Source organism: Macrotis lagotis, chromosome X (genome assembly GCF_037893015.1).
Source record: "Macrotis lagotis isolate mMagLag1 chromosome X, bilby.v1.9.chrom.fasta, whole genome shotgun sequence".
In the NCBI taxonomy this organism is placed as follows: Eukaryota; Metazoa; Chordata; class Mammalia; order Peramelemorphia; family Peramelidae; genus Macrotis; species Macrotis lagotis.
Window position 1 is genome coordinate 218,194,297 of NC_133666.1, and position 101,614 is coordinate 218,295,910.

Here is a 101,614-nt window from a genome sequence, read left to right on the forward strand (position 1 = left end):
ATTGTGTGAAATACATCACCAGGAGCTCATGAGGTATAGAACTAGAAAAGATCATCGCAGGCCCCTCAGAGCTGCTCCTAGAGGCCTGAAGGGATGTAGTTGCAAATATTCTGGGGACTATCCCAAGTAGGAGTGAGATTTGAAATAGCTTTCTCAGTTAGTTTGAGTCTGAAAAACTGTTACTTGTTTAGAACTCATATTTCAATATTTTATATATTAATAATAATTTCTAACATTTATAATGCCTACTTTGTGCCAGGCCCTGAGTAAAGCACTTTACAGCACTTTATACAACATCTCTATGAGGTACTATTATTATCTCCATTTTATGGTTAAGGAATCTGAGGCAAATAGTACTTAAATAACTTGCCCCATGTCATACAGCTAATAAGTGTCTGAGGTCAGCTCTGAACTTGGATCATCTTGACTCCAGGCCCAGTGTTCTGCTTACTGCATCACCTAATTGCCATTATAATATAGGTAGAATATTATATAAATAGAATAGCTTTATAACATAGGTAGAATAGTATACAGAAACTTTGGGATGCTTAAAGCTATCCATATACAGTCTTTTTTTTTGCAAGGCAGTGGGGTTAAGTGACTGGCCCAAGGTCACGTAGCTAAGTAAGTATTGAGTGTCTGAGATTGGATTTGAACTCAAGACCTCCTAACTCCAGGATCAGTACTCTATCCACTGCACCACTGGCTGCCCCTCCATATGTAGTCTTGCATTGGCTGCTGCATGGGCTGTTGGGAAGTACAGTTGAACTTCATTATTTGCAGATTCCATATATGCAAATTTACCTACTCACTAAAATTTATTTGTAACTCCCAAATCAATGCTCATGGTACTTTTGCAGGAGACATGTGCAGAACAGTGAAAAATTTGAGTTGAACAAAGAAACTCTCTGTCTTCTTATTCAGCTCTCATCTTGTCAAAATGTATCCCTTTTTTGCAGTTTATTTAGGGTTATATTTTTACTTTTTGTGTTTTTGTTGATTTCACTATTTAAAATGACCCCGGTCATAGTGCTTAAGTGTTCTCTGATGTTCCCAAGCATAAGAAATTTCTTAAATTTTGCTCAGGTGTGAATTATACCACTGTTAGCTGTTATTTCAGTGTGAATGAATTAAACAATATGGTATATCCAGAGAAAGGAAGAGGAAATTCTTCAAATTATGTATGGGACCACTACAGAAAAGGCTCAAGTAAGTGTTGTGATTAAAGTCTGAATTTTTCCTCAAAGAATGATTCAGTATTTGCCAATTCATTATTTTGGTGGCTTTATAGAACTTACCACAAATATTGAAAATTAACTATATGGTTTTCCTAGACTGAAACAAAAAGGCTGGATGATTAGCACAGACCGGAGGGTGCTAGGCAATACTGACACACTTTGTAAAAAAGTGATATTTGGTACAGAGGAGTTCATTCAAGTAGAAAATATTTTTGCCCCAGACTGACTATAAATATTTGCAGCTGGAGCCTTTCTTCCCTCAAAGATCTACTTACAGAATGATCTACTCATACAGCATAACCCCATGGTATTTACCATTGGTACTCCTGGAACCTGGGATAAATAAATAAACAAACAAAGAAATAAGCAAATCAATCAATCAATCAATCCTGGTAGATTTATCTACTCTCTGTTGTCCCCCCCCCCCCCCCCACAATAGCATTGCTGACTTCAGGACTTTTTTCTTCTTTTAAGTCCTATTTACTTGCTTTTGAACATAGGTTTTTATCTCCAGATAAAGATAAGCTAATTTTTTTATTGATCATGTTTGTTAAGTAGGGTGTGGATAAGGGGTGTGTGTGTGAAATTTAGTGACTGAAATTTTATAGCCTATATTTATAGGACACAGAGGTCAATCTCTGTCTAATGCTTAGGGAAAGAAAACAAATTCCTAATCCAAGGGTTCTGAACTTTACTTACCTTCATTAATAATCAAAGATAATGTGAATCTATAGTATCATTGTCTCAGATATAAGGGGAAAAAACTGAGTTTATATTGAGGTCATTAGAGATATCAAGGGATTTCACATATTAAAAACATTTGAAAGCTTTCACATAATTTTCTCAAGCATGTTTCACACTACGAGCTATCAGTGGCAAGAGGACAGAAAACTTGGCCTTTAAATCAGGAAATCCTGGTTCATTTTCTGCCTCTGACACATACTGGTTGACAAGCAGGTCACAACTGCTCAGTAACCTAAAAACTCCCTAAATCAATAAGTTGTAGAACAATAACCAATTTTCATTATTGAAGAGGAACTTATCTCATCAGCAGTTCCTAATATAAATAAAATCACAGGGTCAGGGGGGAAAAAAATTTGTACTGCTCAGATTTGTCCAGATTCATTACAACAATAAATATAGGATCATATACTTAGTTCCATAAGGGCTTTTAAATCCAACCATTATACAGATGTGGAAACTGAGGCACACATCTTTACATTCCTCATTCAGAGATTCATTTTTTTTAATAAGGAGCTCAGTTCTTCTATGAAGTAACTTGCCTTTCTTCCCTAAAATCTTGATCTCTGCAGTTATTTCCATTTCAGCAAAAATCTATAAACATTCATAGTCAGATTACCCAACCTACTCCAAAATGTTTATTGTTACAAACTCTACAGGGTCAGGCCTATTTCTGTGTAGGGCAGATCCTAAAGGGGGGTGGGGTGGAGTAGGATGTTTCAAACAAATCCCATTCTTGTTGCTTTGCAGGTTCTTTATTCAGAGAGACCAAAGGAATGCTGAGGAGGTTTGGAGATATTTATTCCTTTTTGTATACCCCTGGCAGTGGGAGGCTACAGGGTCAAATCCATACATAAAAATATCAGCATAACCCAAGTTTTGGGGCCCAGTTCCCCAAGTTCCTAATCCACTTCTCCCTCTTGTCCAGTCTGCTCCTTGTCCATCATTGCCTGTTGTCTGTTCATTCTGCAAGTTCTTGTCTACATGGCCTGCCCCCAGCCTGGACATTTATAGGGGCCTAGAACAAAGCCAGCATCATGCCAAATCTAAGACTTACCTAAGTATCATCAAGAATAACCAATTTAGGGGCGCAGTGGATACAGCACCGGCCCTGGAGTGAGGAATACCTGGGTTCAAACCCGGTCTCAGACACTTAATAATTACCTGGCTGTGTGGTCTTGGGCAAGCCACTTAATCCCATTTGCCTTGCAAAAACCTAAAAAAAGAAGAACCAACTTATATAATGGTAACTGTCAAGCTGGACCACTGTGATTAAGAGAAATTCATATTTCAAAAATTTGGAATATTCTTTACCCTGCATTCTGCTAATTACTTCAACTGAAATAAATATCTTGTAAGCACCAACTAATATGGTAGGTCCAGGACAGTTCTAAAGATTCAATAATTGGGGCAGCTAGCTGGCACAGTGGATAAAGCACCAGCCCTGGAGTCAGGAGTACCTGGATTCAAATCCAGTCTCAGACACTTAATAATTACCTAGCTATGCCTGGGGCAAGCCACTTGACCCCATTTGCCTTGCAAAAAACCTTAAAAAAAAGATTCAACAATCCAGGATCCTAGTGTGCTGATGGAGCTCACAATCTAATATGGAATATATACACAAATTATTAATAGTGTTTTCTCTTCCAACTGACTTCCCCCATGATATTTAACAGCATTTCAAGTTTCTTTCTGTTCAGGCCATTAGTACTGAGGAATTAGTCAAATTAAAAGATATTTACATATTTGTTTAGTGACATGATATAGCAGACTTTTTCAAAAAGATAAGGAAGGAAAGCAAAGCAGTGGTTCCTTTGACTGACCTCAAATCTGTTGCACTGGGAATGTTATATGTGACATCATCAATCTCTTGAAGTCCTATCTCTGAACTCTTAAAAATATATTCACCATAGACAGAGGTGACCCAAGAGAGTACTTTTCTTTTTCAGTACCAGATAAAGAGTTATACTTCACATCACTGGCTGGAGAGAAATTTAGCACACTATTAATTTTTGGTAAGTTAACAGGGGAATGTAGATGTATGAATGGATATTAAATGATTGTTATTAGCATTTGACATATTTCTACCTATCATTATGCTTCATTAGTTTCAAGGTTATAGAGATGAAAACCAACGATTCTATCAACAGACAAAATCGATGAGATACCTAGGAATGCAAATAAGAGTATATTAATGTTAACTTATAAAAAAAAACACAGGAGTATAATATAACAATTGAGATAAAGAACAAAGTAAAGTTTATTTTGTGTTTTGTGGTTTTTTTTACAAGCTTGTTTTACTCATTGAGTGTATCTTTGAAGTGTAACAATTTATTTCCAGGGAACAGTCCAAAAACAACAGCCATCTGTCCAGAGCCTCACTAAGAAAAACTCCTCTAAATTTAAGAAGAATTTTAAAGTCTTTTCCATGTTATTCTTGGTATGATTTCTAATAAACCAAACAATTTTCTTGAGTCAATATTTCAACAATTTGGGGGTAAGTTCTAGAATATTTGCAAAATTGCTATTTATAGTCAAAGTAAGCTGAATATTAAAGATGTTGACCTACAAATGTGACCTCAAATTATTCTGATTTAACCTTGATGATGCTTCATTTACATCAATCATCATTATTAAAGATATTTATTGAGCAATTGTCAGAAAATGCCATCATGAGAAGTCCTACAAATGAGCTTAGGTTGTTTCATTTATGCTTTCAAGGAGCATATGTACATAAGACAAGACAAATTTAACTTAGTGAAAAAACAAATGAATAAGCATTAGAGAAATTCTTTCAAGTATTCACAATATGTGTAAATGAGAATATTAAAGGTTTCTTGTTCAGACAAGATTGTTTCAAAACTATACCAGTGAACTAATTCTATTCAACAAGAGATTATTAAGCACCTGGCACTGTCCTAGAAAGCAATGGGAGATATAGACTTTTAAAAGTCTCTTCCTAGGGTGACTAGGCGGCACAATGGATAGGACTTGAGTTCAAATTTGACCTCAGACACTTAATAATTACCTAGCTTTGTGACCTTGGGCAGGCCACTTAACCTCACTGCCTTGCAAAAAACAAAGAAAAAGTCTTTACCCATCTTATGACAAAAACTCTGCTTCAAGCAAACTCTGATTGTAAAAATAACAAGGAAGAGAAAGAGGAGATAAGATATCAATTTTACCAGAGAATGTTTCTGACTCCATTGAGGAGGAATATAAATATTATAGACAAAAATTCACAATTCTATCAACAGACAAAATCAATGAGATACCCAGAAATGCAAATAAGAGTATCCTAATGTTAATTTATTTTAAAAAACAACAACACTGGATATAACATAACAATTGGAATAAAGAACAAAGCAAAGTTTATTTTCCAGAAGTTTAGAGAATTCATCTTGACCCTAAGGTAGCTTCTATTCGTATAACTGGGGAAGACTAAACACAGAAGCAGCTTTTTTCTATACTAATACTCCATGTAGAGACACTTGAAGAATAGAAGAAATCTACAGTGTGAAGATGGAAGTAACAGTGATTTGGTTTCCCCTTCCAGACTTTAATTGCTTGCATGAGCAGATTGTAAAGTGCATGAGACCTGGAGGGCCTCACCCTCTAAGTGATCTCCTTGTTGACTATAATGGGTAAAAAAAACAAGGAGTGGTCCATTTCCTACCTATAAAGCACTTATTGAGAAGCATTTATATTTCTTTTGTTCCTTTAGGAAATCTGAAGTTCCTCAATCAAACTTAATGGAATCATAAGCAGTAATGGGATTCAAATAAATTAACAACTGGTTCTCTGACCTAATGACTGTTTTAAGTATACAAAACATATACTGACAGGTAGTTTAATATTTCATGCATTTAATACTTCAATAAAACAGGTACTCAAAACTAGATTATGTCATATTACTCATAGTAAGCAAAGGTATCTTTATGGAGTGAAAAGTCACATGACCACAGCAGTCAATGTTGGAATATATGAAGAACTCTTCTAACTTTTTCTTGTACTTCCATGGCTTCTGAAATGGGTAATAAGATAACCCTGGAAATCTATATTTCTATTGGTTTACTGTGTCCCAGCTTCCTATTGGTTTCACCATTCCAGGAGTATCAGTACACTCATAATATGTTAAGGGAATATGGGTGTAACACAAAGTGGAAACAAATTCAGCTTGTCACCTCCTGGTTGTTTAGCACTTTTTCCTCATTATGTTATATGTTTGCTGAAATGACAAAAACAAGAGAATTAAAATGTAGTATTTCATCAAAGGTATAATGTCAATGTTTTTCTCTTATGGATGGAATGAACATTACTATGGGTACTTAGAAAACACCTTGCACAGAGGAACATTTAAAAAGAGTAAGGAATGTAAATTTATGATTTTCACATTGGGCAACTTCCTGGGTACCCACCTTAAAGAGAATCCTGATTACAAGTGCCATTTTAACAACTGGTTCGTTGAACTCAACATAAAATTAGGTATCAGTTCTGCCAAACTGGTGCTAATCAGCTGAATCCCACCACTGTTTATAAGGGAAATCAGTCAATTTCTCTAATGGCCTTTAAATTGCAAATAAACCAGGTCGGAGTTGTCTCTGGAAATCAGAGGTGAGTCATTGATGGAGGAAGAATCTAGCTCTTGAGAAGGAAACAGATCATAAACATATCATAAAAGTGACACATACTTGAATTTAGAAGCTTCTGGTGTTCAGATGCACCTTATGACAAAGATCCATCTTCTTGTATAGCACACATCACCCCTTCTATGGATATCCCCATAGTTTCAAGTTTATGTGGCCCAGAAGAAAAGGAAATTGCATCTGCATTGGTATTTCCTGACCCAAAATGAATGCTAACATTGGAGGTGGTTAGTGTCTTGGTCCACACCTACAGAAAGTGACCAAGTTAGTACTGAACAAAATGTAATATAGAAAATTGCTGAAATTATGTTCTATACATATAGTCTCAGAACTTCTTTTACAAAGGATATCTCTATGAGTGGAGCAGAATAGATATATTTGAAAACAGATATGATATGTCATCTTTTGCAAAGCAAAAGACATCAATAATAGATAAATTTTCTTAAGCTTGCTACTATGTCAAATCACTTCTCTAAATGGACTATTAGGGGCTGTTGTGTGTGGGAGCCTGTAAATTATCTTCACCTAGTGTCCTTGAGCACCAGAGTCTTATCTTACTAAGTGCCACAAGGGTGGGAGTGGATTAGAGACTGGGAAGGTATTTAAGCACTGGTGTTTTGGTGAATAAATGGAGCACTTGGAGATCTTGATGGAGTACTTGTCTTCCTTGACTCCTCCAATGCTCGCCTGGGGAAGATTGAGGGAGTCCAGAAGGGGACTCAACATAAGAATCTAGGAAAGGGACTCAACATTGGACATATGTTCTAATACTGTAAAAAAATGGGCTTCAGATTTCTAATTATATACCAAATCAAAAGTTGGTCCCTTGAGATCATATTCAATAACTTCACTTATATCCCTATTCCAGTCATTTATCACTGCTCCAATGTCTCTGTATAGCATGTACTATTTAAAAATCAATTTACTTGTTTTTTCACCAGATAAATATAGCAACTCTTGCCAAAATGATTACAATTTCTCATATTTAAAACCTTGCTCTAGGAGCAACTAGGTGATGCAGTGGATAGAGCACTGACCCTGGAGACAGGAGGACCTGAGTTCATATCCAGTCTCAGACACTTAATAATTACCTAGCTGTGTGACCTTGGGCAAGCCACTTAACTCCACTGCCCTGCAAAAAAACAAAACTCCTTGCTCTATACCTACAAGTGTCTACTTTTTAAATATATGCATTGGATGTAAACATCAAATAATCCTTTCCTTTGTTAGACAATCTGGAATTTTCTAACTCTTCTTTTGTGATGTGTTTGATTATTAGTTACTAGTTATTCTTTCTGATTCAACTCTTGGGGACTACCAGAAAATACTCCTTAATCAGGTAGCTTAAAGAAAACTCTTCATATTTACCAAGTGCTTCACATCTTCCCAGTTCATTCATCAAACCATTAAAGGATGTAACTTTGTCTTCAGGTCCATTAGATATTCCACCAGTCTTGGTAGGCCCTTAGTTCAATGGCCTCATACCAGTGCTTTCAAGTTTCAATATTTCTGTAGCTTAAACTGCAAAACAACAAATAACAATACTTAATAAACAATAAGAAAGATTATAAGGGACTGTTTTGTGTGTGGGAGTACTATAAACCTTTATCACCTGGTGTCCTCTAGCACCAGAGTGTTGTTTTACTAAGTGCCATGGGAGTGGGAGTGGACCAGGGATTGGGGAGGACATTTAAGCACTTGTATTTGGTTTAATAAATGGAGACCTGGGAGAACTTTAAGGAGAGCTTGCCATTCTTGTCTTCCGCCCCTTCAACATTCACCTGGGGAAGGATAAGCTAGCCAGCAGGAACCTAACACTTCCTGAGCAGCTAGTCTAACAGGATCATGACAAAAGATATGCAACTATATTATAAAATAAGAACATCTTCCTCATTAGCATAAATTTGAGGTACCATGCCATTCTTTAAATTAAATGGTAAACTTCTTCGATGGTATCATTTGGATGTTAGAATAAATTCCAGGTACATAGTTGTAAAGCTTAATATTAAGTAGTGAAATTGGTCTCATTGATTTAAAATTTATTTTAAAATAATTATAATTATTGCACTCCTAAACTATTGGGATTGATTAGTGAAAGCTTAAATGATTTATAATTGTAGTAGTTGTAAGTATAAGTTATTTTAACTATTTTGAGTATCATTTTGCTTCAATATAGACATGAGTAATGATATGAAAGAAGTCTAATATCAAGTCCAAATTTTTGTGACTGTACAAGCTAGTTTAATTTACCCAATAATTTATTTAAGTAGTCATTTGGGCTAATAATAATGTCTTATATTTCAGACACTTGGAATATAAAAATAAGTGAAAAAATTATAGCCTCTCTCTTCCCTAAATCAAAGTATATCACCCATGAATTGTTTGATATTAATTGGTATTTTGATTCCAGGATACTATTTAACTTCTCATTAGATTAGCATCTGATGCAACTATCTTTCTGTCACATGTCTCTATTCAGCCTAAAAATAGAAACAAAACAATACAGTAGATGATTTAGCTAGTAAAACAAAAACTAAAAAAGGGGTCACTCAGAGTGTTTGCTCTCTTTCAGCTACAGGAATTGTAGATGAAACCAGTCCAGATAACAATAAGCCACCAGATTCATTATGAATGCTGCTTTTAAAGATTTAAAATAAATTAACATCTTTTAACACCTCGTACTTGTCTCTAATGGAAATCAGAAAATAATGAGAGATTCCTTACAGTTAAAAAACAAGAATTTCTATCAAACAGTATCAAATGGGGGCGGCTAGGTGGCGCAGTGATAAAGCACCGGCCTTGGAGTCAGGAGTACCTGGGTTCAAATCTGGTCTCAGACACTTAATAATTACCTAGCTGTGTGGCCTTGGGAAAGCCACTTAACCCCATTTGCCTTGCAAAAAAAAAAAGCCTAAAAAAAAAAAACAGTATCAAATGTCCCAAATAATTGCTAATAAAGTATTTGTTAAAAGCTTAAGGGGAGGTAGAGAAATCAGGGAGACATCTGTCATGAAATAATAAAAGAAAAAAATCATTGATTATGGAAAGGTAGGAACTGAAGAAAATAAGAAAGCATTAGAACAAGATAAACAACAATTTTAAAACCTCATTTCAATTCTTTACTACAAAGATGAAAGTAAGAGACAATGGAATACTTGAAAGTACAGAAAAATCTGTTTTCAACTGATTAAATGATAAATTTATCTGAATTAGTTAACAGTTCAAATTATGGATTAAATAAAAAGAATAGAGCATGTATTATAACAAACTAACAAATGTATTTAAAGTTTCTGTCTGCTTCAATAAACACATAGGATTTATTTGTATTAAGTAAAATTAAGAATGAATAATTAATGAAAAGATCAATTCCCCAACACCAAATCAGTGAATCTTAGGGACAAAACTTTCTATAAGCAAATAATCTGAGTTTAGAACAGTAGAATTATCCAAAAATGTGTCATTTTGCTATTGACATTCTTTCTGGGTCACTGTTCTATCAGATGCTGTTCTTCAAACAGCTTTAAAGTCCACTTTAAAATTCTGGATGCAGCTAATTATACAAGTATTGTCCACAGACTATGCCAGTCTATCCTCCTTCATTTCCATTTCCCAATCCTAGTCATTCAATATCATTAAATTAGACACCACCTACTAGCAGCTGGATGGTACAGTGGATAGAGCATTGGATCTGAAGTCAGGAAGACTCATCTTCTGAATTCAAATCTAGCCTCAGATATTTACTGGCTGTGTGACCCTAGGCAAGTCAATGAATCTTGTCTGTCTCAGTCCCTCATCTGCAAAATGTGTTGGAAAAGGAAATAGCAAACAACCCTAGTATCGTTGTCAAGAAAACTCCAAAATGAGTTCACAAAGAATTAGACATGCTTGAAACGACTCAATAATAATGTTTCTACTACTTTCTGTATCCTCATTCCAATTTGGATCAGCCCTATTCCTCCTCAGACCTACTCCAAACTAGTTTATTCCTCTTCTAGTCCATTGCCCATTCCCCTATGCCATTTTGAATACAACCCTTTACTACAAACTCCCCTTAAAAACCTCAGAGTTTTTCTTCCAACGTTCCTTTCACCTCCTTGATTTAACTGAAACATAGCTTTCTTCAGAGGATACCACAACCTGCACATTCATTTCATTCTCCCAATAGCATATATTTGAAATTCTTCTTTTCCTAATCTGTTTTATTCTTATTCACCCAATGAAACCCAACTCAAAGTCCACCTCCTCCAAGCAACCTTCCCTGATTCCTTGATTCTTTCTAATGATATTCCCCACTCACCCAGATCTCTCATAGTGCTCATGTACTTATGTGCACCTTCTTCCCCCAGATCTCCCATATCTTTCATACTGCTTATGTACTTAAGTGTTATTTTGTATGATAGTCATTTCTTTGGGTCATATTTCTCTACCAGACTGAAGGCAGGAACAGTGTCCTAGGTTTTGTATGATTTTATATTTCCTGTAGCAAACTGATCTTAATAATCAGGTATTTGTTGTTCACTTCTTTTAGTTTTGTCTGATATTCTTAACAAAGATAATGAGATAAATGGTTACACAGCTAGTAAGAATCAAATTTGAACTCAGGAAGATTAGTCTTCCTGGCTCCAGCCTCAGTAGTCTATCCACTGAGCCACCTAATTAGTTACCTAATAATCAAGGCTAACAGATGGTATATTCCATGAGGAACACAATTTTGCTATTTGGTCTCATTCCTGAAGGGCAGATATTAAATGCCCTTAATCTTATTTGAGAAGACTTTCTTTGACACAGTTTGCATTTTTCTCTCAGAAGTCTTACATACTCAAATCACTTGTAGGACATAAGCCAGGGAAATCTCTTTAAATATAATGAGGGCCAGCAGTACAATGATCAAAGACAACTCTAAAAGATTTGTGATGGAAAATATCATCCATATCCATATCCAGAGAGAGAACTATGGAGTCTAAATGTATACCAAAGTATAGTATTTTCAATTTTCAAAATTTTTGTGTTTTATTTTTTTTCACCCTCATGGATTTTTTCCCCCTTTTGTTCTGATTCTTTCACAACATAACTAATATAGAAATATGTTTAACTTAGTTTTACATGTATGTTCCTTTATCAGATTATTCACTGTCATAGAGAGGAGGGAGGGAAGGGAAGAAGGTTGATAAATATGGAACTGAAAAATCATACAAAAAATGAATGCTGAAAACTATCTTTACATGTAATTGGAAAAAATAAAGAAAAAAGAGAATTAAAAAATATGATAGGGGTGGCTAGGTGGCGTAGTGGATAAAGCACTGGCCCTGGAGTCAGGAGTACCTGGGTTCAAATCCAGTCTCAGACACTTAATAATTACCTAGCTTTGTAGCCTTGGGCAAGCCACTTAACCCAATTGCCTAGCAAAAACCTAAAAAATAAAAATGATGGTCAGATATGGTAGTATGTGCCTTGCTGTTGCAGGTTGAGATTAGTGGATCACTTGAGTTCAGGGGTTTCTAATTTGTGTGTTAAATCAATGAAGTGTCCACTCCAAGTCTAGCACCAAAATGATGAATCCTCTGAGGTGCACCACCAGGCTGCCTAAGGATAGATAAACTGATGGAGCAGCTTGAACTTCTAAGTCAATCAGCACATTTCTGGCTCAGGTGACATAGCAAGACCTAGGCAAAAAACAAAACAAAACAAAACAAATATGAGGCACAACTGCATTTCTAAAGCACCACCTTCATAGGAAACTAGACTTGCTGTTTCAGCAAGTTATCTATCTAGTGCAGACATGTATGAAATTGGCGAAGCTTCCTAATACAAAAGCAGTTCAAGTCATCTCACAGCCACTTAGCAAAGTGATAAGTACTCTAGTATGATGCATGCACATTTTTTTGTTACTGATCTGATATTATAAAGACATTCCATCAACATTTTTTTCAATGTCCAAACACAGCATTGACTTTTAGCTATTTTCATATAAAGGTTCAAAGAGGAAGTACATACACACTCCCAATTGGGTATAGAAACCTATGGACTCGGTAGAGGCATAACAGAAAGGATTATGGACTATGCAGATTTTTAATTTGGTTGACTTGAATCTGTCTCACAATGAGATGCTCTTAAATTCTAAATGCGAATTTAATGATTAATATACTTATAACCTAAAATTATACATACTTGCATAAATGTAAAATATTGTAAAACATCAGCATAGATAAAGGAAAAAAAAGGAGAGATAAGAGATAAAAGAGAAAGAATCCAACCAGGAGGCTCCAACAAACCTGAAAAATTTGGCTGGGGAAGTCTCTTGATATCACAACACACAGCCTTTAGGGTCTCGATTGGGAAAGTCCCTTCAGCAGAGCATCCTCTCCTAAGGGATGGACTTCCAAAGCCCACTTTCCCAAGGAAGACCTTTTATACTGCTCACACAAAAGTGGCACAGATTCAAGGGTTTACAAGACTAAACTCAGGGATCAATGGTCTTTCTCAACTGAACTCAATAATCTGTGAGTTTTGACCAAAACAACCTCAGATCCTGAGTACAATCACTTTCTCCTGGTGTCTTCTGGTAAACATCCAGGGACTGGCCAAGTCCCCGGGTGTGAACCCCAAAACACATCTCCCTGCCCCAGAACAAGCCCTGGAACATGCTTTGGTTTGGTGTGCTTGGGAAGTTCCTTCTCCTTGGATCATGATGGCTGTTAGGGAAGATCTCTATTTAACCCTTCACCTTTCAAGGGGAAATAGGAGAAGGGAATAAGAAATATGGGGTGGTGGATTACAAAGGGGAAGGAGAATTAAGGGAGTTGATGGTTAGAAGCAAAACAGACTTTTGAAGAGAGGCAGGATAAAAATAGAGAGGGGTAAACAAAAAAATGAAATGGAAGAGGGCTGGAGCAGAATCTATTAGACATTAGCTGAAGTAAAAAGAGCAAAGACAAAGCAAAAACAAAAGTAGACCTAATTTAAAGAAATAATCAGGGAAACTACATTTTTCTAAAAGGTACCATAGACAATGAGGTAATAAACAAAATTTTTTACAATAAGTTTCTTGGATTAAGGGCTCATTTCTCAAATATATAGGAAACTGGATTAAGTTTATAAAAGAACCATTCCTTAATTGATAAATGGTCAAGTAGGGAACTTTCAGAAGAAGAAATCAAGGCTAGACATGAAAAAAAATATTATAAATCACTATTGATTTAAAAATGCAAATTAAAATAACTCTGAGGTTCCACTTCACACTTATCAAAAAGAATAAATGCTGGAGAGGATAAGGGAAAAACAGGTACATTGTCAATTGGACCAGTACTGGTCTCTAACCTGTGGGTGACTGGAATCACACCAAGCAGGTTGGAGACAGAAGTCAGAACACAGACAGTTTAATCAGTTTCAGAATGAGGAAAATAGTGCTTGCGGGTGGAAGTGTGCCCCCCCCCCCTGCTCCTAAGGAGGAGGAGGGTTTAAATTGCTGGGGCAAAGGCAAAGTTTATATACAAATTAGGCTGGACCAAGGCATAATCATTTTTCAATCTTGAAAAATGGTGTTCTTTTTTTCCTGCACTACCCAGAAGAGGGTTCCATACAGCATTGTTCAGTTTCTGTCATAAGTTTAAAGGGAAACTTTTACAATGTCAGAAGCCCTGGTTGTCTTGCAGATGAAGGAGGAGGATGTCCTCAAATTCCTCACTGCAGGGACCCATTTGGGTGGCATCCATTTGGACTTCCAGATAGAACAGTATATCTACAAAAGGAAGAGTGACAGTATCTATATCATTAATTTGAAGGGAACTTGGGAAAAGCTTCTGCTGGCAGCTTGTGCCATTGTTGCCATTGAAAGGCCAGCTGATGTTAGTGTCATCTCATTTAGGAACACTGGTCAGAGAGCTGTTCTAAAATTTACTGCTCCCACTGGTGCCACACCTATTGCTGGACACTTCACCCCGAGCACCTTCACTAACCAGATCCAGGCAACTTTCAAGGAGTCTCACCTCTTGGTGGTCACTGATCCTCATGCAGAGCATTGTATGTTAACCTTCCAACCATTGCACTGTGCTACACAAACTCCCCACTTCACTATGTGGACATTGCCATTCCATGTAACAACAAGGAAGCTCACTTGGTGGGTCTGATGTGGTGGAGGCTGGCCCGAGAAGTCCTGTGGATGCGTGATACCATCTCTCATGAACACTTGTGGGAGGTCATGCCTGATCTTTACTTCTACAGAGATCCAGAGGAGATTGAAAAGGAAGAGCAGGCCACAGCTGAGAAAGCAGTGACAAAGGAGGAATTTCAGAGTGAATGGACTGCACCTGCCCCAGAATTCACTGCTGCTCAGCCAGATGTGGCTGATTGGTCTGAGGGCATCCAGGTGCCATCTGTGCCCATTCAGCAGTTCCCTACTGAAGATTGGAGTACTCAGCTGGCTACTAAGGACTGTTCTGCATCTCCTACTGCTCAAGCTACTGAATGGGTAGGAACTACCACAGAATGGTCCTAAATTTTACCTAGATGCTCTAATAGTGTTGGAAAAATGCTGATGGAAAATAAACATTGGTTTCTTAAAAAAAAAAAAAAAAGGTGTTCTTGTGTCCTGTGGGAACATTTCTTAAATTGATTGTTTCAAGCCTTGGGGGTCATTATTATTTTGTAGGGTAAAGAACCAAAGTTCTGTTACTGGAACAAAAGTAAAAGGAACAGGGATTGTGAGCATGTCAGGGACTTGATGGATGTTGGCTCTCAGGTCCTTAGGAAATAGGGAAAGCTAAAATTATAAATCCCCCAGGGAACATCTTGTGCTGGTCAAACCACTTTTCCAGTGGGTGAGATTATCCAGACTGCGAAAGAGTATTGTTATTACAAGCTTGGGCAGAGCCTACTTGTTGGGTCTTTGTTCTAGGAAAGAGTGTGTCTACAAAATATTTTGACAATACTTATGAACCACTGGTGGAATAGTGAACATTCTGGAGAACTATGTCCAAAGAACTATAAAATTGTATATACTCTTTAATCCAGCATGATCACTACTAGGTCTTTATCTCAAAGATACAGGACCTTTATGTACAAAAATATTTATAGCAACTTTTTTGTTGTGGTAAAGAATCAGGAATCAAGGGAATGCTCATCATTTGGGAATGGGTAAACAAATTGTGGCATATGACTGTGATGGAGTACAGTGGGAATGGTTTCAGAAAAAAATATGGGAAGATGTAAATAAAATGATGCAAAGTGAAGTGAGAAGAACTGGGAGGTAACAGCAATGTTGCAATGATGATCAACCTGAAAGACCTGGCTATTCTGATCAACAAAATGATTTTAAGATAATTTCAAAAGGCTTGAGATGAATAAATGCTATTCTCCTCTGCAGAAAAGAACTGAAGAACTTGGGGCATCTAGGTGGTGTAGTGAATAAAGCACTGGCCTTAGAGTCAGGAGGACCTGAGTTCAAATATGACCTCAGACACTTAATAATTATGGACTGTGTGACCTTGGGCAAGTCACTTTACCTTACTGCCTTGCAAAAACAAACAAACAAACAAAAAAGAATTGAAGAATTCTGAGAGCAAATTGAACTATAATTTTCTAGCTTTCTTTGTTGTTTTGAGGGTTGGGGCAGATATGATTATTATGGAAATGTTTTGTATGATTTCATATATATAGTTGATACCATTTTGCTTGCTTTTTCAGTGAATGAGGAAAGAACAGGAGGGAGGGAAAGAATTTACTTTTACTTAAATTTTATTTAAAAAATAAATAAAACAAAACAAGTCATCTTGAGCTGTTCCTAAGCTATCACTGTTGGCCCTGTGCTTTACAATTGAGGGAGTACTCTAAACTGGAGGTTATAAAGCAAAGGGAGAATGTCTAGTTGATGTTAAAAAAAATACCTAAGACAATCTGTCCATAATTGAAAGCCCTCTTCTTAACATAAAATTTAGTATTTAAAAGAGTCTTCGGCATAATCTAGTCCAGGGATTCTTAACTTTTATTTTTGGTAAGGCAATGGGGTTAAGTGACTTGCCCAAGGTCTCATAGCTAAGTAAGTATTAAGTGTCTGGGGCCAGCTTTGAACTCAGATCCTCCTGACTCCAGGGCTGGTGTTCTATCCACTGCACCACTAGCTGCCCCCAGTTCTTAACATTTTGTATGTGTTGTGGACACTTTTTTTTAGTTTGGGGAGGTCCATGGAGCACTTTTTTAGAATAATGATTTTTTTTAATTTTGTTTTTGTTTTTGTTTTGTTTTGTTTTTTCCCCAAGGCAATGGGTCACATAGCTAGGTAATTATTAAATGTCTGAGGCTAGATTTGAATTCAGATCCTCTTGACTATAGGATTAGTGCTCTATCCACTGCTCCACCTAGTTGCCCAATAATGTTTTTTTTAATTAATACTTGGGGGGGTAGAGCCAAGATAGCAGCATGGAGGTGGGAATTCCCAGAAGCTCTCTTCCAAACACTCTACCTTAAAATGATGATTCTAACCAAATTCTAGAGAAGCAGAACCCACAGAAAGACCAAGTGAAACAATTTACCAACCCACAAAAACTTGGAAGATCTGCTGGAAGGGTTTGTTCCAACTGTTGGAAGGGGTAACAGTGAAACCAGGGTCTCCATGGCAAAGTAAATGAGCTCCAGATTTCCAGGAACAGTCCCTGGGTGCCTGGGTTCATGGCATTGGGAGCAATTTCCAGACCTCCCATCCTATGGACCATCAAGGACATTTTGGAAGGTCAGCAAGAAAACTCTGCCAGAGTGAGCATGAAGCTCAGTGCAGTTCAGGCCTCAGTGCAGCCCAGACCTGGGAGACAGAAGTGGACCTGCAGAGTCACCCAACAAGGAGCTGCCCAGCAGATACTTCCAGAAAATTCATTCCCTGGATGATAAGGGGGTGAGTCTCTTCACTATCCTTGGGAAAGTATTCTTGTGCTTTGTCCACATTCAGAGCCTGGTCGCAGTCTGGGCCCTGATATTGCCATAGCAGAGCAGGCATCCTCCTCACAGCTCTGGAGTAGGGGGGGTGTACTTGTGGTCATCCACAGATCAGAGCACAGGCAAGAGAGCAGTCAGAGCCTCCCATAAGACCTTGAAGGAACTGAGGTCCCTGTCGGGGGGATGGTGGTCCCAAAACACTCAAATGTTTTGGAAAACCCAGACATAGACTGGGGAAATGAGTAAACAGAAAAAAAAATCTGACCATAGATAATCACTTTGGTCCCATGGAGAATCAAAACACACACTCAGAAGATGACAAAGTCAAAGCTTCTGTATCCAAAGCCTCCAAGAAAAATAGGAGTTGGGCACAGGCTAAGGAAGAGCTCATAAAAGATTTTGAAAATCAAGTAAGGGAGGTAGAGGAAAAATTAGGAAGAGAAATGAGAGTGATGCAGGAAAAACATGAAAACCAAGTTAGTAGCGTAGTGAAGGAGATACAGAAAAATGTTAAAGAAAACAACATGTTAAAAATTAGTCTAGGTTAAATGGAAAAAGCAGTCCAAAAGGTCCATGAGGAGAAGAATGCCTTAAAAACAGAATTAACCAGATGGAAAAGGAGATGGAAAAGTTCTCTGAAGAGAACAACTCCTTCAAATGTAGAATAGAGCTAAACAAAGCCAATGACTTTGTGAGAAATCAAGAAACAATAAAACAGGGGCAGCTAGGTGGATAGAGCACTGGCCCTGGAGTCAGGAGGACCTGAGTTCAAACCTGACTTCAGACACTTCATAATTACCTAGCTGTGTGACCTTGGGCAAGTCACTTAACCCCATTGCCTTAAAAAATTTTTTTTAAAGAAACAATAAAACAAGATCAAAAGAGTGAAAAATTAGAAGAAAATGTGAAATATCCTAGAGAGATAATTTAAAAATTATTGGGTGCCTAAAAGTAATGACCAGGAAGAGTACTGACTTCATTTTTAAGGAATTTCTTGGGGCAGCTAGGTGGCACAGTGAATACAGCACTGACCCTGGAGTCAGGAGGATCTGAGTTCAAATCCATCCTCAGACACTTAAAAGAAGAATTTCTCCAGGAAAGTTGCCCTGATATCCTAAAAGCAGAGAGTAAAATATAAATAAAAGTAATCCACCAATCATCTCCTGAAAAAGATTCCCCCCAAAAAAAATCTCCCAAAGGAATATTATAGCCAAATTCCAGAACTCCCAAGACAAAGAGAAAATATAAGAAGTCAGAAAGAAACAATTCAAATATAGAGGTGCTACAGTCAGGATTACACAGGACTTAGCAGCGCCTACATTAAGGGCTCATAGGGCTTGGAATATGATTTTCCAGAAGGCAAAAGAGCTTGGAATGCAAGCAAGAATCAACTACCCAGCAAAATTGAACATCCTCTTCCAGGGGAAAAGATAGACATTCAATGAAAAAGGGGAATTTCAAATTTTCCTAATGAAATAACCAGAGCTAAACAGAAAGTTTGATCTTCAAGTTCAGGACTCAGGTGAAGCACAGAGAGGGAGGATAGGGAGGACAAATTGTGAGGTATTTAATGATGTTGCACTATGTGTATTCCTGAATGGGAAGATGATACTGATAATACTCAAATGAACCTTCTTATTTATTAAAGTAGTTAAAAGGAGCATATGTAGACAAGGCACAGGAGATAGCAGAATATAAAGGTATAATATATTGTAAAGATGGGGTTAATGGACAAAAAGGAATGTACTAGGAGAAAGAGAAAGGAGAGATAGAATAGGCTAAGATATTTTACAGAAAAAAGTCAAGAAAAAAGCTTTTGCAATGGATTAGAAGGGGGAGAAGGTGAGGGGGGAATGAGTGAGGCTTCAGAGGAAAGAACATACATACTCAGAGAGGAAAGAACATACATACTCAATATGGCATAGAAATCTATTTTATTATAGAGATAAAAAAGAAGAGAAAAGGAATGGGAGAAAGTGGACGGGGGAGGGGATGGAGGTGATAGAGGAGAGGGAAGATGGGGTGGAGGATAATCAGATGCAACACACTTTGGTTTGGGGATTTTTTTTTGCATGTCAATGGGGTTGGGTCACTTGGCTGCTGCATAGCACACTTTTGAGAAGGGACAAAGTGAAAGGGGAGAGAGAGAGAGAATAGAATGGGAGTGAGGCGGAATAGATGGAGGGAAATGCAGTTAGCAATAGAAACTGTGGGAAAAAATATTGAAGCAACTTCTCTGATGGACTTATGATAAACACTCCCATTTATTCTATTCTCTCTCTCCTTTCACTTTGTCCCTTCTCAAAAGTGTGCTATGCAGTTCATCCCAGAGACAGAACTGATGCTATCTGAACACAGACTGAAGTACAATTTTTTTCTTTTTCCTCTCACTTTATTTTTGTGAGGTTTTTCTATCTTTGTGTGTGTGTGTGTGTGTGTGTGTGTAGGGGATTATGCTTACTTTTATAACTAGATTATTTTAGTAATGTGCAAATAGATAAATTTTTTAAAATATGACAAACTTAGGGGAAAAATTAATCTTGAAGAAAATGCTAAATTTTAAAAGTAAAGATATACTTTTCTCACCTAAGTTCAATGGTCTTCTGAAATCTATGCATGGATCCTAAGTTCAGAACACCTGATCTAATTAAGTTCTATAATTTTCCAAAAGAGAAGAATTGACTCCAAAAAAGTTAAATGATTTTCCCACCATCGTACAAGAAGAGAGCAGTAGAGCCAGGATTAGCGTCCAAATAGTCTGACTCTAGATGCAGTTTTATTTTTGTTTTTTTTTACAAATCACACTCTCTTTCATCCAGGCAGAGGGTTTGAATTGTCCTTATTCCTCAGATTCCCTTTTTGTGACTTTTCCTCTCCAAGACTATCTTTGATTTCTTGGCATGATTTGATGTTCCTAAATCTATATTAAAAATTGGGAGATGAGGGGTGGCTAGGTGGTGCAGTAGATAGAGTACCAGCCCTAGCTGTGTGGCCTTGGGCAAGCCACTTAACCCCATTTGCCTTACAAAAATCTAAAAAAAAAAATTGGAGATGCTTTTGTTCTGTTTCTTCTTTCACAATATGCCTAATCTGGAAACATGTTCAACATGACTGTACATGTATAACCTAAAATAGATTACTTACTGTCATGAGGAAGGGGGAGTAAAGGGAAGAAGGTAGGAAAATGTGGAACTCAAACTCTTACACAAAGTGAATATTGAAAATTAGCTTTATATGTAACTGAAAAAATATATATTTTTTAAATTGGGGGTTGTAGGATGTGAGTACAAAATCCTTAGGATCCTTAAGGATACTCCTGAACTTCTCACTTTGGAAAAAGAAGCACTGAGGTATATTATTTTCTTAGATGTTTTAAGGAGATTTTAGTAGAAGTCAACAGAATCCAAATTCTTAAAATTTCTCCTAAAAGAAACAGATAATATAAATATAAATGTTCTGACAAAAATAACAATTTATATTTGTGTAAAATATAAGGTTTATAAAGGAACAAGGATAAGCCAAATATTCTGCTGAACAGAGAAGATCGAGGAAGCAGAGAAGTCCTACACCAAAACTGAAAAGACAATCTTATCAGGGGCTTCAATGAACTTATAACAATGATTTTCACATCACAGAGAAGAGTAGATGTGATTGAACAAAATGTCCTTAGCACTGTAGTTTTTTTTTTCACCTTGGCTTATGTTTTTCTTGTCCCACAAAGTATAAATTTCATTCTATGTATAGACATGTCTCTGTTAAACAGAGAACTTTCTGAAATCCAGGGATTAGGTTTATTTCTATCCCTTTCTGGCTTAATACATACTGAAAGAGTCAACCAGATTCCGTATATATGTGCTCTGGCTTGAATGGTAAGTGTTGGAATTCGTTTAAGAAAGCACTGAAAGCTTTATACTTGGAGAGAATCAAAAGAGTCAACCAGATTCCGTATATATGTGCTCTGGCTTGAATGGTAAGTGTTGGAATTCGTTTAAGAAAGCACTGAAAGCTTTATACTTGGAGAGAATCAATAGGTAAAGATTCAGGTAAATCATAGTAAGAATGATTTTTATGAATGAAGAGATCAAAGTAACAATAGCTTCATTAGAGGACTGGGAAAAATTTCTCTTTAGAGTTAACTTGGGTTAATCAAGAGCTGAATACCTGAGTTAAAGATTAGGAGTAATATGTTAATATATTGAATTTGTATCATAAAAAAAGATCCATGTTTTGTTTTCTTTTCCAATAATTGTATTACAACATTGAGTGAAATACAAAACATTCAAACTATATAAAAAGTGTGCATATGGTATATACTTTATATGCACATGTGAGGATACAGTATATATATATATATATATATGTAAATATAAATATGTAAAATAACTCATATTTTTAAAATCTTAAAGCATGTACATTCCTTGTAACAAATCAGCTACCCTATGGAGAAGGAAATTTAAGAACCCTAGGGGAAAGAATGCTTTCCCTTAACTTTACTTAAGCAATATTATTCCCAGTTTTCAGATGAGGAAATTGAGACTCAGAAATCATGGGTTATTTTCCTAGGGTCAGGATTTAAACTCAGTTCTGACACCAAGACGACTGGCCTTTGTAATATTTTTCTTATTGTTCAGTTGTTTTTAGTCATGTCCCGCTCCTCTTGACCTCATTTGGGATTTTCTTAGCAAAAATAATCAAAACCCATCTCTACAGATCATTTACCTTTCATTTAACTTATATATGTATATAAAATTTATATAATCAAAATTATTTGATTAACACTTTACTGTCAAGCAGTTAAGTTAAAGAAAAATAAATGAAAAAAATCCAGGTCTCATATTTTCCTTCCTTCCTCCCACCTTTTAAAAAATCATAGGGGGCAGCTAGGTGGCACAGTGGATAGAGCACCGGCCTTGGAGTAAGGATTACCTAAATTCAAATTCGACCTCAGACACTTAATAATTACCTAGCTGGGGTGGCTAGGTGGCACAGTGGATAGAGCACAGGCCCTGGAGTCAGGAGCACCTGGGTTCAAATCCAACCTCAGACACTTAATAATTACCTAGCTGTGTGGCCTTGGGCAAGCCACTTAACCCCATTTGCCTTGGGGAAAAAACCTAAAAAAAATCACAAAGCCTTAAGATTACAAACATTATTAAGCCCATTATCAAGAGTGAAGCCTCTTTACAACAACTCCAGAAAGTGATCATCCAATTTTCACTTGAAGAAGTTCAGTGACAGGGAAATCACAAGACAGTCTTTTCAAGACAGGGTCCTCAGTGGCTTCTCTGTAGCTTCCATCCATGGGTCTGAATTCTCTCCTGTGGGACTAAGGTGAATGAACTGAATCTCTCTCTTACATGACCACTCTAAAAAATTTGATAGAGATCATATTGTCACTCCCTCAACCTTTCTTTTCCCAGACTAAAATATTTCCTATTGCTGTTCTTCATCTCCTCCTCCCCCCTTCCTCCTCCTCCTCCTCCTTCTCTTCCTTTTCCTCTGCCCTCTTCTTATCAATTTCACAACATCTGGCTTCTCATCATCATGGCTCCTCTCATCTGAACCTACGCCAACTTTTCAGTGTCTTTCATAAGATGAAGAACTCAGAACTTAACAATTCTCTATAAATGACTGGACCAGGGCAGAGATCACTGAACATTTTGAGTTAAATAATAATAAGGGTAATAATAATGAGTTTCTTTTGGTAGCAGGATCCTCTATGAGGGAAGAAGCTGCTCATGCCTTGAAGGATCATGTAGATATTCAAGAAGCCTTGGGAAAAAAAAAATCTTTCAATTGGGTCAAAGGAAAAAAGAGAAAAGAACTGGTGGTTGATGATTTCCTACTAAGAAATCCCAAGGCAGTTATTTATTGAACTTAAATTCATAATAAAGAGGTCTTCTATTCTCCTGAGACACATATAAAGGACATGATGAATAACCTCCCAAGATTTGTCAAAATTGATAACCATTCCTCTTCTAGTGATTGATTTTAGAACAAATGATACTGCCAGGAGAAACTAGGAGACCATTACTAGGATTATGAAATCTCAGGCAAGAAATCAAAAGTCTCAGGGGGTGCTGATGATGTTTCCATTACTGCTATAATTAAAGGCAGACCCTTTAGAAGAGGAAAAACAGATCTGGAAAATGAATAATCGGTTAAGAAGATGATATCTGCTGTGATCCAAAACAACTCTGAATAACTTGTGGTTAAAAAAAAAACTTCCCAAAGAAGAGCTGACTACTGTGGTAATGTTTTTCATGACTACACATTTTTAGCCTGTATCAAATAACTTGCTTTCTCATTGAGGGGGACTGGAGTGGGAGGAATGGAGAATTTGGAACTCAAAGTTTTAAAAGTGAATGCTGAAACTTATTTTTGCATGTAGCTGAGGGGAAAATTAAAAAAAAATAAAGAAGATAAAATCTACTAATGAAACATATCTTATCTTCTTAGCAGAGAGGTCATGGCTTATTCTCATGGAATGGGTCCTATGTTGATAGACATATCTTCTTTGCTGCAAGGAGGTATTCTGATGGGAGGGAAAGTACTCAGAAGCAGTGACTTTTTTAAAAAATATTTTTTTTTAAAAAAAAAGATGATGGCTGAGAATAAGATTTTTATTTCTGAACTTACTGTTAAAAATATTGGAATGACAGGTTCATAGACAGAAATATACTGTACTCAACCTGGGCTGTAAAAAAGAAATATGGATATTGATGTGTTTGCCTAGAGTTTTGTACATCTAATAAAGAATCTCACCAACTACAAAAAAATAAAGGAAAGGGGAAAAAGAGAAAAAGCTACTTTTCTCTCCTTTCCTCTCCTAATATCTTTCTCTCCCAACCCCCTCTTGCTGTATCCTATAATATATATATATATATATATATATATATATATATATATATATGTATGTATGTATTCCAAGATAGATATCATAGGAAGTAATAAAACTTATGCTCTCAGTTCACTAAATAAAAGATGGGCTAAAACTGAGATGAACTTAAGATCCTAAGACAAGGGGAGAAATACGATTACAAAAACATCATTGAAATTTGGTAAGAGAGGACTAATTTAATTAAAAATGAAAAATAAGGGAAGAATTACAGTAACTACTAACATAATCTACTCATTAGAAGAATTTTTGGAACTACAAGAGGAAGCACAGTAGAGCTCAAGTGAAGAAGAAATTAGATCATTGTATCATGGTGTTGTGGGAGAGTTTGGTTTTTCCTGTGATGAATCACAAATAGACAAAGGAATGCACGTGTAAAAAGAAAAAAAAGATTTATTGAGAAGTTGTTACAAGACAAGGAAAGTGATAGAGAAAGTTAAGATTTTAGAGGCCATGTAGGTTTTAGATATTGCAGAATAACCAGGCAGGCCAGCTGCTAGATTAATTTGCTTATAGGAGGTCTGAAGGAAAGAGTTTAACATTGGCCAGAGTCTCCAGAAATGTCCCCTCAAGGTCCATGGGAAAAGGGGAGTTTGGGGAATTGTCCAAGTCCTGAATTGGAGTTTGCCTTTTGGGGAATAATCTGGGGATTGTGTATTGGAGAATTTGTTTCTGGTCAGGGTGGCTGTGGTCTTTGTCCTCTATCTTGGCCCTACCAGTGAGAACATGGCCATAATCAAACTGAAGGTCAAGGGAAAGTGTTTTTTAACACAACAGAGGGTTATGAGGATCAATAAGATTACTGGATTTTTAATAGTGCAAAAGGTTACAAAATTTGTTTCCTATCAGAATATTCCCTATGCCCATAATTCCCTGCATCAATGGAAGTATATTACAGATCATTTGGATAGGAAGGAAAGAATTTGAGAAACAGCTCAGAAACCTGGCATGATGATATAAAATAGTAGTAATAAAGTTAAATAAGCTGTTATATTACTTCTGGTGGCATGCCAAAGAGTCCAGAAGTTCCCACTGAAAAAAAGATTTGTGAAATAAAATTCCCAGAAGTGAACAATTTATGTTCTAATATGCAGATCTCTACACCTCTCATTTCCATTGTTTGGCTCATCTCAATGTGCACAGTGAAGGGAGCTCTATAGTTGCTGTTGTTGATGTTTAGTCATTTTTTAGTCATGTTCAACCATTTTGGGGTTTTCTTGGCAAGAAAGAGGTATAATTTACCATTTCTTTCTCCAGCTCATTTTCCAGATGAGGAAAAAGGTTAAGAGACCTGTCCAGGGTCATGCAGCCAGTCAGTGTCCGAGGCCAGCCAGATCTGAACTCAGGAAGAGGAGTCTTCCTGACCTCAGTCCCCACCCCACTCCCTTCACTTTGCCATTTAACTGTCCAAAGTGTGCTGAATCCAAAGCATATGGGGGAATAAGAGGAAATTACTCCCATCATTCCTTGATACATTGTCAAATTAAAAATTTTTTATTTGCTCCATTAGACCCTGGAGACACTTTCCACTCTTCCCCTCCTCTATCTTCTTCCCCGTGCTTCCTACAACTATGATCATTATTTCAGAAAAATCTCAGCTGTGACTCACTTCACTTCCAATTCCTATTCACTTCCTACTCTCAATTCCATTCTTCTCCTCCATCTCCTCTTTTCCTCTCCTTTCCATTTCTCCTTCTTTTCTTACTCTTTTCCCTTCCTCACTCATTTCTCCCTTGTCCCAACCTCAGAAGTTTGGAACTTTCAACAATTGTTCCTACACTAACCTTCCTGATAATTTTTTTGGTTTGTTTTTGCAAGACAATGAGGTTAAATGACTTGCCCAAGGTCACACAGCTAGGTAATTATTAAGTGCTTCTCCCCCCCTCCCCAAAACTTTTTCAACCAAAAAGTCCTTCCTAATTCACTAGGCCCCTTTGGAAGGTAGCCTGTTAATTTATGTCTTTCTGGGTTTTTCTGAAATTCACCTGCTCATGGTTTCTTTTAGAACAATAGTATTCTCTCACATTCACATACCACAATTTGTTGAGCCTCAATTGATGAACATTTCCTCAGTTGTATAGATAAGAGGAGAACCAAAAGAAAGAAGTTAATCTATTATATGTACTCAAGTTCTATAAATTTAAAGAAACCAGCATATGAACCAATTAAGGCTGCTTTGTTCCAAATGTCTCATAGTGTGCATGCTGCAGAATCCACACATAGCTGAAAGTATTACTTATGTAAACACACCCACTGGCATCCCATGGGAATTCAATTATCCAAACATCTGGTGGAATTCTTACTTTCTAAAGCAGAACAACTAATAAATATTTGACTAGCTATATTAATTTCATTTTCCAAAATGTAGAGGAAGTCACAAGAGAAATAAGGTGTTATTTTAGATCTGATTCTGATGAAGAAAAAGAAACTGATTAGTAAAGTAGAAAATGATAGGAAAATAGGGATTAGAGGATAACTACAACCCTGGGAGGTAGAAACTATTATCCTCATTTTACAGATAAAACTGAGGCTGAGAGTGGTTAAGTAACTTGAACAGGGTTACAAAGCTAGCAAGTATCTGCTAGGGTGGCATCTAAACTCAGGTGTTACTGATTCTATTCACTGTGCCCACCAACTTGTTCTTTTTTTTTTAGGTTTTTGCAAGGCAAATGGGGTTAAGTGGCTTGCCCAAGGCCACACAGCTAGGTACTTATTAAGTGTCTGAGACCGGATTTGAACCCAGGTACTCCTGACTCCAAGGCCGGTGCTTTATCCACTATGCCACCTAGCCGCCCCAACTTGTTCTTTATGATCAATGGAACATGATAGAATATAATTAAAATACAGAATTATTCAACTCATTATGTCAGTTTTTTGCTACCATGGAAACTAATTTTTGGACTGAAAAAAGATAAAATAAAATCAATTAATAGACAGTTGAAACCCAAGGAGCAAGGAGGTAATAAGAGAAAAGCTAGCCTCCTGCACTGGGCTTGGACAAACACATCCCAGAGTGCTGAAATTGTTGTCAGATGATACTTCTGCATAATGTCAGTGATATTTGAAAAATCTCCTGGGCAAATGGAAGAAGTACTATAGGAGAAGTCTGAAGAAAAGAAAATGTTTTACTTATTTTCAAAATAGGGGAAGAGCAGAGAATTTTTCAACATAGATTTGTGGATTTGACTTTGATTACTGGTAAAATTTCTGAACCTGATTCTTACCAATAGCTGTTTGGTAGAAAGGATGGCAATATTGGAAATAATCATTCTGTCCTAGAATTTGTGAGAAAGGAATAGAAAATCCTAAATTCTGTGACACGTACCCTAGATTTTTGAAGAACAGAATTTATAAGGTTCAGAGGAAGAATAGGAAGGGCTAAGATTGTGCAAAGGAAGTTAACTCAAGAAATATGAGAAAGAATTCAGAATGAAAATCTGATGGCATAAAGAGGAATAAAATGACTGAAAAGAAACATGGAAGTTGTCAAAAGAAATCAATATGAACAAAGAATTTACATCTCTACTTATAACTGCATTAGATAATCTCTAAAGGTTCTTTGATCTTGCAGTACCACTACTGGGTCTATATCCTGAAGGAATCATAAAAAGGGTAAAAATCCCACAAGAACAAAAATTTTCATGGCTGTTCTTATTATAGTGGCAAAAAAATTGGAAATTGAGGGGATGCTCATAAATTGGGGAATGGCCTATGTATGTGATGGAACACTATTGTTCTATAGGAAATCATGAGGGACAGGATTTCAGAAAAGCCTGGAAAGACTTGCATGAACTGATGCTGAGTGAAATGAGCAGAACTACAACATTATATACATTAACAGCATGATGTGATGATGAGCCAAGATGGATGTGTTCATTTCAGCAGGACAATAATCAAAGACAATTTTAAAAGACTTGTTTTGGAAAATGCCATCCATATCCAGAGAAGGAACTGTGAAGTTTAAATGCAGACCAAAGCTTATTCTCGTTCCTTTTTAAAAGTTGTTCTACGTATTATATAATTTTTTTTCTCCCCAATGTTTTCTTTCTTCTGTTTGGATCTGATTCTTCTCTCACAACATGTTCAATATCAATCTATGTTTAGCATGGTTATTAATACAAAACCTATACCAGATTGCTTTCTGTCAAGGGGAGGGGGGAGGGAGAAAAATTGTAAACTCAAAACATTGCAAAAAAAAAAAGATTGGTAAAAACTACTGTGGCATGTGGTTGGAAAAAACAAAATATTTTTTAAAAAATTCAATGTCTTCCTTAAAGGATTTCTAATTTGTTATGGATCTTGAAATTCTAACTCTTGGGTTCCTTCCCCTTGAACTCTAATTGCTTTAGATTTATTTTGCATCTTCTCACATCAATTAATGCTATCTCTCCCCGCCCCCCCCCCCCCCAGAATGAAACCTGAGGGTAGGTACTATTTAGTCTTAATATCCAACACCTTAATTTTACAAGAAACAGAAGCTCAAAGAAAGGAAATGACTTAACTAAGATCACACAAGCATCATCAGGGTTGAGATTTGAACCTAGCTCCTGAGTCTCCAATTCCAGTGGCAGGATAGGTTTCTTTTTAAATCATCTCACTAAACTTTTTGTGGAATTTTTCAAAACAATACGGATAAAATATGATAGAATTCTAAATATGATATTTCTGTGTATAGTTGGGGTGGAGAGAAGGGAGTTTTACACAGAAGTTGAGAAATTTGAGATCCTGGGCCAACAAAAGAAAGATTTAGTTTCTATTTCTATTTAAAAGTCCCAGGGCCTTATTCCTAATCTTTATTTTTTTCTGTATAAGTCCCAACCTAACCGATATCACTATCCATAAAATGGCCACATGTTTCATCATTTGTTCCCTAATATAGGCACAGTTCCAACTTCCCCAGGATCTGAGGGGAAGAAGCAGAAAACTAATTGGCATTTGAACCAAAATGGGTTGGGGGGAGGTGGGAGAAAAGGGGGAGCCTCTGCATGAAAAGGGGAGGAGAGGAGAAACTTCTTCAAGAAGCAGGCTTTAGGGGCGGCTAGATGGCGCAGTGGAGTCAGGAGTACCTGAGTTCAAATCCAACCTCAGACATTTACCTAGCTGTGTGGCCTTGGGCAAGCTACTTAACCCTATTGCCTTGCAAAAAAAATAAAAAAACAAAAAAACATAAAAAAAAGCAGGCTATAGCATCAAGTTTTGGAAGTAATAGTAAGCTACGGACATATTGCAAAAACAAAATATTCTTAATATATTATTTATATATTATATAAATATGTTATAAATATATTGTAAATTTATATATAGTTTAATATTGGCGGTAAGTCTTCAAATATATTAATTATTAAATATATTAATATATTTCTATAATATATAATAGTTATAACTATTTTAGTTTGAAATCATATTTAAAGGTAAATTTTAAAAAATACACACTCACACACACACACACCCCTAGAACATCAAGCCCAGATTTGCCCTTTTCCAGAATGAAATGTGTTTCGACGACTCTCTATTTCAAATGATGATATGTGGATGACTGGGGTCGGAATAATTTAATCACTTGTACAGTTACTTGTCATCGCACCTTACCGAGATCCTTGAAGGCTCACCTGGATGCGTGCGCCGCAGGCGCCCTCGCGGCCCCTCCCCCTCCCAGCACGTGTCCGCCCCCGCCCGCCCCAAGCGCGCCTGCGCGAAGCAGGCTTGCGCCCGGAGCCCGCGCGGAGAGGAGGGACTGGCCGCTCCAACCGCCCCGCCTGCGGGAGCCAGGCCCATCCCGGGCCCCAGGCCCGCCCCGTCCGAGGCGGGACCGCCCAGGGATGCTCCGCCTGAAAGGCCCGGGAGCGCGCTGCTGGCCGCCCCGGCAGCCCCCGAGGGGCCGCTGGAGGACGCGGCCACCGGCCGGCGTGGGGCCCGGGCCCGGGGCGGCGGCGGGCGCGGCGCGTGGCTACTGGCGCACGGGGCACCACGCGCTCGTGGCCTCCACCTGGGACCTGGACCACCACTTCGTGCACCGCAGCCTCATCCCCACCCTGCACTTCCAGCGGAGCCTGCCCAGGTGAGGACCCGCCCAGGTGAGGGCGCGCCCAGGTGAGGGCCCGCCCAGGTGAGGGCCCGCCCAGGTGAGGGCCCGCCCAGGTGAGGGCGCGCCCAGGTGAGGCCCCGCCCAGGTGAGGCCCCGCCCAGGTGAGGGCCCAGGGCCCGCCCAGGTGAGGGCCCGCCCAGGTGAGGCCCCGCCCAGGTGAGGGCCCGCCCAGGTGAGGCCCCGCCCAGGTGAGGCCCCGCCCAGGTGAGGGCCCGCCCAGGTGAGGCCCCGCCCAGGTGAGGCCCCGCCCAGGTGAGGCCCCGCCCAGGTGAGGGCCCGCCCCCGGGAGGCACCCAGCGTGGCCGGTGGGCAGCCAGCCCGGGCCGTGGGGCGGCGAGGCGCGCCACGGGGAACAGAAAAGAGCGGGGCCGGGTGGCAAACGCGAGGATTTTAGTGGGGGAAAGAGAGGAAAAATAAGCACAGTGCAAGAAGGGGCAGAAGTCAGCAACTCGCAAAGACGCACCCGCCAACTGTATTTACATATATTCATATACATGTAAATATGTTGCATAGACACAATGGCCTTAGTTTGGGTAGTTTTTATTAATAATAAATAAATTTTATTCATGTTCATAATTCCACATCCTTGTCGAAGTTGGGAAAGACAGTAGCATTCGTAGAAAAGCACATCCACAAACACTGCAAATTCACTAACTTTGGAAAGTCTGAACTGAAGTTTTTTCAGTATTCCAGATGCTAAAGATCATCATTCTCATCATTTCTTTTTTTTTTTTTGGCAAGGCAATGGGGTTAAGTGGCTTGCCCAAGGCCACACAGCTGGGTAATTATTAAGTGTCTGAGTCCGGATCTGAACTCAGGTCCTCCGCGCCCACCATTTCTTAACCAACATAACTTTAGGCATATACGCACATTGTTCTTAAATATTTTTTGATAATTTTTTTTCTTAATCCCTGCAGAAATACGGAAAATGATTTACAGAGTAGGATTCATAGTATAGGACAACCAAGGCGGCTAGGTGGCACAGTAGAAAAAGCACTGGCCTTGGAGTCAGGAGTACCTGGGTTCAAATCCGGTCTCAGACACTTAATAATTACCCAGCTGTGTGATCTTGGGCACGTCACTTAACCCCATTTGCCTTGCAAAAACCTTAAAAAAAAAAAAGGGCAACCATATAGTATAACAAATCCACTAGTATTACAAACAAAATCTTTGGAGGTCTTAATTGAATTGTTTCAGCACCTTGTGCCAGAGATCATCATTCTCATATTTCTCACCTCCCCCACAAAACTACAAACACTTTTCATCTTTATTATGCCATTTTTATCAATATTATTTCTGTCCTTTGCAATAAAATACCACTCTTCCATTCCAATGTTCCATCTCAGGATGAACTGTGGTTTTAATTGTTGATTACTCCTATGCTTTATTTCCCCAGTTGACAACATTTATAGAATTAATACTTGCTAAGTAGTTGGATTCAAACCCCTCTTCTAATCTCAGTGTTGTATTCCTTGATAGATAATAGAAAGTCTAATGATTGATTAGTAATAAAATGTTTCTATATCACTATGTGAGAATTAGTTTTCTTACTGAATAGTTAGATTTGTCTTAATGTAACAATACATAGCTGACTGGAGTGAAATCTATGAATTCTGAGGGGTTTTTCCTCCAATTGCAAGCTGATGGACACAAAATTTTGTCTTATACCCAAACATATTTATAATTTGCTTTTTCTTATAAAAACACAATTCCAGATTACCAATTCCAGTGTTGGAGGATTCCATCAAGCGATACATGGCTGCTCAGAAACCTCTACTAGGAGAGAGTGAATACAGGTTGGACTACTGAAATGTGATAGAAAAGTTTCCCATTTTAATGATAAATTTATAAATCAGTCATAAGTTCTTCAAGTCTAAAATCAAATTTAAATCAAATAAACATATATTTTATTTGTGTTATGTAATTATGGAATTTACACCCAATCTGAGTTAAAGCATTCATGAAAGAAATTATTCAGCTAGGGTTCAGAAACAAAGCCTGACTCATCTTCATACCATAGTTTTATTTAAATTCCTTTCCCATGTTCATTATAATAACCTTTGTTGACAATTTTCCAAGAATGACCATTTTATTTTGGCCTACCCAGCTGAGTCTTCATTCCAGAATAAAGAATTTTCTGTCTTGAAAAGGCTTGAAAAATTAGAACCACGCGGTAAGATGCTGGAATTGACTCTAGGAACAGGAGATGAATATCCCTTGCCCCTATTTTTACTTCTCATTTCAGTCAGTAATTCCAAGTTACCTTGCAAAATGTGTTTTTCCCATATTTTTTTGCCCCTTTCATGGCTGCAAATGAAACCTCTTCCACATCTCTTCTTTTTTTAATGGAAAATGGAATATTACACAGCTGAATTAATCATTGTAATCCTCAATTCATTCTTATATAGTTTCTGGCTTTAATGTACCATTCAAGGCATTAAACAGAGATTCATAAAATAAAAAGTTATAATTTTGAACATGCTGAGATGCTGAGGAGAAGGCAACGTTGAGAGCAAAAAGAACCTGGTCTCCAGAGTGCTTTGGGGACTTTGATGTAGAGCTGCATATCAATTTAGTCTCCATAGAAAAAGAAAATTGCTTTAGGGACCTTATTTGCTTCAGAGGAAACTTAAACCCTAGAAAGTTTACTTATCAGTTAAGACAAAATAAGAGCTGAATTTATTTTTGCCCTTTAACTTAGCAATAAAAATGCGCACATAATTACAAAGTATCTTCCTCAAGCCAGAATTTAGAGGTGGAAGAACCTTACAGACTGTCAAACTCTCATTTTATGGATGAGATAAAAAGTTATTGCCAAAGATGACATACTATCACTGGCAGAAGAAGTATTTAAAGTCCAGCTTTTGTTTCTTTTTTTTTTTTCAAATTTCTGAGGTAAACTATTCCTGTAGAGAATATAACAATTTAGAACAAAATTTTGCAATAATTAGATAAAATCTGACAGGGATAGCCATATGGAATTAGATAAAATGTGTGGTAGTGACAAAAAGGATAGAATTTCTGTTTGACAGTTGGAGATATTTTAAGGCCATTAACTACTTATCCTTCATGTGACTTCTATTGAGTTTTTAAAATTATGACATTTTTGTTTTCTTACCTTTCATCTGAATCTTTAGGTCTGAGATTAACCAAAAAACTGAAAAGCCACATGAGGATTTTTTTAGATTTTTGAATCAAAGGAGAGTTTAAAGAAATGGAAATTCTAAAAGTACAAATGTAGGTGTTGAGATTAAATACATACTGAGTAGATAAGAATTAATTTTTGTTGAATTTTTTCTTGAAAAGTTAAATTATATTATGTGGCATTAACAATTTTTCTTTTATAAACTTTAGAAATACTGAAAAACTTGCAATGAATTTTAAAAATGGAGTTGGAAAGGAGTTGCACAGATATCTTATTGAGCTTGATAAAAAGAACAGTCATACAAGTTACATATCAGGTTTGCTTACTTATTTTTTTAATTATATAAGTATTTGTTTTCCAATTATATACAGTAGGAGTTTCTACCTATCATTTTTTGGTAAGGTTTTGAATTTTATACTCTTTCCCCCACCCTCCCTTCCCTCCTCCTTCCCTCCTTCCCCCCCATAGAAGGCAGTCTGATAATCTTTACATTGTTTCCATGCTATGCATTGATCAAAATTGAATATGTTAAGGTAAAAAAAAATATCCTTGAAGAAAAAAAATTAATTTTAGAGAAAGCAAAATTATGTAGTACATAAAACAACCTTTTCCTTAAAAAAATTGAAGGGTATACAATGCTCTGGTTCTGTTCATCCCCTTCTTGCTTATCATTCTTAAAAATATTAGACATTTTACTTTAAGCATTCTTTAATTTTTAAACTCTATTACTTGTAACAGTTATTTCACTTCTAGATAACTTTGGAAGCCTGTATGTTAATTTATCTTACTGTGATTTTGTTTTGTTTTGTTTTTGCAGGACAATGGGGTTAAATGACTTGCAGTCACAGAGCTAGGTAATTATTAAGTGTCTGAGGTCAAATTTGAACTCAGGTTCCCTTGACTTCAGGGCAGGTGCTCTATCCACTGCACCACCTAGCTGCACCTGTTAATTTATCTTATAGCTGTAGTGTCAACTCTTTGAAAAAAAAGAAGGGAATAGGATCTCCCTCAACCCCAATTTAGATGATTTATTTTATTGCTTCCTTAATTTGTTTCTGTTACAGTCATGAATCCTATTCTTTGTAGTAATTTATCCAGAAGATATGTTATTTTTAATGATGCATTTTTTTTTTTAGTTTTCTTTATTCTTTCTACATCTGCTTTCTTTACCTATTCTAAATGTAGACATTCCCCAAGTTCTGTCCTAGGCTGTTGCTTTTATTTAGACTCCCTCGAGTTAGTTATATGCATTTCTACTTGATGATTTTATATCCTACTGGACACATATTTGTAACAAATGATTTGGAAATAGATTAGTAATTATAAATTAGTAAATGTGAGCTGAGATGGAAACATATCTCAGAATGAAGGGATTTGATTTTTACTAAATCTTAATTAGGTAAAAGTGAACTTTTGGAAATAAAATTGAACTGTTGATATAAACTAATTCATTACTGAGAAAGAAAAAAGTCAATGTGATTATTTTTTTGGTCTTAAATCTTTGAAACTCACATTTTTTGAAAACTATTTTTTTCTAGATTATGAAGTTCCTTATTCAAAAATAAAGTCATTTTCATTTCATTTCATAGAATTTAGAACTGGAATGGACCTATTTCTCTCAAGTTCTTGGTTTGCAGCCTTCAAATCATTTTCAACTTCTTCCTCAACCCATATATTGAATATGTTGCCAAACCTTCTTGGTTCTACCTCCTCAACATCTTTCCAACCTTTTCCATTCTTTCCCTTCCCTGTACTCACATGAGTACTTTTCCAGATCAAACCCTTACCTTCCCCTGGACCAATAGAGTAGTTTCCTGATTGGCCTCCCTGCCTCCAGCCTCCCTTGCTCCCTCTCCCTTTCTAATGTGTTCTTTCCACAGCTGCCAGTGTGACATTCTAAAAGTTCAAGTCAAAAAATTTCAGTGGCTCCCCATATCCCTCTAAGTTTCAATATGAACTTCTCTGACATTTAAAACAATTTAAAACCAGTTTTCACCATTCTTTCTATATTTATAAGTTACTCCTGCATCTGGCCTAACTCTCCTTCTTCCTTGCACATGATCTTCAGTCTTCTTCCCATAAAACCTAGACTGTTTTCTAGCCTTAAAAATTCCCTCCTTCCTCACTTCTGCTTCAGAGTCTCTGGTTTCTTTCAAAGCTAAACTTAGATGCTGGTTCTTGATAAGGCCCTTCCTAATCTCCCCAGCTTCTCATGTCTTCCTTGACAAAATTATATTTATATTGTATATATTTTTTATAAATACTTAAATACACATATACCATCTCCCCCAATAGAATGTAAATGCTATTTAACTTTTGTCTATACCTAGCATGTGCCTGCCACTTAGTAGGTATTTAAGGCTTATTTATTTGATCTTAGAAGTCATTTAATCCAATAAATGTATGTTAGGTTGAACTAAACCTCCTCAATTTACAAGTGAGGAAACTGAGTCCAAAACAGATAAAAATGATTTGCCCACATTCACAGAGAAAGTGCATGGCCGAGACAAGATTCCAACTCAGATCCTATGAACATGAGGATTGTGGTATGGAGGAAAGTGAGAGGTTTGGAGCTAGCAGTTTTAATTGGAATACCAGCTCCTGGGGTGGCTAGATGGCGCAGTAGGTAGAGCACCGGCCCTGGAATCAGGAGTACTTGGGTTCAAATCCGGCCTCAGACACTTAACAATTACCTAGCTGTGTGGCCTTGGGCAAGTCACTTAACCCCATTTGCCCTGCAAAAAAACTAAAAAAAAAAAGAATATCAGCTCTTCCATTTATATGTTCTGAGCACGTCACTTCACCAATCTGGGCTTAGTTTTTCATCTGTACAATGAAGGAACTATCATAGACCATAGATTTCTTAGAGCTGGAAAGTACTTTAGAGGTCATTGATTCCAAAATTTTACAGACGAGGAAACTGAGAGACACAGAAAGACACATCTTGCTCAGGGTCACATAGGCAAGTGTCTAAAGTCTTCCTGACTCCAAGTCTACTGGTCTCTCAACATCTAGAGTCCCTTCCAACTTGATTATCTATGATCCTATAACTCCCATTATTCTTTCCATTGTATCTAATATAAATATTACTGATTTAAACTGTTTGTTATAGATTGGCATAAATGGCACATATTTGTGTAATTATTTTTTTTACTTAAATTGTCTACCTAATATCCTGTTCTTTAGTGCACAATAAATGTTTAATGGTGACATTTCGCACTTCAAAAGAGCTATAATTTCATCAGTGAAAGGTCAGCCCTCCACTGACACAGATTGTAACCTTATTGTGCCTTAGAAGACAATATTCATGAACTAAGGTGACTAAAAAAAATTAATCAACTACCTGGCAAGCTTCTAGAAATGATACTTCTCTCTGAATTTCATAACCAGGTTGCTTTCTGCATGGCAAACACAGCCTCAGGTCCCTAATCAAAACAACTTGATAGTCGCCAGAGCTTTCTCTGTTAGCATTGCTTTGGAATTCCAGAGTCACCTTTGCCAGATGGTGATATTTTATGTCAATGCTATTTTCTCCAAATACAAATGATTTTAATAGTTACCTATTAACTCTTCATTAAAAGTCCTACTCCAATGCTTTACTGTGGTATGGAAGTGACTTTGGGTTTTCAAATGCTGGCTATACACAGACCAAACTCTTAAAGATTCTGTCATGCTACAAATGCTTCGGTTAGAGACTAGAATGAGCCCTGTCTGTTGTCTGAGGACCAGCCTTGATTAGTTCAGAGGCTTTATTGGCAGGCAGACCTCAAGAAAATGAAAACAATGTTAATTCTAAAATTGGGGTTTCATTTTGTGTAAAGGGAGGGAAGTATACCAGTAAAATTACTTGTCTTTTATAGATAGTCTCATTTTATAATATATTTAAGACAATTTTAGATTCATGTAGAGAATTATGGAAGATCTCTGAATTTATATATCTAAATGGTTCAAATAAATTCCACGAATTCTAGCTTAACAGAAGCCAAAACCTTTTACGGAAATTCCTAATTTAGTGTCTAACTGCTAACAAGGATTTTATCAAAATAGTGGCTGTTAAATAAATTTGTTGCTTTCAAAATATAAATATTGATTGCTTTCCTTGACAGCCCACTATCCCTTTTATTTCCAATGAGTAGAAATTGTTTATTTCTTAGGAAAGGCCTATTTATTTTGTCTAGATACAATATTAATAAAATTGGTAACATGACTGACAAATTTACTGACAAATTTACCATGGTTGAAAGAACATAATAGTGTAGTGGAGAATGTTAGCTCAAAACCAGGAAGACCTGGATTCTAGTCCCAGCTCTGCCATTATTAGTCATGTAATCTTTGGTCTCACTTTACTTTATTTGTAAAATGGCAGCAATATTTATACTACCTTCTTCAGAACTTTTTTGGAATGCTCAAGTTAAGTAATGTGTATAAACTACTTTGCAAACTTCAAAATGTTACATAAATGCATCCTTTTTATTATTATTATTATTAATTGGAGAATTCCTGCTTCCCCATTAATGTCAAATGAGTAAAGAATTTATAGGAACTGAATTTTTCCTTGACAAATTTGCTTTATGCAAATATCTCATATCAATAACAATTATGGCATGTTATAAAAAAACTATTTTTATTGATTTGTCTGGTTTTGTTTTTTGTTTTTACAGAACCATGGCTTCATATGTATCTTTCTTCAAGAGATCCTATTGTTTTTAATTTTAATCCTTTCATCTCATTTAAACGAGATCCACAAGAATCATATAATAACCAACTTGTAAGGGCAACAAATCTGACTGTATCAGCAATAAAATTTTATAATTCTTTGAGGAGTCATATCTTAGAGCCAGACATTTATTATGTCAACCCCAAATGGAGCAAAAGTAAGGCCTTTAAAAGATTTCTCAGTTTTCTTCCAACTTCAGTATCTTGGTATGGAGCATATTTTGCAGAAGCTTATCCTTTAGATATGTCACAGTATGTTCATCTCTTTAACAGTTCCAGAGTTCCTAAAGAAGGTAAAGATGAATTGTTTTCAGATCATCATGCACGCCATTTGCTAGTGATGAGAAATGGACATTTTTATGTATTTGACATATTGGATCCTATTGGAAATATTTTACATCCATGTGAAATACAAGCACATTTAATTAATATTTTACAAGATGGGGAATCAATACCTCAGCATCCTCTGGGCTACCTAACCACTGAAAACAGAAATACGTGGGCAGCAGTAAGAGAAGAGCTTCTGCAAGCAGGAAATGAAGAAAGCATGTACAAAATTGATAGTGCAATATTCTGCTTGTGTTTAGATAATTTTGGAATACAGGACAGTTCCCACTTATCACACTGTATGCTTCATGGATATGGTTATAATCGTTGGTTTGACAAATCTTTCAGTTTAATTATCACTGGTGATGGGAGTGCAGGAATAAATTTTGAACATTCTTGGGGAGACGGAATTGCAATTCTCCGTTTTATTAATGAAGTATATTCAGACAGCACAAAGCATCCTGCAGTTCTGCCAAGAAGTACTGCTGCTGTATTGTGTCCTACAAATGTAGAAAAGCTGAAATTTCATTTGAATGAATCAATTAAGTCTGCTGTGACTGTTGCCCGTCAGAAATTTGACAAGCAAAGGCATAAAGTGATAGTGAAACCATTTGAGTTTAGAAAGTTTGGGAAAAATTATGTAATACAAGAGAGAATGAGTCCAGATGCTGTATTTCAACTTGCATGTCAAGTTGCTGCTTATCGTCACTTTGGGAAAACAGTTCCTACATATGAAGCATGTAGTACTGCTGGCTTTAAACATGGTCGCACAGAAACTATTCGATCTGCAACAGTTTACACAAAACTGTGTGCTCACGCATTTATCAGAGACCGGCAAAAATACAGTGTGCAAGACCTAAGAAAGCTTATCGATAGATGTTCAAAATATCACAAATTTTTACAGATGGAAGCTGCACTAGGTTAGTTTTATGCCACTTTGTAATGTTCAGTATTAGAATAGACCTTGTTAATATTTTTTAATAGCCTAAAATTAACCATTTCTTAAAACTTTCTGTGCTATGGTCATTAGAAATTTTTTTTACAATATTGATTCAGGGTGAAATCTTAATGTATTGTTGTTCTGATAAAAAGAAACCTCCTAAAATTTGTTTAGGATTCAATATTTACAAACTACTTTGTTTGGGGGGCAATTCAGTGTGTAGCTAAAATATTATTATTCCCATTTTACAGATGAAGAAACCAAAGTTCGAAAAGATTTACTTGCCATAATCACATAGCTAGTAAATACAAGAGTCAGAACACAAGTCCAGGTTCCCTGATTTGAAGCCTATTGCACTTTCCATTATTCTAGCTTAAGAAGAAAAAGGTTTCAATTCTTCCTCCTTGAAGTAAAAAGAGCATTGAATTTAGAAAATCTAGATGGCCAAATTACTTTTGGGTAAGTGGTGATATATGATAAAAGGAACTCCTAAGACACAACATAAGGGCAAGAGACAGGATCCTAGCCAGATCCATGGGGTAATAGGAACAGGTTGAGGATTTTCCCAGTGTTCTTAGTTGTATCTTCAAATTTTGTAGAAGTGACAGCCATGCTCCATGTTTTACTTGCTGAATAACTGACTGGAACTCTTGAACATGACAGCAGTTTGATCCATTTCACAATAGCTTTATGACTGTAGACAAGTCCTTTAATTTCTATGTGATGTTTCCTCAAAGGTAAAACAAGGGAAATAATATTTAAACTTCATTTCTTGAACTTTTGTGAACTCAAGAAATTAAACTATGTGTCAGCATGCTTATTTAGCCATCATTCAACATAGTTTTAAAAACTTAGTAATAATAAACTACTTAATTTTACCTTTGGAATTCAGATTTTTAAGATTGAATGTAATGAGGGATTTGGAGGAGGTTAAAAAAAATTTGTGCCAGTTGCATAAGATAGAGGAAGGATACAAAAGGTAGGTATGAGTATCTGATTGGGGAAAGGAAGGATTTTTGTTATTTTATTGGGGGAGGTTGGTTGCTTTTTTTAAGTAGGTATTTTGAAAATTAATGGATTTTCTGCAGTTCAGATAGTATAGTCTTATCCTTACTGGTCCCCAAAATGATAATATCCCATAAATGAGGGAATACCAAGATGCACCAAATAGAAAACTGCAGGATTCTAATCAGATTCATGGAGTGATATGAATAGATTGAGAATTTTCCTGGTACTTTTTGGTATATCTTCAAGCTTTACATGAATGATGAGTGTGTGCTACATCTTTTACTTGTATGACCAACTGGAACTCTTGAGCATGACAGCAATTTGACCCATTTCAGAAGTCTTGGTCATCAGATCCTGTTATTCAAGGCACTATTGTCCAAATTTTTAAAGTAAAAATTACCTTTGAACTACTTTTTGATTTTCACTGCAGGATTTGTTAGAATTCCTTTCTGACATGAATGGGATGGAGGAAGGAAATAGTGGAGGAAAAGTTGTTTTCCTACTAGGATTTAAGTATTTAGAAAGAAATGAATTTGGCAAGAATAGGTTAATTTCAGATTTAAAATATTTGTTAATAATACAGAAAGTCTTGTCATTGCTCTACTTCCATGATCAAGAACTCTGAAATTCCATTGTCCTTCCATAGCATCCTGTCACTGTTTTGTCCCTGTGCCCTACTGTGACCTTCAGTCCATGTATTCCTCAGTCCTTCCCAGGCATTAATCTTGCCTCTGATTTCACTTCCAGATTTAACTTTAGTTAACCAATTTGATTCAACATGATCTCCTGCTCTTGAGTCTAGTTTCCTTCATAATATCACTTATGCCTTTTCTGATATACCAACTTTGAATTACTTATCTCCTCTATTTCACTCAGGTGCTAGAAGTGTACCTGGAAAAAATTTACTATGTGAAACTGGAAAAATTTTCACTATGTTGACTGATTGCATTACAAATCTATGGCATTTACTCTCAAATAGGTGCTCACTGCAAAGCAGTATTTTACTCTTCCCTAATTTATTTTCTATTGTACTCTCCACAGTGGCTATTTAAAATCTCCATCTTCCTCAAATCTCTTGCACCATCATTTTCTCCAACCCTCACAGCTAAAAACTTCATTATTCTTCACCCAAAAGATAAGTCCTATTCTGCATTTCATAACCCCTACTCATCTGTCATTCTCTCCTTTACTCCAAGGCTAAACCCTTCATATGTACCCTTAATCATTTCCTCTCTGGCTCTACCAGATTGCCCTCACTCTTTTTATTCTTAAATCACTTCCTACCCACATGTTCCTCATCCCTCATCTTTTTAAAATTTAATTTTAACATTTGTTTAAAATTTGGGGTTCCAAATTCTTGACCAACATCTATGTATCTAAGTGGACTTCTAAGCTTTGGTCCTACATCACCAACCATTTATTGAATGCTTCAGATTAGAAATAGAGGTATCATAAACTCATCATGTCCAAAATTATATAAATTTAGTGTGAGGACCTAAATTCAAATGTGACCTCAGACACTTAAAAATTACCTAGTTACATGACCTTGGGCAAGTCACTTAACCCTACTGCCTTGCAAAACAAAAAAAATAAACTGAAAATAATCTCTAGTGGTTTCCAGTTGCCTATTAAATAAAGTTCAAACTCTTTGACATTCAAAATCCCCTACAATCTGGTACCATCCTTTTACTATCTAGTCTAGCTGGATTCCTTTCTATTTCTCAAAAATACTTAGTCTCAATGATTTTCATTGGGTTTTTTTTGTTTTTTTGTTTTTAGGTTTTTGCAAGGCAAATGGGGTTAAGTGGCTTGCCCAAGGCCACACAACTAGGTAATTATCAAGTGTCTGACACCAGATTTGAACCCAGGTACTCCTGACTCCAAGGCTGGTGCTTTATCCACTACACCACCTAGCCGCCCCTCATTGTTTCTTTTGCCTGGAATGCTCTCTTATATTTCTCTTGATCTAGTGAATTCTTACCCATCCTTTTAAGTTCAGACCCTCAAGTACAATCTCCATGAAGTCTTTCTTGATCTCCTAGTTGTTAATAACCTTTTCCTTTTGACCTCAAATTGTTCTTAATTTTGCAGCACTGAAATACTTCTCATGTGATGTCATCTATTAAAGTTCTTTGTATTTTATACCTCCCTTTCCATTAGATTGCAATTTTTATCAGGAGGGCCATGTCTCATAAATTTTATATTTCTTCTAGTACTATGCTTCGAACACAGAAACTTAAAGGTTGAATGAATGTTGTTATGAAATATTTCACTTGGAGTTGTTCAGTATCTAATAAGATGTCTTGCAAATAAATGTTTGAACAATATAATTCAGCTACAATTTTACTTCAGTGTAGTCTAATTTGATATATGACATTAGGATTTACAGAAAAAATTAATTAGAAGATTATTTTTAACTCATATCATTTCCTGTCAGAAATGTTGAAGAGGAAAGTCACATTACAAGTGGTTGGTTGTTGTCCTTCATTCTTGAAGAAGACCAAAATTGTATCATTATGTTGGGGTTAAGGTACAGTGTTGTATGACTGTGACTGATCATACCTATATGAACTTGGAAGGCTTCTATACAGATCAGGCACAAATAATCCGCATGAACATTTGGAGAGATGTCTCTAAATTTGCTCATCTCTGCTTTGTTTATAGAGCATAGTGCCCTGTGTGACAGGGGTACATCATGCTGGGGTTCCTTTGTCGGTGTTTCCTATGTCAAACAATTCTAGAATTCTTCAGAAAAACCTCTTTTTTAAAAAATTTTTATTTGGCAATGGGGTCAAGTGACTTGCCCAAGGTCCTATGCAATTATTAAGTGTCTGAGGCTGGATTTGAACTCAGATCCTCCTGACTCCAGGGCCAGTGCTCTATCCACTGCATCACCTAGCTGCCCCCAGAAAAACCTTGAGAGTATCCTTGTATCTGACTTCTTTATGTGTACTTGCCCTTTATGGGTTGCACATCAAACAATCTTTTAGACAAATGTACATTTGGCATTTGAAGAACTTGCTTAGTCCATTAGAGTTGTGCTATCTTGCCAGGTGATCTTCAAAATCTTCCTAAGACATTAGATAGAATTAGATAGAAGCAATGCAGTTTCTTGGCATTGTGCATGTAGACTTTCCAGGTTTCATGAGTATATAACAATGAGGGCATCACAATGACTCTATGGATCTTTAGTTTGGTAGGCAGTCTCATATCTCTTCTCTCCCATTCTTTGGAGATTCCCATAGCTCTGGCAATGCATGCATCAGCCTCATCTATATGGTGGAAAGTATACTGCAAGGTTAGTGAACTTATCCACAGTATTCAAAATTCTCCATTTGCTGTAACTGATGGTTCCATGTATGGATTATGTGGTGTTGGTTTATGGAGAAATTGTATTTTCTTGGTGTTAATTCTTAGGCTAAAATTAACATAAACAGTAGAGAATCAATCTATATTTTGTTGCAACTCAGCTTCAGAGGCCACATTGAGTGCACAAGCATCTGAACAAAAAAGTCATGTGTTAACTCTCGCTCCACTTTAGTCTTGGCTTAGCCTTTTCAAATTAAGTAATTTTCGATCAGGTGGTAATTTACCTTGATACCGGTTTTGTCCTTGTTGAAGGAGTTACAACATTGTTGAAAACATTTCATGCTGAAAACATGTAGTTTGCTCCTACACAACCTTCACTCCACTGGTAACTGGGAAAGTGCAAGAGCCTGATTTATTATCCAGAACAATCCAGGCAAGCATGACATCATGAAATGGACATATAATACTGATTAACTTCTTTGGGCAGCCATATTTTACCATAATTTTCCACAAGCCTTCAAAACTGACAGTATCAAAGGCCTTGGTCAAATCAACAACTTCTGTACAGACCTCTCTTCTACTACTAGTATTTCTCCAGGAATTATTGGGCAGCAACACCATACTGATCATTTCTTGGCCCTTTCTGAAGCCACATTGGCTCTCAGGTAAACGACCATCTTCCAAGTGAAGGATCATCCTACTGAGGGTTCTGACAAGATTACTCCAGCAATTACTAAGAGAGAAATTCCTCTCCCCCTCCCTGCCCCCACCATGATTTTCACAAAACAATTTCCTTTACCTTTAGGAGAAGGACAAACATACACTTGTCTAAAAGTCATTTTATGGAAAATTCACAGAGTAAGCATTGACAGAGAGGGTCAGAAAAAAGGAATACAAAGACACTCTCAAGATCTCTTAACCTTCAAATTGATTGCATAATTTGGGAGATACTGGCACAGGGCCACCCAGCATGGTATGCCATCATCAGAGTAGGTGCTGTGCTCTGAGCAAAGCAGAATTGAAGCAGTTCAAAAGAATGTGAGATGCACAAATTTGAAGAATTCATTCCAAATGTTCATATGAACTATTTGTGCCCAACCTGTGGTAGAACATTATGAACTCATATTGGTCTGATCAGCCACAGTTGGACATACTGTAACCTAACATAGTGATGTTATTTTGGTCCTCTTTGGGAACAAAGGACAACCATAAATCTCCTTGTGAATATCATTTAAAAATTGTATTAATTTGCTACTCATAATCATATTATAAAGTAGAAACTAAAATAGGATGAATAAAGTTAAATAACATTTGGGTCCAAGGTTAAGAGAAAGCCAATAGAGTCTTATTGGATAGAGAAGTGACCTATGTTCTAGGATAATCACTTTGGCAACTATGAAGGATGATTTGGAGAGGGGAAAGACTAAAGGGTATATGAGCTTAGGGGACAATAATTTAGGTGAGAGGTGATGAGCACCTAAGGTGTAAGGGAAGAAAAGGCCTCAGATGTGCTAAGTGCTGTGAAGGCAGAAATGGCAAGATTTGCCAACTGTATGGATATGTGGGGAGAGTAAAGAGTTGAAGTTGTAAACCTGGATGATTGAGAAGATGGTAGATCCCTCAGCAGATAGGGAGGTAAGAGTAAAGGTTGGTTTGGAAGACAAGATAATGAGTTCTCTATTAGACTTCAAAGTTGATTATTACTAAATAAAAGACTACCTATTGATACTTTTTGTTTGCATTTGTGTTTAAGTTGACTTAGTTAAATACTCATTTTAAAAATAAGTTATTTATCTTAAATGCTACATTGCTTATTTAAATATGTTTTTTTTTTATTTAGGACAAGGATTTGATCGACATTTATTTGCATTGAGGTATCTTGCACAATCCAGAGGTGACCCTGTGCCTGAATTTTTCCAGGACCCAGCCTACCAATACATTAACTATAACATACTTTCAACCAGTACATTAAATAGTCCTTCAGTGTTCCTTGGTGGGTTTGGACCAGTTGTACCAGATGGCTTTGGAATTGGATATAATATTTATGATTACTGGATAGGGTGTAACATTACTTCATATATGGAAAGAAATTTGGATGCATTTCTGTTAGATCTTGAAGGTAGTTTAAATGATTTTTTTGATGTTTTTGAAGGAAGGGCACTTAAATAACACTGTTTAAGGGAACAATTAGTGTTCACTTTTAAAAGTATTTTCTTAGTCCACAATTATAAAAATAGCTAATGTGGTATTTTCACTCTAGCGTTATCTTTCATAATATATTCTCCCCTTCAGTTTGTATAGCATTATCTAGTGTGAAAATATGACCTTCCTTGAATACTGATTACTGAAAACATTCTGTCTGGGAAGCAACAAGTAAAGTAAAATTCATGGAACAAAGAATGAATAATCCCATGTATAAGAAAAGACTTGGAGACTTTTAATCAGTGAAATAAAATGATAATATCTTGTCCTAGATTGTCCTTGTTCTGTTAGCTTTATCACAATATCAAAGAAGTATGTAGTTCTTTTTGAACAAACGTGCTGAAATCTATATTTAACATATTCTTTGAGCATAAGATAGTTTTTAAAAATTGAATTGGATTAGTTTTAATTGCTCTCTCCAAAACTGGTACCTTATCATAGGTTAAAATAAATACCTAAGAAATACTTTTAAAAAATCATCTCAATTTTCAGTAGTGTTGTTTTGATATGCTCAATTTGGATTTGATGGTATCCACATATAATTTTATCACCTCTCAGTTATCCATACCTTCATCTATTATTTCCTGTATTATCAGCAAACATATAGACAATTGAAAGAAATGAAGAAGGAAAACAATATAATTTTATTAGTTAACTGCCTGATTCACATGAATCTCAATAAATTTCTCAAAGTTCAAGTCATATGATTATATTAATCAAATTTAGTGCCTTATAATGACTATGCTAGATAGAAGTAGACTGTTGCAGCATGACAGATATTACACCTACATACAGAAATTAAATATCCATCACTGAGTTGGTTTTGTACAGTAACCATGGCATGCTAGTATGTATGGGTCTTGTGTGTGTGTGTGTGTGTGTGTGTGTGTGTGTGTGTACAGGATGATCCAAGGCTAAAGATTTCCTGAGTTGAAAGTCCCTAATAGCATGGTTTCTCAGGGCTTCATCACTAGATCAGTAACAACATCTGGCTTGTAATCCTCCCTCCATGGTCTTCATGGTCTGGTTCAGGAATTCCATTATCTGTGCCTAGTCCTCAAAAGGATAAGCATAATGGACTAAAAAAATAAACCAAAAACTCTAAGCCTTATTCTCTAGGTCAGAGAGCCTAAAAGGGAAGAGAAGGAAAAGATAGTTCCAAACACCACCAGTTCAGTTCCTGATACCCTTGCTGTGGGTGACCTTGTATCTTCACCTTTCTGGACACTGCCAGAAAAGGAAAGAAAATGCTTCATTTATAAGCTATGCAGAATGTCTTTGCCCAGAAGTTGGTCTCTGGCATCTCTACCATGTGGGTGCCCTCACACTTGATGATATCAACATAAACAAAGTCTGGCTACATATACGTTCTGCAACTGTGAAAAATATTTTTATAAAATAATAAAGAGTAGAAATTTAGACATTTTCCTTAACCCAAGCACCTTGAAACACTGGTGCAATGGAAATCATCAGAAGATGTCAAAAAGCTTTTCTGGGGCAGCCCTCTCTAATGATAGCAAATATAAGTAAAACAAGTAAAAAACTTCAAAATACAGCAAAAAAAATGCTAAGATGTGAAAAAAAAACTTCCCTTAACATATTGTTAAAAAAAAAAGCTTTGACTGACTAGCCTATAGTTTTGGATGTACTCTTCATTGGATACTTCCCCTTCCTGATTTCACATCTTATGGGCCCAAGGGAGTTGTGCATCCATCCCTTTTGGCTGCTATAGTTTTAGGAACTGGATTTTGGAGTTAACTTCTTAGCAATTTCATAGCGGGGTTCACCACTCCCAGGACAAATGGAAATCTGTCCCTCAGGGTCCCTCCTGTTCTCAGTATATGTGATTCAGTACTAGATGGTCCCCAGAGCAGAGCATATGCTACAATTTTAGAAGGTTTTAAGTTTTGGAATTTAAGCCCATGACATAAGGGAACTGGGGGGGGGGGGATTAGACTGAGAGGCATCATCACCAGGGAAGTTGAGATCTTAATTATCATTATCCCTTAATCTTAAGAAAGTAAAGGGGGCCAGCTATGGAATCATATGGAGCCTAGAAAACAAACACCCTACTGATAAAAATACCAGTAGTAGGGGACATAAGAAACTTTATTTGCAAAGACTTATTAGAGCATTCATTGCTCAGCAATGTACAAGGTGGATCTTCTGAGATTCCTTCCAGACTTTCCTCTACCACTACTACCCTTTCCTTTGCTCTGTTTCTTTCTCTTCTCCCCAATCTCTCTCTCCACCCCCAAGTCTAGTGACTAAAGAAAATCATTTTGGGGTCAGTAGAGCTGAGAAAAATGAGACTGGTAAAAGAAAACCAGTTGTACTCTGAAGGGTAATCAATCATTTTCCCTGCTATAGGATCCCTAGTTGCCAAACATCCTCTGAGGGGAACAGGCTTTATCTGTGAAAAGGAAAAAGAAAGAACAGAAGGAAAGGAAGGAAGGAGGAAAGAATTTTTGATGTCTTAAGAGAACTGAGACCAGAAGTCCAGGGCTTGGTTAGAACTATCACAACACTGGAACTTCTAACAGGAAGAGATGCTGAATAATTACACTTTCAGCAGTTGCAAGATAGATAAATCAGCAGAGTGATGAAAATAGACAAAAGCTGACTGAAGTGAAACATTCTAAGAAAGCTCTAGCATAGCACAAGTCCTGGATGATGAAGGAAATGGAATCTAAAATCTCCTGAGAAGGGGAATGATAGGACACTAAATGTTTCAGGACTCCCTAAAATGACAATGGAGCAATTCCAACAATCTCCAGAATAATCCAGAAGTTCTATTGGGAGAAAAATTGAAAAGATAAAATGAAAGACATCAATTAGATATAGCCCTGGGAGAAGAAACAAAACAATCAGCTGGTATTAAGTGCCAGCTTTGATAGATGTGTTGCTTATATTTCAATAATGAAGAAATATACATATAAAAATAAAGTAGTACATAAATGTAATAATACAAATATATATACAAAGAAAGTTATGAGGTAGTTTGGGAAGGAGTGCTCTAGCAAGTGGAGGGAATTAGAGAAGACTTCATACAGATGATTCCATACACTTGAGCCCTAGAGAAATCCTATAAGGATGGGGTAAGGAGAGGTGTTTTCCCAGGTTGTGGGAAGGTCAATTTGACTAGCTCACAAAGAATGGGATTTGGAGTAATGTCCAATGAAGCTGAAAAGATTGAGGCTGGTTTTGTGTGTGTAGGGCTTTGAAAATTAAAGAGAAGAGTATATATATATATATATATATATATATATATATATATATATATATATATATATATATATATTTATAATATATATATTTTATTTGAGAAAAAATATAAAACCCCTGGAGTTGACTGAATAGAGAAGTCATGATCAGATCTTTGAAAGGAATAAATAGTATGGACTGAAGTAGGGAGAGACAAGACAGACGAATTAGGAGGCTGTTGCAATAAGACAGACAAAAGATGATGAGGCCCTAAACTAAGGAGATAGCTGTGTTAAAAGGTACAAGTCAGAAGTGAGATATATTATGGAGGCAGAAAAGGTAAATTAGCAACTAAGACATGGTGTGAGGGAAAGTGAAGATTCAAAGATAATGTCAATTTGCAAAGCTTGGAGACTAGAAGAATGATAATGCCTTCCAAAGAAATGGGTAAGTTTGAAAGAGGGAAGGCTTGGAGAGAAAGAAAATGAATTAAGTTTTGGACATGTTGAATTTAAATTGTGAGATTAGATAAAAAGATAGATACAGATAGCTAAATATATTTGTCAATACTCCATAAAAATTATATTTAAATTCATGGGAGCTGATAAGTTTTTAAAGCAAGAGAGTATAGAGGGAAAAGAGAAGACATGGGACAGAACCTTAGGGACCACTTACAGTCAGGGTCTGTAAGATGATGATGAGCCAGCAGAAGGAATTGAGAAGTAATAAGGTAGGAGGAGAATCAAGAGAAAGAAGAGTGTTTCAAAAACCTGAAGAAGAGAAAGTATCCAGGAGGAGAGAATGTCAACATTGTCAAATCCTTCAAATAGTTTGAAAATAATAAGGACTGAGAAATGATCAGATTCCACATTGTTAACTATGGTAAGAACCGTGGAGGCAGTTATAGAAAATTTTTGCAAGGTATTTGGATGAGAAGGAAGGAGAGATATAGAATAATAGCTTGAAAGGCTGGTAGAATTAGTGAAAAATTTTTGAAGAATGGAAAGACTGGGGACAGCTAGGTGGCAGTGTATAGAGTACCGGCCCTGGAGTCAGGAGTATCTGAGTTCAAATCCAATCTCAGACACTTAATAATTACCCAACTGTGTGACCTTAGACAAGTCACTTAACCCACTGCCTTGAAAATATATATATGAAGGGGAGGACAGGCATGTTTGAAGGCAATAGGGAAGAAATGAGGTAATGGGGAAATGTTGAGGATTCAAGAGAAAAGGGAGATGATTAAAGATGAAATCTACTGCAAAAATGAGAGAAGAATTAAGTACACATGTAGACATACACACTAAGAATCAACCTTGGCGAGGAAAAAAGGTCAATTCACCATCAGAGGCTTGAAAAAAAGAAGGGAGTGGGAGATGATATCAAGTGGTTTGAGACTATGAGAATGGAAGAAGAGAAAATATATTAAATGGCCTCAGTTTTCTCAGTAACATAAGAGACAAGCTCTTCAACTGAAGTTAGAGGTGTGAGCTTTGAGGAGGGAAGAGAAGATCTGGAATAGTTTCAATAGAGAGTGAGATAGTGAATCAATTTTTAATAAAAGGACTGTCCAGCTCCAGATAGGGCTCAGTTGTGTTGGATAGCTTCTGTAATGTTTCCAAGTCAGATTTTTCCAGGTACATTAAGTGACTGATGAGTAGAGAAGCTAGATAATGGGATTATCCAGGCCTGAAATTTATATGAGAAGGGTAGCAATAGTACAAGAGGTAAGGGATTCAAGAGTGGAGGACAGTGTAGAGTTGAAGTGTCAAACCAAAGGGTTGAGAATAAGAGAGTGAGGTAAGAAGAATTGGAGCAGAGATAAATGGACCAAGAAGGTACTGGGGGACAGAGGAATGGAAGAATATGTTTAGGAGTGATGAGGCATAGAGAGAGAGATGGTCAGATAATTAGAAAATTGGAACACTTGTGGATAATGCCAAGATGTAATTTGTGATCATTCTTGGTATTATATCTAGATTTCATTCCTACCTCAAAGACCATATTTAGTTGTGCATGTATAAGGGGAGGGGAGCAGGAAGGGGAGAGAGAGAGAGAGAGAGAGAGAGAGAGAGAGAGAGAGAGAGAGAGAGAGAGAACTATAGAAATCAAAATCTTACAAAAATGAAAATTGAAAACTATATATGTAATTAAAAAAAGAAAATTTTTTTTAAATTTTAAAAAGTATGTAAGCTGAAAAAAATATTTACAGGTAGCAAAAGGGAAAAGCTCTTCAGATCTCAAATAGGGGACAATCAGAATTGCACAGTATTGGTCCATAAATATAAAAAAATGCAAAAGAAAAATTGTGACATTATATTACAAAAAATAAGTAAGATTGACTGGCACCCAAATGGAGTTTATCCTGCAAAGCAGAATATAAATATAAAAAGCAAACAACTGGATTTCAGTAACAGTTAAAGGTTTAAATTATTTCTTTACAAAACACATGCAAACTAAACAAATAACAAAATGAAATAAAGAAAATTTTCATTTACTTTCATTACTGTATCAGTAATGAAAGTAAATGAAAATTTTCTTTTCATGTGCAATATCCAAGACATGGTTATGGATATGAACTCCTTGAATATAAAATAAATAAATATTTCTGTTTGTTTTATTTTCTTTAAAAAAAACACACAAACATTGAGCGACAATAATAAATCAAAGTAGAAGCCAAGGAAAAAATGACTATGAAACAATAACAATTGAAAAAGCTTTAGAGGGTTTATGAAGGGAAAAACTTTTATCTTCCTCATTGATAAGCCATAGAATTCACAGAATTTCAAAACTGGCAGGATGAAGAACAATTATAGTAGGAATGAGACATAAGAGAAGGAAGAAGAGATTGGATAGGAGAATGTCAGAATTTTTAATTAGGGTTGTGGAACATATGAATAAAGGCAAAATCCAGTGCACAATCATCCCTAAGAGTGCCTGAGATGGAGTGAAGAAGTAGGTTATAAGACAGAAGGGGTTGGGGAAATGAGAGGTTAGAGGGTTTGTGGAAACATCCACATGACTATTAAGGTATCCCAATGTAAAGGCAAGAGATGGTGAGGAGAGTAAGATGATAAGTCATATTCTTAACTTCTTGAGAAAGGGGAAAAAATGACTTTAGGATTAATGTACTTCAGATATTGTCATTTTAATTAGGCAGACTTCAAAAGTGAAGGAAAGAAAGGATGGTTCTAGAAGTGACAACTGGATCAAGGAGTATTCCAACTCATCATAAAGGACCAATGTGAGTGTGGGGTCCTTGTTAGTGAAAACTATAAAAATAATAAAGGCTCTATCAGTGAAAAACACAACCAAGATTAAGCCAAAAGAGAACACCGATCAGGGCAAAATCAGTAGAGGACCAGAACAAAGCCTTTCATGTTCAGGACTCCAGCCCAAACAACATTGATATGGCACCCAGATGTCTGGGATCAAGACCACTGCTGAGCAGAGTAAACCCAAAATATCAACCAATGTGTATTAATATACTCTATCATTCTTCCTCCCTTTGTCTGATTTCTATAATTGTCATAGGGCTTCTTGAGGGTCTTTGTGGGGATACAAATATATAACCTGGTTGCTGCCCTAGACTGTCCCAATGTAAACAATCCACTTTGATTATTAAACTACTTTCTAATCAATTTGGAGCTCCTGACCTCTTTCTTCAATACCATGTGGGACCCTTGTTTAGGGGAGCCTTGAATATCCCACTGCAAGGGAATTTTGGGGTGAGAAAAGGTACAGTCAGTCCTGGAGAGAGTAGCTGGGGATACAGTATTGTAAGAGGGAAACCAACTCTTGGTGAGGGCTAGTAGATAGAAAGATTGTGAGAGAAAGAGATCAAGGATAAAGAGGAGGTTATTAACTATGGAGCAAGAATTCCAGTGGAAGGGGTGGGCAGATTGATGTTGGAATATGGATGGAATTAGGTTGAGGATAATGGTGATGAGAAAATAATAGAACAGTTTTATCCTTAATAGACCACTGATAAATTATTACAAGGATAGGGAAAGAAACAAAAAAACTATAGTATGAGGTAATTGTATATGGCAGATGGGAATGGAAACAGTTTCTAAGGGATATTGTACATGGTTGTGCTAGGGCTGAGTTTGTTCCTTTCCCTGGAAAGATGGTGGAGGTGGGGGGCAAGGGGGTGCTCAGAAAATTTTCCCTACATCAAACCAATATTTACCTCTCTGCAACTTCCTCCCATTGTTCCTAGTTCTATCCTCTAGGGCCAAGCATAACAAATCCAATTCTTAATTCTACTAAAGCATTTCAAATGTTTTAAGACAGCTATTATATCCCTCTTTAGTTCCTTTCAGGAATATATGTACCAAGAGACTTCAACTAATCTTTATATTGCATGAATTCAAAATCCTTCATTATTATGGGTCTCCTCTCTCTCTCTCTCTAGCTGTTTTCTAGTTTCCAGTATTGTGTTGCCTAGAAAGGAATGTAATATTTTCTGTATGAACTATCTTCCATCTGGTGCCAAACGATTGTACCTTTCATTTAATCTATAATTATACAATGTTGATTCACAATGACCTTGTAAGCCCACTAAAAGCTTAGATCTTTTCAGATGAACTGCTGTCTCCTCTTTTATTTGTAAGGTTAAAGTTTATCCTTTATTAAAGAAATTTATTCTTATTAAAGACTTTTTCCTTTTCTAGGCAAATTTCTAGAGTCATAAACATCTGTTGCTTCCATGTCCTAACCTTCAATTTAATTTATTTCTTATCCTTTTACAATCTGACTTCCAATTTTACAAGTCTCCTAATTTACCATTAATTTCTTATCAATTTTTTAGGTGGCATCTTTCCCCCTGGATCTTTGCATAGGTCGGAAACTCTGTGTGTGTGTGTGTGTGTGTGTGTGTGTGTGTGTGTGTGTGTGTGTGTATAAAACATCAGATTTTTTAGTATTTTGGTTAGTTTTGCTTAAATTTCCTCTTCCCTTTAATTGCTTATGATCATAAAGGATATTTCTTAATATCAGGAGATGAATTGAGGAGAAATATACATTGGGACGTGTAATTAAACTTGGTCAATACAAATGTATTTAAAAACATATATGTGGGGGCGGCTAGGTGGCGTAGTGGATAAAGCACCGGCCCTGGAGTCAGGAGTACCTGGGTTCAAATCTGGTCTCAGACACTTAATAATTAGCTGTGTGGCCTTGGGCAAGCCACTTAACCCTGTTTGCCTTGCAAAAACTTAAAAACAAAAACAAAAAAAATATGTGGTAGGATTACATGGAGAAATGCAGAATGAATGAAATGGACTCAGAAAACAACTTATTACAAAATGAGAGACAGGGTAAGTGAAAGGCTTTCAGTTTTTCTTCTGCCTTTCAGAATGATGAAAATGTAAGTACATTGTGGGTCAGATAGAAGAACAGAGTGGGTGTTGAATATAGTCAAAATGAAGGGAAAGATCTGGAAGCAGTATGAAGTGACTTCACAAAAGCAATAAGAATTGCAGTGAACCATCTGTGGGAGGTTTGGATATTTCAGGAGATCAAATTCTATAAGAGAGGGTCATGTGTCTTGGTATTAACTCCCACTAAGAAGGAGAAAATGATTGAGTACCTGGGAAGTAATGATTCAATAAACAGAACAGGAATTCATAGATTCTTGAGAAGAAAAGCATGACATTACAAGTAATAAGAAATGAAGAGAACAACAGGAACTAACAGAACATTAATTTATCCTTCTTCATAAAAAATAAACACAGATTCTGGGGGTGGCTAGATGGCACAGTGGATAGAGCACCAGCCCTGCAGTCAGGTGCACTTGAGTTCAAAGCCAGCCTCAGACAATTAATAATTACCTAGCTGTGTGGCCTTGGGCAAGCCACTTAATCCCATTGCCTTGCAAAAACAAACAAACAAACAAAACCAGACAAACAAAAATAAACATATTATTAAAAATGTAAAAAGGGACAAGGAGTATGAAAGAACATTTCCTTGGAAAGAAGGGATAATACAAATTAGAAGCATTGAAAGAGAAGAATAGATCAGGTGTGGGGAAGTTAAATCAAGAAAATAGTAATAAAAATAAGATAAGGAGCTCAATCATTTGGGCAGGTAATGGCATTCACATTAGCATAGGTAAAAGAAATGGCAGTCTTAATTTTATGAAAAGCAAATAAATGTAGTGCATGCTAAGATAACTATACTAATTCCTGTTCACATTGATGAGTCAGATCTCTAGAGTGTGGGTACTGTGTCTCTGGACTCTAGGGATAACCTTGAGTGGTTGGGAGTAATCTAGTCATAACTTGTGAGTCCCCAAATCAATTGATTTCAATTAGAATACATAATTTGCTTTTAGAAAGGGGTTTTTGCTAAGGCAGAATTGCAAGAATAGTTGATATAAATTTAACATTCCCTAAAAGTCTTTGACACATTCTTCTACCAAGATCAAAGGAAAACTGGGCTTATAAATACATACACACACACACACACACACACACACACACACACACATATTCATGTGTGTGTGTGTGTGTGTGTGTGTGTGTGTGTGTGTGTGAGAGGTTCAATTAAATGAAGTCATATCAAACATTTAAAATGAAAATGAGAGTATAACAAACAATAAAGTCAAAAAGTTCTACACATTTGTATGACAAATATAATCAAAAACATAGAACCATTCCATATGGACTTTTTTGGTTTATTTTTGCAAGACAGTGGGGTTAACTGACTTGCCCAGATCCCACAACTAAGTAATTATCTAAGGTCACATTTGAACTCAGGTACTTCTGACTCCAGGGCCAGTACTCTAACCATTGCACCCCCTAGCTGCCTCTGTGTTTAGACTTTAATATCACAATCCTATATATGTTTATAGAGAAGATAGAACAGAGCTAAGAGACCAAAAGTGGGAAACTGATTTGAGCCAATTATACACAAAGATCTGTTCATTTTTTTTTAGTTGTTTTTTTTTTTGCAAGGCAAACAGGGTTAAGTGGCTTGCCCAAGGCCACACAGCTAGGTAATTATTAAGTGTTTGAGACTGGATTTGAACCCAGGTACTCCTGACTCCAGGGCCTGTGCTTTATCTACTGCGCCACCTAGCCACCCCTATCTGTTCTTGAAGTAACATAATTTTTAGTATGCTCAAGGGTTGATTCACAAGATATCTAAAGGGGGGATGTTCACACAAAAGATATGGAAAAATATCAGATCTTAATACTGATAAAAAGTAACAGAAGTTGGGGTAGCTGGGTGGTACAGTGGATAGAGTACAAGCTCTAAAGTCAGAAAGATTCATCTTCTTAAGTTCAAATCTGATTTCAGACACTAGTTATGTGATCCTGGATAAGTCACTTAATCCTGTTTGCCTTAGTTTCTTTATCTGTAAAATAAGCTGGAAATAAAATTTGTCAAAAACTTTCCTACATTAATTGAAATAATCATATGCATTTTTTGTTTTCATTGTTAATATGGTCACTTATGTTTATAATTTATTTTCCTAATATCGAACCAGTTCTCTAATACTGATATTAAAAAAAACTGATATTTGTGATATATTGTTCTACTCTGGCTAATATTTTTATTTAAAATTTTTATCAATATTCATTAAGGAAATTGGGCTACAGCTTTCTCTTTTGACTCTCCTTGTTTTTAGGTATCAAGATATATTTGTGTCAAGTTCAAGGACTCTTCCCCTTAATTTAGGAAAAAACCAGATATCTTATTGTCTGATCTTGTTATCTCTTATACTTTCTTGTTTCTTCCTTAAGGATATGATTTCTCTCTCATCACATTCAATTTGGATCAATGTACAACATGGAAACAAAGTAAAGACTGACAAATTACTTTCTGTGGGGAGTGGGGGAGGGAAGTAAGATGGGGAAAAATTGTAAAACTAAAAATAAATAAGATCTTTAATAAAAAAGATATATTTGTGTCATATAAACAAATAGGTTGAAACCCTTCTTTATTTCTTTTTTTTTCAAAAAAATTTAATTTGAATAATTGTTTTGTAATATTCACTTGTAAATCCATCTGGTCCTGGTCATTTTTTTTTGAAGGGAGAGAAATTCATTCATGCCTTCTTCAATTTCTTTTTTAAAGATAGAACTATTTTAAATATTCTAGTTCCTGTTCTGTTAATCTAAATAATTTATATATTTTTTTAATATTCATTCCATTTAAATTGTTGGTTTTATTGGCATGTAGTAAATAGCTCCAATAATTGCTTTTATTTCTTCTTCATTAATTGTGAATTCACTTTGAAAATTTTTGATTCTGGTAACTTTTGTTTTTGTTTTTTTAAAATCAAGTTAACTAATGTCTAATGAGGAGGGTGAAGAAGATCTTAACTATGATCCCAAGGACTATTTGATTTTAAATAGAAACTTTCTTATGAGGTTATAAATGTAGAAAGGAAGAGACCTTCAGGGATAAAAGCAGAATGAATAGATTAAATATTTGTTAAACATTTACTATATGCAAAGCAGCATGCAAAATTTTGGGATACAAGTAGAAAAGTTAGACAGTCCCCGCTTTCAAGTTTATATTCTAAGGAGTTATATTTCAAGGAGTTTATATTCAGCTACAAGGCAGGTGGAAAGGCCTAGGAGTCCTTAGGATAAAATGGCAAAACAAATGAGTAATGTATCTTCTTTTTAAATTTTTTTAAAATTTATATTAAATATTTCCCAGTTCCATTAAAAAAACCATTTTTTTTAAAGTTTGAACAGAAGTAGATCAAAGGTAATGTAGTAAAGACTGGAACTCACCTGAGTTCTCCTAAATTCCCCTCTAAACAATTTTAAAGTAATGCCTCAAATCAAATTATGGATCTGCAGAACCAAGAAAGTGTCAGAGTGAAACAGTTTTCCAACCCAGGACAACATAGGAAGTTGGCAGGAAAGGTCCATTGCAGTAGGGTAGTGGTTGAACCTGGAGCCCAGGGCAAGTGGCAAGACCCAGGCCACAATCAGGTACCAGTGGCAAGTTGTAGAGGCAGTTCATCAGCAGCAGTAATCATTTTGGGATCTCTCAACCCACAGATGGTAATGGGGTCTGACAACTGTTAAGAAGGAGATTACAGGGGACTCTTTGCTGGCATTGAGTGCAGAATTCTGTTGAACTGACCATCTGCAATCCTGAGTCTCAGTCAACAGTTAAGAGGAGCACTACCTCACTAACATTTGAGGTTGCAATAGTACAGGGACCCTGGTCGCAGTTCCAGGTAAGAGAAGAGCACAGACTAGTTGAGCTTGATCACACCTCTCCTTAGAGAATACTAACTGGATGAACTGAAAACCTCCAGAGCTAGCTGTGAAAACAGTAGAACAAAAGGTCTGAAACAGCATCTCACAAAATATGAATTGATGCAAGAGTTCTTGGGAGACCCAAAAAAATAATTTCCAAAATCATCTAAGCATAGTAGAGGGAAAATTATGTAAAGAAATGAAAATAAAACAAGAAAATCATGAAAAGATAATTAAATGTTGGTAAAAGAGACACAAAAATATTGAAGAAAACCCCTTAAAAATAGAATTGACTAAGAGGAAAAAAAAGCGGTACAAAAATTCACTGATGAAAATACCTCTTAAAAATTGGAAATGGTATGTGTAGTTGGAAAAATAAATACAAACTGGAAAAGGGCAATAAAACAGTCAAAAGAATGAAAAAAAAAAAAGAAAATGTGAAATCTCTCATTAGAGTTATTGAAGTGTGGCTGCAGTGAATAGAGCACTGGCCCTGCAGTCAGGAGGACCTGAGTTCAAAACCAGCCTCAGACACTTAATAATTACCTAGCTGTGTGACCTTGGGCAAGCCACTTAACCCCATTGCCTTGCAAAAAAGAAAAAAAGAATTATTGAACCATCTGAAACTCATTATCAAAAACAAAGCTTACACAGCATATTTTAAGGAATTATCAAGGAAAATTACCCTGATCTCTTAGACTCAGGGGGTAAAATAGAAATTGAAATAATCTACTGTAAGAGATTCCAAAAAGAAAACTCCTAGGAAAGTTATAGCCAAATTTCAGAGCCCAGATCAAGGAGAAAATACTGCAAGCAGCCAGAAAGAAACAATTTAAGTGTTATGGAGCCTCAGTCAGATTAATGCAAAATTTAGCAGTTTCTACATTCAAGAAGAATTCTACATTCAAGGAGAACTTGGAATGTGATATTCTGGAGGGCAAAAGAGATATGATAATGACCAAGAATAATTTACCCAGAAGAACTGAATATAATCCTTCAGGGGGAAATTAATATTCATTGAAACAGAGGAATTGCAAGCATTCCTAATGAAAAGACCTGAGTTGAATAGAAAATTTGGTTTTCAAAAATATAAGACTTAAGAGGAGCACAAAAAGATACACATGAAAGAGAAATCTTAAGGGCTTCAATAAGTTTAAAGATGTTACTCTCCTTCATGAGAAGGTAATATTGTAGCTCCTAAGAACATTATCATTAATAAGACAGTTAGTGTATATATAGAGGGCAAAGGTGTGAGTTGATGTTGGGATGATATCCAAAAATAAAAATAAAAAATTAAGGGATGAAGAAGGATACACTGGGAGAAGAGGTAAGAAAGAGGTAAAATGGGGATAAATTATTTCAAATAAAAGAGGCATTAAAAAGAAGCATTTTTTACAGTGGAAGGGAAGATAAAGTGCAGGTAACATGAACCTTATTCTCATCAGAATTGCCTCAAAGAGGGAATAACTCATTTGGATATAGAAATTTGTCTTTTCCTATAGGAAATTGGGAGGGGAGGGAAATAGGAGGAGGAGGATGGAAGGGAGGGTAGTTTGGGGAGGCAGTAAAAGGGAGCAAAATTGACTTTTGAGAAGAGAGAGACAGAGGGGGGAGAGAGAGACAGAGAGAGACAGAGAGAGAGACAGAGAGAGAGACAGAGACAGAGAGAGAGACAGAGAGAGAGACAGAGAGAGAGAGAGAGAGAGAGAGAGAGAGAGAGAGAGAGAGAGAGAGAGAGAGAGAGAAATGGGATGGACAAATACACATTAGTAATCACAACTGTGAATGTGAATGGATGAACTTACCCATAAAATGGAAATAGATAGCAGAGAAATTAAAAATTAGAATTTGACATTTACAAGAAAACACTTGAAATAGAGATACAGAGTTAAAATTAGGGACTGGAGCAGAATCTGTTATGCTTCAGTTAACATTAAAAAGGCAGGGGTAGCAATCATGATCTCAGATAAAGCAAAAACAAAAAATATATCTAATTAAATGAGATAAGTAGGGAACTGTATTTTACTAAAGATACCATAGACAATGAAATAATATCAATACTTATATATAACCAAATGATATAGCTTCTAAATTATTTTTTTTAGGTTTTTGCATGACATTGGGGTTAAGTAGCTTGCCCAAGGTCACACAGCTAGGTAATTATTAAGTGTCTGAGTCTGAGATTTGAACCCAAGTACTCCTGACTCCAAGGCTGGTGCTTTATCCACTATGCCACCTAGCCGCCCCTTTCTAAATTCTTAAAGGAAAAGTTAAGTGATTATAGGAGAAAATAAACAGTAAAACTATATTAGTGGGGGAATCTCAAATTTCCTCTTTCAAAGTGAGGTAAATCTAAACAAAAATAAACAAGAGCAAAATTAAGGAGATGAACAGAACTTATGAAAGGTTACATATGATAGTTCTAAGGAGGAAATTGAACCACAGAAAGAAAGAAGAGGAATATACTTTTTTCCTCAGTGGTACATGGCATCCACACAAAAATTGACCATGTATTAGGACATAAAAACCTCACAACAAATGCAGAAAAGCAGAAATATTAAATGCATTCTTTTCTGATGATAATCTAATTAAAAATACATTAAACAAAGAACCATGGAAACATAACTAAAATTAATTGGAAACTAAAACACTCTAATCCTAAAGACTGAGTGGGTCAAAGAACAACTCATAGAAACAATCAATAATTTCATTAAAGAGACTGATAACAATTAGACAACATACTAAAATTTATGGCATGAAACCAAAGCAGTACTTAGGGGAATATTTATATCTCTGAACACATCGATACAATAGAGATAGTACAGATCAAGGAATTGGGGAATCTAAGTTCTAAATTCTCTCCCTCCTGCCCTCCCCCCATCTTGAGAAAGCAAGTAATATGATATAAATTATGCATGTGAAATCACCACAATGCATCTTTGATGTCATTTCCATTGATAAAACCTTATCTGTTTTTGACATTGAGCCATTTGACAGTACTAAAGACTTTGGTAATGAGAACTTTCTTTTCTGGTTGTTGGGGAGTTGTGTATGCTGATGTGGCACAATACATAATTAAAAACAACAAAGTAATTAAAACTACAAAGGCACACATAGTCCCTAAATAATATGTCTTCCCAAGAAGTTTATTTCCTAAATTACCTGCCTGTTTCCAAGAAAATGGTTTTGGATTGTTCCCTCAGAATGAGAATAAAAGGCCTTAGGGAGGAACTGTCTCCCCCCTATAGATTCTGTATGTGAACACTAACTAAGATTCTTTAGTAGAGAGGACAAACTTCCAATCTGTAATGGAGCAAGATATTAATTATCAATATGTATCTCTCTCTCCCTCTCTTCCTATATACAGGTGTATATATTACAGGTATATAGATGATGATGATATTTGTTTTTCATTTTTGAAGAAGATCATGACGTCAGGGAAGTGGTGCTATGACATGCATGTGAATTGTATTTGAATGAAGGGGCTGTTATGCTGTCACCAGTCTCACTTTCTCCTCCAGAGCCATTTGGGTCCAGTGACCAGATATGAATCAGAACAACTAGAGATAGCCCTGGATGCAAGGCACTTAGGTTGCCCAATGTTACACTGTCAATAAGTTTCTGAGGCCAGATTTGAACAGTAAGGAAAAATAATACCTTCGGTTATAAAATCCTAAAAATCAAATATAGCCTTTTGCATATAATAAGAAGGGTCATAAAAACTACAGATTAGACACAATGAAATTAACTTTGGCAGTCAAATAATACAGCAACAATAAAACTTGAAAACAAGTTTGGCAAAAATGAATTTTAAACCAGCATCCTATACCATAGAAAGCCTAAATGGTATAAAAATAAAAGATTATCCCAAATATATGAAGTATATTTTGCAGTAGGATAAGACAGGAAGAATTTTTTATGTACTCTTAAAAATTAATTGTTTTTAACTAATAAACTTTTGTTTTCTTTTCCATCTCCCCCTACCCCCACTTCTGCCCTGGGAAAAACAAAACAAAGGAAAATAATAAAGCCCTTGCAATAAATATGAATAGTTTTAAAAAAGCTAATTCCCATATTATGTCCAAAAGTGTGTTTCATTCTCTATAATTAGTATTCCACCTTTATGAGGAGATGGATAGCATTCCTCCTCATTGATCACTGTGTTGATCAGAGTTCTTAAAGCTATGTATTTATGCAATGTTATTGTATTAGTACAAATTATTCTCCTGATTCTGTTCATTTTACTCTGCATCAATTCATATTCTCAGATTTTTAAAAAAATTGTCCCTTTCAACATTTTTATATAATAATTTTAAAATTCTTTTCATCATAATTTGTTCTACCATTCACCAATTGATGGATACTTCCATAGTTTCCAATTCTTTCCTATCATAAAAAGAGCTTGTATAAATATTGTTGTACACATGAATACATTTCCTCTTTCTCTGATATGTTAGCAATCCAGGCTTTGCAATTGCATTGATAGGTGAGGTTTAATAACTTTGGGAAATAATTCCAAATTGCTTTCCAGATTGACCAATTCACAGTTCCACCAATGGTGCATTAATCCTTTTCATTAATCCCTTCCCCCCAGCCCTCCCATCTTTCATCATTTCTTTTTTTTTTTTTTGTCAGTGTGATGGTATGAATTAAAACTTCAGAGTTGTCTTAATTTGCATTTTTCTAGTTATCAAATTTCCAAATTGATTTTTTTTTTCATATAGCTATACATAGCTTATCTTTCTTCCTCTGAGAATAACTTGTTAGTCAGTTGGGAATGACTGTAAAATTGAATCAGTTTTTTATATACTTTAGAAATAAGATCTTTATCAGAGAAATTTTCTGTGAAGATTTTCCCCCTCTTAACTATTTTAATCTTTGCCACATTGGGGTTTTTTGGTAATCAAAATTATTCATTTTATTCTTCTATGACCCTCTGTACTTCTTGTTTGGTCATGAACTCTTCACCTATTCATGATTTACAAGTCTTGCTCCTCTAATTTGTTTATCATATGAACTTTTATACCAAAGTCATGTATCCATTGGCATTTATCTTGGTAACTGGTATGAGGTGTTGATCTAAATCTAGTTTCTTTCACAAACTAGTTTCTGTCTTCTTTCCAATCTTTTAAACTATTTTTGTCATAGAGTGAATCCTTATTCCAGGAGCTGGAGTCTAATTTATTTTTGTCCCATTCTATGATTGCATCACTTAGGAATCTTAGAAACTTCCTGCTGATGCAGATCAGCAATTCCTCTGTAATTTAGAGTAATATATTCACTTCATGCATTAAGTAACTTGTCTGTAGTCTCACAGCTATTATATAACAGAGGTTGGACTTGAACTCTGGTCTTCCCTACTCCAAAGCTATCTTGCTATCTCTACTAAATGTTGGTTTTCATCGTCATCATCATCATTATCATTATAATTATTCCAGAATTCAGCATGATTGTCATCAAAATATTGGCAGGATAATTGCCTCAGAGAAGATGTCAGTAAGAAACTTCTTGATCCCTTTGGCTCTTCTTGATCATCCTCCCCAGAAATATGGAACAGTAGAAAGGACATGTCATTGAGACAATAAATACTGGTTAATAGATGCTGCAACTTATTCACACAAAAATGTAACTAGTCATAAGTCAATAGTGTATTATTAGAAATAAATATTCTTTTTTGGTAAAAGAGTGAAGATAAAGTGAGCTAGAGGAAGAGTGTGCTGAAATGGAGATTCTCAAAGTACAGAAAATAAACTTCAGGCTTCACAATCTTGACCAAGATAAACCCTCTTTACCTTGATTTGGGTATAGATAAAGAGAAATTATGATTAGAGATATCTTTTTTGGTCGTTCTGTCTCATCTAGGCAATGGAAAAATGGATGATGGTTATAATTAGGTTGCAGTCAAGAATAACACTGAAAATATAGTTGAGCCAGTCATGTAGCAAATAACAAGAGTTGGACATCCTGTGCATTGTACTCTTTAAATATGAAAAGAATCAGAACAAGAACTCCACTAGGCTGGGTGGTTACTTTATGAATGCTATATATAGAAAGAAAACAATGTTAAAAATGGAACATGATCGAGAAGGTGTGGAAAGAAGTCAATTTGTAATGATAAAAAGAACACCAGTAGGTTTTTGGGTTTTTTTAAATAAAGAAGTTTTGTGACTAGAGGATTCATTAATTGAAACATCCCTGTAGAATACAGTTCAGTTATATTATTTCCTAGAGCTCATCAGTGCTTGATGATTTGTATCTCACAAGTACTTCTGTGATCACTATCCTTACTATTATGATTTCAGAAGATTCTGTAACAAGTTCACAAGAGGCCCATTGTTCCATAAAAAATGATTCTGGTAGTCAACCACAGGTTCTGGGCCTTCACTGCTTTCTTGAGTAGGAAGGCTACCTTCTTCCCTGCCTACAGGTTGAGTTGGACAAATATCGCCTGAGGCTTCAGGAGAACTGAGAATTAGGAGTACAAGCAGGGATTCATCATGCCAGTCAAATCCATTGGTTGGATATGTGGCCAAGTAGTGAAGAACTTTTCTGCAAAACGTATACACAATCTTGTTCAAATGGGAGTGGGGATGTGGGGACTTGGGATAAAAATTCTGCAAGATTTTCTTATTTTCTCATTCTCCAAGGAATTGCCACCTATAAATGTTGCATTCTTTGGGAATGTATTGGGAAGTATATTTTTAGTTAAGATATTTCTCTGGCTTCTTTTCATCTCTCAGTTGAGGGATTACAGAAAGCACTCATGGACCTTCTAGACGAGTTTAAGGATGAATTCCCCGCCATATTAAGATTATCACAGTCAAACCAGGTAACGTGACTTTTTAATTTTGAAAAGGGATCTTCTTTTCAAAAAACAAATGAATGTTGTATTTTTTCTACCACTTCTTTGATACTTGATTGAATGCATAAAGGTTGAGGTTGAATACATAAAGACACAAGAAAAATTGATAGCTCAAATATAAGGCAAAAATGTTGCCAATTTCAATTCATAAAAGACTTCAAATTTCAGGGCCCTTTAAGGGTTCTAGCCTAAGGAAAGGAAATGTCATGAGCCCAAAAAAGCTCAAAAACATACAAATATTAGGAGTTTGAGCCAAGGCAAATCAACGAAAGTCAAGAAGGAAAGGACTCCTATGGTTCTGTTTATTATGGTTAACAAAAAACAACATGATATAGATGTCAGTGTAAAACAAGAAAGAAAATATCCCTATCCTCAAAACAAGCAAGATATAGTTCACTTAAGATTTAATTAATGTAAAATAAAAATGCATCTACATATACTTCAAATAAAACTTACTTAAAGCAATTGTGATACAGAAAATAATAATGGAAAAAGATAAATATTGTGGATATATCAGTCAATAAGCATTTATCAGGAATAGTGTCAAGCACTAGAATACAAAAAAAGGGGGGGAGACAAAAAACAATGTCAAGAGATGTTGAAAGACTTATGATCAAAAGTCATTAGATACTAGTACAGAACCCTCTGAAGAAATGAAAGAGTTTGGAAGAGAAACTGGTCAGGAAGAAAGACAGTTTATTTATAAGAGGTGAATAATATTTGCCAGAAAGGTTCATATTCTAGAGTCAAGAAGTTTTTTACCATAATTTGGAAGAAAATATTCTTTAAAAATCAACCATTTACTTGTAACATCCCACTGGCAACCTCAACCATCTGTAATAATGCCAAAATTCATGTGGGTCCATTTAAAGTAAACATTTCAGCATATTATGCTACTAAATAAACTTAGACAAATCTTCTTGACATAGAAGTATTAATTTGCAATTTTTAAAAATTTAAATATTTTAAAGTATAGGAATAACATGGAAAAAATTAATATCTAATTTTATTTCATTGGTTAGAATGAAGCAGTAATACTGAGTTATTTCTTGAGATTAATTTTAAATTAGAAATAAAAGCATCAGATCTTTAGAGTTAGAAAAGAGCTTAGAAGTCATAGAACTGGGGTGGCTAGGTGGCGTAGTGGGTAAAGCACCGGCCTTGGAGTCAGGAGTGCCTGGGTTCAGACACTTAATAATTACCTAGCTGTGTGGCCTTGGGCAAGCCACTTAACCCCCATTTGCCTTGCAAAAAAAACCTAAAAAAAAAAAAGAAGTCATAGAACCTGATCCATTCATTTTATAGATGAGGAAAAGAAATCATAACCTGCCCAGGGTCACATAGTCAATAAATGTCTGGGGTAGAATTTGAAGCCACATCGTCTTCTCTCCAAGTCTAGTAAACTATTCACTAAGGTTGATAAGGTACCATTGTAACATATATATCATAACATAACATATTCTGTTGAGGTCAAAATGTTTCTGATTCAGGATCTTCTTGTTTTATAATTTAGTTTGGAGCAGTGGAAAGGGTCTGGACTTGATATTAGTAAGACCCGGTTTCAAATTCCAACCTCATCAGTGACCACATAGCACACTAGCTACATGACACTGGCAAGCCATTTAATCTCTTCATGCCTCAGAAGGACTTATTTGCTTAGTCATGTAAGGTTTCGTGTTGGTAGAGTGTTCCCAGTACATACTGGAAGATTCTTTGAAAGTCAGACTCAAATCCTTCGAATTTATGGGGTTTGCAATTTATCCAAAAAGTATTATCATGTACAGGGAATTATCAATGTACAGGAATTATCATGTACAGGGATACAAAGTTGTACAAGATTGGGTCAACTCTCAAGGAGATTTCGATCATGGACCAGTCACTTTTCAAAGTTTTTTTTTTTCAGAAAACAGATGTGGTCGTGAAAACATCCAAACCAAGAATGGCTATCATTCTAGCTAGGACACATGCAGGAGCAGTCCTTCAAGGATTACATAAGATATCCAGATCATCAAAATCAGTTGCCAAATTTTTGCAACCTCAACTCGCCCATAGGCTCTTAGAACTAAAGAACATATCGCATCGTCTGCTGAGGGATGTAAATATCCCAAAGCAACCTCTGTATAAAGTTCAGGTAAGAAAAATGAACATTTAAATGATAAAAACTTTTTAAAATTTATTCCCTAAAATATGAATTTTTTAAAATGAGTATGTATTTCATTTAACTTCTTAGATGCAAAGCTGATATTCTTTAAGGAAAGGGTTTCCTATGACCTTTACTCCCATGCAATTTGTTCTCAAGAATTATGAAGGGGTAGAATAATGAATATAAGAAAAATAGACCTATTGGATGCCTCCTTTATACAATTATATAAATTAGCATAAACCTCAAACCTATGAGAATAAAACAAGGCATACTTTTTAAAAAGTTTTGTTTTCTTTTCCCTTATTACCTTTTTAAAAAGTATACCTGGTATTTGGGGAGGGAGGAGGAAAGAAAATGTTGACCTTATTTTGCACAGGGTCCTTCATTCTAGTTATATAGAGTGGAATGCCACCTTTGGAGACTTGTAGCATATATCAGTAAGAAACACTGAATGGCTCAGTATTTAACTAGTCCTCTGTAGAATTAGATTTAACTTTTCATACTTTCTATATTAATCCAGCCAAAATCCTTCTAGAGTTGGCTTTAGTGTCTTAGGAAGGTAGATGATGAGATGTATTGCCCTCCTACAAACTGGAAGCACTGTTATGGGATTCCTTTTTTTTATGTACCAAAAAAAGTTACAAATAAAGTCATTGTCAAAATGCAAGGTGGGGTTTCCCCCATTTGTTTTCCTGGGTTTTGGAAATATATGGTATATCACAAGCCACTTAAGTGCTAGTTTGTTGGGCCTCAGTCTATTTTTTTTTTTTTTTGCAAGGCAAGGGGGTTAAGTGGCTTGCCCAAGGCCACATAGCTAGGTAAGTTCAGGCTGGACCTGAACTCAGGCACTCCTGACTCCAGGGCCAGTGCTCTACCCACTGCACCACCTAGCCGCCCCCTCAGTCTACATTGACATCTAAAAGATTCAATTTAAACTAGACAACCCAGGACTCTTCCCTACCATGTAAAATGTTCCAAATACTGACCAGAGTCCCAGAACCCAATCCATTCCTTCCTAGGGATTTTAAAAATCTGCCTTAGCCCCAAGGGGAAAACTAAAGAAGACCTAGTAAACTCCCAAACTATGTAAGAGCTACATAATAGGTTGCATATATATGTTGTGTATCACAACCTAAAAGTAACTTCTTTGTACTGTTTCCCTATACTTAACAATTTTAGGACCAACAGAACTATTGGGAACACAAGGTACATCTGTCCCTTAGCTGTGTGGTTTAGACAATGAACACCGGTGACTATGAATAAGTGATTTGACAATTGGAAGGAGATACTTGTCTAGAGAAAAATATTTTTAAAATTAAAAAGTCCATTGTATTTTTCCTAGACATATAGTTTATTGAAAACAAAGTAATATACAGTATCACTTCTTTGTCTTTCTGGTTTCTCTTATTTTTTTCCTTTCAAATTTAACTTAATTTCCCTTTAATACTTCCTTTTTTGGCCTTTTAATCTTTAATTCTGCATCATGAAACCACAATTTTATCACATTGGGCATTAAACATATCTTTGATGAATGCTACTTTTAAAGGGAAAGACTATGGATTATATGATTATAATCCATAGTCTTTCCCTTTAAAATTTTGAACACTTTCTATTAACAGGTCCTCTCCACTACTCATATCTATTGAACCCCCCTCAAAAAAACCCAAGTAAAAAACAAATCTCTCAATATATTTCTATGTAGCACAGCATAATAATTTCCCACATTATCTCTGTTCAAAAATATATTGTTTTGTGCAACTTAAGTGCATCACCTCACTGCTAGAAGGTGAGTGATATCTTTATTCTTTTGGACTAATGGTTTATCATTATATTCTAAAGTTCTAAACATAACTTTCAAAGTTTTTTTCTCAGTAATGTTACTACTGGTTTCTTGTTCCTCTTTCTCTTCAAAAATCAGCCTCTTCTGGTAATTTTTGGTTCACATGTTTCTGAAGCCTAACTTGGAGAATTTTAAGCTTAACCTTTCCTGGTTTCTGAAATGAACACAATTATTCATTAATTTGAAAATTTTTTAGTATTGCCCTTCTTTAGGATTGGGACATAAACTGATCTTTTCCAATCCAGTGGCCACTGTTGAGTTTTCCAAATTTGTTGACATTAACTGCAACATTTTAATGGCATCGAATTTTTAGATAATTCAGCTGGAATTCCTTCATCTCCACCAGCCTTAATGTTAGCAATGCCTCCTAAGGTCCACTTGACTTCATGCTTCAGGATTTCTGATTCTAATCAATAACCACATCATCATAGTTATCAGTGATATTAAAATCTCCTTTTTATAATTCTGCATATTCTTGTTCCTCTCTTCTTAATCTCTTCTATTTCTGATATGTACATCCCTACCAGTTTTGTATTTTATCAATCATGCCCATTTTTTGCAGAAAATGTTGCCTTGGTATCTCTAATTTTCTTGAAAAGCTATCTTGTCTTTCTCATTCTATTGTTTTCTTTTATGTCTTTAAGAAAACCTTATCTCTCTTTGCTGGTCTCTGGAATTCTACATTCAATTAGATATACCTTTGTTTTTCTCCTTTTACCTTTCACTCTCTTTCTTTCTTCAGCTATTTGTAAATTCTCATCAAACAGCCATTTTGCTTTCTTGTTCTTTTTCTTTCCCAAGTTAATCTCATAGATGGTCTCTTGTAATAAAATTTTATGTATTCATTTCCCAGTCATTCCTCTTCCATCCCGGGGTGGGGCGGGGAAGCACCACCCAAGACAAAGTTTTTAATTATACTTAAAGTGCCTAGCTTACAAATAACTGAAATACAGTTAAATATGGTCCATTGTTCCCAGTGCCACTGCCATAGCCCATTGTGCAAAATCATGGAGCTTTTAAAGAATCTTAAATTTTAAAGAATCTGGGAGTCGACAGAATCAGGGAATGTTAGGTCTAAAAGAAAGCTCAGAGGTCATCTAGTCCATTCCTCTAAGAGGGTGACATTTAACTAGCTCATTTAAAATGAGCTCTGGGTGAAAGAGAAGAACGAACACATTCTGGACATTAGGGTAACCCTTTGCTACCCTGGCTCAGAGACTGAAAATGGAATATTAACTATGGAGAAAAGAAAGTTAGTTTGGTGTTATAAAGTGCCTGAGGGGATGTAACAAATAATCAGTCCCCTAAAGTAGGCTGGATCTAGATTATGAAGGGGAATAAATACCAAGCAGAAAAAATGGTAAACCTAGAGGTAAATGAGAGCCATTGAATTATCTTAAACAGGTAGTGATTTAGTTAAGATCACCAATTTAGGAATATCTTTGGAAGGATGAAGAGAAGGAAAGGAAGAGACTAAATCCAAGAAGATAAATTAGGATGTAAATACCAACTAAAACTGACAAAAATGTAGACTAGAATAGGCTAAGGACAGTAGTCCTTGATATAGTATTCTACTGGATATTTTTCTTTAGGGTGACATCAATCAGTGATCATACTCCTTAATTAAAGATATTTGTTTTTCTCTGGACTCTCCCTTTACCTAACATTCAGGCCTTGTGTTTTCTCTTTTCCAGAAGGATACTATTGGACATACTATATCTACCTAACTTTGTGGGACTACTATAGTGTTCATCAGTGAAAAATCATTTGAATGAACAAGAAGCTTCTTTTAAATGTAAACACCCACCTTTTGGAGAACTTGGGGGCTTTTCAGTCATTCTCACATTAGTTTATTTCATTCAGTCCATGTTTTTTTGCCTAGATATCTAGGAGATTAATCTCAGTGATTACCATACAGAAGTATCTCTACCCCTTTGTTTTAAGGGAAGGAGCAGGAATTTACTAATTGTTGGGCATAATAGATCTGAGTGTCCAAGGACCTGGAAAACTCACTCAATGAGAATTAGATGGAATCATAAAAAAAAAGAACATGTGAGGATTTCAAAAGTAAACTTTTTCTATTTCAAAATTTTACTTAGGGATGGTCCTGGTAAAGGAGACAACTCTTCTTCATTTCCTATGTCTCATACTTCCCTCTCCATACTTTCAGTTCAATAATATTAAAATAGCTGCAATATAAGTTAAACAACTTTTGTGGGCTAACCTAAGACCTAACTAATAATTTTAATACTGTTTCAGGGGGGAAAAATGCCTTCTGAGTCCCAACCAATCAATTTAAAACAATAATAGTAATTGATATATAAAGCACATAACATGCTTAAGGCTTGCAAAGTACTTACTATATATACACATTTGTTCCCAACTGAATGATATGTTTTGTAGAAGAATGCCTTTTTAAGTAAATGAGCGAAACTTCATTTTACACTCTACATAAAGCTTAAATTTTTCAAGTGTTAACTTTTTTAAAAGAAAGAAAAAGAACAACTTAATTTTTTTTTCTTTTCCTACAGGTCAGGAAGGGTTCTTTGATAGATGTAATCTCCTTTCCAGCAAAAACTGCCTTTGCAAGCATAATGTATGCATCTTATGCTTTGCTAATTTACTTGGTAGGTTAATAAAATAAGAGTGCAATATTTCTTTCTTGTGATGGTGAAGAGATAAGGTTAAGATTTATTTTATTTTCTCACAAAGTCTAATACTAAACTTGACTATGCATAGCAATTCAGGTGTAATTTCAACCTTGATTAGCCAAAATAAATGCCTTTTTGAGAATAAGTATTACATATCCAGCTATTCATTCAGTTATCACACTGTAAGAAAGAATGGCCCTATTTTGAAACCTAATTATAATACAGTAGTACTTCTGTTAGACAAATCTTAACTAAATATCTACATTATCTAAAGCATACTAAAAAAAATGAGACTGTTGAAATAGTCTTATCAAAAGCTATTTCTAGAGACCTGATATTTATTTAAATGTTTCCTCTAACATTGAAATCATAGTATATGGTATAGTATTGTATCTCTGATATCAATTCATAAAAGAAACTTGTTTAATTAGCCAGAGTTCCCTCCGTCCTTTGGATAATCAAGACAAGTCTAAAAGTTTCTTTTATTTATAGAAAAATAGAATTGAATATCTTATTAAAAGTTTTTGCATGTAAAATACAATTTATAGGAGAGTAAAATATCTACTTTTTTCAACTTAACCTTGTTAACCTTGACTAGTGAATTATAGAATCATAGCATGATAGAACTAGAATTGGTTTAATCATTTCAATTTAAAGATTAGGAACTGAAGCCCAAAGAAATGAAATTACTTGTGCAAGACCACACAATTCAATAATTTACTCCCAAGCTATCCATTATGCCACTTGTTCTATAGAATTGTGGAAAGGTGTTCTTTCTCTGAATTGAACCTAAAAATTCAGAAAATAAATCTGGAAAAGATGCTGGGTTCTCTGTTCCAACCTCATGGTGAAAAGGATGCCATTTAGATGGGGAATTGGGGATCAGGAGACCTTGACTCTAATGCTGATTTTACCGTCAATTATTGTAACTTTTGGCAAAACCATTTTACCTCCTTAGATCTCAGTTTCTTCAACTGTAAAATTGGGAGAGGAGTATTAATTGATTCCTTGTCTTTCTTACTCTTGGAAATCAATGACTTCTATGAACTTCTATGAACTAACTTTAACCTGTAGCCTACCTGTTATTCTATTCCTAAATTCCCTATTTACATATAACTCCCAGTTCTTTCAATCAGTGGAATAAGACCATATGCCCCTGCAATGGACTGTAAGCAGGCCTCTCACCTAAATACAACCAACCCATAGTAGGGGTGCTTGTGTGGATCTAAGGTTTTCTTTAAAATGTTTGCCTTTAACCTTCAAATATTTGGAGGTAAAATGACAGAATTTTTAATCAAATTGTCAAAGTATTAACCAGGCTAAAAAAAAAAAAGCTAAATTTTCCTTGTTAGAATTTTAGCTTTTTATCTCACTTTTCTTCTTATGACCTATGACTAATTGTTCATAAGCTACTTTACAAAAGCTTTAATGTATTCATAGCTTTATTCTAGCTGTACTGGGTTGGGTCTTCCAGATTCTCATGGATTAGGTCTTGCCATTTGTCATTTATTTTTCTGTTGACATGCTGCTTCCCTGGTAGAATTTAACTTCCTTAAGGGCAGGAGCCATTCTTTTTATCTCTGCAGCTCTATATGATAGAATAGTCCCTTTCAGAATGTAAGTTGCTTAAGATATAGCATTGAATTAAGTTGAATTATTACCTTACTTCAATACCTGTTGTTCTCTAAAAGTATTTAGGTTTCATTTCCATGTTGCACTATACAAACATAACAGACCTATTATGTTCCCCAACTTTTCTGAAATAGTTAAAAACTCTTTAAGATTTTTTATTTATTTTATACTTACTTCCTAAGTGTCATTTGGCATAAATTTATTTGTAAGTGAGACTTCTGATGGAGATAAGCAGATTAAAAGAATTTTAAAAGAATTTTAGTGATAGTACCTGGAGTATCATAAAAGTGGGACTAGAAATCACCGCTTTATTGTCTTATTGAATTCTTCCCTAATTGATCTATATTCTTTTCAAATTATGGTACTCTAAACTAGTCAGTTAGGCAGAGGATTCTAAAAGTATTATAAATAATGAATTCTATTTTATAGTGCTAGTTGGGAAGCTAATTCAATCACTTAGAAACTGTTTTCTTTAATAAATCATGAAAGTATAAATTCTGAAATTGTTATTGAAATACATAGATTGCTAACTTTAAAAGAAAATGTTATTTAATAATAAAATAGATTTTTCTTTTTATTACATAGACAGTCTGTATTAATGCATTGCTGGAGAAGGCGAAGAATATTTCTCAAGAAGAAGAATCCATAAAGCAAAACAAAAAGGATAGTTTTGAAGTTAGAAAAGCCTTTTCTGAGCCTGTGTTTTCTGAAGCTGAAATCGTAGCTAAATCTTTTAGATCTCTACCGGAGAACCCAAGTGCTATTCTCCTTTCCAAACTTCATGATATTAAGCTGAGTAACAAAATTCAAGTATTACATTCTGTATTTGACCAATCATCTGAAATGAATGAATAAGTAAATGTGAATACAAAAAAAAAATCACTTTTTTAAAAAAAATAGAGCTTAAATGCTATCTGAAGGTACATTTAATATGAAAATGGGGGAAATATAGATATATTTAATACCCTACTTATAAACAAAGTAATTGCTACATTCTCTGGTACATGTAGAAGAAAAATGAAATGAACTGTTTACATATATATTATATATATATATATACACACACACATATATATATATATACATATGATATAAGTGGTTTTCAGCACAAAAAGAGAGAATAATATAGATAGAGGTCAGTGTAAATCTTCACCTTAACAAATCAATATTAATTTGGTAGATTATGTGCATTATGGTACAACTTAGATTATAGGTCCTTTTACAATAAATTTATATTTTTAAATATCTTTCTAATAACTGAAATCATTTTAAAATTTTAAAATGAAGTTTTAGGGATGGCTAGGTGGCGCAGTGGATAGAGCACCTGCCCTGAAGTCAAGAGTACCTAAATTCAAATCCGGCCTCAGACACTTAATAATAATTACCTAGCTGTGTGGCCTTGGGCAAGCCACTTAATCCCATTTGCCTTGCAAAAACTTAAAAAAAATTTTTTTAATGAAGTTTTAAAAACTATCAAAATATCCCATAACCCTTTTCCTCATAGAGTCAATAAATATATGAGTATTTAGAAGCTTCAAAGCCCAAGACCCTTTTGCCATGAATAATTACTTTCTGTCTCACTTTCTCTAACTGAAAAAGTAGAATAGCCATTTGAGATTCTTAAGTAAATATTGTTTAATTATAAAATATTACATTTGCAATTCAGAATTGATTTGAATAGACAAGTTTATTTGTATATATAACTTTATGGTAGCTGAAAATATAGTGGATAGAATGCTTGGGCCTAGTCAGGAGAACCTAAGTTTAAATACCTCTATAACTTTGGATGAATCATTTATTTGTCTCACTTTCCTCATCTGTAAAACTGAGATATTAATAGCCCTATCTCCTAGAGTTGTTATAAAGATCAAATTTTATAATACTTAGGAAGCATTTAGCATAGTGCTTAACACATAGTAGGTGCTATATAAATGATAATTATTTTAATTATAAAATTCAAACTTTATATGTAATCAAATATGTAAAATTGATTAACTTTATAATTTTAGAAGAAAAAATGAAGTAAATTAATGCTAACACTTAGAGGTGACTTCTGTTTTCATATCTTAAAGTGTGTTTTCAAGGTTTATTATTTATAGGTTGTAGAGTAATAGTTCAAGTTTAAGGCTACAAATCAGACTCATTCTGCTTCTTATTGGATCATGTGAGCTTTTTGAGGATAGAAACTGTTTCTTTTTTTTGTTTTTGTATCCCCAACACTTAGCACAATGCCTGGCACTGTTAATGCTTAATAAATATCTGTTGACTTGCGTTAAGTTGATTTAAATTAGTTCCCTGATTCCAGTCATTGATCTTGCCTATAAGCTGTACTTACTTGCTCATTATATTTTTCAATCTTTGGGATCAACACACACATATGGAATGATTACAAATTCCTTTTCTAGAAGTTCCTTGTTTCAGTAGTGTCTAATTCTTTGTAACCCCATTTGGAGCTTTATTTATTTTCATTCATTCATTAATTTATTTGTTTTTAAGTTTTTGCAAGGTAATGGGGTTGTGACTTGCCAAAGGTCAAATATCTAGGTAATTATTAAATGTCTAAGGTTAAATTTGAACTCAGGTCCTCCTGACTCCAGGGCTGTTGCTTTATTCACTGTGCCACCTAGCTGTCCTCCCCACTCCACCTGGTGTGGGGTTTTCTTGACAGAGTGGTTTCCCATTTCCTTCTTCTGTTCATTTTATAGATCAAGAAACTGATGCACAGGATTAACTTGTCCAGGGTCATATGGTTCATAAGTGTCTGAGGCCAAATTTGAATTCAGGTCTTCCTGACTCCAGACTGGTTGCTCTATGCAATGTGCTATCTCTCTGCTCTAAAAACCCTTAACATTCTTGAAGTTCCTTACCTGTTCTTTTAGTCATTAATTCTGGAATTTCATCACCCTATAGTCTCCATCTCTTCCCTTTTTAAATTTAAAAACAAACAAACAAACAAAATCCAGGACATTTCTTGCTGCAACTCTCATATTCTCTATACTCTTTTGAAGGAGCACTAACAAGATTTAACAGTAACTTCCAAGAATCTGGGATACATCCTTGGTATGTTTGGGCCAGGTGGCTTGAACTCATCAGGGTTAGTTGTTTTCTCTTATTATCTTCTTACTTATCTTACTTATCCTTGGTTTCAACTTCCTATCGTACTTTTGTTGTATTCTTTTTCAGTCCAAAGATCATTGTCCTTGGCAGAGAAAACAGACAAAAATTGATTAGTTCTGCCATCTTTCAGCATTACCCCAGCTCATAAAACACTATTCTGATCTTTAAGTTTTTACTTTTCTCAATATAAACAAAATAATTACAACCTCTTTTTGTTATTTCTTGCATTCCTTTCCAGCCACAGAGCTTTCCAAGCTTGTTTTCCAAACTTAAATGTGTTTTTTTGCACTGATCATCTAATATCTGCCCTTGCTTCCATTTTCTGTACATCTTTTATTTTATTTTTTAAAATATTTTGACTTTGTAAGACTTTTATTTCTCAATATATCTTTTCCCCCTCCCCCACCCAAAGAATCATCTCTTATAATGAAAGAAAAAAAGTAAAAAAGAAAAAAAGTTTAGCAAAATAAATCAATATATCAACCAAGAATGAAATTTTCCATATTTTGCACCCAGTCTCCTGCCTCTGAAAAGAAAGGATTATTTTCATATCATTTCTTTGGGTTAACATTAGTTTAGATTATTTTTAGTTGTTGCTGTTCTATTTACATTGTTGTAATATATTGTCTTCCTGACTCTACTTAAATTAGTCCATATGTCTTCTTATCCTCTATATTTTCATAATCTTTTACAATGCAATAATATTTCATAATATTAATTCATTTCAATCAGCTGAAATTAAAAGGCATTTCCAGTTTCCTGAGGTATGTTTTCTTTAAAAAGTTCTAAATTGACAGGTGAATATCTATATCAGTCTCTAGATAATTCCTCAACCTACTCCCCTCTCATGAGCTACTCCTCTACCCTTCCCACTCCAGTCACATACAAAGATGGTCATACTCTTGATCTTACCATCCAAAGCAGTACCTCTACATTCTTCTGAAATTCCCTTGACAATAATCTAGTGACATTGTACGTCTGCCTCTGCTTTCCCCTATCACTTGTTCTTCATCTGCATCCACACCTCTATTCCTTGACTCCTCAGTTCTTCCCCAGGTCAATTCCCTTGAACAAACCACTCTCTTTTTTCCCCTTTCTTCACCCATCAGTGAACCAAATCAAGTCAGTACTGTCCTCTTAAGTTCCTGAGTCCCTTATCATATCATCAATTGCAAGTTACCCTGGAATGACTCTCACCATCTGGTGCCTTTTTTCTACATACATGCTGCTGAAGAATAATACACAACCATGCTGACTGGGTCAACTAAAAGTTTTTTGCACAGTCTCAACTGCTTCTGGGCAATGCTTCTACAACCCCCTTATCAATGCAGTATCAATCTCTCCACAGTGACACATATTCAAAACTGAACTAATTTGTTAGCCCTAAACACTCCCCTTCCCCCCAACTTTCCTATTGTATTATTCTCCCAGTCCCTCAGGTTTACAACTAAGGGTCCCTTCCTCAACTCTTGACTATCTCTGCCCCACCCCCACTATATCCAATCTGTTGCCAAATCCTGTCAGCTTCATTTTTGCAATATCTCAAAAACAGATTTCCTATACTCTGATACTATCCCCTTGATGTCAGAACCCTATTTCCCCACAACAGATTATTGCAATAAGCTTCTGGTGGGTCTGCCTGCCTCCTTCAAGCCTCCCCCCCACTCTAAATACATCCTCCATCAGCTATAGGAAAGGCCAGTGTTTTTCCTAAAGCACAGACCATATCATATCAAACCTCTACTCAATAAACTCAATTGAATCCCTTGTGCCTCCTGGACCAAAAATAAAATTCTTGTTTGGCATTCAAAATCCTTCATAACCCAGCCCCTTCCTACTATTCCCTAAATTCTTTGATCCAGTAACACTGACTTCCTTGTTATGCCTCAAATGACACTCTGCCTTTGAACCTAGACATTTTGTAGTGGTTGCTCCTCCATTCCTGAAACACTCTATCATTTCTGATCTCTACCTACTGGCTTCCTGGGCTTCCTTCCAGTTCCTACTAAAATCCCATCTTCTACAGGAAGCTTTCCTGAACTATCTTCTATAGAAAACCTTTCCCAATTCTTAATTCTAATGCTTTCCCCTCTTTTTTTCCATTTTCCCTCTCTGTATAGGTTTTTTTTGTACTTTTTTTTTTGCTTACTGTCTCTCCCACTAAATTGTGAACTCCCTGAGAGCAGGGACTATATTTTGCCTTTTTACTTTTTTTAGTATCCCTGGTGCTTGTCATCATGCCTGCACATAATAGTCACTTAATAAATGTTTATTGACCAACAGTTTCCTCTTTTCTCATCAGAATGATTCTTGCTTGCATCTTCAGAAATTTGAGATTCCCATCAATTTTTGCACTCACTTTAGCTACAGAATTTTGGGTTTTGGAATTCTAATTATTCTTTCTCTGAGTCTTCTGAAATTTGCCCTTCCAAATCTAGTGGTCTCTGACTTTATCCTCCACTGTACTGAGTTCTAAGATGATTTTGTCAAAGTTACTTTTTTCATATTTTGATCACGTCTGCTTCAACAACCAGCTCTTCCTTTGTGGTCAGAATCAGCTCCAGAATAATAGTTCCTTTTGCTGTTTTCTCCCCCTTTCAAAGGTTGAAATCATAATCAAGGCAAACTAAAAATATCAGTTGTTTTTATTTTGGCAGGTGAATTTTGGCAGGCACTGAAGTTCCCAACACTATGATATCTCCATATCAGCCTTGTAATTTGTATTCCAGACTTATCATCTATAGTCTTCTGTCTTCATATCTGCTAAGTTTTTTTATTTTTTTATTTTTATTTTTTTAGGTTTTTGCAAGGCAAACGGGCTTAAGTGGCTTGCCCAAGGCCACACAGCTAGGTAATTATTAAGTGTCTGAGACCGGATTTGAACCCAGGTACTCCTGACTCCAAGGCTGGTGCTTTATCCACTACGCCACCTAGCCGCCCCTGCTAAGTTTTTTAAAAATAAAGTTTTAGTTTTTTACTTCATCAAAATTTCCCACAGTATTTCCCTTCCTCCTTCCCAAAGTCAGCCCACTGAACCAGTAATATTTTTTATTAGAACAAAAAAGGAAAAAGAAATTGGCAAAACTGATCAATAAATCAAAAAAGTTTGAAAATATGTGAAATCTTTCACATTTATAGATTTTTGACTTTTGCAAAAGAGGAACGATATCTTGCTATGTCTCTTTTTGAGGCCATATTTATTGTTTGTAATTTTTTCAAAAGATTCTTTCCATTTATATTATAATTGTATATATTTTCTTGGTTCTACTTACTTCACTCTGAATGAGTTCATGTAGATTTTTTCCATTCTTCTAGGCAGAATATCATTTTTATAGAAATATAATAAATCAACTACATATATACACCAAAATTTGTTTAGCTATTACCAAAATGATAGACATCTATTTTGTATCTAATTATTTGCTATCACAAAAAGTGATGCTATAAATATTTTGGTGTATGTAAGGACTTTCTTTTCATTTTTATATAAAGTCTTTTCTTTTATGATGACCATGATAAAGAAAAGATATCAATTTCTAGTCAGAAGTAGACTTAATACTGAAGACAACATACAAATTTATATAGAAAAATTTAGCTTTTATGCAATATTTCACATACCTAACCATCTCTTCTCCAAAATCTGCATAAAAGCTTCCCAGTAGAGAAAGCTGGCCCATCAACACTGAAAAAAAAAATAGTTACTGCACAGTCTGAGGGGGAAAAAAAATTGAAGTAATAACAGAGAGCCAATGTGTTCATCACGATTATATGAAAGTTACAAATATAATATTATATTTTAATGACTTTTTGTGGGGTCTTTTAATTTACAAAGCCTTGCTCTTTTCATCAAAAGATGGAGTGATCATATGCTTAGTGATATATTTTCTCTTCATAGTATAATTAATATGTAGTCAGGATAGGGGAAAACAGATCCATAAGACAGGCACTTTATATATCAATGATGATTAGCAACCTAACCTGGGGAAAGATTTCCAGGTGTATTTCTTAGAATGACTTAAGACAGAGCTCTCTAAATTGTGGCATGCATTTGTCTGTGGTGGCATGAGACCCATGTCATGGTGGGGGCTGGAATGACTAAAATTATTGGGTATTTTCATGAACTGTTCAAAAACAAATTTCACTGAAAACTCAACAGGGCACAGCCTCCAAAACGGAGGCAATTCATTGACTCCTGGTCAAGTTCTCTGAAATTGTAGCTATAACAATATTTGGACAACTTGATGCTTTGGACAGTCATAATTTGAACTCTGGTCCTCAGGATCTGGAATCAGAAGACCTGGGTTCAAATCCTGTCTTTCTTGTTACTTAATGCTTTTGTGACTCATCTATAACTTCCTTAAAACTCATTTTCATTTGCTATAAAATTACAGGATAAGAATAGGTGATCACTAAGTTAATTCTATTTGTTGTCTTTTGTATAGAATTTTCTAAAAAATACTTGCTTTACACACCTATTGTCAAGTATTTTTAAAATCAGGATCTTTCTTCAGAGTAGAAGGTCTTTGAATTACTTTAAACTGTCCAGTGGCATAGAAATCAGAATCACACTTAAACTCTGAGGTCTTAGAAAGAGTCACATAGATACGCCCATTTTTCACAGTCACAGTATGGATCCTTTGCTTAATTCCTTTGGAACACCATTTGCGTTCTGCTGATGGATCTTTGGGGTTTATAGCTTGATACAGTCCTTCTCCAGTTGATAAAGTAATTTTGTATTTATGCCAGGGGCAAACAATACATGCCCGTCCATCAAAATCCTGGGGAAGAAATGATTAATCAGATTTAAGATTTTGGAATTCCAAGTTCTCACATTAAAGAATTTTATTATTACTATTTTTTAAGGTTTTTGCAAGGCAAATGGGGTTAAGTGGCTTGCCCAAGGCCACACAGATAGGTAATTATTAAGTGTCTGAGACCGGATTTGAACCCAGGTACTCCTGACTCCAAGGCCAGTGCTTTATCCACTACGCCACCTAGCCGCCCCACATTAAAGAATTTTATTGTAATTTTTTTATTTTACTTTTTTCATTTAGCAGGCATTTGTTTTCTATCCTCCCACCAATCCCTAACTGAAAAGAAAAAAGAAAACTCGTTCATCAACTTTGAATAGTCAAGAAACACAAAATCTCACATTAATCATTATGTCCTAAAATGTATATTTCAATTTGTAGCTTGAGTCTTATCACTGCTCTGACAGGAGTTGAGTAACAAAGCATCAAAATTTTTAAAATAAAAACTGTATTAACTTGCCTACTAGGCATTGTACTAGATGCTGAAGATACAATCATTAACATGATAACAATAGTTCATGCCTCCAATCAGCATGAATTGTTTGGGTTTTGGGCAGAGACTTTTTTTTTTCAGTCCTATATTCTCTCCCTTCCCTCATTCCCTCTTCCACCCAATGAGAGGAAAAGAAAAATAAAAACTATTACAAATATAATGATACTAGCCATGCCCCCTCCCCTCTCCTCAACCCCACCCCACCCCGCCCACCAAAAAAAAAAAACCCAAGAGAAAATATTTGCTTTAGTCTGCATTCTGAGTCCATTAGCTCTCTATCTAAAGATGGATAGTATGCTTCATCATGAGAACTTTAGAACTGTGGTGGGTCATTGTGCTGATTAGAGTTACTACATTTGTCAAATATTTGCAATATTGCTGCTATTGCATGAATTTTTCTCCTGGTTCTTACTCACTTTATTTTTCATAAGTTCATATAGTTTTTCTGAAACCACCTAGTTCATTTCTTTTTTGTTCAGCTATTCTCCAATTAATAAGCAGCTCATTTTTAACTTCTACCATTCAATTCCAGTAAGACCCTGTAAGGTTTGTACTATTAACCTCATTTTTTTAGATGAGGAAATCAAGACTTATAGAGGCTCATAGAGGTTAGGTGATTTGCCCATTGATATAAGGCATATTTTTACATTTTAATTAGTAAATCTTGATTTTAGGGAATAAGCATTAGTAATGTACCTGGGTCTAGGATATACAAAAGGGGTTCAAAATACATTTATCGAATGAAGTGAATTAAAGCAGCTGATGATCCAATGGAGTGAAAGCTTGAGGTCAATTCTGGCATCAGATGTCAGATGTGTTAAGTTATGTGACTCTGGACAAGTCATTTGACCTCAGTTTCCTAACTGTAAAACAGCTTTAATATTAGCACTGCCCTTAGGGGTGGCTAGGTGGCGCAGTGGAGGGGCGGCTAGGTGTCGCAGTGGATAAAGCACTGGCCCTGGAGTCAGGAGTACCTGGGTTCAAATCCGGTCTCCGACACTTAATAATTACCTAGCTGTGTGGCCTTGGGCAAGCCACTTAACCCCGTTTGCCTTGCAAAAATCTAATATATATATATATATACACATATATATATACATATACATATATATATATATATGTATATGTATATGTATATTAGCACTACCCTCCCAGGATTGTTGAGGATCAAATGACATAACATCTGAAAAGCTCTTACCAGAATACCTCACACATAATTCTTACTAAATGTTTGTTCCTTCTCTTTTTCCTTCTCATACTACAAAATTCAAAATGAAATGCATAGATCTTTATTTCTAGTTCTGCTCTAGATCTAATGTGTGACACTGATAAAGTTATTTAACCTGTTTTCAATCCCAGGAGTTTGAACTCTTTTATCTGTTGGAAAATGTTTTAGCCATTAAAGATACTTTATACATTGTACTTGTAAAGCACAATAAAATATTTAGTATTTACAAAGCAAAAAAAAAGAAAGTTCTCAGATAATATAAAAAGTTCTATTCCTTTTCTACTTCAAGAGGTTATATAAGAATGAAAATGATCTCCACTTTCTAAATGAATTATATATCAACTTTCTAGTTCTGACTGAATTTAAGTAAGAAAAAGAAAGCAGAAGGGTCAGGTACAAGGATCTTGTAACTTCTAGGGTCCCAATAGGAGATACTTAAAGGAGGAATATGAACAACTCTGGAAGAGTGGAAGAAAATTCTATAGTTTGGGCATAATTCTATGTTTGGATTTAAAATAAACATCATTCTTAACATGAATATTAATTAGTATACGCTCTAAATTTTATCCACCTGGTCTAATAGCTATCATCAACTAGAGAATAAATACTGAATAAAACTTTTGAATTTAATCTTCTATCACAATGCCCATTCACTTACTAAATTCACATCCAAGGTTAAGTATAAACCAGGCAGATACAAAATTCAGAGAGAAAAGGGGCATATAAACTTAGACTGAAACTTTTCATGAGGAGGAAAGGTAGTGCTCCCCATTTTTAGTATGGAGTAGAGGGGGACAGGCAAAAAAACTGAAAAGAGGGGCAGAATAATAAAGCTGGACAGTTTCAAACTCTTATGTAGTTGAATATAGTATAGCTTACACATTTTATGAGTTAGGAAATATTCTTAACAATATTAACATATAAGCTAAATTATATTCTAAAGTAAAAGGTAATTAAGTTTTTCACTACTTTTGAAAGCCAGAAGATTAAAAAATATTAAACAATAAAATCATTTAGAAATAAAATAGAAAAAAATTATCTGGGTTTGTTGAAAATTGGTTTATTACATACCTCTATTTCTCCCAAATGTAAAGGTCCTCCTGAATCTGAAATATAAGTGAATAAAGCATCTAGTCAACAAAGACAGTTTCATAGTTAACTATATAACCACAAAGAGAACATAATGTAAAAAATCTTACGGTAACAGCGAATATCCATAGCATGATATTCTCCTTTGTGATAAAAAATGACAACTTCTCTGTCATGGACTATAGCTGTCATTCTTTGAGATTTTTTAATATCTTCTTCTCTGCCAACATAGATAGGAGAATTATCTTCTGTTTTCTTAGGATCTTGTGTAGAGCTTTGCAAATCCATGTTTGCTAAATAAAACAAATAAAAAAAATACACCAGATAACTAGTAAGTATGGTCTTTCTTAGTTCAGGACCTTAACCAATGCAGAATTATTCATAAATTATAAAAAAAACAAAGATTTCTTTCAGATGAAACTCTATCAATATAAAATTCTTTCAGATACAAAATCCTTATTGATTCCCAGAGATATATTTTATTGTTTCATAGGATAATCAATTAGTAAAACTAGGTATGCTGTCTCACCAAGAGTTTCTACATTCTTCCTCCACTATTGACCTAATGTCTCTAGCAAAGCCACTATTACATTTTTATTTATTTATTTAGGTTTTTTAATAAGGCAATAGGGTTAAGTGACTTGCCCAGGGTTACACAGCTAAGTAATTATTAAGTGTCTGAGGTCAAATTTGAACTCAGGTTCTCCTGACTCCGGGGCCTGTGCTCTATTCACCGTGCCACCTAGCTGCTCCCATACCACTATTATAAGAACAGCTCAGAATTATATAGAAGGTAGAAAGCCCTCTAGACCACAGGTTCTCAAAGTATGATGAGGGGGGGTCCTTGAGGGTCTTGAAGACCCTCACAGGAAAAGTTTGTGATTTTTATAACAATTAGGAGATTGCCTATTACAATTTTCCCTTTTCAGGAAGGAGTTTATGACCAAGGAAGAGATGGAGAACATCATTAAAAACAAACTACATAATTTTGATTACATTAAATTAAAAAGGTTTTGCATAGACAAAACCACTGGAACCAAGATCAAAAGAAATGTAGTAAATTGGCAAACAACTTTTACAACTAGTATTTCTGACAAAGGACTCATTTCTAAAATATACAGAGAACTGAGTCAAATTTTCAAAAAAACAAGCCATTCCCCAATTGACAAATGGTCAAAGGATATGCAAAGGCAATTTACAGTTGAGAAAATCAAAGCAATCCATAGTCATATAAAAAATTGCTCCAAATCATTATTTATTATAGAAATGCAAATTAAAGTATCTCTGAGATACCACCTCACACCTCTCAGACTGGCCAATGTGAGCAGAAAGGACAATGATCAATGTTGGAAGGGATGCAGGAAATCTAGGACACTAATACATTGTTGGTGGAGCTGTGAACTCATCTAACCTTTCTGGACAGCAATTTGGAATTATGCCCAAAGGGCAACAAAAAATGTGCATACCCTTTGATCCAACAATACCACCACTGGGTCTATACCCTGAAGAGATTATGAAAAAGGGTAAAAACATCATTTGTACAAAAAATAGTTATAGCAGCTCTGTTGAAGATGAACTGGAAATTAAGTGAGTGTCCTTCAACTGGGGAATGGCTTAACAAACTGTGGTATATGTATGTTATGGAACATTATTGTTTTATTAGAAACCGGGAGGGATGGGAATTCAGGGAAGCCTGGAAGGATTTGCATGAACTGATGCTGAGCGAGATGAGCAGAACCAGAAAAACATTAATACACCCTCACAGCAACATGGGGGTGATGATCAACCTTGATGGACTTGCTCATTCCATCAGTGCAACAACCAGGGACAATTTTGGGCTATCTGCAATGGAGAATACCTTCTGTATCCAGAGAAAGAATTATGGAGTTTGAACAAAGACCAGAAACTATTACCTTCAAAGTAGAAAAAAAAAAAAAACCATTATCTTACTATGTAATTTTACTATCTCATACTTTATTTTTCTTCCTAAAGGATATGATTTCTCTGTCATCACATTCAACTGAGATCAATGTATACCATGGAAACAATATAAAGACTAACAATGCCTTTTGGGGGGGGGGTGAGGGGAGGGAAGCAAGAATGGGAAAAGATTGTAAAACTCAAAACTCAAAATAAATAAAATCTTTCAAAATCCTTTCAACAAAAAAATTTCCCCTTTTCCAACCTCATAACTGAGGCAGGATTTTCTTCATATATTTCAATATTTTGCAAAAGACTGAATGCAGAAATAGATATGAGAATCTATTTCTATTAATCTAGAAATTAAATAAATTAATAAAAATATGTAAAATAATGCCACTGACATCACTAATTATTTTGTTTTGGAATATTATTCAGAGAAAATGTTTTTAACATGACATAATAACTTTATTACTATTATTTAAGATGAATGAATGAACATTTATTTGTTTTTCCACCTTCATGCAACGGTAGTTTTTCACCCATCAATTTTTTGGCAAGGTTTTGAGGTTTACATTGTTCCCCCTCCCTCCCATCCTTACCCACTCCTTCTGACAGAAAGCAATCTAATATAGGCTCTACATGTACAACCATGCTAAACATAGATCCATATTGATCATGTTGTGAAAAAAATCTTATAATTTTTAATAGGGAAAGGGGCCATTGAGACCAAAAAGTTTAAGAATCACTACTATAGACCATAGTTTTTGGCAGAGTAATTAAAGGCAGTTTTAGTGCTTACAAGTGTTATAGAAGCAATTAACCTGTTTCCCTTTTAATTAAGAACTGGTTAGAAGAAGAGGAAAAGGAAGAAAACTTAATTCAAGGAATAAGGGAAGTAACATATGGAGTTTTAAAAGGTTTTTAAAGGAAGTTTGTATTTAGTTGTAGTTCTAAACAATAATTTTATTAGAACATTTTTACTTATGAGAATAAAGTCTTTTCCTGACTAGTTTGTGATCTTGGGCAAATTTTAGGGACTCAGTTTCCCTTATAAGAAGAGGAGGCTTGAATAAATATAGTTTGAATTTCCTTCTAACTCTAAGTCTATGATACTTTAAGTCAACAATGAGAAGCAACAAAACTCCAGGCAAATAGAAAGATCAATATTAGTAACATTGTCAAAGTTAAAAAAACATGCCTGTTCTGTTAATAATAAGTAGATTTTAGAGAATGTGCTTGGGGGGGATAGGATGGGGAGTTGTTTTGATATTTGATGAGAAATAGTGTTTGAAAACTGTATTAATATTTTAGGAATTAAAGTTGCTATGGACAAAATTTTTATCAATGGTTAGCCAACTTTTTGGTTATAAGTTTTTCCAAGTTTAATTAGACTAGTCTTTGTATGACAAATAAAGAATCTATCACTGGGCCTGTACTTGGAAGTCTTTCCAACTTAATACAATTTTCTAGAACTTCTAAAAGTCAGACCTATTTTCTCTCTACTGTGCCATGCTGAAAATAAGGTACTGATAACAAAATTTTTAATGGTTCCTTCCAAATATAAACTTTGAAAAGTCATTAAGTTCTTTAGGTATCATGTATGATACAGGTACATACAGTGTATCAAACACAAAGAAGCAACAACTCCCAACACTATAATCAGTTGATCAAGTGACTTGTATATTTTTAAACTATCTAGATTATTCTTTCCCCTATCGAAGTTACTTTTTATAACTATTTATTTGACCTTCCACTGGAAGATTGGCAGGTATGATAAAGTTTCTATTAAGTTGTGATGTCTGATTCGCTAAAGAGTTAAAATTTTTGTCTCGTTTTCTGATTAAATGTAGATTTAAATTTGTTCTCCCTATTCTCTTTAAACTATCTCCTTGAAAAACAAAAGTTCTTTTTCACTAAAAAAAAACCCAAACAAAATAAAATCCAGCATTTATCCAGATGATTTTTACAAAAAGAACTGCTAAATTAGAGATTATGTAAATTCCTAAAAATTTCAAAAAAGTTTACTTCTAAAGTAAGAGTTAGGCAACAGGAAAAAGAAAGAGTAGAAAAGAGCCTCAGGTGATTGCTTTTGGATTTCAAGCAGTGACATAACTAGAGAACAAGGATCTTCAACTGACAAAAGACTGGACTCCTGTTTTGGAGGGTCAAGTAAATTGAAGACACAAGTCAATGAAAGTTAATATAGTAGAATGTCTTCTTCACAGCTATACAAAGTAAAAGTTATTTTATGAGGGAATAGCTAGGTGTTCTAATGTTAATAAAGAGCATTTAGTCCAATCCTTCTCATTTTACAATTAAAATCAGACTTCCTTGAATTGAATTGAGGGGTGGGTAGATGGGAGAAATCAAATCTAGGTCCCAAAAGAATCTAGGTCCTAAAATACCTTTTCCAGAGATTTAGGTTGCATAGCAAATTATGTATAGACAGCGACCCTACCTCAAGGAAAAATCTCAAGGGGAAAATTGGGAAGGGGGGATAAAATACTTCATTTTTCAAAGAATATTCTGTCTACAGCACTGATATGGATGAAGACTTAAAGTTTACTTAAAACTGGTCATTGAGGGAGAGAAAGCACAAAAAAGTTATATAATTCATTTTCCAGATTTAAAAAAATAGAAAAACCACTAGAACCATACAATTAATGAAATGTATAAGATGCTTAACATAAAAATTACAGCAATTAACTTAAAGTGAAACAGAATATTTTCTTAGTCATAGGAAACAATAGTTAGCAAATTCACAGGAATCTACAACAACAATTTAGCTTCTTTCAAGGTTAGGAGAAAAGGCTAAAGTGGCCTGTTTTTGGCAAGAGATGATAACAGAAAAAGAAAGCTGTAGGTGGAATGCTGCTAAAAGGTTGAGAAACTACTCTTTTTCACAATATGAAATACTTATCCTTTCATTATAATTGGCTTCTTTGTGTACAACATTAATGTCATTACTTATTATATTTAGTGACTTCATAATTAACAATTCCATATCTTAATTAAAGTTGTGACTATCTTTTACCATTAAGACTTTTGTAAACAAGGTCAATTCAATTAGTGTTATTTTTAATGTATTATTTATATTTCCCTACATTTTTAATCTATCCTAATTCCATATTAAAATAACACATTTACTCTATTTAAATTCCATATTAAAACAACACTTAACTGAAAAAAGTGACAAATTAAATTAATTCATCTTACTGTTTGTATTGAAAAGGAAAATATTTCAAAACAATAGCCATTAATTTCTCTAAAAAAAGAAACTTTTCTCTTTTCCATAACTTTGAGTGACAATACTGCACATAAAAAATAATTCCAGGGTCACACAATATATGTTAGACATAGAGATGTTAGACCCACTTAGAATGAATATAATTATGGCATATTAAACTCAATTAAGTCTATTGGACTTCTTAAGCATCTCTAAGTGAATGTCTCACACCGAAGAGTTAAAAAAGCTATAATGAAAGCAGGAAAATGAAAATTACTTACTGGTTACTCCACAGTACACAGTCCTAATAGGTTCAAACTGTTGGAACTCTTCCTACAGAAAATTATCAGAACTTTTTTAAACAGCCACACCCTTGCCTTCAGCTTCAGAGTAGGCTTTTTTTGCAACTCAAAGGTAACTCAGTTATTTTTTAGAGCAATTCCTCAATTTACAATAAAAAAGGAGGGAGAGCACACATTTCCTAAACTCCTTTTTAAACAAATTCTTAAGAAATATCAAATAAAATGAGTATTTCTGTTTACAGTATAAAAGAGAATTATATACAGAACTGCAAATCTTTATTGTGTGGAGCTTTTCAAGCATATAATAAATTCAATGTTACTTTAAAGGTTGTCCTGTTTTTTCTTATTTCTTCTTAACCAGGGATTCCTACCCTTATTGTTGTTTATCCTTAATTCTGTGTTCTTTCCTGTGTTCTATTTTCCAAACTACACTGTAAATTCTTTTTTTGCAGGTACTTCTGTAACTTCTATTTCTTTCTGTTCTTTAATGATAGTAGCTGGGTAGGGTTCAGAATGTTATTAGTTTAATTGAAGTGAAAGAAGACACTATAAATCTGTTAAGCCACAGAACATGGAAAAATAAATAACTCCTGAAATTTCAAAGAAGAGTTCTGAGGTTTAAAATTTCTGTAGATTAAAGTTCATCAAGGATACTTACTTGAAAATTGACAACATACTGAAAATTTGTGCAAATGGTAAATATATGCAACATGCTACTGAAATGTAATATGCTACTGAAAGTACTGTAAAATAAAAATTTTATACACCACAAAGGTAGGAGGCAAAGAGTTGTATTATTCATCTCTTGAAAAAGACATTGTGTTAAGTCAACAATCATTTACAAAGTACAAGATATAGATATGTGCCAGGTACTGTGGTGAGCATTAGGGGTATTAGAAAAGAAAAGAAAATCCATTCCTTCACCAAGATCAAAAACTAATGGGGTTGACAACATAAAAACAATCATGTACAAATAAATTCTATATGGAATAAATTAAAAATAATCTCAAAAAGAAGGTACTAGCATTACATATGAATATATATGACTGATTTTATATATATATATATCTATATACCAACACATATGCATGCATATATAATATCTATCTATATATATATACACACACATAAGTATATGTAATATTTAAATTGATACTACATACATACATGAGGGTAGCTAAATGGTGCAGTGGATGGAGCACTGGTCTTGGAGTCAGTAAGATGGGAGTTCAGATCCAGCCTGAAACCCTTATTAGCTGTGTGACCTTGGGTGAATCACTTAGCCCTGACTGCCTCTCATCCAGGGCCACCTCCAATCATCCTGATTCATATCTGGCCACTGGACCCAGATGATTCTGGAGCAGAAAGTGAGACTGGTGACTTAGCATCATCCTCCCTCACTCAAATCCAATTCATGTGCTTGTCATGGCATCACCTCCCTGATGTTGTGGTCTTCTTAGAAAATGGAAGGACAAACATTATTAGAACATACTACTTCAGATGTCACTTGAACAAGGACAATGGTGGAACATCATCATCATTCTCTTTGTTTTGAGGATCTAAACTCTAGGTGCCAAGCTCTCACTAGTTTTTTGGTTGCCACTTAATTCACATAGACTTTTCAGTCCCCTAAAACCCTAGAACTTTTTCAGAATTGTGGTCCAACTGGTCCATGCTCCAACTTGTACTTGTGAAGTTTTTTTTTTAATAGTTCAGTGAAAGACTTTAAATTCATCCCTACTGAATTTCATCTTATTAGATTTCAAGGCTCAAGATTGCCAAGTTCTTTTAGAATCCTGGCTCAACAACTGTTAGCTATCTTTCCTGACTTGTTATCATGGATAAATTTGATGAGCTGATGATCCTACTAACATGACTGTATAGTAAACCATACAGAAGCTGGTTTATATTAGTACAATATCTCATTGTCTAAAGCTCTGCTTTTTTTGGTTAAATTGAGAGACAGCCAGTATCCTTAAATAAGTATATATGCATTAACTAACTAACTAACTAACTAACTAACTAACTAACTAACTATATATATATATATATATATATATATGCAATACATACATACTTATTTACATATAAATTTTTTTTTTTTAGATTTTTGCAAGGCAATGGGGTTAAGTGCCTTGCCCAAGACCACACAGCTAGGTAATCATTAAGTGTCTGAGGTCTGATTTGAACTCAGGTCCTCCCGACTCCAGGGCTGGTGCACTGCGCCACCTAGCTGCCCATGCAAAATATTTTTAAATCATTAAAAAAATTTGAGTTTCAAATTCTTTACTTCCTTCCTGCCCTATTGCCCATCTAGAGAATGCAAACAATGATGTTGATTATCTATGTGAAGTTAGCCAAAACATATTTTTTCATATTAGCTATGTTGCAAAAGAAAACAGACCAAAAAAAAGAAAAAAAAGTAAATATCTATAGCTAATCTGTATATAGAGTTATTTGGGTGACTGGCTATTATATAAGCTTGTAGTATAACCTAAAAAGGAGCCCTGTCTGTACTATCTAAAACTAAACTCTTTAACTCTAAATTTCTGATTTAAAAAAAAAATCTGAATGTTAACCTCTGCCCTCCTCAAGGACTATGTATGTTTCTCTGGCTATAATTTTTTTTTTTACAAATTTTTTCCCTAATTTTACTTCCCTCCTCCACCCCACCCCCAAAAGGCAATTTGCCAGTCTTTACATTATTTCCATGTTGTACATTGATCCAAATTGAGTGTGATGAGAGAGAAATCATATCCTTAAGGAAGAGACATAAAGTATAAGAGATAACAAGATCAGACAATAAGATAACAGTTTTTTTTCTGAATTAAAAGGTAATAGTCCTTGTAAATCCAGTTGTTTCTCTGGATATGGTATTCTCCATTGCAGAGAGCTCTAGCTACAATTCTGAAGGCAAACTCTATGTGTGAAACCACCTGGTTCTCCTCTAAAATTGCATCTGGGGGGCAGCTAGGTGGCACAGTGGATAGATAGAGCACCAGCCCTGGAGTCAGGAGGACCTGAGTTCAAATCCGACCTCGGATACTTAATGATTACCTAGCTGTGTGGCCTTGGGCAAGTCACTTAATCCCATTGCCTTGCAAAACCCTAAACAAATAAATAAAATAAAATAAAATTGCATCTGTAAGTTGCGTAAATAGAGTAAAGACCATCCTGAGAAGGCAAGAAATTGCCCTCTGGTTATCTCTATAAAAGAGCTGAATAAATTCTTATATTTAAGACATTCAGAATGCTTTGTATGTCTATATAGCTGATATCAACTTAAAATATCAAGACAAAGGAGAGTTACCTGTGCTAATTGGTCTTTTTTTGTCAGTTCTGACATGGAACAGATCTTACGAATGGGTTAGAAAATCAAAAAATAATCAATGACATTTTTATGTACTAATTATTAAGCTGATTGATCGGTCGCCAAAATTTTAGGAGTCTTATAAGCTTTCCATAAGTATTTTTTCCTCATTAAGCTCTTGGTGGATAGCTTTAATGATGTCATCCATGGCTTTCTTTTTTTGGTAAGATCTTAATAAAACTTCCTTCATAGATAATAATATTTCATTTTTAGCCTAAGATAATTACTATGAGGCCGGGGTAGTGGCTTCAGAAAGGGCGTCCTACCTGCAGGCTTTCTGGATCTAAATTATGAAAGTTCATCACTGAACTCCTGGGCTCAAACCTTAACTGTAATGTTCCGGTGCCAGTTATTTGACTTCAATAATTAAGTCTTAGTTTTTCCTCTTTTGGAAAATGAGGGAGTCGGATTTTATTTAAATCATTTTTTAAATTGAATTTACTTAAATCACGCTCCGAAGACCCCATCAGGGAGACTCCGAGGGAAATTCTGCAACTCCGGCTCAAAGGCCCCAAAGCGGCCCCTCCCCCTCCCTGCCACAGGGAGACGCGGGGTGCTGCCGGGAGCGCGCACCCGAGGCCGAGGCCGAGGCTGAGGGGACCGGCCGCACACGCCCCCAGGGAAGTGCGTGCGCGCCCCGCCGGGCCGCGCGCGCGCCCCCCGGAAGTAGGAAGCGGCAGCTCAAGGCGCCTCGAGCCCTGCCCCACCCCCACCACGTCTCCACCTCCCGAGCCTCGCTCTCCCGCCCGCCGGGACCGTGCGCACAGAACCGGAGCTAAGCTCCGCCCCCTTCCCCGCCCCCGAACCTCTCAGCGCCGCGCCACGCGGGGAGCCCACCAAGCCCGGGGGTCCACGTAGATGGAGCGCTTCGGGCGTTCCCGTCTCCGCAGGGCGGGGCGATAGGGTTCACGTGACCCCAAGCGGAAGGGAGGCGTGGCCGGCTCTCAACCCCTCCCGCCTCGGCCACACCCCCTGCCTGTAGAGCTGCTTTAGGCCACGTGGTGTGTCTGGTGCCGGGAACCAAGTTCAAGTCCGACCTCAGAGGCTTCACTTTGCATATCACTTTGCCTCAGCTTTCTCATCTTTAAAATGAGTTACTTATAGCACCTGCCTCTGGGATTGTGAGGACCAAATGAGATTTTTTTTTAATTTTATAAATATTTTATGTTTTTCAATTACATATAATAGTAGTTTCTACAATCATTTTTTATTTGCAATTTTTTCCTCCTCCCTCTGTTCCCTCCCCCCTCCATCAAGGCAATCTTTACATTTGCTTCCATGATATACATAAATCAAAATTGAATGTGTTGGGGCAGCTAGGTGGCGCAGTGGACTTGGAGTTAGGAGCACCTGAGTTCAAATCTGACCTCAGACACTTAATAATTACCTGGCTGTGTGGCCTTGGACAAGCCACTTGACCCCATTGCCTTGAAAAATCTAAAAAAAAAAATTGAAAGTGTTGAAAGAAGGTATAGATCTAAAAGGAAGAAAGAAAATATTAGAGATAGCAACATTTCTTAACATAAAAGTGAAGATAATAATCTTTGGTCTTCACTTCCTTCTCTGTTTACAGATGATATTGAGATATTGCTAAGATGGTTTGAAAATTTTTTAAAGGTCTTTATGAATTTTTATTTTTATTTTTGGGGGTTTTGCAAGACAATGGGTTTTAATGACTTGCCCAAGGTCACACAGCTAAGTAAACAGTAGGTATCTGAGGTCATATTTAAACTTAGGTCCTCCTGACTGCAGGGCAGGAGCTCTATCCATTGCACCCCAATAGGAGCTGTTATTAATATTATGATTGGCATGTCCTCACATCCACCTCTTGCACACCCTGTTCAAGTCTCAACTCAAGTGCCACCTTCATGAAGCTTTTCTTGATCTTCCCAGATGTTCATGTCTAACCCTTCACCTTGTATATACATCTCCTGTATTTACTTATTCAAGAACCTATTTCCATGTTATCTCTACCTCTCCACATATGGAAGTTGCAGTAAGGAGTACAATAAATATTTGTTGTTGATAGGCTAACTAGATTGTAATCAGAAGTTCAGTTCTTTTGTTTATTACCTGATGACCCAGGGAAAGTGACTTCTGGTCTCTGACTAATTTGTAAAATGCCTTCTTGTGATTAGATATTTTAGTTCTTTTCTACCTCTAAATGTTATCTTAGAGATCCAACCAGCCAAAGAATCACCTTGCAGTTCCACAATTTCAGTTATTTCTGTGGGGACTGCAGAAATTTTTCCTCTGGTCATTTAAAAAAATACAATTAGTATAGCCTCCATCTATGTATTCTGAATTTTAGGCTCAATTGAAAGACATTTTTAATTAGGTAAACTTGGCTTTTTAGGGCATTTTTAATTATTAAGCATGATATTTTATTCACTTTTCACATCAATCCAAGGAAAGTTATCATTGATTAAACATGATACTTTATTTACTTTTCACATCAATCCAAGAAAAATCAAACTTGTTTCCATCTTATTCCTGGTTTTTCCCTGAAAGGCAATGGAACCAGTTTCTACTGGATCAGAGTTTTGATGTAAAGAGAAGTTAAAAGGATTCTCAGATCAAGGTTATTCATTATTATCAGCCAGTCTTTGGATGTAAAAAAAAAAAATGCCCTGGGCACTGTACACAGTTGAATCAGGTACCAAGAGGTTTAGGAAAGCATAGGAATTCAGGAAATATAGCACTCTGTGTCTTCAGGGTTTTTATAATCTAGTTGAGGAAACAGAACTATAAAAATAATTTGAATTTATTCACTTAATAGTTTAAGAAGCAAATATTCAACCATCACCACATTATAATTCCAATAAGAAAGCTCCATTTTAAATAAATAAAAATAACACATGATAAATGAAATAAACCTTACATATAACTAATAATAATTATAGGATATGAGAAGAAGATCTCTCTATAAATATGTTACTTCCTGATTAAACAAATAAATCAAAATAATTATACTTTGCTAAAATAGCAAAAAGATTAGCATTATATATTCATTTTATGTGGTCTCGTTCCTGTGATGTATTCAACTTTTTGTTCCATTCAATTGCAATCTACAACATTAATTTTCTCGTATGATTGCTACAACTCTGCCTACTTTTTATTTATTTATTTTTTTAGTTTTCATCATTCATTTTTGTAAAAATTTTTCCCTTCTTTTTCCCCCTCCCCCAAGACAACAAGCAATGTGATATAGAATATACAACCAGCATCAGGTTAAACATATTTCCATATCAGTCATGAAAGAAGAATCTGTTCAAAAGAAAAAAAAATTAAAAAGTGAAAATGGTATGTTTTGATCTGCATTCAGACTTCACAGTTCTTTTTTCTGGATGTGGATTCTGTCCCATTTTTAGTCTGGATCTCGATCTCCCAAATGACCCATGATCATTGCATTACCACCATCTGAGGTTGCATAGTATAATGACAGAATTAGAGATATACCCAGTAAGTGCCACGTGTCAATTCAGAAAAGAGAGAAATACAAGGATTTAGAGTACTTTATGAAGGCTTCATGGAGAAAGTCAATACAGGATCAAGGAAACTTGGCTAATAGCTTTTCATTTGAAAAGGTCTTGATTATCTTAGTGCAAACATAATATGAATCATCAATATTGGGGAGCAGACCCTCCCCCCTGCTCTCCCACCCCCATGCCATTTTAGGTTGCATTAATTAAAGTAGAATGTCCAGAAATAGGAAGATTATAGTCCTCCCAATGTGGGACATACTATTTTAGGAGGGACACTGATAAGCTTCACTGACTGCAGAGGGAGAATAGATAAGGAGGCAAGGGTGAGGAGAGGGTGAGATAACATAAGACCACTGTTTTCAGATGTCTGAAGTGATATATGGGAAGAAAGATTAGGTTTATTCTGCTTATCTCTCAGATAGAAATTAAACAGAGGGAGATTTTAGTTCCTAGTTTTACTTCCTAATAGGCAGCTACCCAAAATACTTGTTGATAGAATGATTAAGGAGAAGCAGCATTTATGACAGTGGAAACTCAGGGGAGCAACAATATATTGCTGTAGTGGTGGTGGTGGGGGGGGGAACAGCCACTGGCAATTGGCAGCTCCCCAGGAAGCAGCAGATGGCAGTAAAAGTGCAGAAACAAGGAGCAGCTGAGTGACTGGCACATGAATGAATCACTACCTTTCGGGGGTGCCAAAAGCAGTAGTTTTGCAGGTTGGGACATCATCAGAGGAGCATGAATTCAGAATTTCAGTCAATAAGCATTTCTGAAGAACCTCCTTTGGGTCTGGTTCTGTGTCCACTGGGGATACAAAGAAAGAGTCCTTATCTTTAAGGAGCTTACAATCTAATGTGGTAGGGTGGTTCATTGGACAGAGAAGAAAAATGATCAGATACTTATTAGCAGTGTGAACCTGCGCAAGTCACCTAACCTCTGTTTGGTGAAATTTATTCATCCACAAAATGGGGATAAGAATATTGCCTCCCTCCCAGGCTTGGTGTGAGATAATGAGATAATAATTGTGAAGTGTTTAATAGATGTTAGATAACATCATCATCATCGTGAACATTAATACTGAAGACACATAAAAAGAAATTGACTGGGAGGGGGAAGGATAAAGTGGGGTGGGGAAATGATTTGAGGAGGTATGAGTTGCTTTCATCTTGCATGATGATGAGTTTCTGGAAATCATGAAATCCAGAGGAGTAGCCAGGTGGGAAATGAAATTGAAACTTACATTTATCATGAGCTATGAACATCTTTGGGACTTTGGGTTATTGTGCATTTCTGGGAATTGTTCTTGTTTCCCAAAGATCACCTTGAACCTTAGTATAGTTTTCAGGGAATCATTCTGAGCTTGGTCTAAGTGTTTCCAGGGCTCTACACATCATAGGAACTAAATATTTGTTGACTGGTGACAGAATGTCAGAATAAGGAATTTGAACTTTATTTGACTATGTATATTATTGGACTATTCCTTTACAAGAATTGTGGGGATGGGGAAGTGAAAGAGAAGACTGATAGATGATTTTAGAAATTTCTATCCCAGGGAATTGGGAGACTGGTGGCATCATAGAGATGGAAAAAATTTTAAGTGGAAAGGAAGAGCTTAGAAATAGTGAGGGGAGAGAGGCCTCAGAGGGGGATGGCAAAGGAACAATCTGATTGTTTAAACAGAATCGATGTGTCTGAATGGTAAAGAAGATATGACCAGTGGTAGAGGGAAGAACCAGGAATGCAAGGTTGCCAGTGTTGGAGGAACAATGAGGAGACACATTCTCTACATTGTAAACCCAGTCCTCTTTTCCATCCCTGACCATAGCCTTTCCTAGAAGATGTATTTGAGCTACAACCCCTGCCTGACTGCAACTCAGTCTCATGTTTTCATTTATATTATGCCCCAACCACTTCTCCATAGGCAGCTCTCTTCTCTGCTGTTTGGGGTATATTTAATCCTAGCATTAATTGAAAACATCTAGAGTGTGAATGGAAGTGTGATATATTTAAATCTTCATTTGTGAAAATCTCTTTGGTGGTTGTATTGGAATGGGAGAGATGTAAGGTAGGGGAACCTACAATGGGAGCCTATTCTAATGGTCTAGATTGAGAGGTTGGCAGCTCTGTGAGTGGAAAAGGAGAAACACATGTGAGAAATGTTGTGGATACAAATACAGCATGATTTAACAACTATCTGAAAATGTGGAGAGCAAAGAGAAGAAGGAAAAGAACAGTCTTTAGATTCTCTGATAGTGGACATGACATAAATGAAGATCCAGCAAAGAAGACTGAGAAAGTAATCAATTAGGAAAGAGGAGGGCCAGGGGAGTACTGTTACAAAAATCCAGAGAGGAGACAGTATCTTTGAGAAGGTGATCAAAATGTCAAATTAAGCAGAAAGGTCAATGTGGATGAGGATTAAGAAATGACCATCCTGCTTGGAGATTAAGAAATCAATGGGAACTTTCAAAAGAGCAATTTTAGTCTAGTGATGACATCACAAGTCAGGTTTCAGAGAGTTTGGAAGAGTAAATGGAGAGGAAGTATGGAGAGGAAGTAAATAAACTGATTGTGGCATGTTTTGCCAGTTTAAAAACACTTTTAAAAAAATTATAAACTTAACAAAATGAACAAATATGAGGGGTTTTCCCCCAATAAAAGAACAGAAAAAAGAGGACTACATATAGTAGCTACCAGATTAATGGGATTTTTTTCATGTTTCAAATTAAACATGGTAATTCCAACATATTACTCAGTTTTGTTCCATTCTGCACTCCCTTCAAAAGTTTTCAAAATATTTTTTAAATGATTCATTATTGTTATTTGTTATTTGTTATTTTTTTATTTATTTAAAAATTTTTTATACCAGTTACATGCAAAAACAAGTTTCAACACTTACTTCCAAAACCTTCAGTTACAAATTCTCTCCTTTCCTACCCCACACCCCATTGAGAAAGCAGGATACTTGGTGCATGTTAAAAATGTGTAGCCATGAAAAACATTACTACAATAGTCAAGTTCTAAAAGTAAACATAACCCCCCCTACACATACACACACATAAAAAGAGTGAAATCTCAAAAATAAAGTATGCTTCAGTTTGTATTCTGACACCATTAACTCTGTCTTTGGGATATGTAGTATTCTTTATCATAAATCCTCTTGGGTCACAGCTGATCATCCCACAATATTGCTGTTACTTTGTGTAAGTTATATTTCCCATTGCATCTGCTCATATAAGTTTTTTACTAAGAGTATCCTGTTCATCATTTCCCATAACAGAATAGTATTTCATCTCAATCACCATCATTTGTTTAACCATTTCTCAATCTCCAGCTCTCTACCACCAGAAGAGAACTGCTATAAATATCCCTATAAATATGGATTGTTTTCTTCCTGTATTTAAACTTTTTCAGGAATATAAATCTAGCAGTGGCACTACTTGGTCAAAGGATAGGCATGGCTTTATAGCTCTTTGGGCATAGTTCCAAATTGCTCTACAGAAATGTTGAATCATTTTAAAACTTCTCCAACAGTACACAAAGTATCAATTTCCCTACATCCCTTTCAACATTTGTCATTTTTTCTTTCTTTCCTATTATCCAATTCAGTAGGTATAAAGTAATACCACAGAATTGTTCTAACCTGAATTTCTCCCATCAAGATAGTACATTTAAAAAAAATTTGAGGGGGCAGAGCCAAGATGGTGGCAGGAGAACAGCTTTTCTTAGAAGCACTCTCCAAAATATTTCAAGTGTTAAAATTGGTGGTTGTATGCCACAATCAGTTTATTTACTTCCTCTCAGTACTTCCTCTCCGTTTACTCTTCCAAACTCTCTGAAACCTGACTTGTGATGTCATCACTAGACTAAAATTGCTCTTTTGAAAGTTCCCATTGATTTCTTAATCTCCTAAATTTTTGAAGACAGAACCCACAGAAAGATCCAGTGAGGTAATTCTGCAGCCCAAGGTAACCTGGAAAATAGCAGGAAGGCTCTGTTCCATGGGTTGGAGGGAGTTTCAGCCTTCTGGGAAGAGTCCCAGGGAACCTGGGTCCCTCTGGCTCCTGGCAGCAGAAGCAGTTTCCTGACCTGCCACCCCAGGGAGCATCAAGCACATCTTGGAAGATCAGGAGGGAGACCTCTGCCAGAGTGAGCATGAAGCCCAGGCCAGTGTGGACTTCCTCAGTGTGGCCACAGCAATCAGCGCAGCCCAGATCCCAGGAATCAGAAGTAGGCCTGTGGAGTCACCCAGCAGGAAGCCACCTGGCAGCTGCTCACTGAGTGCTCAGCCCACGGAAGGTAAGGGAGTTGAGGGAGAATGCCAAGGTCTGTCCTCAGTCCCTGGGACAGGACTCTGGACTTTGGCCATATTCAGAACCTAGTTGCATAGAGCAGGAACTTTCCTCACAGCTCTGTGGCAGAGGAGTAAGCTTGTGGTCATTCAATAGACCAGAAGAGCAGTGAAAGCCTCACATACTGAGGTTCTTGTGGTGGTGTCCCAATAGTACTCAGAAGCTCAGGAAGCACACCAAAACCAGGCACAGGATGGGGAAATGAGTAAATAGAAAAAAAAAAGGAACCTGACCATAGACAATTGCTTTGGTCCCGTGGAGGACCAAACCACACAATCAGAAGATGAGAAACCCCAAGCTTCTATTTCTAAAGACACCAAGAAATGTAGAAGTTGGACTCAGACTATGATAGAGCTCAAAAAAGATTTTGAAAATCAAGTAAGGGACGAAATTGGGAAGAGAAATGAGAGTGATGAAGGAAAAACATGAAAACGAAGTCAGCAGCTTAGTCAAGGAGATTCAAAAAATTGCTGAAGAA

At 35.7% G+C, this 101,614-nt stretch overlaps 3 protein-coding genes and 1 long non-coding RNA gene across 11 annotated transcripts; 2 read left to right on the plus strand and 2 right to left on the minus strand.

Annotated features, from left to right (window-relative positions):
- Window positions 1-5,314: 5,314 nt before the first annotated feature.
- On the minus strand, window positions 5,315-30,021 carry LOC141502756 (uncharacterized). Of its 2 annotated transcripts, none has more exons than XR_012472632.1 (4): window positions 29,896-30,021; window positions 7,994-8,146; window positions 6,398-6,623; window positions 5,315-6,207 (listed from the first exon to the last, which is right to left on the minus strand). It is a non-coding gene; the product is annotated as an uncharacterized LOC141502756 (long non-coding RNA). The 2 variants fall into 2 exon arrangements; XR_012472633.1 differs by lacking the exon at window positions 29,896-30,021 and adding an exon at window positions 11,985-12,282.
- Window positions 30,022-30,124: 103 nt separating this feature from the next.
- LOC141502753 (carnitine O-palmitoyltransferase 2, mitochondrial-like) lies at window positions 30,125-46,446 on the plus strand. Of its 2 annotated transcripts, XM_074207667.1 has the most exons (5): window positions 30,125-30,504; window positions 32,247-32,327; window positions 33,886-33,992; window positions 38,338-39,639; window positions 45,817-46,446. In XM_074207667.1, exons 1-5 carry the CDS (start codon window positions 30,266-30,268, stop codon window positions 46,143-46,145), a joined length of 2,058 nt encoding a protein of 685 aa, XP_074063768.1. In that variant the 5' UTR covers window positions 30,125-30,265; the 3' UTR covers window positions 46,146-46,446. The 2 variants fall into 2 exon arrangements, with proteins under 2 accessions (XP_074063768.1, XP_074063769.1); XM_074207668.1 differs by lacking the exons at window positions 30,125-30,504; window positions 32,247-32,327 and adding an exon at window positions 32,392-33,768.
- Window positions 37,831-94,184, minus strand: RFESD (Rieske Fe-S domain containing). 6 transcript variants are annotated; one of them, XR_012472631.1, is made up of 6 exons: window positions 93,742-93,813; window positions 84,589-84,771; window positions 84,461-84,495; window positions 81,330-81,635; window positions 80,476-80,539; window positions 37,831-38,676 (listed from the first exon to the last, which is right to left on the minus strand). XR_012472631.1 is itself a non-coding variant. In XM_074207670.1 (5 exons), the coding sequence occupies exons 1-4, from the start codon at window positions 93,764-93,766 to the stop codon at window positions 81,336-81,338; spliced, it is 543 nt and encodes a 180-aa protein (XP_074063771.1). In that variant the 5' UTR covers window positions 93,767-93,813; the 3' UTR covers window positions 76,961-80,539; window positions 81,330-81,335. The 6 variants fall into 6 exon arrangements, 4 of the variants coding, with proteins under 4 accessions (XP_074063771.1, XP_074063773.1, XP_074063774.1 ...); XM_074207670.1 differs by lacking the exon at window positions 37,831-38,676 and having other exon boundaries at window positions 76,961-80,539; XR_012472630.1 differs by lacking the exons at window positions 37,831-38,676; window positions 93,742-93,813 and adding an exon at window positions 74,305-76,939 and having other exon boundaries at window positions 80,476-81,635.
- Window positions 64,835-75,355, plus strand: SPATA9 (spermatogenesis associated 9). Its single transcript, XM_074207669.1, has 5 exons — window positions 64,835-65,170; window positions 65,353-65,441; window positions 67,378-67,605; window positions 71,989-72,084; window positions 74,326-75,355. The coding sequence occupies exons 1-5, from the start codon at window positions 65,110-65,112 to the stop codon at window positions 74,593-74,595; spliced, it is 744 nt and encodes a 247-aa protein (XP_074063770.1). The 5' UTR covers window positions 64,835-65,109; the 3' UTR covers window positions 74,596-75,355.
- Window positions 94,185-101,614: the final 7,430 nt, after the last annotated feature.

Excerpts from the sequence above, each read along its gene's own strand:
- RFESD (XM_074207670.1), bottom strand. The coding sequence starts at position 93,766 with ATGGGGTCTTCGGAGCGTGATTTAA. Across the intron at positions 84,772-93,741 it reads GTCTTCGGAGCGTGATTTAA|CAAACATGGATTTGCAAAGC; the intron begins GTAAATTCAATT and ends TGTTTTATTTAG. Across the intron at positions 81,636-84,460 it reads TACATTTGGGAGAAATAGAG|GATTTTGATGGACGGGCATG; the intron begins GTATGTAATAAA and ends TTTCTTCCCCAG.
- LOC141502753 (XM_074207667.1), top strand. The coding sequence starts at position 30,266 with ATGCTCCGCCTGAAAGGCCCGGGAGCGCGCTGCTGGCCGCCCCGGCAG. Across the intron at positions 32,328-33,885 it reads CTAGGAGAGAGTGAATACAG|AAATACTGAAAAACTTGCAA; the intron begins GTTGGACTACTG and ends TATAAACTTTAG. Across the intron at positions 39,640-45,816 it reads ACAGATGGAAGCTGCACTAG|GACAAGGATTTGATCGACAT; the intron begins GTTAGTTTTATG and ends TTTTTTATTTAG.
- SPATA9 (XM_074207669.1), top strand. The coding sequence starts at position 65,110 with ATGCCAGTCAAATCCATTGGTTGGATATGTGGCCAAGTAGTGAAGAAC. Across the intron at positions 65,442-67,377 it reads GATTATCACAGTCAAACCAG|AAAACAGATGTGGTCGTGAA; the intron begins GTAACGTGACTT and ends TTTTTTTTTCAG. Across the intron at positions 67,606-71,988 it reads AACCTCTGTATAAAGTTCAG|GTCAGGAAGGGTTCTTTGAT; the intron begins GTAAGAAAAATG and ends CTTTTCCTACAG.